The sequence below is a fragment of the Schistocerca gregaria genome, chromosome 3, assembly GCF_023897955.1.
Source record: "Schistocerca gregaria isolate iqSchGreg1 chromosome 3, iqSchGreg1.2, whole genome shotgun sequence".
Classification (NCBI taxonomy): Eukaryota; Metazoa; Arthropoda; class Insecta; order Orthoptera; family Acrididae; genus Schistocerca; species Schistocerca gregaria.
In genome coordinates this window covers 397,590,602-397,734,780 of record NC_064922.1, presented here as the reverse complement: position 1 = coordinate 397,734,780, position 144,179 = coordinate 397,590,602, and positions in this window count along the sequence as shown.

Below are 144,179 nucleotides of genomic sequence, written 5' to 3'. Positions count from 1 at the left end.
GTCAGACTTTGATTTACTGAGGACCAATAATAAATTTGAAGGATCTCCAGGTCAAACATATTTCCCAAACATACACAAGGCGTCGAGGATATCGTAGAATTATATATTGGGAACGATATATATATATATATATATATATATATATATATATATATATATATATATATATATAAGTAACGAAACCATAAGAACTACAGTCAAAATTGCTATAAAGCGAAACTGAAAAGCAGTGATGGGACTATTGACACCTTTTGATGGAAAGTGGCATCACCTCAGCAAGTGGCATCACCTCAGCATGTATAGTTATTATAACAGTGTAGAACTTGCAGAGAAGTTACTTGAAAAGAAAATTATAGTTTATGGAATGATACATAAAAATTCATGATTTCCGGAAAATTAAAGCGTGCAAAAGTCAATGTGTTTGAAACTTGTCATCAACGGAAAACTGACAAGCGACCGTTGACAATCCAAGTAATCAGAATTAGCGCTGGCTGCACCAACCGAATAAATTTGTACGAGACGTGCGGACGGCAAAGTATTAAAAACCATATCTCGCCTTTTGTAATGTCCAGGGGGATATCGTAAATCATGGTGAGTTTAGTGTAACTTTTCTCTTTGAGTAAAAGTGTCGTTTCTATTCGTCTCTCTGCGTATTTCAGTCAGTTTCTTTCAGTGTACTAGACAATACTGTTGCAGATCTTTCTACGTAAGGTCCAAGTATACAGAATTATGTAAATTGGTTGTAACACATCTTGCGAAAGCTACTTTCGAACCTTAAGCTTTGCACCCCAGTGAATGTACACTACTGGCCATTAAAATTGCTACACCAAGAAGAAATCCAGATGATAACCGGGTATTCACTGGACAAAAATTTCATACTACAACTGACATTCGACTATATCAGCACTCAGTTTGGGGGCATAGATCCTGAGAAATCAGTACCCGGAACAACCACCTCTGCCCGTAATAACGGCCTTGATACGCCTGGGCATTGAGTCAAACGGAGCTTGGATGGCTTGTATAGGTACAGCTCCCATGCAACACGATACCACTGTTCATCAAGAATTGTGACTGGCGTAATGTGACGAGCCAGTTGCACGGTCACTATTGACCAGACGTTTTCAATTGGTGAGAGATCTGGAGAATGTGATGGCCAGGATAGCAGTCGAACATTTTCAGTATCCGTGCATTATCCTGCTCGAATGTAGGGTTTGTCAGGGATCGAATGAAGGGTAGAGCCACGGGTCGTAACTTATCTGAAATTTAACGTCCACTGTTCAAAGTGCCGTCAATGCGAACAAGAGGTGACCGAGACGTGTAACCAATGGCACCCCATACCTTCACACCAGGTGATACACCAGCATGGTGATGACGAATACACGCTTCCAATGTGCTTTCACCGCGAGGTCGCCAAACACGGGTGCGACCATCACGATGCTGTAAACAGAACCTTGATTCATCCGAAAAAATTACGTTTTGCCATTCGTGCACCCAAGTTCTTCGTTGAGTACACCATCGCACGCGCTCCTGTCTGTGATGCAGTATCAAGGGTAACCGCAGCCATTGTCTCCGAGCTGATAGTCCATGCTGCTGCAAACGTCGTCGAACTGTTCGTGCAGATGGCTGTTGTCTTGCGAACGTCCCCATCTGTTGACTCAGCGATCGAGACGTGGCTGCACGATCTGTTACAGCCATGCGTATAAGATGCCTGTCATCTCGACTGCTAGTGACACGAGGCCGTTGGGATCCAGCACGGCGTTCCGTATTGCCCTCCTGAACGCACCGATTCCGTATTCTGCTAACAGTCATTGGAATTCGACCAACCCAAGCAGCAATGTCACGTTACAATAAACCGCAATTGCGATAGGCTACAATTCAAAGTCGGAAACATGATGGTAGGCATGTCTCCTCCTTAAACGAGGCATCACAACAACATTTCACCAGGCAACGCCGGTGAAATTCTGTTTGTGTATGAGAAAGCATGTTTTAGGTATCGCAAATGGTGCCAAACTTGCGTGAATGCTCTGAAAAACTAATTATTTGCATATCCCAGCTTCTTATTCCTGTCGGTTAAATTTCGTGTCTTTAGCACGTCATCTTCGTGGTGTAGCATTTTTAATGGGCAGTAGTGTAAACGAATAGGGCGATGTACAAATTCCAGTAACTACAAGCCAAATAAACCGAGGTTGTGTGGCTGAAGCCCATGAAACATTTATCTTAGTGACATTTAGCCTAGCACTGCTCTGGACGAAATTTTAGAAACGGGAATGTTTGATGGACCAGGGCCACATAACTCGAAAAGACTCAGCAGTTAGCCTGTACATGCGGCCGTGAAAGCCTTGATTGTATGAATAAAAGAATGCTTCATCTTTTAAGCATGTATCATATTTTAGCCTAAAACTGCCGATAGCACAACATATCTGAACTACCCGAAAAATAAAAAAAATATATAAAGCAAATCACTAAAAGATAAATTTATTTTGCTGGCCACATAAAATGTCAAAATTGGTAAATGCATTAAAAAATGTTATGTGTAGTTGCAGAAGACAAATAATACTGATTTTTATCTACCACATACAACACTGATTACTAAACTTAATAATTTAAATGGTAATAATAGTAATAGTAATAATAATAATTTAGTTCTTACATAATCAATAAGCACGTTGTTACAATTTATGTATTCCATTATTCGACCCTCCTCAAGCAGCATAACGGTACCTTCATACAAATCTGTACTGCAACATAGTTCTTTACTCCATCATAGTTTCTCGCCAGCTATACCCACATGCCTTGCTGTGACCTGGTAAAACTGGGTCACGTCGTAGTAAATGCATCGTAATTCGCACACAATATTTCTTCGGAGTATCTTTTGAAATTTTTTCATTAGCATTCAGATTAAATATCGGAGCTATATGATAAAGGGCCCAATTTAAAAACACAATTTTGCGCAACAGTACGTGCATTTCATTGGACATTGGAAGTTATGATTGCCATTCGTATCTGTGGTTTCAGTACTTCTGCTACGCACGCGATGCTGTTATGTTATGCATAACATGTTTCTACATTAAAATACAATTACGCTTAATGGGAAAAGCGCCCGCAAATAATTCATGGCCAGCCTGCAGACATTAATTAAAGTTATTGATTTTGTTTGGTGCGTACTGCACGTTTCAAAAACATACAGTCAAGTCCTCACAACGAAACTAACGTGGGCTTTACAACATCTTTTGCGCCCCAGAATACAATTTCATTCAGTTATGGCACAAGGCGAAAAGGTAATGTGTGCCCTGGAGGACTGTTACGACAATCGCTAGCACACTCACATCCATTACTATCGTGATTATAATATACTGCTACGTAAAAACAAAAAAACTAAAATAAGACTTCGAAATCCAACCATATCTTAGAGTCATCAGAATTATGCAGAGTGTATGTAGCGCTAGTGGGAAAATTTGTCATGTTGTGTTCTCGACGGTTTTAGATTAGGCTGATTCGCCTAGAAACATGTCTCCCCCCCCCCCAAAAAAAAAAAATGCTTCGTCAATCATGTTGTTTGGGTTCACGACTGGGATATTTCCTTCCCACTTCTATTAATCACGTAGACAGTATTTACTCGACTGTCAATTCTGGAAAGTTCTGACTATCTTTCTCTTCCATATCGGACTACTCTGAGTTCAGTTACGTTTGTGAATTTAAAGTCAGAAAATTGCAAATATAAAAAAAATTGTTCAAATGGCTCTGAGCACTATGGGACTTAACATCTGTGGTCATCAGTTCCCTGGAACTTAAAACTACTTAAACTTAACTAACCTAAGGACATCACACACATTCATGCCCGAGGCAGGATTCGAACCTGCGACCGTAGCAGTCGTGCGGTTCCGGACTGTGTGCCTAGAACCGCTAGACCACCGCGGCCGCCTACAGATATTTTAATCAGATCAGTAACTAAAAAAGAAAATAACGCAAGAATTAATGTCAGGGATTGCAGCTTCAAGAGTAGTGTTGTTAGCTAAAAGAGAAAGTGGCCGAGGGGAATCTCCAGTTTAAGTGAAAAGCTAATCAGTTTGTCCCTCTACAGCGATTGTTCCCGAAGCCGGAAGTTAATGATCAACAGTGATCGATAAATGTATCCTTCCCCTGTCGAAAGCATATCAGAATTTGCAAGTGCATCCTCCAGCGGAGTCGTGGGGAATCTAATAATGCCCCCAAGACACAGAAATCAGTTGATACAAGCTGCCAGGTGGATAACGTTTTTCTTGGCTTCTGAAAGGAATCCGATACAGTTTCTCACTGCCGCCTAGTGATCAAAATACGTGCATATAGAATATCAGACAAACTGTGTGACTGGATGAAGAATTTCTAGGGAACATATCACAGCATATCATTCTGAACGTAGAGATATCTACTAACGTAAATCCAGCTTCCAGTGTGCCGCAGTTGTGTTTCAGAACAATTATTTATAATAATCTACGTAAATTACCTGGTACATAAAGGAAGCTCCTTGAGTCTTTTCGGGCGTGATGCTGTATACAGACAAGTCACGACGTTAGAAAATAGTAGCGAAGTGCAAGAAGACCTGCGGACGATCGACTCTTGTGCAGAGAGTGGTAACTGGCCCTCAAATAAACAAACTGTAAAGCATTGCGAATGCAAACACACAAAGATTCTTTGTTGTGTGATTACAAAACTACAGAATATTCATTGGAAGCAGCTGCTTCTATGAAATATCTATGAGTATGTATAGTGAGCCGTTTGAAGTGGAACGACAACATAAAAGTAATCACGACTAAGGCAAATGACAGACAGATTCATTGGAAGAACCCTTCAATGACTTCTCGCCACTCCGCTTATAAGTGATGTAGGAGAGATGACTCTTTTAATCTTGTTTCGCGAGTAAGAGTGAGGTTGGTAATACTATTAAGGCCCTTTCACAAATGATAAGCTGCAAAGAACTGGTCTCGGTATGGCGATAAACATTTCTTTAACTAGTCAGCGTTAAATTTGGTCGCATAATTCAGCTGGTATATCGCGCATCAATAAGAGCCCGCGATTTCGAGCTCCACTCCACGTGTGTATTCGACTTCGTTACGAGGGACTCGGGTTCCCATAAAATTGTCAAGAGGGGATCACGGCAACAGAACTTTGTTTGAAAATCCTTTTTCTTTGCTATAAAGATTCTAGTCATTCATTTCTCCTCATTCTGAAATGCTGATCTAGATCAACGTAGGAAGACTAAAGTAACCTATAACAGAAAGAAGAATGATATTTTTCTTCTACAGGGATTGATATATTACAAAGACGTTCTGACGGTTTTCTGCTGGGATATGTAAAGATAATAATGCTTGAAGGGATATTCACTGAATTCAGTTTGTAGCACTTCTATGCTACCATGCTAGATTTTACGTACTACATCATTTTAGACTCAAAAACTAAGGTACTATGCTACCATGCTAGATTTTACGTACTTCATCATTTTAGACTCAAAAACTAAGGTACTAAATGGTAAAACACTTGTCTTGAACGGGAAGTTAAATTCATTTACCATCACGTGCTTCTCGATCCACTCAAACAGATCTGTCTATTGAAATGTATCGTATTAGACAAAAGCGTAGCACATTGGAGAACATATATACTGAAATCAATGACGGAGAATATTGTCACTTACTACCTAGTGACACCACCTGTACCTAGTTGACATAAGCAGTTCCAAAATGTACATGGAAAACGATATTACCAGTACGTGGCATTAATTTCAGTAATACCCATGACTGCAGACATACTCGTTATATGACAAACATGTCTTGAAAATGCATATACAATTTAGTGTGGATATAAAAGAAAATAATTATCAATAAAAAGGAAGAAATTTGTACTAACAACGCCGTAGCTCTAGACACCAAGCGGCTAGAATTTAGACGTTTGAAAGTAGTGTACATGGAAACAGCTCACTACATAAACTGCAAAACAATATTTAGAAACAATAATGCACAGCTAAATCAAGGCTATAAAAATCAATAATTACACGACTTAAAAAATGTGATAGAAAGGGTGAAGCAGAAGTTTTCATTAAGACTGAGGAGACCACTTATATTTATTACCATTAGCAAGTTGCATATTTAACCCTTAGATCATCAGTAACTGTATACAAAATACATGTGGGACAGTGTATCCGAACTGTAAGCGAAGTGAGTTAGAGCCAAAGCTGCGACTTTACGAAAATCGCGGGGTGTTAATTGCGCTGGGTCGAATATAAAATGAGCAAATGTTAAGAAATAATTCAAATAAGTTTTCAAGCCATTGTAACAGACACATGTTATTGATGCCTTAACTCTTTGACAAGCGGGTAGTTCATTACGTTGTTGTTTTATTTACAGAGGACGAGAGCAGTCCCTTATAGATCACCTTTCAGAATACCTCTGAACCTCGTGTCATGCATTAATGACATATTTTACTACACATGTACAGTGACAATGTCAGATGTGCACTGATGGTGTTCTCAATAGTATGTGACAAGGTCGTACTGTTTCAATAGGTACATTGTCCGCTGTACTACGATTTTTCGGTTTATCTTGTCCAATGTCCATTTTTTAATTCCACATGCTTGTTTAAAGAGTTCCTACGGAAACGTGTCATCATATACTAAATGCACTTAGTTGACGATCAACGCAAATTTGTACTATTTATAAATTGTTTTAAGTAGTGGCAAATGTGAGTGCATACTGATTTAGTAGTCAAGTGATTCTATTTACGAGTGATTCGTTTTCAGTGATTGGTGTAGGCACGATAGACGATTCCCTAACGACAGTTCATGAGAAAGCTGGCATACCTCTAAGTAACGAAGAGGTCTACTTGAAGACGCTCTCAGCCTAATGGCTAAGTAGGGCCACTGATGCCTGTCGGAGCACCAGTGTTTTTCCAGCTGTACTGTGGGTGCTTCCTGTTTGCGGTCTGTGAGCGCAGGCTCTTCTTGTTAATCATAGGGATTCCGGAAAAGTTTTTGCGGGTAATGACCTCTTCGACGGAGACTGCAGCTATTCATACAAATTTCGAATATTTCAGACTTGATATTTATATATATATCGAATACTCCAGAATACGCAAACATTACAAACGTAAGATTTTCAAGAACATTACAGAAACTTAAAACTAAAAGAAAAAAAACGCTTGTTGGTATTCGGATCATATCTGGTGACTCCTCCACTGAATCACTGAATTTATAAAGTGAAGTCACGTTTGTGAAGTCACGTTTTGGCCATCAGTATACCTACAATCAGGTAGATGTAACAGTTCGTCCATGCAGCTAGGAAACATATGAAGACCCCACGGGGAAGCGAGGTAAGTCCATTTAATTATAAAATGAGTTTATGGCAAATTCTGGTGGCAAGTAGTTGTTACTGCAAGACAGTTAAAATGATTTTGAAATAACGTAGCTAGGCATCGAGATATAAGGGGATTTATTTGACTCTTAAGGGAAAGAACGTTCTATGTCGGTCTTCTCACGAGAAGAACGGGGAAAGTCAAACGTTTACTTCCACTGTTTGCGATACACTTATTAGCTCAGCTCCATTGCGACTGCAAACATAATCGGTTAACTTTCTTACTCTATGTTGTTTCCTTATTGTGCTTAGTTTGAAGTGTGACAGTTCTGTGGTCCGCTTAGGGTCTTTAAAATGCTGGATCATAAGAAGATGAAGGTGAGATGCAATCTATTAATCAGCTGAAAAGGGAAAAAGTTATGACAGAATGATTAATCTTTGTAGGGACCTCAGAGCAATCTGTCATTAATAAAGCAATGACTGCAGATGTTCATTCCTTGCGTGTTTGAAAGAAATGAACCCCATGATAGAGGACAGCTAATCAATTTATTAGGTGACTGGAATGACAAATATTTCTATTTAACCAGCTTATTTGCTACTATAAGAATTAGTCAAGATGATACCGTTGCCAGAGATTCCTCCGTACGCTCCGTACGACAAATTGTAAGAAGCCAACGAAATGGCAGTATGAGTGAAATTGCTGTTTGCCAATAGGTCTTCATTGCTTTGCAAGAAATTTTGGTTTTGCTGTTTCATTTTTCGTCAAATGTCCAACAGTGGCGCAATATTTCATACATACACTGAAGATTTAGGGACTAAAGGAGAGAATGAATTTTTCTTTCTTTTTTTCCAGTACTTTGTGAGTGAGGTCGTTGACCTAAAACAAAGGGTTCTCGTTATATTCTGTTATTCGTGCTCAGGACAGAACAAGAGTTATGCAGTGTTCATATACCGTCAGTATCTCGTTCAAACCGATAAGAGATTAGATAGTATCAGCATTTCCAATAAGAGGACAATCTAAAACGGAATTCGATCAAATAATTCGTTTGATAGAAAATTATTTCAGAGTTTCCAGAATGCTTTTGCAATCGCCAGAGTGGGTCCTAGGCCTAAGAAAGCCATTCTCATTCAGCAAGAAAGTATACGAAACGGAGCAACCTTACAAACCGTAGTGTTTTTTCAAGCCGCGATCACTCAGAGAATCTCTTATTTTGTATAAATACAGGTTTACTTACAAAGGGGCCTGAACACCAGTATGTTTAGGACGTTCTGTTGGTCTACATGTAGACGTCGATCCTGATTATTGACCTCAGGGATCGGAAACATTCTTATGACCTCATCGAAGATATAATGGTGTTGTGTAATACGAATGTACCTAAAAGGTAAATCATGGCTGTTTTGCAAAAAACTAATTCTCGAGTTATATTTTATGAGCTACTGCCAATACCTTACAATAATTAGTAGAGTTTCATCAACTTCAACAGTTTTGCGATCAAGACGCAAGAAATGTCTATCCCAGTCTATCACATAACGAACCAAAATTCAAGACCAACAAATAGAAACTTCCGATACTAAATAACACAAAAAATGACGAAACCGTAGCTAAAAGTGATGGACGTACCACGTCTATTGCATATATTCCCCTTCTGTTACAATTTTTTCCAGTGTGCATCCTCTACAACCACTAAATTTGGACTCCTAATTCTATTGGTTACATTCGATTACAGTATTTTATGTTTTTTTTTTTTTTGTAATCTCCCTAGTTTAAATCTCCTCTTCTGTACCAAACGTGACTTACCCCGTTTTCTCCGTGGGCTCCTCATATGTGAATTGGGTAGTACCACCGCATAGATTACTAATGCATGCAAAGCATACCACTAATAATTTCTATATTTTCCACTCACCTGCTTGGTTCTTGCACACGAATAGGTGGCTGATGGATGTTAAAATGGTTATGATGTACCTCCCTGCTTAAATGACTTGTGAATATCACTGTACCTGTAACTGAACTAGTCTGGATGTTGACTAGAGGTAACCAACGTAGCCGTGTTGATGTGAGATAATAAGCTGTCGCCCTCCAAAATAATGAAGAAGGATTTGTAATACTCAAAATTAAAGAGGAATCAAAATTAACACAGTTTATTGGACTAAAAATGCATAATAAGTATACTGACCTTACACTGACAGAGCTGAACGGATATCTTGGCTACTCTGATTAAGGAATCTGGGGCTGACTCTAATAAACATGAATCTGCCAGTACAAAACAATTGTTTTTGCAAAGTCGTACGCTGATTGCCCAAATGTTACTAACAAAAGTTAGGTAAAGCTTGAGAAGATTATATATTTGCGTCTGTGGCCGGAGTTAAAAGGTTATTGCTCGTAAAAACGGCAAATAAGTCTTCAGAATGTTGGGTGACATTATTAAAACTCAGTAAAAATAATTTGCCTCTCTGTACCAGGCTTTTGCATCTCGATCTCATTATGTCACCCGGCAGGATGTGGTGGCTACAAAATGAGTAATTGGTTATGTATGAATAACTTGTATTGGAGGCTAAGTCAAATTTTTCTGAGTCTCCCATTCATCTGGTCGAAGAGGCCGCAAGCTGTAGAGACGCTCGGCTGAAGAGGTGCGGAGATGAAATGTGGTGGAGGACCATGGCGGAGAAGCACTTTTTTTCTGTAGTGTCTCCTTCCTAAAAGAAAGACTCGTGTTTTCGTGGTTTCCATAGGTCGCATTATTTCGAAGTGCTAAATAGTGGATATTCTGAGCGCCTTCCATTAAAAATAAAAGAGGGTGATTCACTTCCTGACTCTTGTTTCATATGGTTAACCAACAACATGTTTTCTAACAGTTGGTGCTGAAAAACTTTGCTCTCTTCTCTTTCTACCTCTGGTTATGGTCAATGAAGTTGGACTTACCTAACACAGTCGCGTTTCTCTCTCTAGCTTCTAAATTATTTATGCTACGCAGCCTTGGCTGTCCTTGCACTGGTTAAACATTTGGTTTTTGCTGTGCCTAAGCTCGGACGCATCCATTGCTTACAGAGATGTCCGAACTCATGGATTCTAGCTCCACTTTCTAATACTACATATAGCAGTGTTGTTTTTCGAACAAGCTCTGTTTTCTAAATTCTGTTCACAAAAACGTTCTTCCGGGCCTCACCAAAGGCAGCAAACCTCGTCCCTCGACATACAGGTTTTTAAAACACACTCTGCCAACGGCCATGCGCTGCGGGATATTGTTTCTACATTTTGACTCCTCGCGAGTTACGCCTAGGATTGGCTCTTCGAAGCAAAGGCCGGTCTGACCAAGTGGCATTGGCCTCCACAACTGCGGACGAGTCCATCCGGCAATTCTCCTCGGTGTGGCCTCTCCTGGCCACCTATGCATGCCTGCTGGCCTGTAGGGCGGTTCAGTATGCTTACATAGTCACCACTTATTTAGATGGACCTCGCAATTCTGCACGAAAATGTAACCCGCTTGAGTTACGTACTGGCAATAGCTGCCACCAATACACATCTTATTTATCGATGGGGATTATTTATTGTAATTTCATTAGTCTTTTTCATTCAGGTTATACATCAGTTAAGGGACAGTTTTGCGAAAAAAAGAACGCATTAAATAGGGCACTTATATAAACAGAAAATGCCTGAATATCGTACTATTACCAATACAGCTAAATATAGAAGTCACTTACAGACTGTGATCTGACACTGTCAACATCCACAGTTGAATTGCTATTCACATGTTTGTTAACGTTTCATCAGACTAGATGATTTGTCTAAATTGTTTCATGCCATAGCTTCAGCCTGCCCTTGTTAATAACACATAATGTAATTCTACATACATATGAATAGTTTAACTTACAAAGAACAAATACAAAAATAAAACTACAATAATAGTTAAAGAATGAGTTAGACTATTATGTTACACATCGATTTAGAAGGAAGAACAGTGTGTCGATGTCGCTAAAATGAGTTTTACTGTGTAGAATTCAGAATGTCGCGCCTGTCACACATTAACTCAATAATCTAAACGTAAAAGTGATGGACACTAACGATAATATGAAATGGCTGTCATAAGATTACTGCTACTGTGTATGGATTGGTATTGTGATCTGCTACTTTTGCCGGACGCGGTGGTCTCGCGGCTCTAGGCGCGCAGTCCAGAACCGTGCGACTGCCACGTACGCAGGTTCGAATCCTGCCTCGGGAATGGATGTGTGTGATGTCCTTAGGTTAGTTAGGTTTAAGTAGTTCTAAGTTCTAGGGGACCAATGACCACAGCAGTTGAGTCCCATAGTGCTCAGAGCCATTTGAACCATCTGCTACTTTTGTTAGTATTCATTATTACTAGCTTGAAGCTGATCTATATAAAAAATTAAATTACAAACCCTGGTAGTTAATTTACAAGAAACGATTTAACACTTACTTTGCAGGTTAACGGAATTTCCGTATGGGTTTTACCGATCTGCAAAATATTCGACTGTAAGTGAGACTCTATTCGAATGTAGCTAATATCTTTAAATTTATTATTATTATGATTACTATGAAAAAAGCTGATTTGATCACAACATTCTTTTCTGAAATCTTTCTTTTAATGAATCTTGCTGCACAATGTTTAGTTTCATAGCAAATATTCAGTGATGTGCAGCAAAATGTCTGTCAAGGGAAATAAGAATGCTTCCTCGCCCAAGATGTAGTTTCTGTAGCATGCGACAATCGCCAAATTTGTAGAGCATCAGATGTTCTCTTTTCAAAGGGATTGTGTAAAAACGGTAAGATCTATTGTGTAAATAACAAATTAATTAAAGATATAATAAACCCAACCGCTACCTCTGTACACTGTCTTGCTATCGAAACTTCTATAAGTGTTTCGGATGCCATATGAGAATAGAATATGTTGGATCAATAGATTTACACAGTATTTTAATCACAAAATGACCACATAATGATTTATTAGAGGAACACAGCCAGATTTAATGCGTGCTTTCTTTATCAGATTAAGTGCTTCTAGCAGTCGATCACCAATTTTTTCACAGTCCACGTTCTCAACACAAATCCGACAGACAGTCACCTTATATAACAATCTCCATGCCTCCACTGCAATTAACAGTCTGTCCCCTTTCGCTTATGAGAAATAATACTGTTGTGTCCTTAAAATACACTGCTTTCCATTGTGAAACTGAACATTCCCTGACGCCTCAGGATATGTGTATCGATTCCACTTCTGCATGAAGCTGCGCAATGAGTTTCTCTTGGGTTCAAATGGCTCTGTGCACTATGCGACTTAACTTCTGAGGTCATCAGTCCCCTAGAACTTAGAACTACTTAAACCTAACTAACCTAAGGACATCACACACATCCATGCCCGAGGCAGGATTCGAACCTGCGACCGTAGCGGTCGCGCGGTTCCAGACTGTAGCGCCTAGAACCGCTTGGCCACGCTGGCCGGCGAATTTCTATTCTTCAAAGTTCTGTTCAATAGTTTATTGCTAACTTGATCCACTCATCTAATCTTCAGTAGAATAACATTTGAAAAACTTTTATTTTCTTCTTGTCAGTACAGCTTGTGGTATAAGACTGATATCCCTAGAAAACTACAGTCCAAAAAATTTCTTCAGAAATGACTTCCTAACATTTCAATTTGTATTAGAATTTACAATATTGTTCCCTTCGTACAGCATATCTGCGTTTTACGTACTCTTTACCTCGACCACCGTAAGTTATTTTGCCGTCCAAATAGCAAATGTTATCTGCTACTTTCTATACCCCCTTTCCTCATCTAATTCCCTCAGCATCATTTGATTTAATTCGACTACATTTATTTACACTAATTTTACTTTGGTTGATGTTCACCCCATAATCTCTTTTCACGAGAATATCCATTGGTTTCACTGTTGTTCCTGGTACTTTGCTGTCTCTGACAAAATTACAATGCCAGCAGCAAGACTCAGAGACTTCTTCATCTTCTTCTTCTTGTTGAGCTTCCATTCCTTTTCCCATTTTCATCCTGTTCCTTTCACAGCTTCCTCAATGTAGAGATTAGATAATATCACTGATAATTTACAAACCTGTCTCACTCCCTATTCACCTACAGCTTCCATTTCATGTTCATCAACACCTGAATTTGAGCTTCTACCCAAGTTGTAAATAGTCTTTTGCTTTCTGTATTTCTTCCTGCTACCTTTAGAACTTCCAAGAGTGTAGTCCACTGAACGTTGTAAAAGGCTTTCTCTATATCTACAAACGCACGGCAGGTGGAATACTTCCGTCTTAACGGATCTCCCAACCATTTCAATAATTTTGACAAATTCTCGTTTACTCCAAGAGCCTTGTTTCGACTTAGGTCTCTCTGCACCCTACTTCATCTGAGTGTGATTCCTCTTGTCTTTCTACAGTTTCTTCATTCCTCTTTTACAGCTGATTGATATAACCCTTCGACATTTCAAATTTCCCTTCTTTGTTTTTCTTTCCCTTTCTTGCCTTAAGACCTCTTTACATTCGAACAGTTGTTTCGCTTTTTTCCGAAAGTACTTTCAACATTCCCACACTCTCTCCACGCATGTTTTTAGAGCCATGCATTTGTCCTCTGTCCACTTTTGTGTACCCATTTAGTATTTTCTATCTCTGTCGTTCTTTTAGACGTCTGTATTCCCTATAGGCTGCTTCAGTCGCGAAAAATTCTGTGTTTACTGTCTCCATCAGTTAGATTTAGTATGTTGTGTGTTATTCAGGTATTTCCACTAGTCATTACAATATTTAATCCTCTGCGTCCTTCCCTATTTCTTCTCTCAGAGGAGCCCATTCGTCTTCTACCGTATTGTTTTCCTCTGCTTCAGAACAACGTTGCCTAATATTCCCTCTGAAACATTTAACGGACTATTGGTCCTTCACTTTTTTCACGTCACATCTCTTGAGTTTCCAAAATTTTGACGATTTGTTCAATTTTAATTTGCAGTTCATAACCAATAAATTTGGATAGAACCAATATCTGCCTCTGGAAATGTCTTAAAGTTTAAAATCCAGTTTGATATCTCTGGTTTTCCATAGCAAGTACACAATCCCACGGAATGGCGAACGTTAAGGCGTAGAGCATATTAAAAATCTATTATAAATCTCTTGGTGGTAAGTACGTCTTCAACGTTACGTCAACGTGTGGGTCTCCCTTTTCGAAACTCCATGTTATCGAACGTATAGCATTTCTGTCCCTCAATGGATAGAGAAAATTCTCTTCAAATGATACAAAACTTATTAAACCGAGGAGAAGGAAAATCCTAGAATCATTCATATCTCGTGCATAATGAACTCTAGTTATGGATTAATAGTATTAAATCTTAGTTTTAGGAAAGTAATTTTGGAAAAGTCGTTATACAACCGTTCCCACGGAACATATACCTTTTCTATATGTGCATCAACTAGGTTTGACGTGAAATCAGCCACTGCCTACTGCTGGATCCCCCTCATACAACAAAAGAAATTAGTACTTTTGTGTTTACATGGTCGTGACATCTGTGCGGTGGCTGAGTTCGTACAATAACTATACAAGATGGGTTTTAATGTTGCATAAAATGTTTCGGTGAAATTAGCATAGATGCGTACTAAGGGCTAAAGTGAGTGTTCGGCCCTGACCTCGATAATGAGGAAAATTTTAGCTCTTCGAAACGCTACAAAGTTGAAATCAAGTTTAAAACGAAAAAGAAAGTGAAATTAAAAATTAAACCTCGTTAGCCAAGTTCCTAGAAGTCAGTTTTATGCTCCTTCATTTCCACGGACTGCTTAATTCCTGTTCTCTCGGAACAGGAGTTGATTTCTAACAAGAACGATAGAAATCTAACATAGAGTTTTCACTGACGTTACATCACACTTTTTCCACGGGGTGCGAAATCGCAATGTTCTGTTGTCCCTATAAATCTACCTCCACTGTTCAACTGAAACGTAAATAGGGTATTAAAATGTGTTGTTCCAATACGTATGACAAAAAATTAGTTAAGGCTTTACGTGATTCCGTAGCGTCTACTGATTACTTACCGAAAGTATGGTGTGGGCCCTTTTTGCAGTTTTTCTAATTCAGTTTCACGAAGTACCTGGTCAAAAGTGGCAATTGATTAAAAATGGCAGCTATAATATTGCATATTTATTGCATAAAAAGGTGACATTAACGGTGACAGGATACCAACAAAAGCACAGAACAGGCCGTGACTTCACTAGTGTAAAACTGCTCAGTTCCCCAGACGCGGTCGCCTTAGATATTGATACTTGCTAACCGCCCGCCTTTTGGGGACCAGCACGAACTTGAGACCACACTGGTGCCGAGCCTCCCCAACTAGAAATACATAAAGCGTTCTTCAAACGCAAACATTCCCCGCAGTCTCCATAAAATAACCATGAAACTGTGTCAGAAAATGAAACAATGTAACACACTGATATGTGGTAGTCATGTTATAATATAACAACTGTGACAAACAAGCGAAGGAAATTGAATGTCTGATGGTCAAAGGAAGGGTTGCCCAGGTTACAGATATGCTGCGAACGACCACCGTATGTTACTGCTAGACGTTGCATGTGACGCGAGCATAGATACGATATCTGATCCGTCAGTTACTGACCTACGTGTGCCAAATTTGGCAGTATGTCATGAGTTAATCGCCTGTAAACATGGGGTAACAACCTGTATTTACGGGCGGGTCATAACACATCGGGGATTACGCGATAAGTCAAGTGGTAAGCTGCAGAATGGCTTAGAGAATGTTTCTGCATGAGTAAAGTGCCTCACACGATGGCGACAGGTGTTTTTTAGGACGGACGACACATAAACACCGCAGACTTTGCGGGCCATCGACGGTGTGTCACATCACCGCCGATGTCATTGTTGGGCTTCACAAAGGATTCAGCAGCCGCTAAGATCTCAAAAATATGGACCGTAGCCTACTACGGATTCCCTCAGTATCGATAAATGTCAGCGTTGCATTTGTATCTCTTCTGAGCCACCATAACCCTTCTAACCTTGTAAGTAGGCTGTTTAGGTTTTTTTATTGGTAACGCCAAGTAGCGCTCTGTATGAAGATGACTGGCTGTGCTGCGTGCAGTCAGTGGCTGGTTGGCATTGTTTTAATAGTCGTCATTGTAGTGTTGGGCAGCTGGACATTAACAGCGCGTAGCGTTGCGCAGTTGGAGGTGAGCCGCCAGCAGTGGTGGACGTCGGGAGAGAGATGGCGGAGTTTTGAAATTTGCAAGAATGGATGTCATGAACTGATATATATATATTATGACTATTAAGGTAAATACATTGTTTGTTCTCGATTAAAATCTTTCATTTGCTAACTGTGCCTATTAGTAGTTAGTGACTTTTGGAGTTTGAATCTTTTATTTAGCTGGCAGTAGTGGCGCTCGCTGTATTGCAGTAGTTCAAGTAACGAAGATTTTTCGTGAGGTAAGTGATTTGTGAAAGGTATAGGTTAATGTTAGTCAGGGCCACTCTTTTGTATGCATTATTGAAAGTCAGATTGCGTTGCGCTAAAAAATATTGTTGTCAGTTTTAGCACAATCATGTACAATTTTTCTAAGGGGACGTTTCATAACCTCCTTACTCAGGAGAGTAAATTTAGGGTGAAATCAGCCACTTACGTAGGATGCAAATGACACATAGATGTATTACCTGTTGGGGTTAGCTAAGTGTCACCCTCGCCTCGACGAGAAAGGTAAGAAAAACTGGCTAGACCCACAGACGAAAATTGAATGGCAGAGTCACTGTCGTGAATAGCGGGATTATATTAGGCATAGCCTTCACCTCGACTGGAAAGAGGAACTGGCTGGACTTAAGCAGAAGAAAGACACACTGTCATGACTAGAAAAGGAGCCGTCCTTTTAGATGCCAGAACGATGCACTATTAATGCAAGAAAGACAATAATATTAAAAGACATTGAGATTGAAACAAGCATTCGATCTAAAGAAGTAACTAAACATCGCAATTACCACATACAGAACCATACAATATTTCTGCTTTTTCTTAAATATTTACAATCGCTAGAAAATATTTTTCTATTCCCTTATATGTCGGTCACTGTGCACTGATAGTTATCATTATTGCGTCAGAATGTTGGTGCACAGACGGGTAAAATTAATGAACTACGTATTAGCATCAGTGGACTGCGAGACGTCAACTCAGCTGACATGGCCTGCTGTCTGTACTTCGGGCGACTAACGGTACAGCGAGACGTGACAGACAGGCGCTAGTAAACGCAGGACAGTTTGACACTTGACGAGATGCATGCGGTTCCCAATACAGGCGGACGCAACTCATGAGGAGGTATTGGCTGAAACAGTCTGCTTGTCCAGCAGATGACACTTCAGCCTCGGCAGATGCAGAAATGAGAGTGCCATGAAAGAAGTCGGCTGTCAGAAGGGCAGTGGTTAGACTGAAGGGTTAGTGCGGGTGTTTTATCTACGGTAGGGGGGTCGATGCTGTGGCGCTTGTAGTATGAGGATACATCCCTAACTCAGAGGCCGCAAATCGTCTCACGGGAACAGCATAACTAGAATCCATACCATTGAAGATACAGAATAAGCAATGATACCACAAGAGAGAAAAAAGTGAGGCAGGAAATTACGTCGAAGCATTCACTCTTTGTTTCTAATAGTGTCTGGCATATTAAGAACAAAAGAATTTATGTACAGCTCTAATACTAGTACTTCTTGTGATGTTGAGGACGTAAGAATAGAGTGTACAGAAGGAAATTCAAAGATTAATACCGTCTAACGCTATAAGCGATCATAAAGAATAACAGCTGCGCATTGAATAACAGCGAACGAATGTTTATTAATGTAATAAAATTTGCGTTGTGAGCCATAATGGTGGTCCACTACTCATTGTAGTGGAAAAATAAATTGCAAAACAATAAATATGCAGACTGTATTAGAAAGTAAACCACCGTAGCTACCTGTATACGTTTAATTTACATTATCTATAATATCAGACAATTGTAATATTGACTGCCTCACCGACAACTGATGCAAAAACAAAGGGACACAGCAAAAATTCGGCATAGGATACCTGGTGAGGTTTTAAAAAAAATCGTTTCTAATATGTGTGGTAGCAGTAAACGTTCAACGTAAATTTTTATTCGCTGTAAGTATCAGTTGTCACTATTAAAGGTTTTACCCTGTAAAATTTGATGAATAGGAAATGAATTTGAAGTCTTTTAGCAATTTAAAGGAATTAGCACTCAACTCCAAATCATAGACAGCATTGGTGGATTTAGATTTCATAATTTATAAAAGAAAGTGTAAATTAATGTTTTTTTGACAGTGGGTAATAAAGATAATTAACCCTAGGAGAAAGGAAGGCGTTGCGGGAGATCAATGAGGACAGAAATATTGTTGCACTTACTGCTGATAAGGGTAATGCTACTGTCGTGCTGAAGAGCGAGGATTATCATAGAAACATCAATAACCTCGTGGATCCTACCACCTATAAAAAACTGAAAAAGGACCCTACAACGAAAGTGTTAATTGCTACCCAGCGATTAATAAAAAGCTCTTCCATTACCAAAGAAGATAAAAATACCTTTGCAAAATGGAAGCTTACCCTTCCAGACTGTATGGGTTACCTTAGATACACAAGCCCAATGTCCCATTGAGACAGATAGTAAGCGCCATTGGGGCACCTACTCAAGAGCTGGCTTGATATCTTGCTTCTTTGTTGTAGGTAAAACTAACACTCGTATTAAAAATTCCATGCATTTTATCGAAAAACTGAGGGAGATCACAGTTAGTCCCAGTGACATCGTTGTCAGTTCCGATGTAGTACCCCTGTTCATCATGCTCCCTGTGGACAAAGCTCTTTCTTACATAGCTGATATGTTTCGTACTGATATAATAGCTTTGTTTCGACATTGTCTATCATCGACCTATTTTCAATGAGCCCCGCTGTCCCTAATCTATTTATGGAATTTTTCGAACAACAAGTGCTGCAGTCGGCCAAAAAAAGCCCTTTGAAATTGTATCGATACGTAGATGACACCTTTCTGATATGGAATCATGCTGAAGAGGAACTGAGTGATTTTTTGGTGCACGTAAACAGTTTCAATCCAATGATACAATTCACCATGGAGAAAGAGAGTAATGGACAACGAAATTTTTTGGATGTATTGGTTATTAAACGGACAGATGGGACATTAGGGCACTAGATATGTAGGAAAGACACACACACCGATCGTTACCTACATAAGGGTTCGAATCATCATACTAGGCAGAAGAGAGGAGTTATAAAAACTTTTTTGCACATGTCTAATAACATCTGTGAGCCAATTTATTTGCAACATGAATTAAGGCATTTGCGAACGGCTTTCAGGAGATATGGGTACACTAACAACGAAATAGATCGAGCACACCACCCTGGACGAAAATTGTCCGAAAATACGCGACAGCAACAACCGTCGGCTGCAAAAGTCTTTCTTCCATTTATTCTTAACATCACGGACCTCACTGGGAACGTTTTGGCTTAGGTTCAAGTGGAGACAATCTTTCCACCTACCAAGAGTATTAGTTAAAGATTAAGATCGGTGAAAGACCCCAGCTGCGTATAAAATTCCGTGTAGCTGTGGCATGATTTATATTGTAACAAATAAAGGTAATGTTAATACCTGCCTAACGGAACACAAAATGAAATGTAGATTGGGACAAATTGACAAATCAGCTGTAGCGGAACACGTTTTCAAAGACGGTGATCACGAAATAAAATTTAGTGACACAAACGTGATAGTTAGGACCTCACATTTTTATACCGGCATATATAGAGATGCTATAGAGATCTACAAGCACGAAAATAATTTTAATAAAAAAGAAGAAGGATTAAAACTAGACAAGATATGGCTGTCGACTCTGTACCAACGAAGTGACTATCGATTACCTATAATCGAGTAATCGAGAGAGATGGCACTAGCCAGAGATAGTTTTAAAGTCGGAAGCACGTGATGATTGGTGGCGCCATCTAAGCTGGACCTCCAGCGTCTAGCAGCCAGTCGCTGACTCACCTCAGAAGATGTTGCGCGCAGTAGGCAACAAAACGTCAGGAAGGCGTAGTAGTTTTATATATGGACGACGGCGATTCAGCCCGGAAGTTTTAATGAATGGCGGCGCCAGCCGTGAAAGCCTAGTGTTGTAGTGTTGTAGTCATTGATATCACAGTTCTTCTCAAATTGTGATTGACTATTTATGAAGAATCTCATTAGCAAACAGATATATTGTGACAGTATAATTAAAAGGAATAGCTTCTTGAAGAGGTGCCTACATCATGTCCTTCGTTGAATACTACATGTTATTCTTAGTGCTCTCTTTGGTGCGTCTAACACATTCTTTGTAAGTAATGAATTACCCAGAAAATTATTCCATAACGCATTCTTGTGTGGAAGTATATAAATTCAGCTGATTAATACTGGCGAACTTTTTTGTTTTAGAAGCTCAGCAATACACTTCTTCCTGTTCAAGTTGTCGTCAACATGTACACCCAAAAATTTGGCATCAGTTGATACCACTGTATTTGTTTTACAGCCCTGAATACATATTTTCTTCCAACATTTAAGGAGAGTCTGTTTTTAGAGGACCACTTGAAAGCTCTTTAAAAATATTATTTTCCGACTCTTTTGTTGGTTTCTCTCTAATGTGATATATTACATCACCCTACTAATGTCTGAAAAAACTAAAAATTTTACTTGTTGAATGATAAGTGAAAGGTCATTGACATATATAAGGAATAGGAATGAACACAACGTTGGACCGTGTGGACCTCCCTTATTGACTTTTTTCCTCCAGTCACTCAAGTTTTCTACCTTTCCAAAATTGTCTGAATTATTTAGTACAATCCCTTGCATTCTCTTTCAGTACGATTCAAACTAGCTACGCCTAAAGCCATTCATTCCATAAGACTTGGGTTTTTCTAAGAGAATGACTTCATCTACACAATGAAACGCCTTGCAAAGATCACAGGAAATACCAACTGGAGATGGATTATCATTTAAGGTTTGTGGTGTCTGATGACTGAATGTATAAACAGCGTTCTCACTGGAGCAGCCGTTCTGGAACCAAAAATGATATGCTAAGCAAATTGTTTCCACTTAAGCGAGCGACAACAGTTATTCGAATACCATGGAAAAAGGTGTCGATAAAGAAACTGGAAGATAAAAAGTTTAAGTCTATCTTGTCACCTTCTTCATTATGTGGTTTTACAGATGCACATTTTAATGTGCCTGGAAAAATGCTTGAGCCATTGATACATGCCATATATCACTAAGGACATTACTCATTAAGTAGGCATAACTTTATAGAATTTTGTTTAAAATTCCATCAGTCCACATGAAGTTTTGTTTTGTAGAATCTTTGTAATTGTATTAAGTTCAGAGAAGGCTATTGGTACTAGTTCTACATGCTTAACTTTTTATGATATGACTCTATTAATATATTATTTTTCATGTGCAATTGAATAATTTAAGCCTATATTTGGTGCTACGTTTGGAAAGTGTTAAAAGAATTTGCAGCTTGTATATTATCAGTCACAACACTGTCATATAGTTTAATTTTTCTGGAATCTTGTACATTGACAGGCTGTCCTAACTTACATTTGACCATCGGCATATAGTTTCAAACTTATTTTCTGGGTTATTTACTTTTGTAATGATATGTATACTTCTGGGCATTATAGTAATTTTTCTAAAATCGAATAGAACATTTTGTAGTATGGCATTAATAACAGAATTTCACTTACTCTGGCCTTTACGCTAATTCTTCCTTTCACATAAGATTTTAGTTCACTTCGTTTCCCAGGGCTTGAAAGCTTCTATGAAATATTGACATAAATTGCCTGAGGAATAAATTGAATTTGTCATTAACACCTCTTTCTACTTATGCCTCATCCCATACCACACCTTTTAGCTTACTCTCAAAACACTGTATCCTGTTCTCATTAATAAACTTGACCGCATCGTACAGACAAGTCTGCAAGGTGCTATAGAGCTTATTTCCATTGATTGTGCATCGTGGTCAAACAGTGCATTACCAACTGAATACACATTAATTGGTTCTACCCGAGCACTGTCTATAAAATTGTTATCAATCAGTGTGGTACAACTTAACTGCACAGGAATTGGGAAATAGGCTACTGAAATTAGATTGAAACACCCAAATGGTAGTTCTAATTCACTTATTTGTCCATGCCTTTTAAGAAATCAGCAGTGAAATTTCTATAAGATACTAGCTGTTTCTTCTTGTCAGACCGGTAGCTCTAATACGCATCTACGTAGATTTCTCATAAATAGCTGATAGTTTCCTACAGGAGATCTGTAGATCGTTACAATTATCGGAGAAGTGGTCTGCAGTAAGAACTCTCAAGCACATGCTAGTAGGTTCTCGTCAACAGAAACACTACTTTTAACGTTTCATCCCGCTTTTATATATGTTGCAACTCTGCCTTCTTCGGTGTTAAATCTACACGAAAATGATGACCCCTAATGTTTAACCTTTGCATCCGCACGTCGAGTTCAGGGAGGCACACAACATCTATCTCTTCAGAATTTTCCACATATTCTAGCCACACCATATGCTCGTTTGTCTTGTTTCTTAACCCTCTAAAGTTCTGATGAAACAAATTATTTTTGTTTTCCTGGAAAATATTACAAATATTATGGTCTTGTACTGTTTCAATTTCTTGCGATGCTTTCTGTCTGTAACTTGAATGCAATCTAAAATGTGTGCCCCTTTGATTCCAGTAATGACAGATTCTGTGTTATGTGCTTTTGCTCCCCTCTGCCCTCCAGCCTGCCCCCCCCCCCCCTCCTACCCCATCAACTTACAGTTTGTGCAAGGTACTCAGCCACTCTTTCTTTCTCCCCCCCCCCCCCCACTTAGACAGGAGCACACGTTGATTAGTGTATCCCCACAAACCAGTCGCAGCAACAGGCACGGCTCAGATATGAGACACTGTTTCATTCAAAAGCAGCTCGTTCAGTTTTTTGTTGACACTGATAACAGCTGTGTGAAACTAAGGCTGGTCACGTAATTGCAGAAGCTCGACAAACCACAAAGTCGTGTGTGTTGTTGTTGCTCCTACTCCCTCCAGGTCACCTTTAGTGCTATTTTCATGTTGCTAGCCAGGTTTCTGCTACTCATGTGCAAGTACCTTAACCACATCATCAAAATCTCTGCACAGGACGGCTTTGTTCTTTGTCGCCTGGCTACGTTTTTCACCAGGTCTCACGATGCATGTGACCTGGTATTTTACACCTAGCTTTGGCACTAGTAATTCACTTATACCTCGCCCGTGTCTGCTCTCTACTAGCAAGATTCTTCCTATTTGACTTTTCTTTCGATCCCATTTTGGCTACTACTTGTCACCTTGTCCTAGCTTTCTTCTTATCTGTCTCCCTTCAACCTACAGTATTTAATTCAGAAAATGCCATTTCTGATTCAGCATGGAGGACACAAAGCTTTCATTCTTCTTTGACGATGTCCTTGCCTCGGCTACTTCGTATACAACTCCTTGGAATATCAAATCTCTCAGTTTCCCGTCTTCTACACTAGATTCTCGCCAGTGAAACACCAACTCATGGTCTTCATATGTTTCTCCCATACTAATTAACCTGTATCGGATTCTGGCAGAAAACCCAAGGAGATACTGGACATACATAAAGCACAGCAGTGGCTAGACGAAATCAATACCTTCACTGCCCGATAACAACGGAGAAGTCCCTGATGAAACTGCCATTAAAGCAGAGTTATTAAACACCAAAGAAGACGAAGTAAATATTCCTGAATTCCAATCAAGAACAACTGCCAAAAAGAAAAAAAAGAGAAACATAGAAGTAGATATCCTCGGTGTAGCAAAGCAGCTTAAATCGCTTAACAAAGGCAGGGCCTCCGGTCTAGATCGTGTAGAAGTCAGGTTCCTTTCAGAGTATGCTGGTACAATAGCTCCATATTTAACAATTATATACAACCGCTCACTCACAGTAATATCCATATCAGAAGACTGGAAAATTGCGCAAGTCACACCAATACCCAAAAAGGGAAGTAGAAGGAATCCGCTGAATTACAGGCCCATCTCGCCTGCCACGGTAGCCGAGCGGTTCTAGGCGCTTCAGACAAGGACCGTGCGACTGCTACGGTCGCAGGTTCGAATCCTGACTCGGGCATGGATGTGTGTTATGTCCTTAGGTTAGTTAGGTTTAAGTAGTTATAAGTTCTAGGGGACTGATGACCTCAGAAGTTAAGTCCCATATTGCTCAGAGCCATTTGAACCACATAGTCAGCACGGATTCAGAAAATATCGTTCTCGTGAAACACAACTAGCTCTCTATACTCATGAAGTAATGAGTGCTATCGACAAGGGATGTCAAATTGATTCAATACTTTTGGATTTCCAGAGGGCTTTCGACACCGTTCCTCACAAGCGTCTTCTAATCAAACTGCGTGCCTTTACAAAATCGCCTCAGTTGTACGAATGGATTTGTGTTTTCCTGTCATAAAGGTCACAGTTCGTAGTAATAGAGAGAGAGTCAAAGAGTAGAACAGAAGTAATATCCGGCGTTACCGAAGAGAGTGTAATGGGCCCTCTATTGTTCCTGTTCTATTTTAACGACATAGGAGATAATCCGAGTAGCCATCTTAGATTGTTTGCAGATGACGCTGTCATTTACCGTCTTGTAAAATCACCAGATGACCAAAACGAATTGCAAAATGATTCAGATAAGATATCTGTATATTGTGAAAAGGGGCAGTAGACCCTGAATTAAAGGAAAGTGTGAAGCTAGTCCCATGAGTACTAAAAGAAATGTGTTAAGTTTCGAATACGCGAAAGATACACAAATGTGAAGGCCGCAAATTCTACTAAATTCTAGGGGATTATAGTTACAGATAACATAGATTGGAACGATTACATTGCGCGTAGAGCAAACCAAAGAGGACAATTCATTGGCAGAGCACTTAAAAGTTGCTACAGGTCTACTAAAGAGACTGCTTATACCACGCTTGTCCCCCCTATTCTAGAGTATTGCTGTGCGGTGTGGGATCAGCATCAGATGTGACTGATGGGTAACATCGAAAAAGTTCAGAGAAAGGCAGCTAGTTTTGTATTATATCGAAAAGGAGAGACAGTGCCACAGATATGATACGTGAATTGGAGCGGTAATAATTAAAACAAAGAGGTGTTTCGTTACGACGGGATCTTCTCATGAAATTTTAATCACCAGTTTTCTCCTCCGATTGGGAAAACATTCTGTTGGCATCCACCTACATAGGGAGAAATGATCATCGCGATAAAGTAAGAGAAATCGGGGATCGCTAAGAAAAATTTAATTGCTCGTTTTTCCCGCGCGATGTTCGAGAGTGGAACGGTAGCGAGAAATCTTCAAGGTGGTTCATTTAACCCTCTGTGAGGCACTTTATTGTGAATACCAGAGTAACGACGTAGCTGTAGATGTACGGCAACGCCCACTTTTGTGACCCATGTCACGTAAACTAAAATGCACTACTACACACTTCAACTGCACTAAAATAATAATCAGTAAATATATATCTATTTGTGACTTTTGCAGCAAAGTTCGAAGCGACACGCAGATGTTGAATAACACGATCGAATTTCGTTGAACGTAGGTAGTACAACATATGAACTGAGTAAATACAAGAAAAATACTATTTATTCTAACAACATTCTTAAACCAAAGATATGAGAACATAATGTTAAGCATTGTAAGGTTTCTAAAACGACACATAATGATTAGATGGCGAGCAGATATTAACACCAGCTTGTGAATACACCAACGATTTCCTCTTAAAATAGGTTTAAAATGAAGGAAGATGTGAATCGAATGAAAATTCTAACAAGCACGGTACTTATAAAGACAGTATTAAACAGACACAATCAGAAAACTATGGGTGGCACTGTACTGTGTTAAAAAAACGCCACCACTTTCGATGTTTACGACGGAGAGGTTCAGTGTGTCCGTCCGCCACGGTTACCAACGCTGAACTGCGACAGTCGGAGCTTTACGGTGACTCCGCCGCCACCAGGACTCCAACCAACGACTGCCGCGTGTCCGCCCAGCCCAGATGATCGCCACACCACCAGCCGCCCGTCGCTACTCAACAGTCGTCGGTCAACAGGTCGCTCCGACCAACGCCATCGCCCGTCCCGCTGGGACGCTGCGGCCTGCCGGTAAGACAGAAGAGGCTGCAAGCGGCTTTGCTCTGTACGGCAGCCATATGAGGACTTGTGTGGCCTCTGAGTCACAGTCTGAGCCGCGACAGCGCACGGGGTCGACGCTACGCTGAGCAAGCAACTCGTCTCCCATCGCCATTGGCCACTACTACAACCGCCACTCAGTGCGCATTATTACTTGGAGACCGAAATACAACATAATGACTCAGCTTGCCAGAGTGGAATAAGTAAACATTTGTTCAGGTTCACGGAGGAGCCAAGTAGAATTATCAAATAAGAGACTGTGAATTTGCCACCGCTGGTCTGTCTGTCGCATCCCCACGTATCTTCCTTGTCCCTAAAATCGTCTACTGACCGTACAACGCCCACTAGAGGACTCAAACCCGTCATGAGAAGCCATAACTGTCCATGTTTAACTCAAGTTTTCACACATCTACACTAGACTCACTGTAGCGGCAACGATTCATTCTCGTAGTGGCATAGGAAGTAAGAACGTGCACGTAACACAAGCAGTCAGTTGCAGCTGTTGTTGTTTTGGTTTTAAACCTCGGAGGAAGTGTAGGCGTCTGACCCAGGATGTCACGCTTAGCTGAAGAATGACTTGCGGAATAAGAAAAAGACATAGCATGTGCATGCCGTAGAGTGCCTATGGCCTGCCACCTCAGGGTTATATCCAATACTGAGAAGATGTCTAGAGTCGCCGGGGAACGCCGGTGAGCACTTTGTCGATAATAAAATTTGTTTCCATGAAGTGATCCATTACTGCTAGATATCTGAGGCAAACTCTGTTGAACAAACTGTATAATGGCAAAATAGGTATTTCGAAGCTGTATTATTATGTTCCAGTCAGTAGCAGCAGCCATTGTGGATCCTGGTCATTACACATTCGTTGTGAACTACAGATTAAGATAAAAAAATTGCAGAAATGTAAGATATTAAGGAAATGGGATGAAGATACTTAGCAACAACTAGAAGCTGTTGGATGGTTCAAAGCGATTAATAGCCAAGAATTGTTTGAAAGAGGCGAAGACGATACAATAGAAGACAAATGTCTAACTATGTTGGATAGTATGGCTTTGGCAGCAGAGGAGCAACTAGATTAGAAAACAAACCCCCGTGGATATCCACCTACAACACACAAGATACTGAAAACAGATTACAAAAAAACTCACAAGGAATCACACAGACGTCTAACAACTGTGACTGACACAAAGTACAATATAACTAATAGCAAATGACTGAAAGGCAAACGCAGAGCTGTAGAAAGATACACCACTGTGACAAATGTACATGTCATCTAAATGAAAATTAAAGAATCTTCTGGAGAAAAGAGAAGATTCTGAATCAATATCAAGAGCTCAAATGGCAACGCAAAACGATGCAAAGAAGCGATACCTGAGACATTGAATGCGTAGAAAAGAGTGCGCTTCACCACAGCATTGAACTTCCGCCGTACTTAGCTCCGCAGATGATGAAGAGATTGAAGACATGTATGATTAGATAAGAGAAATTAGTAAGGTAGACGAAAGTTTAATACTCATGGGTGAGTGGAATTCGATAGCAGGAAAAGGAAGATAAGAAACCTAGTAAGTGAATATGAACGGAGGATAAGGAATTAAAGGGGAAGCCACTTGGCACAATTTTGCACAGAGAATAACTTAATCATGGCTACAATTTGTTTCAAGAACCATGAAGGAATGTTATATACGTGGAAGAGGCATAGAGACATTGGACAGTTTCAGACACATTATATAACGGTATGACACAGATTTATGAACTACATTTTAAATTGTAAGACATTTCCAAGGGCAGATGTGGACTCTGACCAATACTTATTGGTTATAAACTGCCAATTGAAACTGAAGAGGCTCCAAAGAGGTAGGAATTTATGGAGATGCATCCTGGATGAACTGAAAGAACCGAAGGTTGTAGAGAGTTACAGAGAGAGCATTAGGTAACGATTGACATAAACAGGCAAAATAAATACAGAAGAAGAAGAATAGGTAGCTTTGAGAGATGAAATAGCGAAGGCAGCAGAGGATCAAGTAGGTAAAAAGACGAGGGCTAATAGAAATATTGGGTAACAGAAGAGATATTGAATTTCATTCATGAAAGGAGAACGCATAAAAATTCAGTAAATGAAGTAGGTGAAAATTAATACAAACATTTCAAAAATGAGATCGACAAAAGTGTAAAATGGCTAAGAAGGAATGGCTAGAGCATAAATGTAAGGTTATAGAAGCATCTATCACTAGAGGTAAGACAGACACTGCCTACTGGAAAATTAAAGAGACTTTCGGAGAAAAGTGAACCACCCATATGAATATCAAGAACTCAGTTGGAAAACCAGTCCTAAGCAAAGAACGGAAAGCAGAAACGTGGGAGGAGTATATGGAGGATCTATACAAGGGTGATGTACTTACGGACAATATTACTGAAATAGAAAAGGACGTAGATGAAGATGAAATGGGAGAATTTGACAGAGGACTGAAAGTCGAAACAAGGTCCCAGGAGTAGACAACATACCATTAAGCATACTGACAGCCTTGGGAGAAGCAGCCATGTAAAACTCCTCCATCTGGTGAGCTAGATGTGTGAGACATTCGAAATACCGTCCGACTTCAAGAAGAATTTAATAATTCCAATCCAGATGAAAGTATGTTTTGACAGGTGTCAAATTACCGAACTTTCAGTTTAATAAGTCACGGTTGCAAAATACTGACACGAATTCTTTAGAGACGAATGGAAAAATTTGTAGAAGCCAACCTCGGGGAAGATCTGTTTGGATTCCGTAGGAATGTTGGAACACGTGAGGCAATATTGACCCTACGACTTATCTTAGAAGAAAGATTAAGGAAAGGCAAACCTAAGTTTCTAGCATTTTGAGACTTAGAGAAAGCTTTTGATACTGGTGATTGGAATAAACTGTTTAAAATACTGAAGGAGGCAGGGTTAAAATACAGGGAGTGAATGGTTATTTACAATTTTTACAGAATCCAGATGACAGTTATAAGAGTCGTGAGGCACGAACGAGAAGCAGTCGTTGAGAAGGGAGTGAGACAGGATTGTAGCTTATCCCAGATGTTATTCAATCTGTATACGGAGCAAGCAGGAAAACGGAAACAAAAGAAAAATTTTGAGTAGGAACTAAAATCCATGGAGAAGAAATAAAAATTTTGATGTTTACAGACGACATTGTAACTCAGTCAGAGGCAGTAAAGAACGTGGAAAAGCAGCCTAACGGAATGTACAGTGTCTTGAAGGGAGGATGTAAGATAAACATGAACAAAAGCAAACCGAGGATAGTGGAATGTAGTCGAATTAAATCAGGTGATGCTGAGGATATTAGATTAGGAAATGAGGCACTTCCACTAGTAAATGAGTTTCGTTATTTGGGGAGCAGAATAACTGATGATGGTCGAGGTAGAAAACATATAAAATGTAGACTGGCTATAGCAAGGAAAGCGTTTCAGACGAAGAAACAATTGTTGACATCGAGTGTAGATTTAAATGTCAGGAAATCTTTACTGTAAGTATTTGTATGGAGTGTATCCATGTATGGAAGTGAAACATGGAGGATAATCAGTTTATACAAGAAGAGAGTAGAAGCTGTCAAATGAGGTCCTACAGAAGAATGCTGAAGATTGGATGGATTCATAATATAACTAATGAGGAGGTATTGAATAGAATTACGGAGAAGAGGAATTTGTGGCACAACTTGACTAGATGAATGGATCGGTTGTTTGGACACATTATGATACATCAAGGGATCACGAGCGAAGTATTGGAGGGAAGCATGGAGGGTAAAAATCGTAAAGGGAGGCCAAGAGATGAATACTATAAGCACAGTCGGAAAGTTGTAAATTGCAGTAGTTACTCAGAGATGAAGAGGCTTGCACAGAATAGGAAAGCTTGGAGAGGTGGCATCAAACCCGTCTCCGGACTGAAGTCTACGTAACACAACATTCCAATCTCTGTCTTTTCCTATAGCTTTCAAATTCTGTATTTCTCTCAAGTACCACTAAAGCTATTCTCTGATTTCAACACGTCCTATCGTCCTGGACCTTCATCTGTCAATGCTTCCATACTTTCTGTCCTTCGCCGATGCTGCTGGGAACTTCTTCATTCATGTACATCTGTAACATTACATCTCAAATGTCCGATTCTCTTCTGTTAGATAACCCCACAGTTTAGGATTCACTGCCATGCAGTGCTCTCATCCAAATGTGAATTAAAAAAATTATCTTCATCAAATTAAGGCCTTCGTTTCTTAGTAGGAGACTTCTTTTAGCGAGGAATTTTCCTTTTATTCTTGTCAGGTCCTCCTTACTTTGTCCGTCATGGGTAATTTTGCTTCCAAGATTTCATAATTCTTAACGTTGTCTACTTCTTTACTACCATTTTGTTGTTTATTTTCTGGCTGATCTCATTTCTGCTGCTGTTCATAACTTTTGTCTTTCTTCTGTTTACCCTCGATACATTTTCTGCACTCATTCCACTACTGATTCCATTTAACAAATTCTGTGATTCTTTCTGAAATTGGGAATGTCACCAGCGAATCGTATCATTGACATCGTTTCACCCTGAATTCTAATCCTACTTCTGAAACTTCCTTTTATTCTGTTGTTACCGGGGGCCATCAGTCCCCTAGACTTAGAAGTAATTAAGCCTAACTAACCTAAGGACATCACACACATCAATGCCCGAGGCAGGATTCGAGCCTTCGACCGTAGCAGCAGCGCGGTTCCGGACTGAAGCGCCTAGAACCGCTCGGCCATGTTGTTACCTCTTCGATGTTTAGTCTGAACAGCAGGGTCGAAAGACTGTGTTGCTTACCTCACCCCCTTTTTGATCCTAACATTCCTTTCTTCGTCTATTGTTGTTCCGTCAGGGATCCTGTACAAATTGCATATTACTTGCGTTTCTCTGCGGCTTTCCCCAGCTCTTCTCAGAATATCAAACATCTTGCACCATTCCACACCGTGGAGCGCTTGTTGCAAGTCGACGAATCATATGAACGTTTCTTCAGTCTCGCTTCAATTATCAAGCGCAACGTCAAAACTGCCCCTCTGATGCCTGATACTAAATTGTGTCTATGACTACAGTTCACATCTGATCCTGGATACGCCTTTGAGTCCAGTATCTGATATCGGACTATCTGTTTGACCACTAAGTAGTCCTGCTAGAATTTAGCCGTGTCTCCGGACATTTTCCTTGTATACATCCTCCTTTTCTGTTTCTTGAATAGGATATCTTCAGTTACTAGCTGAAATCTGCTGCACGACTCAATTAGCCTTTCTCCTCTCTTATTCCCACTGTCAATTCCAAATTCTTCAGCGACATTTTCTTCTACTGTTTCCCTAAAACCGAATTCCAAACTCCCATGATTATCAGATTTTCATCTCACTTTATGCACTGAATCAATATCCTCATATACTTTCTGTATCTATGTATTTTACGCTTGCGACGTCGACTTCGACATATGAACGTTTCTACTAAGCATTCGCTACCTTGCACATTTGATAAGAACAATCCTATCCCAGCACTCTTGAAAATAACACGTACTTTGCCCTACATCCCTATTCATAATGAATCCTACTTCCGTCGTAACAGTTTCAGTTTCCGTTCATATTACCGTACATTCGTCTGACGTGTAATCCTTAGCTTCTTTCCCTTCCCCTTCATTTCCCGCCAATAGATCTACAATTCCATTTTCAGGTATTCTAGCCTTTCCACCGCTCCGAAACTTCTGACAACCTATAGACAATTGTCTTATTCATCCCCATGCCGTTGACAATTGCTGATTCTTCCACCTTTAGTGGCATTGCCGCACCAGCAGGAGCAAGATGGTGCCCTGACACTCTGTCCGGTCCTTCGCTCTCTTTCACAGTGACGTTGTCAGAATGAGGGTGACTTTAGCCATTGTTAAAGATTGTTATTCAAAGTTTTAGTCTTGCGTAGGTTATAACTAGAACGCGGGATGTTTTGATTACTACACAAGGAGCTACTGTTAACCGCTAACCTCACACAAAGGACCCGAAATTAAGGAAAGTGTTGTGGAAATGGGAAACGAGACATGTGAAGAGGAGGTGGGAGACAGGATGCTGTGAGAGGATGTTAATAAAACATCGAAAGATCTAAGTCGACATAAGATGTTACGGGTATGTGGCATTCCTTAAAATTATTGAGATCCTTGTTAAATATACCATTGAAAAATTATTCAATCTGTTGTGCATAGAGTATGGGACAGATTATATACCTTAAAACACCAAACAGGCTGCGTTTATTTAAGTTCCAAAAGAGACAGGTGCTGACTGATGTGAATATTTCTGTTTAGCTAGTCACAGCTGCAAAATATAATATGAAACGCTTATAGATGAGAAGATTGAAGTAAACAACGGTGAATACTGGTTTACGATCTGGAGAATGCTAGGACACGGAACTCAATACCACAATATGTCTTACCTTTGAGTTAGGTTGAAGAAAGTCTCTGCTACATTTATTGCATTTTCATTGTAAAGAAAGTTTTTACATTGTGAACTAAATTACACACTTTTAAATTCTAAAGGCAACAGGAGTTAAATACAGTGAGTAAACATTTATTTACAACTTCTACGGGAACCAGATTGCACTTACAAGAAATAGCATATTTAAGGTAGGCCATTATTAACAATGAAGTGGAGGGCTGTAGATTGTCCCCCATGTTATTTAATCTGTGCATTGATAGAGCAGTAATGGAAATGTAAGACAAAGTTCATGGAGAAGAAATTAGAAGTCTTACATTTTGCCAGTGACATTGCAATTCTGTTAGGGACGGCAATGGACTCTGATAACCAGTTAAAAGGAATAGATAGTGATTTGAATGGAAGTCATAGATTCAGTATCAATAATAGTAAAACTATGGTAACAGTGAGCTATTTGTATGGGGTTCAGTCTTGTACGGAACTGAAACATGGACGCTGAACAGTAAAATGAAGAAGACAATAAATGGTTATAAATTCTGTGTTGTAGAAGAATGTTGAAGATGAAATGAGATAATTAACGTAGTGGTACTGAACTGAGATGGAGAGAAAATACATTAAAGACACCGTCAGGATCGTTCGTCAGAGCATATCCTGAGACACGATTGAACGCTCAGTTCGGTAATCGCGGAAACTGCAAGGATTCAACACTGTAGAGGGAAATGAGGGCTTCACTAGAGTAAGCCGGCTCAAAAAGCTGTATATCGAAGCAGTTCTGCAGAGGTGACGTTTTCAAAAGATAGACTTGCGTGGAGAGTTGCATCAAAACAGTCTTCGGACAGCAGTAGACTGCTCAGCATCTGTAATCATGTATGACGGCAATATAATTTCGTAATAAATTCTATGTAATAGCAGCGTATATGTAAGACCAGCAGTTATTTTTAATTTGCTCATAAATCACTTGGAACCTCTGCTGAAGTGTTTCTCAGAAAAAATTAAATAGTCTCAGCTGATGATTTTAATATAGATTTCCTACAAACTCGCCCAAAGTCTGTAACATCATTCAACTTCAGTCTTGCTGTAAACTTTCCAACTAGGTTTCCTAGGGCGCCTCTGATGAAGTCTCTACATACATGTTTGATGAACGAACTGATATCACAAAACCACTACTCTCTCAAAAAATCGCATCTTCTAGTTATATTAAAAGTTAATACTGATCAGAAATTTACGGTAGAGCAGTATAATAGTGGACCAGACTGAAAAATAAGAAGCATTTATTAGTAACATGGTCTACCTTGAAAACTGCTCTCTTCCTAAAACTAAATCAGATTAGAACAACGTCGAAAAGGTAATCCATGAATTACGTATGGAATGAAATTATATTTTAAGAAACAAGGAACAGTTTCCATCATTAAGAAACAGCTATCAGATTGATTGGGTAATTCATTAGAAGGCTTAGTTCAAAAGTTTGAAAAAGTATCATAAGTATTTAACGAAATTTATTAGAATTGCTCAACAATCGACTGGCTATTCTGAGATAAATCTACATTTGCTTAGAAGATCAGCCAACCTAGACAATAATTAATTTCGCGCATATCTCCATTACGAAAGCTGACTACACAAAGACTGAGTGAAGCACAGCACAGTCATGCGATGTACAGAATGATTTCTCAACTCTGAAATATTTACTGCAGGTATTAAGTACATTATGCGATAGACCACCAGTATGAATCTGGAATACATTGCACTTGGTTTCAAGAAGACCTGTTGAACCACACAAACCAGCTAGCTGAGAACTCCGATGTTAACACGCGCTACAACGTTACATGAAAATAGTAATTAAATAACAATACTAATATTGATCAGGCACTGATCAAGTCTTAAGAAGATACCACGTATATTTCTTCACTTGGCAGAAGGTTACTTGGTTCTCGGAAGGAATATTACGTTCACAATTTGCCAAATCAGTTACTTTGCAAAGTTAAGTTAAAAACAATAAATCTTCGCAGGGGAATACCTAAATGCAAAAGATGAAAAAAATATCTCTTACTTGTCTTACGACTCGCACTGCAGTGATCTCATGAAACTAGTGGTGCCTCTCCTTCCACCACTATGAATATGACTGCACCGCCCTGCTTCCACGTGACTGGCAAGCCTCCATCCACGCGCCTTCGTTCAGGTCCCAATGACCAGTGTCTGCCTAGGAGGTTCATGCAGACATCACACATCACTTAGTGTGGAAAATGTGTGATTTTGTCTCGAATGTTTCCACTATTTGGAATATTTTCAGCCAGAGCTGAACACCTGTGTTAGAAATCTGTCTGGTTATGATTCACGTAAGTAACCAGAGCACCCACTCTTTGAGCAATTTTTTACTGTATAGAATGCTAGTCCTTCATCTTTTGTCAATAAGACAGGCGTGTGCCAATGGGATGTCGTCATGAGTTGCACGGGCTTCAATTCCGTCGTTTGGCTCTCAATTCAGCGCTGCACTAGGAGTAGTGCGACAGTGGCGCTGCGTAGTTGACTTCCATGCACATTGATGGAGCATCCTTTTGCATTCAGCCTTTGGCTTGGAAGTACCAAGAAGTCACCTTGTTCGCCGTACCACTGGCGAGCGGTTACTTGGCCCGTATCGGCGATAGTGTCGGCTACCATAATCTATTAATGATATTTAGTTTTCTAACTGGGACTGATGCTGAGGAAAACTTGTACGCTGGCCTTCCAATTTGGCGGTTTCCGTTGAATAGGTTGGTTGCTGATTTCGTGTGGCTGCTGCAGCGAGATACTGCACTTCAATAGGGGCCGATGGTATCTTTGTGTAAGCCAAATTGACTGGATCGTAGTTGCCTAAGGTTTATTGACAGTGACCTGTTTTGAAGAACAACGAGGGTGTTGCGTTGTAACATATAGACAAATAATGAGTTGTGAACCTGTTTGATCTAGTTGGCAGACATGCATAACACCACATTAATGAATTTTTGAGTGTATAGCATTATGCCAATCAGTCAAAATATGTAATTTTTGAAAGGGGCATTTTCTCTAAAACTTCTGATGTTGCTTCTAGCCTGATGACCAGCTCATTAAACTACACTCAGCTGTTAACAGGAGATAAGAGATAAGTGTCCGTTTTATTATTACTTTATTGCAATTCATAGGTACTATGTTTTGTCCTAATTATGAAGAAAGACATTTGTATTCTGTCTTACTATAACTGTATGAGAAGCCATTTGTGTCATTTTTCTATAATTGTGTGTGAGCTCATCTGTGGACTTTAGGCGATTCGAAGCCTTGTAATAGAGAAACTGTTAGTGGGGGTTTTAGTATTAATCTTCAAAAGAAAGTTTGTTGCGTGTTGGATTTATTACAAATGTAACGTACTTAAAAAGGATATGTGACACCCACTTCAACCTAGCCCTTCCACTCACAAGAACAGTTACAATACGAACACTTGTCTATTGTAATGAGGACAAGGTGACATATGAGGAACCATTCAGGTCACAGATAGGCTTTGTAAGCTATCACTTCCGCATGATGCGTGTCAGCTGTTCCCAAAAATGGTCGACTGATCTTTTTGGTAATCCGATAAGCAAATAGAACTACCAAATCAAATCAGATAACATATTCCGCATAAAAACTGCAAGAATCAATAATAAGATGCCAATGACTGCAGTTACAATTAATGCTATCTCATGTCCTCCAGAAACGTTGGAGGAGTGTTGTAATTGTGACAGATGGTTCAAATGGCTCTCAGCACTATGGGACTTAACTTCTGAGGTTATCAGTCCCCTTGAACTTAGAACTACTTATACCTAACTAACCTAAGGGCATCACACACATCCATACCCGAGGCAGGATTCGAACCTGCGACCGTATCAGTCACGCGGTTACAGACTGCAGTGCCTAGAACCAAATTGTGACAGACTTGGAGCTTTTAGCTTGGTGGTGGAATTTTCACAGTGGGTAATTGCGTGAGTAGTAAGGATATGTCTGCTGCAATACATGTAGATAAACGCAGGAGAGAACGATCTGCTTGAAAGATTACTGTCAAACCTCTAGCCTAGGGGAGCCAGATGAAAGTCGATGTCATCAAGCCCTGAATGAAAACTGCCCAACGGATAACTGGGTAAGGGAGCTTGAGAGCGCTACCTAGAGAACGTGCCCTTTCTGTACGATACTGGACTAGGGGCTAGAGGGCTCAGACGCTGATGTGTGGGTCCCTGCATTTTCTATCTTTTATTTTAAATGAAGTCCTTTCACTTGACTCCTTTGTGATTTTAAGGGTATGTTAAAGATTGATGACAATTGATTACCTATTTATTTTAAACATTATCACTCGACTTTACAGCGATTGCAGCAACTGTTCCAGTTTACAGATATTACAATTTTACAACTTATAGCTCGGGTATATTATATACTAATCTGCACGCACATTTATACGGGCAAGACGGAATTGCGTTGGCCAAAATTATACCACCAGAGTCTCCCAATATTTTACATTGGACATCCACTATGTGAGGAGAATAACGGGCAAACTGGCGACCAGATACATTAACACAGGAGGGTCAAATTTCCAAAGTTAAACGAGAACATTCATTTTCTTACACAATCCGAAGCTCGAAATTAAAGAATGAACGCAAATATTCAAATACCTCTCTACCACGCGTGAACATCGAGACAGACGCACTGAGGGCACGTCTGCTCACTTACCCGTCTTCTCCCAGAATATCGCGTGCACCCGGAGGTCTTCCTGGGCCCCGGTGGAGGGATGGTCGAACCACTTAGTCGTGGCCAAGCTCTGCACCCCAAATCTTGTGACACTGGAACGTCTTTCACTTTGACCTGCCTGTGCTGTCTCTCTGATCCTCTGCCCAGGAGTAAGGTTGCACTGCTATACTACAGAACTGCTTCAAAACTAAGATTTGGCCGCACTTTATGGAAAGGCGAGAGGAGCAATAGGAAAGTTCATGTGCAGAGTCACATTCACGTACAAGAGATGCATAATACACGACACATTCAAATATGTATTATGAAGCCTAACACATTTCCTTCCACCCGTCCACATGGGTTCTGTTGCATCCGCGACCGGACGCTTCATGCAATAAAATTGGCAGTGGAACTGCCTCCGTTTATATTTCCCTGTGCGAGCGAGCAGCGAAACCTGCTGCTTATGGAGCGGAAACTACTGTACCGTTTCATGCTGACCAAGCACAGCAACAGCGATGGAGAGGGTGGACAGCCAGACGTAAACCTACGTTGTGCATGGAAGGTAAACAATCCGTTTTAGCAAAGATAAAGATCTGAAGGACAGGAGAAAGCATGAGGCTGAGAGGGTGGGACCAATAATTAGTCCCAGAAGAAACCATTTGGAATATTTCATCCACAGTCTGTAAACGTTCAGTGACTGGATAGTAATTATTTAGGTAACAAGGAAGAATTCCCACACCTGTGTATGTTGATGCCTTCCTATTGGCCACAACTACAGATCTGTTTTATTCTGGGGTAGGTTTTCTGCCTTCTTCCCTACACAAAAAAAAAATGTACTTCATTGGTTCAACACAGCAAAATTGTGAGACTACGGAATATTTTTAGCTTGTTAATTAAATCATTATTCCTGGGTTCTCACAAGGTCTGTAGCAATTATCCAGCGAGATTCAAATGTTGGCTGAGCCAGATTAGTTTTGTAAAGGAAGGTATCAACGCACTTCTCCTCAGGGTGTCATAGAAAGCACTTCTTGTCATGATATCATGGACGACACTTTCCCTTAGCTTATCGCAGGGAAGTGCAGAGTGAGATGTCTCCAGCTTGCTGCAGAACTCAAATGTTGAGGCTAAAATTAGAACTCTCAACCACCTCTGCAGCAGTCTTCTATTATTGTACATCATTAGATTGGAAAGCAGGGGCTATATCTACATCCAGCTAGACGAGGCCAGTGCGAAGTCATTAAACTTACAGTAATGTTTCGTTTTGCTTATCTAGTATTCACAGCCAATTAGCTTCATCCCCAATGTGCTTATTCGGGAGTACTAGTGTTCCTTCATAACTTTCCAGGACTTTTGTTTAGCGTTAGATATTTGGTCATATTCACAACACAGTTTAATATTATTCCTATCATGTACCCTCCTATCTGTGCCAAGGCTGTCGTGTGTGTTCTCAATCCATTGTTCATTTGACTTTTTGGTTCTGTGATTGATGCACTTTTGTTGTCTTTTAGAAGCAAATAAGATTATTGCAATGACCTTAGTTTCCTTTTATAGTTCGATGGATACTGTTATCGTTATATCTGTGTGAGGTGTAGTATTCATACTTTCATGCATAACTGCTGCCCCTAGAAAGTTAATTAAATAAGACGCATTCTGTTACATGTGCTTGTTTTGTTTTCTACGTTATTACCAATGAGTTATAACTGGCCTCTCTTTGGTACCAGATATGTGAAGACTCTTACGTTCTTTAATGCTTTATCGTCTATAGTTTCATTGATAAAAATCGATCTCATAACTTACTTGTATTCAGTACTCTATAGTTATTTGACAGTCAGCTACCAGTATCAGCCGTAAGCACCGATTCTCGGAAGGTCTTCTAGCATTTAGAGGAAATTTTATGCCTTTGTAACTTTACAATAAGAACATCATCATTCCCAAATAGCGCCGTTATCTACCAAACACACATTACCTGTAAATACCACATTAGTGCAATAAATGCTCAAAATGATGTCCGTAAACCTCAATGCATTTGGCAACACATGTAACAACATTCCTCTCAACAGCGAGTAGTTCGCCTTCCGTAATGTTCGCACATACTTTGACAATGCGCTGACGCATGTTGTCAGCCGTTGTCGATGGATCACGATAGCAAATGTCCTTCAACATTCCCCACAGAAATAAATCGAAGGACGTCACATCCGGTGAACGTGCGGGGCATGGCATGGTGCTTCGACGACCAATCCACATGTCATGAAATATGCCATTCAATATCGCTTCAACCGCACGCGAGCTACTTGTCTGACATCCATCATGTCAGAATGGCATCGCCATTCCGTCATACAGTGAAACATCTTGTAGTAACATCGGTAGAATATTACGTAGGAAATCAGCATACATTGCACCATTTAGATTGCCATAGATAAAATGGGGGCCAATTATCCTTCCTCCCATAATGCCGCACCATACATTAACCCTCCAAGGTCGCTGATGTTCCACTTGTCGCAGCAATCGTGAATTTTCCGTAGCCCAGTAGTGCATATTATGCCGGTTTACGTTACCGCTGTTGGTGAATGACGCTTCGTCGCTAAATAGAACGTGTGCAAAAAATCTGTCATCGTCCCTTAATTTCTCTTGTGCCCAGTGGCATAAATCTACACGACGTTCAAAGTCGTCGCCATACAATTCCCGGTGCATAGAAATATTGTACGGGTGCAATCGATGTTGATGTAGCATTCTCAGCACCGACATTTTTGAGATTCCCGATTCTCGCGTGAATTTGTCTGCTACTGATGTACGGTTTAGCTGCAACAGTAGCTTAAACACCTACTTGGGCATCATAATTTGTTGCAGGTCGTGGGTGACGTTCCACATGTGGCTGAACACTTCCTGTTTCCTTAAATAAAGCAATTTTCCGGCTAACGGTCCGGACACTTGGATGGTGTCGTCCAGGATACCGAGCAGCATACATAGCACACGCCCGTTGGGCATTTTCATCATAATAGCCATACATCCACACGATATCGACCTTTCCCGCAATTGATAAATGGTCCATTTTATCACAGGTAAATTATCACGAAGCAAATACTGTCCGCACTGGCGGAATGTTACATGATACCACGTACTTATACGTTTGTGACTATTACAGCGCCATCTATCACAAAGCGAAAAAAGTGGCGCTTCATGCTTGATATCTTCCCGAATGATCTGTACCTAGTGGAATACATCTGGAACCAGATGCGTGCTAAGGAACCACCGGCCGGTCTTTTACGAGGGCTGCGTGACCCCGCCTTACACATCTCGTGTAACTTCCTTCCGGAAACCAACCAAGGACTTCTCTAATCCACGACACGCAGAATAGCTGCTACGTTGTGAGGCAAAGGTAGACCAACACGCCATTAATGAACTACTGCAATATAGCGAGCGCCACTACTGTCAGCTAAATTAAAAGATTCAAACTACTGAAGCCACTAACTACTGATAGGCCCAGTTAGCAAATGAAAGATTTTGATAGAGAACAAACAATGTATTAAACTTAATAGTGTTCAAAAGTCATAATATACACTCCTGGAAATGTAAAAAAGAACACATTGACACCGGTGTGTCAGACTCACCATACTTGCTCCGGACACTGCGAGAGGGCTCTACAAGCAATGATCACACGCACGGCACAGCGGACATACCAGGAACCGCGGTGTTGGCCGTCCAATGGCGCTAGCTGCGCAGTATTTGTGCACCGCCGCCGTCAGTGTCAGCCAGTTTGCCGTGGCATACGGAGCTCCATCGCAGTCTTTAACACTGGTAGCATGCCGCGACAGCGTGGACGTGAACCGTATGTGCAGTTGACGGACTTTGAGCGAGGGCGTATAGTGGGCATGCGGGAGGCCGGGTGGTCGTACCGCCGAATTGCTCAACACGTGGGGCGTGAGGTCTCCACAGTACATCGATGTTGTCGCCAGTGGTCGGCGGAAGGTGCACGTGCCCGTCGACCTGGAACCGGACCGCAGCGACGCACGGATGCAAGCCAAGACCGTAGGATCCTACGCAGTGCCGTAGGGGACCGCACCGCCACTTCCCAGCAAATCAGGGACACTGTTGCTCCTGGGGTATCGGCGAGGACCATTCGCAACCGTCTCCATGAAGCTGGGCTACGGTCCTGCACACCGTTAGGCCGTCTTCCGCTCACGCCCCAAAATCGTGCAGCCCGCCTCCAGTGGTGTCGCGACAGGCGTGAATGGAGGGACGAATGGAGACGTGTCGTCTTCAGCGATGAGAGTCGCTTCTGCCTTGGTGCCAATGATGGTCGTATGCGTATTTGGCGCCGTGCAGGTGAGCGCCACAATCAGGACTGCATACGACCGAGGCACACAGGGCCAACACCCGGCATCATGGTGTGGGGAGCGATCTCCTACACTGGCCGTACACCTCTGGTGATCGTCGAGGGGTCACTGAATAGTGCACGGTACATCCAAACCGTCATCGAACCCATCATTCTACCATTCCTAGACCGGCAAGGGAACTTGCTGTTCCAACAGGACAATGGACGTCCGCATGTATCCCGTGCCTCCCAACGTGCTCTAGAAGGTGTAAGTCAACTACCCTGGCCAGCAAGATCTCCGGATCTGTTCCCCATTGAGCATGTTTGGGACTGGATGAAGCGTCGTCTCACGCGGTCTGCACGTCCAGCACGAACGCTGGTCCAACTGAGGCGCCAGGTGGAAATGGCATGGCAAGCCGTTCCACAGGACTACATCCAGCATCTCTACGATCGTCTCCATAGGAGAATAGCAGCCTGCATTGCTGCGAAAGGTGGATTTACACTGTACTAGTGCCGACATTGTGCATGCTCTGTTGCCTGTGTCTATGTGCCTGTGGTTCTGTCAGTGTGATCATGTGATGTGTCAATAAAGTTTCCCCTTCCTGGGACAATGAATTCACGGTGTTCTTATTTCAATTTCCAGGAGTGTATATATATCAGTTCATGACATCCAGTCTTACAAATTTACTATATCTGATGGGCACACGTCCAGATCATCCGCTCTCAAAACTCCGCCATTTCTCTCCCCACATCCACCACTTCTGGCGGCTCACCTCCAGCTGCGCAACGCTACGCGCTGTTCACATCCAGCTGCCCAACGCTACAATAGCAAACACCAATGCAAACCAGCCACAGACTGCACACAGCACAGCCAGTGATTTTCATACAGAGCGCTACGTGGCGTTACCAAAAAAAACCTAAACAGCATACTTACAAAGGATAATCTTCTACGAGCCGGACATGGAATGTAAAGAGTATGAACGTTGCAGGGAAGCAGCCAAATCTGAAAAAGGAAATAGTAAAGCTCAATCTAGACATATTGTGTGTCAGTGAAGTGGAATAGAAAGATGGCAAAGATTTCTACTCAGACGAGTATAGTGTGACATCAACAGTAGCAGATAATGGCTAATAGGAGTAGAATTCGTTATGAACAGGATGATTGCGCAGAGAGTGAGCTACTGTGAACAATTCAGTGATACATTTCTTCTTGTCAGAATCGACAGCAAACTTTCAAATACGCAAGCTGCGAACTACCCCACGTCTTCAACAGCTGACACCCAGCATGAGGGCGCTGCCAGCAACCACTACGCCACTGCCAATGACACGACAGCATTCCCTCTCGGGAGGTCCATCGGTGGGTGTACTTAAGTTCGAACATTCATGCACTGAGCACATTTTGTGTTTTATCAAGTTGAATAACATATACAGACTTTCATAGTGACCAGGGCTCATAATCTATTGAATCTATTGAACCATTATTGCATTAAAGAGTGACTGATTTGTAAATCTGTGGCATTCAAAGCTACTATTAGCAACTGACGCTGCAACTTTATCAAAGAAGTTTCTTATTTTTTTTAGTATTTGATATTGGACGTAGAATAAACTAACATCTGAATCCTCTGCTCATGAACGTCATCTGTTACTCGCTCCTGTATTCTCTACAGAACCACACGGCATGCAATGAAGTTGAACAAGGAGCCCCATTCCCAGTCCTGCGACGTCATAATTACTAGATTAAACGAATCTTTTGAGTGTCAAATACACTTTGCTGCTGCATGGTACAAATTTTCAACAAGCCCTGGCGTGTTGATTAGCCGTGTAAATAATGGATTGAGGAATTGCAGATAATGACTAGAGAAAGTCAATTAAGTTATGGCTGTCGTGCAACTTATCAGGACGAAATGCTATTATTCACAATCTGTCAGATCAGAGACTAAGGGCCCTAATTCTAAGGCATCGCAGGCCTGGCCTCAGCGAAGTGCTTTAAATTATCGATGTACGCGTATTTCAAGATTTAACAGAGCATGATTTTGTCTATCAGTTATTGCTTCATTTGACACAAACAACCTATGCCATAGCCACCGCACTGGCCCGAGCACTAGCAAGTCAGCACAGCATAAAAACGCCGCCTACACTACATATAGTGTTATAGTGTTGGCCGCTCCGGTGCAACGCTAATTACACCGCCCCCAGCTCCGCGCAAGGAGAAGTCATGTGTGAAGTGCTTTGTCACCCGTAATGAAAAAAATTACTTCTTCAGACAAGCTGAATGCAAATTTTACCATCATATGTTCCACACAAAACTAGTCTGTCTGCAAAAGACTAGAAATCCCTCCTCTGTTTCACGAGGGAATGATGAAAACCAGGAATGGATGGAAATCAGTATCATTCAACGTTCATATACTATGCCTCCTACCTCGTTTCAGCATGTGTCCCGTTGCCAAGCAGGCACAGAGGCCGCCATGGGCTCTAATAACTTGTTCCGTGTGTGATTTCATCGACTCGTACAAGGTCTGATAGACGTCCTGTAGTATATCCATCCATCCTGCATTCACCAAGTCCAAAGATAATCTGTGGTGGTTGACATTGGGTCACAGCGCTGCACCCGTCATTTCAACATATTCCACACATTTCCGATTTTCGACAAGTTTGGTGATTTGGGGGCCAGGCCAAAAGACTGGCGTCCTGTGACACTAAGAAGGCACGTGTTTGTGCCGAAACATGTGACTGTGCATTGTCTTGCTGAAAAAAATGGCGTCTGGGGTGTTCTGCAGAAAGGATATGGTTACGGCTCGCAGCATATCATTCACACTGCTCACAGTGGAGACAAACCAGCTGTGATTTGTGGTTTTACCCACTACCTCACACCATAAGGCCTTGATTTGGTGCTGTATGTTCTATGCAGTCACTGTGATGCCGCCCCCCCCCCCTCTCTGCGGTGAACGAAAATGCAGCCTTCATTTTCAAGCAGACAGAACCTGGATTCGCTCTTTCTCTCCAAAATGACGTCGTTCGATGAACCATTGCCGTGTAGCACGTTTTGGCACATGCCTGAAAGGTAGAAGCAGATTACGCGCACGGAACCCATGCCATAATAAACGGTGACAGACTGTCATCCCAGATAGTTTATTATGTGTTTACTGTTCCACTGTTGCGACAGAGGCGAGGAGGACGCATATCTGCCCTGTAGTGCAATTCGGATGAGGTGTCGATCTTCACAAGGGGTGGTCTGGGACGTGTGACCTGACCCATTCCGTCGTTTTCTACGGCCTTCCATGAACCATTCTGCACACACCCGTTGCACTGCCGAAACACTTCGACAGCAACTTCCCGGATGGATGCGCCACTTACTCTCATGTCAACAATGCGCACCCTTAAAAACTCAGTGATTTGACGGTGCTGTTCGCGCATATGTCTGCGAGGCATCCTGTAAGTCTGCTAAAGTCATACTGATCCCTTGTCTTCGGTTTATAGCGACAGAAAGAGCTGCAGGCACATTTTACAGGCCGGTGTTGTTGCGCCGCGATTCGTTGTTGACTTTGAAACCGTGGGCCGAGCCTCCCGGCGTGGCAGAGCGGTTCTAGGCACTTCAGTCTGGAACCGCGCGAACGCTACGGTCGCAGGTTCGAATCCTGCCTCGGGCATAGACGTGTGTGATGTCCTTAGGTTAGTTAGGTTTAAGTAATTCTAAGTTCTAGGCGACTGATGACCTCAGATGTTAAGTCCCATATTGCTCAGAGCCATTTGAACCATTCGAACCATTTGAACCTACAGCCGATATGGTTCAAATGCTAATCTTTCCTGCAGTACATGCTAACGTTCATGTCCTCTGAATATGAACGTCCTATCACTTGTCGTTCAAGGTGTTCTGCTTTTTTCTGAATATGGGAGTATTCCCCATCCCTTAGAGCGAAGATAGCTTGTGCACCACACCAGTTTATATCTTCCGAATGATGTAAGTCTATGGTTCTGAGCACTATGTGATTTAACTTCCGAGGTCATCAATCGCCCGAACTAGTTAAACCTAAGTAACCTAAGGACATCACACACATCCATGCCCCAGGCAGGGTTCGAACCTGCGACCGTAGCAGCAGCGCTGTTCCGGACTGAAGCGCCTAGAACCGCTGGGCCACAATACACAGCCTCTATGTAAGAGCAGGTATTAAGTCTTATACAGTGAATTCACTGGGGAATGGTTCGCGCTAAGCAGCTCGAACGTCGATATTGCGCTTGGCTTGGTTTAAACAAGCAAATAGAACTTGTGACGGAACAAAGTCGCGTTGGCGCAGACCACCAAGGCACCCATTGCTAGGAATTCTTCTTCTGTCCCGATTTTGATAATCCTTGGCAATGCCTCCATATTTAATTTGCTGGTCCCTTTTGGCCAACACCTTGGGTGATTATCTCGATGCCTGTAGCATATATCATTTTGTTATCCCGATGCATATGATGAATTCCGCCAGCGCTATCAAGGCGTTCGCTTCCATATTTTCTCTTGAAGGCTTGCCACTAAAGATCGTTTGTGACAGTGGATGTCCTTATGTTTCCAAGGAAACTGCAAAATTTCGCAAAGACAATGGAATAATGTATGTCAGGACAGAACCATCGTCGCCACAATCTGACGGCGAGGCCAGAGGTATCGTTCAAACGTTCCACGCGCAGATGTCAAATCTGCGAGCTTCACATTCACAAGAAAATACCTTACTGGTGTTTTTGAGTTCATGTCTTACTTTACCTGCTCCTGACATTTCGCGGGCAGAAAGTTTGGGTGGGAGACACCATCTGATCTTGCTGCATTTCCTTAATCCCTAACGCTGCGCTCCAGCTTCAGACCTCATCACGAAGTTTTATCCGAACGGCAGTGTTCAATATCGAGTGTACAACAGGCCAAAGTTGTGAGAATCCGGCTTTGTTCTCAGATCAACCGGCGGAGCGCAGTACCCTATTCGCGGCAGCGCAGGCACGCGTGAGCGCCACCAAAGCCAGCTACGGCTCCATGAACTCAGTGATCTTGCACAAACTACCTGGTGTTTACCTAGGTTTCAGCGTGGATAACCACGCCTTTTTCAGAACAAATATAAAACTGCTTGCCTAAACTGGCACAGTCAAAGGCTAACATCAACACCTACAGCGGCAAGACCCTATAAAATATTTTTACAAATACACGCTACATATGTACCAAGTCAAAAATGTTACTTATCTCAACCCTGTGTGTGCTGCCTCGCCCCAGCCACAGGTCACAGGCTCTCCACCGAAGTGAGGCACCGCAGGCTGCTCATATGCGCCGCTATCCAAATCAATGCGGATGCTGACGGCCAGGAAACACTCTTCTTATGCATGGGAGCGTGATTACAAAGTTAACACGGATCGGGACCTAACTGATTGCCAAAAGTTGTCGCACAAAAAGCAAATTGAGCAAATGATAAAAGCGATTATGCTAGAATTAAGACGTATCTAATAGCAACGCACGATAAACTTTGTGCAGGGATGGTAAATCAACCACAAGATAATATGGAGGCCCTAGAATTAGGTAGAAATTACAACCAAACTAAAAAGATAGCTATGGTTAAAATGGCTCTGAGCACTATGCAACTTAACTTCCGAGGTCATCTGTCGCCTAGAACTTAGAACTAATTAAACCGAACTAACCTAAAGACATCACACACATCCGTGCCCGAGGCAGGATTCGAACCTGCGACCGTAGCGGTCGCTCGGTTCCAGACTGTAGCGCCTAGAACCGCACGGCCACTCCGGCCGGCTAAAGATACCTATGCTAAGGACGTTATTGTTAACGGATAAAACCGCACTAATAACATCTGCAGCAGACACAACCATGGTCGCTACATCGCCATAATACTAACCGGCCGATCAGGCCGTGATCAGCAGACGTTAAAGATTTATAACATACCTTGGCTCCATGATCTTATAATTACATAGAAGCCAACGAAGATACATGAAATACCTCCTAAAAGCGCGAAGCAGTAAGAAATTACAAATGGTGTTCTTGGCTAACCAAACCCTCAACACGGTAGGAGGGAAAACTTACCAAAATGGAGGGGGGGGGCGTCGTTACCATCTGAGACGATTCAACATCCTGTTCGTGATTCAGCCAACTTCCACGTCATGCAACTTAATGTGAAGAATTAAGTAAGGGACCGAAACCTTCAAAACATTTCTGTTTTTTAATTGGAGCTGATCGTTAAGGACATCGTCTTTGGCATACTGCAGGTTTTTAAAAATCTGCATTTCCTCTAAGATGTCCAATGTTGAACTCCTAACTTCAGCATGAAGCAACCCGATATTAGACGGAATACTCGGCGCATGAGTCATTTGTATAAGGGGTTCTGCGTAAGTGGAATCCCTCGTGCTATCATCGCTTCAAGTGGGGATGTGCTCTTTATATGCAATCATGAGAGCTCTGCCTGTCTGACCTACATAAAATTTCAGACAGTCACCGCGAGTAATTTTGTACACTCCAGACTGAGACAGTTTATCATCTGTGATCTGCAAAGAGTGGATAGAATTCTTGTGTAGCTTATTATTACTGGAAAAGGCAACTCTAAAGTTATAGGCTCTAAGCAAACACCCTAATTTTTAACTAACATTACCTATAAAAGGGAAAGATACTGTTGCCTTTGGTCTGTTATTTACTAAATCTCCTAATATGGAAGCCGTACCATTATTTTCTTGCCGCTGTAGGTGTTGATTTTAGCCTTTGACTATGCCTATTTAGGCAAGCTCTTTTATATTTGTTCTGAAGAAGGCGTGGTTACCCACGCTGAAACCTAGGTGAACATTAGCTAGTTTGTGCAAACGAGGTGGATTTTTCATAATTATTTCGATACTTACCATTGCTAACGCGCTGGAATACTGAAAGTTCTTAAAATCGATGCAAAGGTTCGCTGATAACGTCACTATCCTTAGTGAAACTGAAGAGAAATGACAGCATCTCCTGAATGGAATGAACAGTCTAAGAAGTACGGAATATGGCTGAGCGTAAATCGTAGAAAGACGACCAAAAATGGTTCAAATGGCTCTGAGCACTATGGGACTCAACTGCTGTGCTCATAAGTCCCCTAGAAATTAGAAATACTTAAACCTAACTAACCTAAGGACATCACACACATCCATGCCCGAGGCAGGATTCTAACCTGCAACCGTAGCAGTCGCGCGGAAAGACGAGCATGATGAGATGTGACACAGATGAGAACAGTAAGAAACTTAACATCATAACCGGAGATCGCGAAGTAGCTGAAGTTAAAGAATCATGCTATTCAGGCAGCAAGATAACCCATGACTGACGGAAAAAGGGTGACTTAAAAAGCAGACTAGCATGGGCATCTAGGGTATTCTCGCCCAAAAGTAGTCTACTAGTATCAAGCATAGACCTTAATTTGATGAAGAAATTTCTGAGGACGTACGTTGGGAACAGAACAGTGTATGATAGTGAAACATCGACAGTGAAAAAACCGGAACAGAAGAGAATCGAAGCGTTTGAGAGTGCTGCTATAGAATAATGGCCGGCCGCGGTGGTCTCGCGGTTCTAGGCGCGCAGTCCGGAACCGTGCCACTGCTACGGTCGCAGCTTCGAATCCTGCCTCGGGCATGGATGTGTGTGATGTCCTTAGGTTAGTTAGGTTTAAGTAGTTCTAAGTTCTAGGGGACTAATGACCACAGCAGTTGAGTCCCATAGTGCTCAGAGCCATTTGAACCATAGAATAATGTTGATAATTAGATGGCCAAATAAGGTAAGGAATGAGGAGGTCCTCCACAATATCGGCGAAAGAAGATATGTAGCGTAAACACTGACAAGAAGAAGAGACATGATGATAGGTCATCTGTCAAGACATCATGGTATAAATTCCATGGTGCTACAGGGAGCTGTAGAGCGTAGTGATAATAGAGAAAGATAGAGATTGGCATAACTCCAGTAAATAGTTGAGGTTGCAATTGCTACTCTAAGTTGCGGAGGTTGCCACAGGAAAGTAATTCGTGACGGACAGCATCAAACCTGTCAGAAGACTAATGACTCAAAAAAAGGGAAAAGTCGCCATGTCCGGATGGAATCACAATTCTGTATTACAAAGAGTATTTTGTGGCATTGGATCAATACTGGACTTGCATTGTCGCGAATCTACAATAAATTGCAGACCAATATTACTAGCGTCGGTACGCTGCAGAATCCATGAAGGTATTCTCAGTTCGAACACCATAAATTCTCTTGAAAACGAGAAGCATATGTCCAAGCAGCAGCATTTCTGCAGAAAGCATCGCTGATGAGAAACTCAACGTGCCCTTTTTTCTCATGATATATCTCGAACTATGGGTGAAAAGCAACGGACTGATTCCATATTTCTAGATAACCGGAAAGAATTTGACACGTTGCCCCTTGCTGGATGATAACAAAGGTACGAGTATACGAAATGGGTTCCCATATATATGAGTAACTCAAAGACTACCTCAGTAACAGCACCCATTATTTCGTCCTTCTAGGTGAACATTCATGAGAGGCGCAGGTACGGTGAGGAGTGCCCAAGGTAAGTTGTTAGGTCCGCTATTATTTACTATATGAATAAACGATCTGGTAGACAGGGTGGGCTACAGTTGATAGAATATATGGATAGAAAGATGAAAGATGACTATGACACGCCTACCACACCCCAATTCTCGTTCTCATGTTTGGTCGTTAAATGTGTATAGTGGAAATGTATGGTGGGGCAATGCTATAATTAATCTCATGGGACACAAATATGTATGTGATACATCAAAGTGTGGTTCATCTGAAATACTTGTATTGTGCATGCCAATTGCCACTGATATCTTCTGACGCTGTAATCAACATCACCAAGAGTATAATAAAAATTTGTTGAGTATTTGTGCAATAACAGTGTAAATTTTGATCAAGCTGAGCAATGCGTCAGTATCTGTACTCATCTTGTAACAAAGGGTGTAAGTTTTGAGACTGTAACAAATCAGTGGAGGCTGAATTTCTTATTTACTTCCACCCTATAACAACTTTAAGGGTGAAGGGATCTAATAATAATAATAATAATAATAATAATAATAATAATCACACGGAGATTAACTCATGATTTATTACACATTTCCTGAGAAAGAGTTTGCATTAATGCAGAATGACTATTTTTACATAAAAGCTACTGATCAGCTACACAACAAATTTTACAACACCAGATATAGTGCAGCAGTACCAATACTTTTGTCTATCAAAAAGGAGATTACATAAATACAAAATAATTTTACTTACACTACAGTGGCTGATCAAGTGGTGGAGATATATCATACTCAAACAATTTTTAATAATTAGCTATAACATTTACAGTGTATAGTGACTTGCAGGAGCAGATGAAAACCCACATATGTACACACAAACTCACGCAAAATATACACAATCTAATAACAAGTACACACAGTGTGCAGTCATGTACAAGGTGCATATCATAATACACACACGCACAACCAAACATATCCACATAACTATGACAAACACATTGTCTATCTATTCCACACTCACACATACACATGTGCAATCACTTGAGTGACACAACGGAAATACTACTTGTTACACCAAATTAGAAGATTCGCCATCAGCAAATAAACATTCTTGATAGTCTCAGATCATGAGCATCTGTGAGGCCACACAGTGCTCACTTTTAGCCCTGGTGGCACCTGCATCTACATGGTATGCAAACATCTTCGATCTGAACCATACAAACTCCACAATGTGCTAACTATCTACTTTGTCCTTCATTAGGCCTATAACTATCTTGTTCTGAATTGTTATACCATAAGGATTATCAGCTATAATCCAGATATGTCACATTTCTCGGGATGTCATCTAATTACTTCACATGGATCACAGTCTTTTATCCAGAATTTGTGACATTACAGACTTTATCACTGCGATTTTTAACATGTAAATTTTTTTTCTGTATTCGCGTCAGTATGTGCGAACTTTTAACATATACCAATGAATGTTTTAACCAGATATCTTTGACGCGCTCCTAAAAGGCGCAGAATATCACGATAGCTATAAATTGTTATACGCTGCTATCGATCAGTAAAAAAACGACGCACCTATGTTTCAAAATAACAATTGCCAATTTTTACTTCTGCAAGGAGCCGCGCCGCTCTCTAGCTGTTCTTCTGTGAATGTGTTGCGAGTCAGACGCAAAAGTATTGTGCTCCATACTGATATAATCATTTTGTTGTAACTTTAAGAGTTTAAGTGATTAAAAATATATGTAGCCACAAACAAGCGAGAATGTGTATCATGAAAATTCGCTCCACCGCGAGAATGGGTGGCCATGTTAATGTAAGTTTCCGTTTCATAATATAATACTTGAAGCCTTGAAGTTTATTTAATTTCAAAGAAAATCTCTCAACCTTATTTTCATTAATTATACTTGTGATAATCTTTTCTGTTTAAAAGATTGATGCAGCTTATGATCCAGCGTGTGTACCGTCGGAACAGGAGGCTGTCTTGACGACATATTTCTGGTATTTATTCCAAGTTCTTTCAGTTCTGTTTATATGTTCTTACAAATCCAATTAGTTGGTCCCTTAGTTTTCTTTCATGTAACTTCTGTCTGTTTTCTCCTCGCGATCTTCCTCCGAAAAAAAAATTTCTGTTCATTTTTTAGTAATTTTCGATATCGCGAGTGAGAAAAGTCAGCCGCCTCCTGCTCCGAACAGACACCACGACTTTTCTAACGTCGGAGAGTACCGCACGAATTTTCCGCTAAAAGGTAATAGAATTTCATAAAGCTGGATCAATTAGACATGTGCTGCTGTTCTCCGACAAATCTGGTGTGATTAATAGTAATTTATCCTGTCACGACAAAAAGAACCAATTTTACTTTTACCAAAGCAACAAAGCTTTCAATTAAATTACTAAAAAAATCATACCAGAAATTCAATTATTAATGGTGGATGTACAATCCTATTGCATGTATCTGTGTGTGATACTAATCAGTTTCGGTTCTCCTTCTACTGCAGAAAGAGATGGGCTCACAATGCTGCATCCAAATCCTTCTCAGCTGTTACATCATAGAGTTTGAGTGTCTTAGATCCAGGGTGTCAAATTCCTCAGTACTACAAATAATTACTTCATTGGGTCATTTCCTTTCAACCAGAACCTCGATATAACTATCACAATTCAATTATTAGTGGTGGAGGGACATACCTATGTACATACCTAATGTTGCATCTTTGTGTGGTACTAATCAATTTGCTGCTTCTTCTGTTGCAGAAGCACATGGGAAAAGAGCACTGTGGCCAGACTCTTCATTGATGTGGCTGTCACTAGCTATATTGGCAAAATGGTAGCAGCGCAGTTCTGTTGAAGTCCGTGCCACCTCAACAGAGGCCATAAGGCTACCGCCCCAAACTTACCAGCAGTGCAGTAGTACTCTTGATGCCATCAGCATCATCTCAGAGAGGGCCTTCAGTTTATTGCTCCCACCCTAGGGGTAGCAGGATGGTGCTATCAATGTCATCACCACTGCCACATCCAGCGCATACCCGAGCTTATCCAGCAACAGCAGGTAAATCACACTGACACACTAGACTGCTCTGTGGTTGCTGCAGCTTGCAGGAGTAGGATCTTCAAGTGCCACATTGATAATGCCATACTGAATTTCATGATTTCCTTCCTGCATCATCAATCCACAGCAGTATCCTGTTATCAGATGCAAAGCAATTTTCTTGTGTGCGCTGTTGCAGCCCCTAAAATAGGAAGCAATGATCCTACAGAGACAGTTACCATCAAACTGTTGCTGAATGATGGCATGATATCACAGGTCATGTCAACTGCAGAGTGCTACTGAAGGCTTATCAAAAGCGTCGTACCCAAAACTTTGTCTGATATGAATGGAAAAGTGTCTGGTAAGGTGCAAGATGAGTACTGAAGCATGATGTGTACTGGCATGATTTTGATCCATTTAAAGAGGAATCCAGTTTTATCCTTCTCCTAAATGATACTGTCTTTGTAGAGGTGTACATTTACCTCCAGAATTCAGATCAGAAAGATGAATAATGTTTCACATGGTCACTTCGGAATTGTGACAGAAATTACCCAAAAGATGCATGTCATACAGATAAATAAAATGTCTCCGGGCATTATAACGTTGGAAGACATCTAGTTCTTTCACCCAGTCGAACACCTGTCAGAATTCCAGAGGCTCAACCCTAAGTACTCGGTTCACATTTATGGTCTACATGTATATGAGAATAAAAGCAACCAAGGAGATGTGTAGCATAGGATAGTTGGGCCCATCTGCCTTTCCAAAGTAGCAGGTTAGCGTTTTATACACATAAATCTACTGCTATTCTCCAAAGAAGAGAAGCAACATTACATTTGTATCAAATACACTCCTGGAAATGGAAAAAAGAACACATTGACACCGGTGTGTCAGACCCACCATACTTGCTCCGGACACTGCGAGAGGGCTCTACAAGCGATGATCACACGCACGGCACAGTGGACACACCAGGAACCGCGATGTTGGCCGTCCAATGGCGCTAGCTGCGCAGTAATTGTGCACCGCCGCCGTCAGTGTCAGCCAGTTTGCCGTAGCATACGGAGCTCCATCGCAGTCTTTAACACTGGTAGCATGCCGCGACAGCGTGGACGTGAACCGTATGTGCAGTTGACGGACTTTGAGTGAGTGCATATACCTGTAGTGGGCATGCGGGAGGCCGGGTGGACGTACCGCCGAATTGCTCAACACGTGGGGCGTGTGGTCTACACAGTACATCGATGTTGTCGCCAGCGGTGGGCGGAAGGTGCACGTGCCCGTCGACCTGGGACCGGACCGCAGCGACGCACGGATGCAAGCCAAGACCGTAGGATCCTACGCAGTGCCGTAGGGGACCGCACCGCCACTTCCCAGCAAATTAGCGACACTGTTGCTCCTGGGGTATCGGCGAGGACCATTCGCAACCGTCTCCATGAAGCTGGGCTACGGTCCCGCACACCGTTAGGCCGTCTTCCGCTCACGCCCCAAAATCGTGCAGCCCGCCTCCAGTGGTGTCGCGACAGGAGTGAATGGAGGGACGAATGGAGACGTGTCGTCTTTAGCGATGAGAGTCGCTTCTGCCTTGGTGCCAATGATGGTCGTATGCGTGTTTGGCGCCGTGCAGGTGAGCGCCACAATCAGGACTGCATACGACCGAGGCACACAGGGCCAACACCCGGCATCATGGTGTGGGGAGCGATCTCCTACACTGGCCGTACACCTCTGGTGATCGTCGAGGGGACACTGAATAGTGCACGGTACATCCAAACCGTCATCGAACCCATCGTTCTACCATTCCTAGACTGGCAAGGGAACTTGCTGTTCCAACAGGACAATGGACGTCCGCATGTATCCCGTGCCTCCCAACGTGCTCTAGAAGGTGTAAGTCAACTACCCTGGCCAGCAAGATCTCCTGATCTGTCCCCCATTGAGCATGTTTGGGACTGGATGAAGCGTCGTCTCACGCGGTCTGCACGTCCAGCACGAACGCTGGTCCAACTGAGGCGCCAGGTGGAAATGGCATGGCAAGCCGTTCCACAGGACTACATCCAGCATCTCTACGATCGTCTCCATGGGAGAATAGCAGCCTGCATTGCTGCGAAAGGTGGATATACACTGTACTAGTGCCGACATTGTGCATGCTCTGTTGCCTGTGTCTATGTGCCTGTGGTTCTGTCAGTGTGATCATGTGATGTATCTGACCCCAGGAATGTGTCAATAAAGTTTCCCCTTCCTGGGACAATGAATTCACGGTGTTCTTATTTCAATTTCCAGGAGTGTATATGGCCCACTACCTTCCGTCCAAACCAGTAAGTATGAGCGTAGATGGCATATTTCCTGTAGATAACTCAACTCTTTTACTAAGTGTGAGTATGTAGAAAGTCATCTGATTTATTGCTTGGGCTAGGAACTGGTATTTGTAGAAATTCCTAGTGAGGATAAAAAGTTCTTAAAATTTATAAAGATCCATTACCAGAAACAATGTTTCTTCATTGTGTGCTATGACTGACTGTTTACAACTTCCTGTGGCACATTGTGAAGGTGATCCCAAGTCCTCTAACACCTTTTCCACCCATCGATATGTACTGTATGCGGCAGAGTATCGGGTCATATGCTCGTATGATTCCAGTCTCAACAAATATGACTAATATTGTAGGGAAAACCTTTCAAGAATTTGCTCTCAGAGCCTGAAAAAATTGTGCTGGATGATGATGGATTTTATACCAAAAACATTCTAGTGAGTAACCTGCAGGAGAGTGATGTCTCATACAAGCATGTAGTTAAGGGGCATATTTGTAATTTGTGTTTAGATAGAAAAGCGGATACATCACATAGATACCAATGTAATGCAATGGGGAATAGTCAGAGTGCAGCGCCCAACATAGGCAACCTGAGGTACAAACAGCCAATGCATATACCTGTTCTTTTCATTAATTGAAGGGGATATTATGCTCATTTTCTTACTGAGCACTTTTGTGATTTTGGGCTGGAGAACCTGATTTCGAGAATTCTGCTATGTTATTTATGGAGACATATGTGCAACTTTCCACAGACGTTTTTCAGAAATTCCCGAGTGTTTGCCTGAATGCACTCTGGATCCTGTCTTCTATTACACCAAGCCATAGTTTCAGGAAGCAGAATGTTAAAAAAGACAAGCATTAATTTGAAATTGCTGACTGATGTTGATATGTTGCTTTTTCTCTGAACCCAGGACTCGTGGGGGACCTTTCCAGTGCATCCACAGGTGGACCCAGCTGAATAACCTATGATTCAGTGATGCAGAGGGACATCTGAGTATTTGAGTTACATAGTTTACTAGGATGTGAAAAATTTCTACAAACAGGTCATGCAATGATCTTTAATGCCCAGGTGTTTCTGCTGGCACTTCATAGATGAAATAGACAAAGTGAAGAACAGGTGTCTCAATATGACTGCTGATGGTGTATATATCCTGGAGGCAGACTTGGAAATTACCACTGATTTACATGATGCATGCAGTGATACAGCATTGTGTCCTGAGCGCCTAGTGAAGCAAAATAATTCTGACTACAAGCTGATGACAACGTTACGCAATAACAGATATACATTCTACAATTTATAAATCTTCAGCAATATCTCGCATAGGGGGTGCAACTTCTGAAAATCAGGTGTGTCATCTCCTTCAAGCAGTGCCCCTGGTCGAGGGAGAGTATTGATTTAAACACTGAATGTAGGACTTTTGTGCGTGTGATTTTCAAAAATTTTTTATATATTAATGAATAATTCCATTTTTTCCAAAACCATGGAGAATATCAGAAATCATCACGATATTTACTTGGTCTACCAGTGCGATGAGAGTTGTGGTGCAAAAGATTACATGACTAGGCCAAATTTTAAGCGGCCTACAATTTTAAATGCAGGACTAGTCACTGTAAACATGGCTAAGGTTTCAGTGGAGTTCACAAAACCAGTCTACATTAGTATGTGTGTCCTTGACCTCTCGATTCTTCATATGTACAGATTTCATTACAAATGCGCAAAACTGAATTTCACGGACGTCAAATTACTTTACATGTATACAGAGAGTTTCATCTACTGGATCCCTATGAAGTAATTAGGTGGAGTCCTAGGGAATTCCACATGTCTGGATTTATGGCTGACAATCATCATGACATAACAACTTATATCTACAAGGTTATTGACCTAGTGAATGGCAACGCAAATGGTTTGCAAATTGCAGATTCTGGAGTTTGTATTGCTCAGATCACAGAATTTGATACTTTAAAGCAAGGCCATCCTTTATTTGTAGAAGTTATTCAGCCAAAGGAAGATGGTGCACAATCAGTAATTTCTTGCCATATACATAACACATTCGCGTTTTTCTTTCAAGAAATAAGATACAGTCTTTAAGGGCGGGGCATACAATATTCTCTCCCATTTGTAGGGTTTTGATGGCTGTCCAAAGATAAAGTCGTGACCTAAGGATAGTGTCTACAGTGTGACTACTGATACCAGTAGGGGATATGTCCTGGACGCAGTACTAAATTATCCCCCCGATTTATATGAGGCACACAGTGACCTCTCATTGTATCCTGTGGACTTAGTCCCACGAAATGGTTCTGTCCCCAACATGAGATATTACTGAAGGTTTCTATGACGCACAATGTACTCGTATCTCAGCAGCCATAATGAAGTTCCTGTCCTTCAGTCTGGCAGTTTCATCATTGAACACAAATGACTGGGATTGCTGCGTGGCCTATCCATAGATAGACTATCCATAGATACTGTTATCTTATTTCTTGAAACAGAAAGACAGATGCATTACGTGTAAGACGCAGTGTTACTGACTGCGCCACAGCTTCTTACGTGTAAATACTATCTTCAAATATAGGAAGCTCTTGCTAGGAAGTGTCAATCCATTTTGGTGCTGAGCAATTAATCATATCTAATCATTATTATTATTCTTTGCTGAGAGAAATGGTTTGTGAGAATAATATTCCTGGGTAATGATGTGCTAATTGCATTGAAAATGCGATGTTCTTCGATTGATGTCACTATGAAGTTGATATGTAATGCCACTCATTCTGTTGTGGGTTATTCACCTTAGTGTAATTGTGGACACACTGGCAATCTTCCCCACGAAATCCGAGTTCCAAAAAGGCAACATATCAACATCGGTCAACTATCTGAGGTTCGCACATGTCTATTTTAATACTGTGTGTAGACACAAACACAAACTGAATATATACAATTTGTCTTACAAGCACACACAGTGTGCAATTATGTACACATTATACATAATAATATATACAACTCTCTCCCTCTCATTGGTGGCCCTGCGCCTGCTATACGGACATCTGAGTCACAACTCTCGTAAAAGGTAAGTAATTTCAGTAGTAATAAACTGTTTTTAACATTTTAAAGTAATTAATTACGTTAATTATAGTGCTCTTCAAGATACCATTAAAGGTTTTTGTATTACTAGCGTGTTTTCACAATAATCACGTAAAGTTCTTTTTGTTTACATAACGCGGCCAGGCCAAACTTTTGAGCTTTCAGATTAAACTTCATACCGCAATTTTAAGTGCATTTACTGATAGTTCAGTGTGCTAAATTCGTTTGCTGCCCCTTTATATCTGTAGAGTATCGTCACCTCTTAAGTAATTTCCAGTAAAAAACTTCTGAACCACTGTTTACATAGTCGCGAGTAGGCCTAATTTTTCGTACACGTATTTTCATAGTTTTCCGGTAACTTAATTGTCTTTCTGTCACTAAAATCGATTTGTACCATGAGTTTAAAGTGCCTGACGTGCCGTAGAATCGTTAGCTCCGGGGTCTGGTGTGATGGATGTAGTAACGTTTTTCAATGTGGCGATTGTAGTGGCGTGGGAATTGGGAAAATGAGCGAGACTCATCAGTGGGTTTATAGGTTATGCAGTAGAGATAGAAAGATTGTGGAACAGGAGGGGAAAATTGCTGCGCTTCAGGCTGAGTTAGATGAGGCTTGGTGAGAACAGGGCAGGTTAAGGGGGGAGAAGTGTGAACAGGGGTGGAAGTTGCCACAGGCATAAGGAACAGGCCAAGAAATACTTCTGACAGCTTTGTTATTAATGTACAAAATAGGTTTGACCTGTTGCCTCAGTCAGAAACTGATGAGACTCTCACAGAAATAGATGTAGACAGGGCTCAACAAGCTTTCAGCAGGAAAATGAATGAGAATGTAGGGAAGTCTGCAAAGAGAAAGAAAGTCTTGTTAGGTATTTCGCATGCTAGGTGTGTGGGCCAACTTCTGCAGGATGAATTAGGGTCAGAACACTAGGTCACAAGTTTTTTTCAAACCTAGTGTTGGATTGGGGCAGATTACAGAAGATTTAGGTTCGCTATGTAGAGGCTTTACTAAGGAAGATACCGTCGTTATCGTGGGTGGGCCGGGCAACAGTATTGACAGAGAACCTGGGTATAGCATAGAGTGTGACCTGGCAAAGATTGCATCAACATTGAGTCATACCAGTGTTGGGTTTGTGTCGGTTGTGGAGCGCCACGACGGACCCCATTTGAGCTCTTCTGTCAGGAGAGTTCATTTTCAGTGGGACTGGACACTTGGATCTGTTGCAGGGTCACACATTGGTGTGGTTCCTGTTGATTCACTCTGTAGTTGGGACTATACTAGACATGGCCTACACCTTAACAAGAAAGGGAAGGGTAAACTGGCTGGGCTGATAGCAGGAAATTTAAAGGGGGGAGGAACTACATGTCATGGTGGAAACTATTTTTTAAAGTCAGATCGGTGTCCAGTGGGAAACTCACCCAGGCAAGTACTAAAAATGTTAAAAAAGTTCAAGATACTCACAAAAGTAAAGTGAAAAATGTTAGTATATTTCATCAAAGTATTAGGGAATTGAAGAATTAAATTGATGAGCTTCTGCTTTGTTTAGAAGATATAGAAACTGAGAATGTAATAGATGTACAATGCCTGTCTGAGCATCACATTGTCACTGATATGCATAAGGTTAGCATCAATGCATACAAATTAGCACCACATGTAAGTAGAGATAATATGATGACAGGAGGAGTGTAAAAAATTTAGAAAATAAAATTTTTTGTGTAGAGCAACATATGGAAGCATGTGCCACTGAACTTAATCTTAATGATGGCACTTTCATAATTGTAACAGTGTATAGGTCCCCCTCAGGGAATTTCCAGCTCTTTCTAGAAAACTTGGATGCTTTGTTGTGCTATCTGTCAGACAGGGGGAGCAAATTATCATTTATGGCGATGTCAATGTTGATTCCCTGAAACAGTGTAGTAGGAAGAATGACCTCGTATTATTACTCAGTTCTTTCAATTTGAGCTCTGTCATTGATTTTCCCACTCGGATAACAAAGAACAGCAGCACATTCATAGATAACTTTGTTATAGACCAAGATAAGTTTAAGGACATAAATGCTTATTCTGTTGAGAATGGTCTTTCAGATCATGGTGCACAGCTAGTTACAGTACATGACATAGCTGCATGCAGTATATCAAATCACACATTCAAAGCAGTGCGTTCAGTTAACAATAAAAATATTGCAAACTTTAGGGAAAGCCTACAGTAGCTAGACTGGAATGAAGGAACCCGATGCAAACTTGAAATATAACTTATTTCACGATATATTTTTAAGGGTATTTGAAAATTGTTTTCCCAAGAAAATAGTTAAATATAATTAGAAGAAAACATTAAAAAACTTTGCCTAACTAAGGGAATAAGAATATCTTGCAACAGTAAAAGGGAACTATGTCTAACAGCAAGAGGGAGTACTGACCCTGAAATTGTTCAATATTATAAAATTATTGTGCGATACTAAGAAAAGTTATTAAAATGTCTAGAAGCGTGGTTATCATGTCTGAGATCAGTAACTCTGACAATAAAGTTAAAGCAATTTGGAATGTTATTGAAAGGGAAACAGGGTAACCAAGAGCACAGCAAAACTTTAGTGCCATAAAACTGAATGACAAGTGTACTAACAAACAATAAGATATTGAAAACATTTTCAGTAATCAGTTTTTAAATGTTGTGGAGAAAATAGGATCTAGATCTTCACTAGAAGATCCAAGGCTACTTATAGAAGAGGCCACATGTGTGCAGTTTGAAACAACTGTAATTCCAAACTCACTGAAAAGTTAAAGCTCTTACGGAATTGATGGCATTTCCAGCAAGGTCCTTAAAGCTTGTTCCCCACAGACAAGTAGGATTCTCAGCCAAGTATGGAGTAGCTCTTTGGAGCAGGGTGTTTTCCCTCGATAGACTGAAATATGCCATTGTAAAACAATTGCATTAAAAGGGGGATATGTCGGATGTCAACAACTACTGCCCAATCCCTCTTCTGACAGCTCTATCAAATTTTTTGAGAAAGTAATGTATTCAAGAGTAGCCTTTCATATTTGAAAAAAATAAAGCATTAACAAAATTTCAGTTTGGTTTTCAGAAAGTCTTTTCAACAGAAAATGCTATATATGCTTGCACTGATCACATATTAAATGCTCTGAATAACCGGACAGCACCCATTCGTATTTTTTGCGATCTCTCAAAGGCCTTTGATTGTGTAAATCATGTAATTCTTTTAGATGAGCTAAATCATTATGGTTTGAGTGGGGCAGTGCACAAATTGTTTAATTCATACTTAACTGGAAGAATGTAGAAAGTTGAAATAAGTGGTTCCTGTAATGTTAAAACAACAGCTGATTCTCAAACTGGAGGGGGGGGGGTGGAGGGGCTACCAAGTACGGGGTCCCACAGGGTTCGGTCTTAGGTGCTTTGCTTTTGTTGATATATGTTAATGACTTACCATTCCATATTAATGAAGATGCAAAGTTAGTTCTTTTTGCTGATGATACAAGTATAGTAATAATATCCAAAAACCAAGAACGAAGTGATGTAATTGTAAATGATGTTTTTCGCAAAATTATTAGGTGGTTCTCAGCAAACGGACACTCTTTAAATTTTGATAAAACACAGTATATACAGTTCCGTACAGTACATGGCACAGCTCCAGTAATAAATATAGACTTTGAACAGAAGCCTCCAGCTAATGTAGAATTTTCAAAATTTTTAGGTGTGTCCATTGATGAGAGGTTAAACTGGAAGCAACACATTGATGGTCCGCTGAAACGTCTGAGTTCAGCTACGTATGCTCTTAGGGTTGTTGCAAATTTTGGTCATAAGAATACTATGCCCACTCTCATTCACTGCTTTCTTATGGCATCATATTCTGGAGTAGTTTATCGTTTAGTGGAAAGTATTCATTGCTCAAAAACGTGTAATCACAATGATTGCTGGAGCCCACCCAAGGTCATCCTGCAGACATCAATTTAAGGATCTATTCACTTATGAAATTTGTTGTTAATAATCCAACTCAGTTCAAATGTAATACCAGTGTGCATAGCTATAACACCAGGAAAGGATGATCTTCACTATGCAGGGTTAAATCTGACTTTGGCACAGAAAGGGGTAAATTATGATGCCACAAAAGTCTTTGGTCACGTACCAAATAGAATCAAAAGCCTGACAGATAGCCAACTAACATTTAAAAATAAATTAAAAGAATTTCTAGACGACAACTCCTTCTACTCATTGGCTGAATTTATAGATCTAAATTAAGGGGGAAAAACTTAAAAATTAGTGTCATGCACTATTTTGTGTAATGTAATATCTTGTACGGACATCTTTTATTAACCTGTCGTATTCATGATCTACGGAACAAGTATTAATCTAATCTAATAAAACTAATCTCTTCACACACATACACACACACACACACACACACACACACACACACACACACACACAACCACACAATCACTCAAGTGAATATTGAGAGAATGGAACTGTCCAATCTAGACAGATGAAGTATATGTTGTCATGACATGACAGACAAACTTCCAATGCACTGCAGTATGTACATTGTGGTCCCATAAATGAAAGACTACCTGATGTAACACATAATATGGCTCATCATGAGAAAAATACATGAAGCACTCCTTCAGCCCATCTCTGGTGACACCTGCAGATACGTGTTATGCATACATCTTCAACGGCGATCTCACAATGTGCGAGTTATTCGCCTCATCTTTCATCACACTGATAACTCTCTTGTTCTGACGTGTTATGATATAATGATTATGGGCAATAGGTCCAGACATGTCAAATTACTTGGGATTAAATATTTCGCATGGATCATGACCTTTTACCCAGTAGATCAAACTGTCTGTTCTCACATAAAGTGACTTCACAACAGTGAAGTCCAGTTTTGCAAACTTGTAATGTAATTAGTACATGTGAATTTCGGAGATGTCAAGAATACACAAACTGATATAGACAGGCTTCGTGGATTCCACTGAAATCTTCACCAGCAGAACCATCCAAAGGCAGAGATTGTTGTTTGTCCGTCCCTAGAGATTGTTCTCATCCATGTGAAGTGTGTAACTCAAATTGTCAGATGACCTTTAAGTCACCTCCCTGAAACGAGGGCTGTTTGATTTAGCGTTCCTGTGGAGGACCTTGCGTAGTCCCAAGTGAATCACATGTTTCAAAAAAGTAACGTACCAACATAGGTCAACAGTTTGAGATTAAAATGTGCTTTATTGGATATTGTGTCCTACGAAAGCCCTGGCATGGTGTAATAAAAGGCAGTATCTAGGTTGTATATGTCTCAGACAATACTCCAGAATTTCTCTAGAACAGCTGAGAGGAGGTGCAAATTGGCTCCAGGTACAATTTAGCATAACTCTCTACATCACGGGTTCTGAACTCTTATCAAACTATGACAGTGTGACTATACTCCACATTCGTTATAGCGATGGCTGTGAGTTAACTGGTGAATGTGGTTGGACATGGCGTCGTTGGTTTGTGGATTCTTTCTATAGAATCCAGGTTCTTGTATGGAAAGAACCCCTTCTTTGTTACAAATGGAATCTATACAGCATTGGGTTATTCAGATCAAGTGAGAAACATATCCTCCCAACTTATAGTCTCAGAAAGTTTCTGAAGAGGTGCTGGCATAAATTGTAGTGGATGCTGCAGATGGATAATCTTGGTCTCATTCACTGGTAAATGTGGTTGGACATGGCGTCGTTGTTTTGTGGATTCTCTCTATAGAATCCAGGTTCTTTTATGGAAAGAACCCCTTCTTTGTTACAAATGGAATTTATACAGCATCTGGTTATTCAGATCAAGTGAGAAACATATCCTCCCAACTTAGAGTCTCAGAAAGTTTCTGAAGAGATGCTGGCATAAATTGTAGTGGATGCTGCAGATGGATAATCTTGGTCTCATTCACTTAGAGAATGAAGCGAATTTTCCACATTGTCAGGTAAGATACTGAATTTATCGTTCTCCAACGTGAAAGCATGAAAGTGCTCAACAAGAAGGTAAGCATGATACCCACTCACATTAGTGAGGAAGTCGGGTATTTGTCATGCCGCTCTGTACTTCAGGCCCATGTGTTGTGAGCTGCACTGTGAAACTTCCTCATTAAATGACAGTGGTCTCTACATGGAGTTTCCGCCTCTCTATCCAAAAGCAATTCAGAAATATGACACTAAACAGTCCACTTGTATAAGGCATCACTCTCCTGCGATTTGGTCATAGGAATGCTTTTGGCATAAGAGCCATTGAGATGGAAAGCAACCATCTTGCAGGATTATCCTCGCCATACAAGTCAAATTTGTTTGCTATTGGTGCTATTGGAATCATACGAGCATACGACCCTATATGTTGCCGCCTACAGTATGTGTCTATGCTTGAAAGTGATGTAGGAGATGTTGGCATCACCTTCACAGGGCGCCACAGGAATGAGTAAATACTATATAAAATACTCTCCAAGGCAGAATAAACGACAAAGGGACATTGCTTCTCTGGTCTGGCATTTTTTAGCCTCAATTTCTTTTTAAGCTCAGAGGTCCTTGTTACATGTACTGGTTCCTGGGTCAAGCAATCAGTCAAATGTCTTCCTAAAAGCTCATGCTTACTAAAAGAGTTGAGACATTTACAGCAAAAGTGACGTTTATGCTAATATATATTCATCTCGGTAGAGAGTAGGCAGGATCTGTTATTGATCCAAATGTAGTGTTGCTTCTCTTCTTTGGAGAACAGCTGTAAATTTACAGTAAATCTACATTTTAGAATGGTGACTGTCTGCTTTGGGAGAGTAAAGCGTACCTACTACCTTATGCTTCACATCTCCTGGCTAGGTTTTCTTCTCATGTTCATATAGTTCAAAAAAATTGAACCAACTAATTAGGGTTCTGCCTCTCAAGTGTTGGCAGATGTGGGACTGTGAGGGACACTGAGATGTCTTCAAATTATAATCCCTGCAGATGTAGGATGTCTTGTACTTATCTGTACAATATGCATCATCAAGTAATTTCTATCAGAAGTCAGAAGCGACCATGCAAGTCATTATTCGTCACTCTCATCTAGATCCTGGACATTAATACATACCTTTTAGCGGCAGTATGATCTGGGACAAGGATTAAACTGGACTCACATACGTGCGAGTACTCAAGGCTGAGCAGTTTACTAGACACTTTTCCCTACATATCGGATAAAGATTTAGTATGACACTGTTGCGAAATTTTCCATGCCACTCTGCAGTTGACATGTTCTACAACACTGCCCCATTTTTCTCCCTTGGTTTGACAATGTTTGTCTCTACACCATCGTTGTTGGCTTCTTTATGGGTGAAGGACCATTAGAGTAGAGAGTTGCTTTACACATGATGGGGGAATATTGCTGACATTGATGATTTCAGGGAGCTCCTTTTCTGTCACTGCTTCGCATGCATGAAGGAACATGGATGGATCTCATAAACCAGCACTGAAATTATCAGCTGTATTATCCCATCCCTGAGAGCACCAGGAACCAAAGACTAGTATAATGTGGTTATGTGATTAACCTGCTGCTGTTGAACAAGACAGGCTAAGGGGCTGGTACTGATAGACCATGGATGGGTTGATGGTGATGACATTGATGGCATCACCCTATTAGTACTATGCAGGGGGTGATAACCAATTGTTCTATTAGTGATGACTTCAACACCACTACCATGCGACATACAGTCCAAGGTGATGTAGACATCGACACCACCATCAATGAAGATAGCAGTGGCAATATTGTGAGCCCACCTATTTTTTACAGTGGAAGAATAAACAGAATTGATTAGTAGCAATAAACAAGCACATGCACCAATGATAATTAAATTCTCATACTTATGTATAAGTTCTGGATGACACTCAATGGTCAGAATGAAGTAATTAGGTGCAATTATGTAGACTTTTAAAAGTCTCGATTTATGGCCGATAATCCGTACAGCCTAAGATCTCAGAACAAGATGGTTATCAACCTGTTAGAGGATGATGGAAATGACTTGTAGATTATGGCGTTTTTAGGGCTGACATCGAAAATGTGTGAGTACCATGTAGATTCAGATGACACACAGATATGTGTTAAGGGTGAGCATTATGCAGCATCACATACGCCCATGATTGAAGACTGTGAGGAGTATCTGTTTGCTAATGATAAATCACCTAATATGGCGAAGCCAGTAGTCATTTGGTCACTGGAAATCAGTCTGTAATGTCATTTGTGTCAATGGGATTGGAATCCTCTCATTCTGAAACTACTCACTCGATTGAGTGAATGTGTGTGTGTGTGTGTGTGTGTGTGTGTGTGTGTGCGTGTGTGTGTGTGTATGTTATTGTGTGAAACCTGTACATTGCCACACATTGTGTGTGATTCTAAAAAAAGTGTGTTTCTGTGTACATGTACTCTTCTTCACCTACTGTTGCTAGGCCCATTACACTGTAAATATTGCAAGTAAATAAAAAATCATATTTGTATAATATATGTCGTCTAGCTGGTTTTCTGCTGTTATGTAAATTGATCAGTATCTGTTATGTAAAAAAATAATTTCTGCATTTATTCAATCTCGTATTGTGACAATTATGTATTATATCATGTGTTAATTTGCTATATCTGTGTCATTGTTATTATTATCTGATCCTTTCACTATTAAAGTTATTGTAGGGTTGAAGTAAATGAGAACAACATTATACAACAATCTTTTTATTTTACATACAATCTTCCAGCTTTACAGAACGATCAAAATAATTCTTTTTGTATTTGCTTTGATTTCAGCCTGTACCATATTCAAGTCTGTAAGTGCATTTACATACATGGACAGTCCCTGATGTTACACTTACAATCGAAACACTTCCACTCTTTGGCACAGAAGGAGCACAGGCAATGATGTGGTCCTCCACTTGATCAACATTTATACTGTTATTGAACAAATCCTTAACAGATTTATAGTAAAATTCTTTCACATATTGATACCAGACACACAATTTATCAATGGCAATTGATAGCGCACAACATAGGTGTTTCAGTGTAACTACATTTCCGTGTTTCAAGTATATACTCGTGTCCCATGAGGTTAATTCTAACGCTGCCTCAACACACATATTTACCATAGACACTTTACAGCCAAACTTCTGAATGTCAATAGAAGTGTTAGATGTGTCATACCCCTCTGTCATCTTCCCATCTCTGTATTCCATCAGCCTGTATAGATACTCTCACTAATATTGTGGGTATGGCACTTTAGAACCAGCACATTGCACATATCTACATCTGTAACTAACTGAAAGTCATTGTCACGTGCCACACCTACATTTTCACATTTAGAAACACTGACAGTTGCATGGTGCATGTTATTGAATATCAATACTCTTGGGGAACTTGGCCACTGTAATTATACTGTGCATAGTCAAAGAACAGCAGGTTTGAGATGTCGGGAAGACAACCTCTGTGTTGCAGCTCAGTGTCCTTGTTTACCAGTGGATGAGGTGCTCATTTGGCTTCTGTGCTCATGCTACAGCACAGGATGGCAGCTGCTAGTGAGCACGAGTAACAAATATAGGAAACAACTAAGTATGATGTAATGTAGAAAGTAATAATAATAATTAGAGACAAAGTGACATAATACACTCCAATACTCTTCGTCCCAAGCTGATTCCTGCTGCTGGGAGCACTTCATTCTATACAGTCGACGGTCAATCTGCTTGCAAAAACCTTGGAGTTCAGAAACTGCTACCACAATATGACATGGACAGTTATCGCAGCTGTAATATGACACCACAGATAAGAGTGCAGACAGATAGTGAGTCAGTCTCCAGAACACTTCTTGCCCTATTACTGACGGTCGTTTTTCTCTCGCAATATTTTCGAATGGAACGTTAGAGAAAATGACTAGCAGTGGTACATCGTACACTCTACCACACACTGTAAGGTGGCTTGCGGAGCACGTATGTAGATGTACATATCATTTTCATATAAATAAAAATAGTAGCATACCTATTGACAGTATGTTGAATTATGGCTACCACGAAGTCCAAAATTGATTCAAAAAGCTGGTAGTATAATCCGTACAGTCGTGTTTTGCACAACTGGCTAGAGTGCAGAACCTTATTAAACTACCCACCCGAATTAATTAACACGGCATCAATCTAGACACAGTTACTTGCTTCCCTGGCATCTCACAGACGAACAGAGCATATTTAATTAAACCAGAACATTATTTGCCAAACACTTTTTGATTCCTATTAAGAAAATTGTTAGTCTCCAAAAAGATCATAAAAATTGAAAACAAAACGATTTTCACAGTTCTAAAACAGACAGATGCCGACGATACCGGCCTGCATTTACGCACATCTCTCTAACTAATCTTGAAAATGCTTCTTTATTCCAATTTGTTCCCTTCGAAACTCGTCTGACCTACCATAAACTGTAGTAAAAACGGCAACAAGTTCTTTCATATGGTCTATGTACAGTTTCACACATAACTCATTAGGCCTTGTAACCTGCCCTCAGGTTACTCTTCACGCACATATCTCAATACCTGTCACTTTTCATCCGTGCAAAGAATTAAAGGAGGTAACGTATTATGATCTTCTGTAATTAAACATTTTATAAAGGCCGAAGCAATATGTCAGTCATTCGTTCAACATTTTCTGCTTTTAACGAGTATCCGAAGACACAAGATTTATTCAAACACGAAGTGGAAATGCCGTAATTAGACGTCAGCGCTCTGTCATGTTGCGTCCTACGTAATTCTCTGGAACTGATACTCCACTGTCCTAAAATATTATTAAGTCATTTTTAATACACGCTGTATTAATCAGAAAACTAGAGAACGTGTTATTCAATTTCGTTAATGTAAACGTAATATAATGGCCTCTCTAAATCCTATATATGATTCTCAGACTTTCGCAGCTCACTATTTCACTGTAAATTGCAGAATCTGGGATGCAGTGAAATCGACAATATTTTAAATTACATCATGTTCCACCGTGTTGCGTATCAGTTATAGTATGGCTTCGATATGTTCATATTTCGTTGGAATTCTAGTTAATAATTCACTGGCTCCTGCAATACTGTATGGGAACAGAATACTATTTTCAAGCCTGTACGCTAGATAATATGTTTATTAAAGTGGTGCAGATCCTTCATTGAAATTGCAATTTATGAAATAAACTCATACATTCTTTACTTGTTTTATGAACATAAGAAAACAGTTGCAAAATAGCTCACATATTAACTTCATCTATGGAAAGCTATTCATATATTAGCACAGCTGCGAAGTATTTAACAGAACTTTCGTGATAATCGTGAGTACAACTGTTAATTGGGTGGGCTTCACCTCCAGCTCACTTTGTTATCAACGTACTGTGTTGGCATCCTGGCCCTTTAATTGCTTCTAAACACAGCTTGCTATTGAATGTTACATGTTTTGTCTTCCTGACTACTTACGTATTTCAAGATTCCGATTTAGAATATCAGCGCTGTTACTATGCTGTTCTGCCATTTTCTGAATGCCTTTCTGATTACACTGGTTTAATAGTTATTTTCTAACCTACTTGAGAAGTCGACGATTTATATAAGGTACATATTCCTTAGAATTGTTCTTTTGCACTACAGTTATTATAACTTAAAGGAGTAAAAATAATTTTTATGTAATCTGTGGCACTGATTTGAAATTTTGGTAAACAAGCAAGCCAGGCTCAGAACCGATAGCGTCACATTAAAAATTCGTACAAATACAAGGATGCATTCTTGTACCAATTCCTAGTCAAATGGACAAACTCTAACGTGATATTAGTCTTTGATATTCCTTCTTTTATCTGATGGATGCTTTGTATCCTCCCAACAGAAAAAATAATATGTATAAGTATAGCATTCTTATTCAGTGTAACTTCCCAACAGTTTATTGTTCCGTAACCTCGCAATAATAACGTGACTAACCTCTCAATAAAAAATTGTGGCTCATATATAACCCTTCAATAATTAGCTGACTATGAATGTAAACTAGTAAATTTGGACATCAACAGTGGTGCATCATGGCCCTGAAAGATCATTCTCAATAAATTGAAAATTCTTACATCAATGAAGTCGCCAGATAACGCGTATATATCTGCTCCTATAAGAATTTTTTCTGGCACAGCCAATGCAATGCCGGTCGCTATATTTATCATATATACAAGGAAATAACCGATTCTTCTTTACGATAATTGGCTTGACCATGGATTACAAAAAATTCTTTAAATTCAAATTAATGATTGTCAAAAAAGTTAATTTTATAAAAAGGATTATTATTAAAAGATTTTTTGAAACATTTACAGGGGACCTGATATAACAATAGTACAAATTTTGTTGTAACAAACTACATATGTGCACAGCTGATTTTACCTTATACTACATCGCTCAGCACCGTCATCGCTCCCAAGGACCGGCCCCACCAACTCCATACACCAGACTGCTAGCTACTACTTACTAAATAGTGGTCCAAATGGCAGTGAGCACTATGGGAATTAACATCTATGGTCATCAGTCTCCTAGAACTTAGAACTACTTACTGACCTAAGGGCATCACACAACACCCAGTCATCACGAGGCAGAGAAAATCCCTGACCCCGCCGGGAATCGAACCAGGGGGCCCGGGCGCGGGAAGCGAGAAGCGAGAACGTTACCGCACGACCACGAGTTGCAGACTACTACTTACTCCTACTGACTCTGCTCTTACTGCACCAACACTGATCTCTGGTCTGAGACACTCTTATTGCTTACATATCGCATACAGCGCTTGAGAAATCGATCGGAATTACATCTGCTCAAGTGTGCTAGCAACAAATACCTTAGTCATTGACCTCTTACAGGTTGAGTCTATTTTTCTTAGATAACTAAGCTTTTACGCGATGTAAGCTAATCAGTAGCAACTAGTGGTCATGCCACACAGACTAGACATTAAACACTAATCTTTTATCCTTCCTTTCACTTAATAACTGTCGATATTAAGGTACAGAATTTTAATTAATAAACAGTATGTGTCCATTCCGTTAGGATTATGGGTATGAAAAACAGAAGTCATATATTCAAAATATTATTCCCCTGCACCATGTAGTCCATTTTTGGAGTATAATTTAGTGCAGCAGTGCAACTATCTTGGATATCCTTAGTTGCATCATAAAAGTGCCCTTTCATTGCCAGCTTCAATTTGCGGAACAGTCAGGAGTCGGCTGGGGGCAAATCCAGCGAATACTGTGCGTGATCCAGAACCGTAATTAGTTTGCTGCTCTAAAAAAAAAAAAAAAAAAAAAAAAGTTCAAATGGCTCTGAGCACTATGGGACTTAACACCTGAGGTCATCAGTCCCCTAGAACTTATTAGAACTACTTAATACTAACTAACCTAAGAACATCACACACATCTATGCCTGAGGCAGGATTCGAACCTGCGACCGTAGTGGTCCTGCTGCACTAAAACTCGTGCACAGTTTCCGTTTGGTGTGCTGGGGGAAGTCTTGCCGTAGCAGCAGCTAGATACCTACCTTTCGGTATGCGGGTCGAATTTGAGCCCTGATGTGACTGCTGTGTCAGTGCTTTGATTTTCTACACAGCTGTTTTTGGAACTTCAGTAATCGTAACGTCGCAGCTCGCTACGAGATAGCATTGCAGTTTGGAATTTCACACAAGCAGTCCTATCGGAACTCGCAGTGACTGTGTGTTCGTCAACTAAGAAAGATTTCTCATTAACCATAAAGACAAAATAAAATGAAAGATATTGTGAACTGTACTCCAGATGGTTCATTTGAAACGTAAATACATAATACGATCACTTTCAGTGGTGGTCACAAAACTACTATCCTAATCAATTTGAGAAATTGTTACTTGAGTGGAGGCATCTCACCTGGGGCAAACAACGAAGTTTTCACCTTGCCCACGTACTGGCTATTCTGTATGGTCTCTGAAGCAAAGATTAGGACCGAAGTCATCGATGGGTTACTTGATCATTTGACATTTAGAGTAGCACGTATTTGGTTAAAGTAGTTGTTGCAACAATGGATCGTCGAATTGGTGGAGAGGATGACAGTAACCCCCGACCCGGTTAGTTAGCAAACCTGCTTGACTCTGCTGAAAGAGCCCGTTATGTAGAGAGAGAGAGAGGGGGGGGGAGGGAGGGAGAGAGGCAGAGCTGTGTTGTGCACTTGGAGCCACCTTTCAGCACTCTGTGAGGCAGACACCTCACCGCTATTCCGGGCGCGGCGCGCGGCGCGCGGCGCTCGGCTGTTTTCCGGTGGCAGATTGCTCTGCTACCAGGCAGAGTTGGGTTGCCGGCGCGGCGCGGCGTGGCGGTCGAGTCAACCAGCCGGGGTGCTGCGGGGAGACAAATGACGAGCGCGATAGCGCGGTTCACCGGCTCCATTAGTCTAGCGACAGCCATCTGCGGGATCGCTTCATCAGCGGCGCCCTGCGATGCTGCAGGCAGCAGGAACGCCCCGCCGCGCCGCTCCGCGCCGGACGGCAAAGTGATTCTGCTCTCTGCCCTCCGGCGACCACTGTCGTCGTCTCTCGCTGCTGTTCCGCGCCGTAACCACCCCGACAATCCCTCCAGTTCCACCAAGGAGGCTAGAGATCAAGTCGACTCCTAGTAACGCTCAGGACGCACGCACGGGTTTCCTGGTTAGTTCTGCAACAGGCCATATAACGCCTAGGTTCTAACCTTAGACAAATGCGTTTGTCGTCAATATAAGGATAAAAAAGGTAGCTTTCCTAAGGGAAATATGAAGAATTGTGAACGATTAATAGCACTGTTGGTGAATATTGCGCAATTACACAACTGCAAGTAAAAGATAGCTTTCACATTTTCGTTCCTAAGGCATGTAAGTAGGGCTCTTTAGGTTTTGGACGATTAGTAGGATTGTTGGTGTATATGTTGCGTAATTACTCAACTGCCTAAAGTGAGACGAAGATGTCCTACATGAGTGGACCGATCTCAGCCAAACTAGGTACGCATATCACTTACTGTTTGGAAAGGATCGCTGTGGGGCTAAGGATCATAAGCCTGTCAATGCGACGGGGGTAAGGGAAAAGAAGCAGTGTAGCCATCGACGCGAAATACCCATAATTTAGTCATCCTCTTTTTACGAAAGAGAGCCCTTAGTGACCTGCATCAAACATTTCACATAATTTCAAACATTTCCGAAACTTTACCACGTATGAAGCACCACCTTTGATTTTATTGCTTGTTTACTACTAATACGTGAATGCGTTCACGATACTTCTTGCAGACAGTATTCCCAAACAGTATTGAATGTGCCAGGATTCTACGACACATAATTCAAGAGATACGACATCATTAATATTCTGGTGCGGGAAACTTTGTCACATCATGCAAGATGTTAAATTTATTACCTATTTACAATTAACTATGTTCACAACACATTTCCCAGACAGTAGCTGCGTATACCACTAGAGCCAGCCGGAGTGGCCGTGCGGTTCTTGGCGCTTCAGTCTGACCGCTACGGTCGCAGGTTCGAATCCTGCCTCTGGCATGGATGTGTGTGATGTTCTTAGATTTAAGTAGTTCTAGGGGACTGATGACCTCATGTTAAGTCCCATAGTGCTCGGAGCCATTTGAACCATTTTTTATACCACTGGATGTACCTGCAAAATAGTACCATTGTACAGCTCATAATTCAGGAGATACGACGTCATAAACATTCAACTGTGTGATAATGAAACTGCAGGCGAAATTTAAGATATACAGGTGGGAAATGCAATACAAACAAGTGCGGTGTATGTTAAAATTATGTGAAATATATCTGGCATGTGTGATAAGGAGCAAAGTCACTCTTAAACCCCAGGAAGAATTTCAATCAAATTTAAAATCACTTCAGTCCATGACTACCGCAATGGCACTGTTTCAGACACCAGTAATAGATCTTTAGAACAGAGAAAAAGTGTTAGATGCACAATACAGGTTACCTAATTTTCAGATGTTTGCATGTTCTAGGCATCATCAGACAATCTGGGGAAAGTACAAACAGGTATAAGTGTGAATTGCTGGTAATGACAATAATAAATTAAAAATATCTGAGGTGAAATACATCGATTGGACTATGCAGCACAGATCCACATTTGTGTTTCAGATAGTGGTATGGATATAAATTTCTACTCATAAAAAATAGTTTGCTATAACTGAACTTATCAACAAAATTCTAGCTAATTGTAGTAGACACGTCGCACGTAATTGGGAGTGTCACAGAACTGGGAGGTAACAGCCAGATATCTACTGTGCTTGCTTCGTTACAAAACCGAAAAAAATCTTCTTACTCGGAACCGCGGTCAAACATGATTAAGAGTACCATAGAACTGTGAGGCAACAGCCAGACAGACAACATCAATGCTTCCTTACATCACCTACAAGTACCATGGATAAAGCTTACGACAATAGGGAAAAGACTCCTACTAAAGCTCGCAAGTGGTACCTCACTTAGAAAAATATTCATATTCAGTGAGCAGAAAAAAGTCATGCGTGCAAACTATAATCATATAATGGCTGGGCTACGACACCTTTGCCAAATGACTGGACACTAATAAGAAAGAAGAAACACATCAAATTTTATAGTCAAATATGTAGCAACGAAGCCAGAAGCAACGCTAAACCGGAAAACCCTAACGATGATAACTTACCGATGAAGCAACCGCCCCAGGAACACAAATACATTATGTTTATAATGCTCCAAGAACGCGCTGTCATATCGGAAACTAGACTTCCAAGTAAGTGTCAAGGCCCCCTGGAGCCATAGCGAGAAACGGTTCGCACGCGCTGTAACTTAACTAACCGAGAACTAATACTATAAACAAAATAATCAATAAGTAATGTAGGTAGCACCCTCCACTTAAAGGTATGCATCAAATATCGAAAATTTTTGATACTTTGAAAAGATTTGTCCATTTAATACATACGGATATTTGAAAAAAAAGGTGTGTTTGGTAATTTCAAACTCTTCCAATAAATTCAGTTTCTTTCTTTTCTTGGCCACGTGAAGGATTTTAAGATTTTCTAAATCTGGTTGCCAATGGTCATAACATTTGAGGTGCTGGACAGAGGGGGAGAAATTCTTTATCTGACCTTTTTTTGTCATCAGATGCTCGCTAAAGCTAACAGCGAAAGATCTCTCTGCTTGACCGATATATGACGTACCAAAAAACACTATAGTCTTCTATATTAATTCTTCACTTGCATCCGCAGCGTGCGAAAGCACACATATGGTCATATGGCTAACCTAGTTCTTGAGTCGTTTTCATACGACTTGGCTAATATATGTCGGCATACTAATATCCAAGTTGTTTTTTCAAAGGGCTATCCGGCGTAATACACGCTCCGCTATAAGGAGCAAACTATCGGATATTTGTTCTCCAAAACAGGTTCTACAAAATTATGTAGACCGAACGTACCACTGAGCATATCGGTCAAACAGGGAGATTTTTCGCTGTTGGGTTTAGGGAGCATCTACTACAAACAGGATCAGGTGATATAATTTTCCCCCATTGCTCAGCAAACCTTCCGAACATCGGCCCCCAGATTTAAGAAACCTGAAAGTCCTTCACGTCCCCAACAAATGCAAGAAACTGAATTTGTTGGAAAAGTTTGAAATTTCTAAGTTTATCTTCTTTAAATTTCCGAGCCCATCAAATGAATAAGTCTTTTCGAAACATCAAACATTTTTCGATATTATGATGGGGAATTTCAAATGATGGTAGCCACCTGTATCGCATATCGATGATTTTATTTAAGCGCTATCCTGCCAGCCATTTCTCGCTTTGGCTCCACGGAGCCATGACACTTGCTTGGTAGCCCAGTTGTCGGCATAACAGCGTGTGCTAACAGCATTGTTAACAGACCGTATTTGTGTACCTGTGGCGGTTGCTTCGTGGGTAAGTTACCATTGTACCTTGCAGAAGTAGCACTCCTGAAGGAAAGGATATTGTGGAGACTCGGCTAGGTCCGGCACACAGTTTTAATCTGCCAGGAAGTTTCATATCAGCGCACACTCCGCTGCAGAGTGCAGGATGAGCATAATAACTTGGAAAGAGAAGGGGAGGTGGATATGGATGTACAGCAAGTGGGAAAGAGGAGATTAACACGTAGAAGGGAGTTTGATGGGATGGACAGGGAGAAGAGAGGGCGATCTTGGCAGAGGGGACAGGAGAAAATGGACAGAGAAAGGAAATATGAGGAGTTGGACACAGACCCAGCGGAGGAAGAGATATGCAGAGAGATAGGGAGGAAGAGATCAACAGAGAGTTTCTGAGGAGTAAATGGACAGGGAAAGGGAAAGGAGGGGATGTACGGTGAAGGGAAAAGGGAGTAAGTGAAGAGGGGGAAATTAGCAGATACACAGAGGAGGAAATGGACAAAGAGACGGTGAAGGAGTAGGTAAAGAGGGAGGCAGTAGGAGGGGATGGAGAACGTGGACAGAGAAATTGGGTGGAAGATGTGGACAGAGAGGGATGAAGGATGAGCTGGACTGGGAGAGGGGAAGGAGGAACTGGGCTAGTAAAATATTGGAATAAATACATAGTTGGGCAATACCTGGTACTCAGATAGCAGTGAAGGAAATAAATTTCCCGAACGATTCTATGGTCATTGTGGATATTTTGTGCATAATGACGACTGCACTGCTTAATATAATTATGTTTATTTGTAACGTCGTTTTCACTGCTGACACCATCAGATGGACTTTTAAAACAACGGTTAGTGGAAATATTAATAAGAACTGTGCTTAAGTTAACACTCCGCTTAGGCCGAGATCTTATTGATACCGATACTGGCTCCTGTTTTACAGATTGTAAGTTTTGATGTGAAAAGGGCAGGAGCCGAAACGGCGGCGATATTCGAGAAGTAGTTTGATGAGCGAATGTAATTTGGCTATTTTTAGTCACGACGGGAAAAAAATGGTTCAAATGGCTCTGAGCACTATAGGACTCAACTGCTGTGGTCATTAGTCCCCTAGAACTTAGAATTACGTAAACCTAACTAACCTAAGGACATCACACACATTCATGCCCGAGGCAGGATTCGAACCTGCGACCGTAGCAGTCGCACGGTTCCGGACTGCGCGCCTAGAACCGCGAGACCACCGCGGCCGGCTCACGACGGGAAACATCAGAGGATGTCCAATCAGTTACCACTTCCTAGGTTGGTTCACTTCAATAATTCTAAGAATACCATCGAAGTCAAAGTTCCTACTCAATATAAAAATCAAAGTGCTCTTTCTCAAATAAGCATTGTGCAGAGTTATCGGATCTAACTCAAGTCGTTGACGATTGACATTATTCCTCCCGTTACCTCCGGATTAATGTTGCTGAAAATTTATGTCATCGCCACGATATGGTACTCCAGCAGTGTGGCCTAGTTGCCTTAAGCCAGGCAGGGGTATGGATGTCTTATCCGTTAACGAACTGAACAGAGAACCAGTGGGCTGACAGAAATTTGGAAACACCACAGATACATTACTACGCCTACTACGACGTATGAAAACTGCTTCCATTTAAAACAGCTTCCACTCGTTTCAAAATTGATAAATACAGGTTATGTAGAATTATCAGGGAAACATGCTGCAAAAAGCGACAAGTTCCGGAAAGGATGATGGATAGCGATCACACATACTTCTCTCCACAGATGACCACAGTGGCTGAATAATGTTGAGATCTGATAACGTAGGTGGCCATGCGAGATGCGACACTTAATCCTTGTCCTCACGAACTCAGTTCTGGATGACGCGAGGTGACAGCATCGTCATTGGGGAACGAACATTGTACCTTGTTTTGGGCTTGGTCAGCATGAACGAACACATAATCCGTGGCAGTAGTATAACATTGAAGAGTAACCATGAGACTTATGGCATACCACCGTACAACTGCCCAATTCCCGGCAGTGTTTCGCGTTTGTGGGGTTAACTCAGTCAGAACTTGGAAATAGTGTGACTTTTCTTCCATTGCTCCACAGTACAGGCCATGCGGCACCAGTTACAGCCATTTGAATCACCGATGACTGGTTTTGGAATTTCAGTTCGGCCTGTAATTCCCACCTTGTGAGCTCCCTCCGTGTTCTTTCGATGATGTCAGTGTACACGAGTGCGAAATTTAGTTCTGCAGTGTCTTCTGCAACAGTAAAACACTTATTTTTCGTTACGATTCTCTTCAATGATCATCTATCACCATCTGTGAAATACATTTCCGTCCACTGCATGATTTAGCGGATGACGCATTTCCGCGTTTCGATACGGAGTCTCATGAAACACCATACATGCGGCAGTCTTGGTTATGGAGTCACTCACATGCGGGCAAACTATCCTAACTGGTTTCTTTCTGTCAACTATACTGAAGTTGACTCTATTTCCATCAACTGTTTAGTCTTTTCATACCTTACTCTACCAATTAGTAGATGACAATCTACTGACACAAAGTCAGCAGGGATTCAGAAAATATCATTCTTGTGAAACACGACTGCCGCTTTATTCTCACGAAGTAACTAGAGTTATCGACAGAGGATTTGAAATTGATTCAATATTTATAGTTTTCCAGAAGGCTTTGGACACCGTTCCTGACAAGAGGCTTCTAATCAGGCTGTGTGCCTGTGGAATATCGCTTGAGTTGTGGGACTAGATTCGTGATTTTCTGTCAGGAATGTCACAATACGTACCAGTCGACAGGAAATGACGGACAAAAAACAATTGGTGATGTCCATCGTTCCCCAAGGGAGTGTTACGGGCCATCTGCTCGTCCTACTCTACATAAAAGATTTAGGACATAATCAGAGAAGCAATCTTACATTGTTTGCAGCTGATGCTGTCATTTACTGTCTGTTAAAGTCATCAGAAGGTAAACTCAGTAACACACTGACTTAGACACGATAGCTGTACGGTGCAAAAAGTAACAACTGTCTTGCAGCAAGAAAAAGTTTGAGGTCATCCAGACGAGTTTAAAAAGGAAATCCGTTAAATTTCGGTTATATAATAAATTCCACAAATCTACAGACTGTCTGTTCTACGAAATACCCAGGAGTTACACTTACGAACAATTTACATTGGAAGAATGACATAAATAATCTTGTGAAGACCGCAAATTAAATGATACGTTCAATTCTCACAGCGATTAGAAAACTGCCTACACAATGCTTCTTCGTCCGCTCCTAGTGTATCACTTTTCTGTATGTGACTCCTACCAGAAAGGATTGACGGAGGACATCGAAAAAGTTCTAAGAAGGACAGCACGGCTTGTATTTTTACGGAATAAGGGAGAGAGTATCATGGATATCATATGCATTGTTTGTTGCAGCGAGATGTTTTCACGAAATTTCAATAACACTCCTCTGAATCAAAAGTGTGTCACTGTTGTCAAACTATATGGAGACATCACGATAAAATAAAATAAATCAGTGCTTGTACAGAATGATTTAATTGGTCAGTTTTTCGTTATTAGAGAGTGGAACGGTAGAGAAACAGGCTGAAGATGATTCGAATAACCCTCTACCAGTCACTTATGTATGAATTGCAGAGCTGTCATGTATTATAGACGACATCTATTGCTTGGAGCATTTTCTTCACTTTCCTTGTCAGTGACTGATGTTCTTCCACCTTGGCCACAGAACTTTCCACATAACTCCTGTGCAGTCACATTATTGTGGCCTTGGAGGTATTGCCAGTCTCTTAACTTACCGTGTGAAGATGCAGGTGAGCTTCCGACATACCCTTGTGGATGGCAGAATGTCCCATATCTGTGGGACTAGCCGATAGTCACATCGTTCCCTGTGGACGCTATTGAATTTAACAAAAGGTGTTGCGCAACGAATAATTAACAAGAGTGTTCCACCTGCCAAAAGAAAACAAAAAGCTGATCATCGATTAAATGAAACAGTGGGCCACATTAATCCAAGTTTATTACTTAGTCCACATCTAACGTGTATATAAATAAAAAAATATTAGGGAATGCATTCGATCTTCAGAAATGCAGAAAACACGAAAATTAAACTGACAGGTATTATTGAGAGACAGTGTTAATCTAACATCTGAATGGTTCAGCAAGACTAACATGCATGTCTAAAAAAGAAACATACGTTTATCCATACCTGTCGGAAATTATTCGAAATTAATTCGCTGAAAGTGAATTCTTTTACATCAGTTGTGTTACTAATAGATCTACTACCAACAGCGACACATGGAAATATGTGTTTGACCAGAGTTCGAGCAAGGATTTCCCACTTATCGTGAGCTGTCACAATAACCACGTCCGTCATCCATGTATTCTCCTTGCACTGGCCCCGACTTCGTCGTTGTATCATGCTCCCTTTAGTGGAAACCGAATTAATACTGAGAGCATTAGACGATAAATTCATTGTACTACAATATAAGGATGTAGACAGTGAGACGTATGGAAGTTTGGGTCGATCCCGTGAACACATATGAACAGCCAAAGTGACTAAGATGACCACTGACCACAAGCGGGAAATCAAATCTCAAGTCCCATGTTTATACCAATTTTTATTTTCCAGTTTTAGGTAGCAGATCTGTACCTAGTACAGCTGAAGCCAAGGATTTCATAGTTAGCGAATTAACTTCGGAAGACTAGTTAAATCACTTCAGTGGGATAAATAGTAATCTAGAAACGAGTTGTAGAAAGATCAGTCCGTGGTAGTTACACAGTGTTTGCCAATACCCGCCAGAAGATTAAAAAACAACCACCTGCAAATAACGTCACTGGTCGAGTCGTGAATGAGCCTACAATCAGGTGAAAAAAAAAGTGTAAGATTCGGGGAATACACATTCTCCTAACACGCATGTATAAATGGTTGGTAATTCTCATTCCCTGATAGCACAATACGCAATTTACCTCCATACATCTACGTCTACATCCATACACTGCAAGCCATCTGACGGTGTGTCGCGGAGGGTACTTTGAGTACCTCTATCGGTTCTACCTTCTATTCCAGTCTCGTATTGTTCGTGGGAAGAAAGATTGTCGGTATGCCTCTGTGTGGGTTCTAATTTACCTGATTTTATCCTCATGGTATCTTCACGAGATATACGTAGGAGGGAGCAATATACTTCTTGAATCCTCGGTGAAGGTATGTTCTCGAAACTTCAGCAAAAGCTCGTATCGAGCTACTGAGCGTCTGTCCTGCAAAAGTCTTCCACTTGAGTTTATCTATCATCTCCGTAGCGCTTTTGCGATTACTAATTGATCGTGTAACGAAGCGCGCTGCTCTCCGTTGGATCTTCTATATCTCTTTCATCAAACCTATCTGGTATGGATCCCACACTGGTGAGCAGTAATCAAGCAGTGGGCTAACAGGTGTACTGTAACCTTTTTCCTCTGTTTTCGGACTGCGTTTCCTTAGGATTCTTCCAATGACTCTCAGTCTGGCATCTGCTTTGCCGACGATCAGCTTTATATGGTCGTTCCATTTAAATCACTCCTAATGCCTACTCCCAGATCATTTATGGAATTAACTGCATCCAGCTGCTGATCTGCTATATTGTAGCTAAATGATAAAGGTTCTTTCTTTCTATGTATTCGCAGCACATTACACTTGTCTACATTGAGATTGAATTGCCATTCCCTGCACCATGCGTCAATTCGTTGCTAATCCTCCTGCATTTCAGTGCAATTTTTCATTGTTACAACTTCTCGATATACTACAGTATCATCCGCAAATAGCCTCAGTGAACTTTCGATGTTATCCACAAGGTCATTTATGTATAATGTGAATAGCACCCGTCCTACGACACTCCTCTGCTGCACACCTGAAATCACTCTTACTTCGGAAGACTTCTCTCCATTGAGAATGACAGATGCGTTCTGTTACCTAGGAACTCTTCAATCCAATCACACAATTGGTCTGATAATCCATATGCTCATACTTTGGTCATTAAACGACTGTGGGGAACTGTATCGAACGCCTTGCGGAAGTCTAGAAACACGACATATACCTGGGAACCCGTGTCTATGGTCCTCTGACTCTTGTGGACGAATAGCGAGAGCTGGGTTTCACACGATCGTCTTTTTCGAAGCCCATGCTGATTCCTACAGAGTAGATATCTAGTCTCCAGAAAAGTCATTATACTCGAGCATAATACGTGTTCCAAAATTCTACAACTGATCGACGTTAGAGATATAGGTCTATAGTTCTGCACATGTGTTCGACGTCCCTTCTTGAAAACGGGGATGACCTGTGCTCTTTTCCAATCCTTTGGAACGCTACGCTCTTCTAGAGACCTACAGTACACCAGTGCAAGAAGAGGGGCAAGTTCATTCGCGTATTCTGTGTAAAATCGAGCTGGTATCCTATCAGGTCCTGCGGCCTTTCCTCTTTTAAGCGATTTTGATTGTTTTTCTGTGCCTCTGTCATCTATTTCGATATCTACCATTTTGTCATCTGTGCAACAATCTAGAGAAGGAACTACAGTGCTGTCTTCCTCTGTGAAACAACTTTGGAAAAAGACATTTAGTATTTGGGCCTTTAGTCTGTCATCCTCTGTTTCAGTACCATTTTGGTCATAGAGTGTCTGAACATTTTGTTTTCATCCACCTACCGCTTTGACATAAGACCAAAATTTCTTAAGATTTTCTGTCAAACTTTACTTTCGAATTCATTGAACACCTCTCGCATAGCCCTCCTCACACTATATTTCATTTCGCGTAGTTTTTGTATGTCTGCAAGGCTTTGGCTATGTTTATGTTTGCTGTGAAGTTCCCTTTGCTTCCGCAGCAGTTTCCTAACTGGGGTGTTGTACCACGGTGGCTCTTTTCCCACGCTTACGTTCTTGCGTGGGACATATTCATCTAATGCACATTGTACGATGGTTTTGAACTTTATCCACTGATCCTCAACCCTATCTGTACATGAGACATAACTTTTGTGTTGAGCCGTCAAGTATTCTGAAATCTGCTTTTGTCACTTTTGCTCAGCAGAAAAATCTTCCTACCTCTTTCAATATTTCTATTTACAGCAGAAATCATTGATGCAGTAACCACTTTATGATCGCTGATTCCCTGATCTGCGTTAACTGATTCAAATAGTTTGGGTCTGTTTGTCACCAGACGGTCTAATATGTTATCGCCACGAGTCGGTTCTCTGTTTAACTGCTCAATGTAGTTTTCAGATAATGCACTTAAAAAAAATTCACGTGATTCTTTGTCCCTGACACCCGTTATAAACGTTTGAGTCTCCCAGTCTATATTCGGCAAATTAAAATCTTCACCCAGTGTAGAGAGTTGTGAGTGCTCTTATCTGCTACACGCTAGAACACATCAGCTGCGGATCGTGAGAACGGCCTTTCTCTATATATATGGAGACAGACCTCTCTGCCGTGTCGCCAACCAAGTGTCTTGTTCTGTGTCTGTGTTCTACCGAAACCGAGCTACAAATCCGCGCAGTTCCTGAAAACCAACGACAAATGCGGTGCGAAAGGCTGAACAGCCTTACTTATGTTTTTGCTACCGAGACAACAGTTTCCCCTCCCAGCAAAAAATTGACGATCATATCCAATACTTTCATTCCCGTGTACGCTCTTCTCAAACATTCTGAGTCTCACTCCACTTCGTATTTCTTGGAAACTGGTGTCCTAACTTCCCTTTCTCTGCTGTTTTTAAGATTGATCAATGAGGAGCCCTCTTACACCTTTTTAGGTAAGAGGTTGTTTATCCCACGCAAAGTAATGGCAGAAAGACAGGCCATCCCTTCACAGAGAGGAAAGAACGGTGCAGCTCTGTCTCTTCGCACAGAATGTCAAGATCTTTATCTCTTACGGAGTATCCTTAGCACAGCATTCGCGGAAGGCAACTCGTTGCACAAAAAGGTGCCTTTGAAATGTATTTTTAGCCTGATGGTGCTGCTCAGACTCGGAACGAACACAGATGTTCTTTACGCTGTGTTATATGATATCTGTTAATGTAGGGCCGGACCCAGTATTGCGCAGGGTGAATTATAAGACAAACTGTAAGAATGTGAATCACAGCCACGAAATGATGCAATACTTCTGTCCTGGAAGTAATATAAGGCATGACTGACTAAGAAGAAAGGAGAACAAATGGAGCAAACTTGCCTAGTTATAGAAAGCATTTCTCGCCAAAGCAGTATGTTAGGACTATATGTGGCCGTGAATTAGAGAATGTGGTATCTGAGAATTTACTTACAGCATTATACGGACAAGAATTTTGGAGAAACCGGAAGAGAATCGAAGTCTTCCCAATGTGGTGTCACACAGGAACACCGAGAATTAATTTGTCCCACAACGAAATAAATCACGAATACTTTCACAGAATCGGCAAGAATTAGAAATGGCAGAATGATAAGACTTGTAGTAAGACAAAAGAGATCCACTTCCCTCGTTGAGTTACAAGAGCTAATCATAAAGAGCTAATTATGTAGACAAGAACAGAGATTTAACTGTGCACAACAAATACTTGAGGACGTTGTGTGTGAGTGCTGACTTGAGATGAAGATTTTCGTACACAAGAGGAAATTACGGCTCCAAGCCTCAAACTTCGGAAGACTGATGACTAAAAAAGAATGTCACTTCAAAAGTCAGACGAAGGCGAGGGTACCTGCGATAAAGTCATGCCTAATAAACAACTGGAAGATTTAGATATACCTTCATGTTGAGGGAAGATTTAATTTTTCAGTTTTATGAAATTTCAGTACCAATATTTATGTTGTGACTTATTTTAACAAAAATTTGAAGCCTCACTATGAGAACTTCTTGTAGATGAAGCATTAGCTTTGTTGAACTTCCAAGAATTTAAGCCGTATGTCTGCTAAAGAAATCAGCCAAGCAGTCGAATAAAGTCTCTACAGTCGTTACTCTGCATTATTTGATGAAGACAAATGTCAACCATGAAGCAATAGTCTACCTGTCGACGCCTCGAAACAAGCATCTTACACTTAACAGAACTGAAAAGACAGCTGCAGATCGATCGAAACGTCAATTTTTGATTGATTGTAACTGTTCAGTTTTAAAGAATGACACAGTATAACGGCGATATTAATCTTACTCCGACTGACATTGGCTATAGAAGCCTGTGCACATTTGTATTAGCACACGTAATTTGGATAAACCAAACAAAAACTAAATCAGAAATGCCACCCGCTATTGAGAGAGCTGTTTCTCCTGAGTGGTACATAGCAGAATATCTTGAACAACGGATCAGTAGCTTACGTTCTGTTGTCCATGAATTCCCATTACTATATTTCATACTGATATTCTAATGTGTCCTTCTAGTAACTGTATGAAACTGGTACCGTACAGTGGTCAAAACAAATGTTGCATATTGCTGAAAATTTAGTACTGAATGTTGTGGTCCAGGAAAAAGGTTATGTTATCATTACACTGGGTTTCTTGTTATTAAATTCTAAGAGAAACACTTCATGTCCCCTCCTTGAAGGGACAGTAGGTACGGAATAAAGCAACCGTGTCACCTGAGAACATAGCAGTCTTCATTTGTGTGCCACTGCGGGAACTGTGTTGCTTTAGAATGTATCGGACAATATCAACGTACGATAAGAGACTCTAGTAATCACTCTAATGAAGAACAGAACGAGACAAGTGGAATATCATTAGGAGTGAAAGTGATATCTCTAAAATATGGAACAAATTTCTAGTGACAGGGTCAGTTGAGGATCGTCACAGAAGTGGCCTCGGATGAAAAACGACAGGTGTGCAGGATTGACACCTACGTATAACAGCAAAAGAAACCATCAATAGGATTCTACATGTCTACTGCGGACTTCACAACAGCTACAGGAATGCAGGTATCTCTATAAACGAAATTAAATAGGTTGGATGAGGAGCGACTATGAGCAGAAAGACCTCTCAAGGGTCCTACTCTGAAACGGATTCAGAATGGGCCCGTGTCGCATAGGGATGAAGTCACAATCTGTGGAGCAGGCGGCAGTGCGACATAACATTGTGTTCTGTTGATGCCCGTATTGGTATCCGCGTTGAAAGTAATCATATTCACGTGTCCGGGCAACGAGGACAACTATTATCCCGTAAATGTGTTGTGGACACCCACCCTTATCAAGGCACCTCAGTCATATTTTGTTGTGGAATCATGTATAGCAGCAGGACAGATCTTATGTTAACTCATGGGAGGTTGACTGGTGTGATGTACAGGGATGACATCTTTTCACTCACTGTGCCTGCATTTGGTGTTCATACTGGAGTGGGAATCACACTGATGGACGAGAATGCACGCCCCCATCGTCGCAATCTTGTTAACACCCTTCTAGAGCAGCGTAGACGCAGACAGAATGGCACCCATATTCTCTAGATCTCATCTGCACTCAAACTGCACGGGCCATTCTAATAGCAGCGGCTTACAATCTTACTGTCCCGCTAGAGACCTTACAGAGCATCATAGAGACCGCTATGGAAGAATGAGACAATATCAGGTAGTCTTATTTATACGATTTGGTAAGGAGCATGCATAACCCCATTCGAAAGAGTCTTGAATTTCGAAGAGGGCTAAATGGTTCATAAATAAAGTGTTATGCAAGATGAAAGTGAGAAGGAAGCATTGCGCTTCCAGTGAATTCTTTTATAAGCATGTGTTTCTTTTTCTTTTTTTGTTTGTGTTTATGAAGAGTAAATTTTTTTATATCCTTTATTTTTGTTTTGTTATCACTGTAATCTGCTGAAAAGCATCAGTTTCCTTTCCTGTTAGTCTAGTATTGACAAAGAAACAAAAAGTAACATCTCGTTTGACCTCTGTAGGCAGTAAAAGTGTGAATTGCTAAATGAAACTACGAATTATTGCCGCGATTAGTATTTACTAGACTTTCCACAAGGCATTCCGTAGGTTTATACTTCGTTCATCAATTGGATTTGAGTCCATGACTAACGCACTTCTGTACTGTATCTCTTCTACTGTACAAGTGTTCATAGCGGTATGTTTGAGAGCCTATGGTTAGTAGAAAATTTTTCTTCTTTTGATACGTACTACCTCTCAACAGAATGTGCAAGAGATGGAGATTGAAGTAGAAAGGAATTGTTCCACAGTACTGAAGATGAGGAAATGCTGATAGCTCGCAAGGGAAGCATTTTAGAGCGCACGTTTGCTATGACATTCTGCAGCTCTGATCTTGTTTTGTTATTTTAATATTCCAATATTTTCTTTTATAGTGTTTCAGACTAACTCCTGTCGGGAAGGGCTGTTGAAGCTTGTAAGCTTACTGTTTTATTGTTTGTTTCAGAAGCGTTTTATTTTCTGTTATTGTGTTCGAAACTATCTCCTGACTGAAAACATTGTTTCTATGAAGTACAATAAACTTTATATTCATTGTATAATTCGGTATTATTTCTCTGTCACCTTCGGTGGTCATATCAGTTGGCAGGAGTTTATTATTATTGCATGAGTTCGCATACGCTTTCTCCGACCCAAGTTTTGGTTTGAGTTATTCGAGTTCCTGGTAGACTTAACGTTTAGCGGTAGGCAGAATGACAGAACTTGTGGATATATCTGCCCACGTTTTCTTACTGCTCCGTTAGTTGCAAGTACACCAAAGAACTACGGATGGAGTGGCTGGCAGCCATCTCCACGTCGCCTCTGAAGGTCTCCACCAGTCCTCCCAGATAGACACCGCGATCGAAGCTTCTGGACACCACCCATGCCGCTCTAGCCGTTTGAGAAGAAGGACGAGCCATTGGTGAAGTATGTTTCGGGCATGAAAAGGTTTTCTCAGCCCATGGCATCACAGGTGATACGTATAAGCTCGCCTTATTTCTGGCATATGTGGGCCCTACCACCCCCTGCAAAACTTTGCTCTGCAGTATCACGGATTGCGTTAGGTTTGTTAGAATACTTTGACTCTCATACGCATGTAGCAGCAGCTCAACACAAGTATCTCAGCTCCTATGAACTTAATGGACAGTCTTACTACAAATGGACCGACCAGCTGTAGGGTTTCTCTCGGATAGCCGTTTCCAGTGTAATACTGCGAAGTAATTCTCACTTGGTTTGGGACGTGGTTCTCGTGCAGGGCCCCATTGAAATACTATACACAAAGCTCCTTAAATTGAAGGTCTCTTCTGTAGAAATATGTTTCCCCTTTACCAAAGCATTTGACCACTGTCTCACATCGTGAGCCATCCTGCAGGACCCATCACAAGTGTTGGCTGCTCGATCAACACGTCCCCTCGGCCTCATTACCGCCATCAACACAGGATTATTTCAGATGGTACAGGATAACTCCCAGTGACAAGACGCCGCACTCAACAGATTTCTTCTGCAGCCACAGTTTTTTTAGTCACCAGAGACACCAGTGTCACTACCAGCGCACTAATCGCACCTCAAGCGAGAAATCGGAAAGTAGAGAAGAACTGTGCCAAGAGGCACTCAAAATGAATGTCGAATGTGCATGTGTGGGTTCCTCAGGTGCAGGATTGGACGACAGGTAGGCCTGTTCCTGGAGATACTTTATATCCAATTTGTGCTTCTCCACTCAGAGGACTCCTATTGCTCACTGCAGCCATCAGCAATGTACCCATCGTGCTGCAGATATACAAGGTGCCCTTCAAGATCATCGTACACTGGTAGCTTCTAACAAAATGTAACCCCTATCTTTGAGCTTTTTGGCACTCTGCGGCAGAGTTACAGCAATGGTATAATTAAGGAAAATGGCAAGTTCACAGCACCGTATCAGTTTGGTTGACAACTTTCGCTACCGGATTCTAGTATTTAATGCTTCTGGAGTCTTCAGTCAATTGGGCCAATAGCTATTCAATGCTCTGGCCTCAGAAATCCCGCCTACACCCCATCTATGAAGTTTCTGGGTGACGAGCCTTACATAAATGTCCTCTTCTCCCAGTTTTGCTCAGTGTTCAGACTACCTTGTTCGAGTGTAAACGATTTTACTCTTCTTCCATCGGTGAGATTGAAGTTCTGAAAATCCAGATATGTTCCTGTAATACTCAGAGATAAACTTCGGCAAGAGCTACAGCGGCTACAGCATGAGGGTATTCTCACTCCTTTTCGCAATGGGCCAATGGGCTTTCCGCATGTTAAACATCGAAAAGCCAAATAACACATTGCGCTTGACCAGGAATTTGAGGACGTCCATTAATGCCTAATATGTTATACGAGTTTATTTTCATCCCAAGGTAGACGACCAATGACTCGTCTTATTCGTGTCAAAGTGTTTGCCATGATAAAAATATGAATGAGCTTATGGCGTCGTTAGCTGGGAGGCCGCTATTGTGAGAAGTTCGGCTGCCAAGTGCAAGTCTTATTGCATTCGACGCCGGCGAGCATGATACCACCCAGCTAATCAGGAGGACGTGTGCCAAGATGTACTTCTGTGATGTGTATCTTCACCTTCTGTTGGCCAAGGATCCCCTGTGCCTTTTAGCGATCACTACTACTTTTTTAACTATTTCAGTACAGCAGGCTAGGGTACAACCTAAGCTACAGGGATTTTTCAGTGTCATCTCAAGCACACTGCCCGCGCTGCACTGGCCGTGGCGAACTATTTAGATCACTTCCAAGTAAGGAAGTACAGAACTTAACTCACAAATTGCACCTTCTGTTCATAGTCCACCGAAAATGCCAATCTCAAATGCAATACAGACAACTGCTATTTCTTTTTATTCGCCAAGTGGGCAACTTCGGTCAAACTATTCATGTATCAGGACCTCGTTCTAACTCTCAGTACACTGAGGCTGTCCAAAAACTTTCCACCCCCACTAACACAAGTCAGCTAAAATGAGTTTAGGGCAGTTCAGTTACTACTGTAAATTTATTCCAGATTTTGCAGCCATTCCTTTACTCCACTTCTTACTTAAAAATGATCACTGGCAGCCGACACTGGTAATGAAGCCTTCTGGAATTTGAAGCAGACTTTCCTCCACCCCAAATCCATCAGGGCGTACTACACCATTGACTCGTGTAATCGTGTAGTGTCTCTTCAGGCCAAATGCATCTGCTTGGACAAATGTTGTTTGGACAGTGCTGGGAGGAAGTTGGGGCTCCGAGCTGAAGCTGTCGGGACGACGGTTGGCCAGTTGTGCGGGAAGTGTCCAAAGAGTCCGTTCCGTGAGAGGCTGATGGCCGTTGTTTTTCCATCGAAGCTCTGTTTCTGCGCTGCTGTCCATCAAAGAGACATCTTGTTAACAAGCTGTCCGTTGGCGATTCACTTGCAACCTTTTCCCTTGCCTGTGATTTCATCGGAAACGACCGTTGGCTGGTCGGTTGGTCATCTAAGTGAACGACATGTACTGGGTGTTTGGCCACTTCTGGGTTCTGTGTGCCCCTGATTACTTGCAACTCCTCCATGTTGCTGCACAGTGCCTGGTTTTAGTATGGTTTGCGTTGCACGTAGTATTGTTTTTTGGTGGATCTGTGAAGGAGTCCTACTAACAAGAGTCCTAGGGCAATTATTGCACCGTGTTGTTAAAATTTTCTTTTAAATTGTGTTTTACAATTACATTCGCTATCCAGCGGGGTGTCCCTTAGCCCTAGGCGCACAGGGAAATGGCTCTCAAGTAGCGGACACTGTGTCAGTGTGGACTGTTGATGAATACCCTATACTGGTAAGGTGCAGTATTTGCATGTAGTGAAATTTTTGAATGACCGGTCAATCTTAACGCTGTCCAAATGCTATCTTTGATTATTTCTTTGCCTTATGTGTTATAATCTTACTTAAGAAATTTTCATTAAAAAATGGGAAGAAAGTTGCATAAAATTCTAGTGGTGAATTATTCTAGTGTATTATGTGGTTACTGACCAAGATGATCTAGCACTAATCTCAGGTTGTCAGTTTTGCAAACTGGGCTAGTTACCCATATAGTATGCTGACCCAAATACTGGTTATCCAAGCGGCCAACAAATTGTTCCCATGTACCTAAACAGCAGGGCAACCTCACGAAGGGAGAGGATGCGGGTGTGGTTCTGGGCAGACGCAAGTTCTATGACGTCATTGGGAGCTGTTCCATATCGAGCTGCGTCGCGTCTCGTCGTTCACTTATATTAATTTCTTATGGTTCCTGCAAAGCTCTGTCCCAGGATTCCTCTTAATCATCCGTTCCTGCCTTCCCCTCCCGGAATCAAAAAATGGTTCAAATGGCTCTGAGCACTATGGGAGTCAACTGCTGTGGTCATCAGTCCCCTAGACCTTAGAACTACTTAAACCTAACTAACCTAAGGACATCACACACATCCATGCCCGAGGCAGGATTCGAACCTGCCACCGTAGCAGTCGCACGGTTCCGGACTGCGCGCCTAGAAACGCGAGCCCTCCCGGAATCAAGCCTCAAAATTGGCAAATAGGAAGGTTTCAAACCATCAGACAACAATAAATTTCACAAAGCTAAACTCTATTGCAAGTTTAGTTCGCCGTGGCTATATATACATTTGCAATTGTTGCCATTTACCAAACGTATGAGCTCCTACATACCTGCTTGCTGTCACTGTTTTTATATTTGTAGTATTCCAGATAGCCACCATCGTGGCCTAGTTGTTTTAAAATGGTGTATTTACTGTCTTAAATGTTTTGGAAGAATTTTTAAGTTTCTTATTCTCTTTCTGTTAAAGCATTCTTGTAAATTTTTTAAACTGGAATATTTCTAGGCCCGTACTAATCTTGAACTTCATGTCATATTTAAAAATTTCAAGGGAAATTCTGAGCCTGTTGGGGTTTGGTGATTGTTGATTTTTATCTGATTAGAAATTTTTTTGATGCTGTACCTGAATTTCTGTCGCCTCTTATGAAAGATCATTTCTACCACCAAGGCCGTCGTCTTGGTTGTCAATACTTTGGACAAGGTGTTGGGGCAGCCCTTTCATATGTGGTTTGATGAGGTAGAGCGACCAATCACATTTGTGTCCAAAATCTACGCGGCGATCGCCCACATGGCTACCTCCTACACCATCTTCCAAAAGCAAGCAGGCCCCCCTTCCCTTGGCAACTCGCTTCTGCTCCGTGGGCTTCGTTGCACCTGGATTTCGTATCGAAGGTCCGTTCCTGGAACACTCCTGGATAACAGCCTATGATGTTGCCCGTGGTTTCCTCTAAGTCTCCTGTATGTATACTACATCAGCAAGACAGATCATTCAAATATTCTCCCATATTTTTTTCAGTTTTTGGTCTCTCAGGAAATACCGTCATGGATGACGGCCACCGGTTTTCTTCCATAGAATTCCCCACTTTCTGAGAAGCAAATAATATAGCCTGATACATACTGCCGTCTTCCTCCTGGTTCTAACGATGTAGCGGACTATTTCATCGTTACCTATAAATCTCAGCTATTCCAGTTCCTGTTCCATCATCCATTGAACGAGTTCTTTACACACGTTATGACTTCTTAGGATTCCACCTCCCACGATGGGTCTGAATAACTACATGACCGACCACATCGATCGTACATCGCACCGGCGCTTGCTACTCCACAATCAGGAGCCCAGCCACCACTGTTTGACTCTCCAGAATCCTGTGTGGGTCCTGGTTTTCACTAAAGGCCGTCAGTATTGGTCTCCTGCAGTCATTTCAAATCTCCTGGGCAGGGACATGGCCAAAGGGTCACTAAAGTGTCACTTCAAAATAGCACAGTGTGCCATAGGCTCATTACCCAACTGTGGCCTTAGAGTTGTCCTGTTCTGCGTATGTTAGTCCACCATCATCTTTTGTTCCAGAGGCAGAGTCCTCACAATGAACATCCCGGATAGTGAAGGCTCGTTACTACTCCAGCTTGCGCCAGCTGCCTGGAAGGACTCTCAGCAGCTCCACATGTCCAGATGCCACACCAGCAAAGTTTCACATTCTGGAGCTCCCATTAGAACAACCTCGCCGTCCACATCTAACTCCACCTGTAGCCTCAGTCAGCTTAACATATAAACTGGTGGAACGTGGTCTCCAATCTATGATTAGCAATCGGACCTTGTAGTAGTTGATGTCATGTTGTCGTAGGAAATACGCCGAATTTTTGTGAGTCCCAGCAGTACGTTAACTTTTGTCAGCCTTTCCTGGCCTTCAAACATGACACGTGGTTTCTGGACATGGATTACGACATTCTTAGGGCAAAGAACATTGGTTTGAGGAACTTACAAAAGACTGTGACATTTTGAGGTCTGTAGACTGAGATATAATTTTCTTAATTCAATATTGAAGAATTTGCCTTGTTTCAAACTAACTGCCGCTGAAGCACATTTTTGTTCTGTAGTGCAATAAACTTGATATTCATTTTATACCCACGCACGTTTATCAGTAAATTCAGTATTTGGAAAGAGTACATAACACAAATGTGACTGGAGAAGCAGCCTTTTGCCACAGAAAGATACACCGATGGACTGGAAAGTCATACTCCTTGACGGAAAGCTTCTGCACTCTATCTCCAGTATTTCCATGCCTGTGAAATACGTTTACTAAAGTTTCAAACGTTTGTGGGAATGTCTTTTATACAAATGACGAACAGTGTGAGTTCATGTTGGCTATTGTATGCATCAGGCTCTCCTCGAAGTTTTAAGCTAGAATTCGATACTTATAACCATTTTTACTAATCTCAGGAAGTTCTAAACCTTAGCAAAAAAAGGCACTGGAACATCATGTCGACAGACTACTGGTTTTAGTGTAGTGACTTGAACGAATGGTGGCGAGAAGGAGTCAAGACAAGAGTATGGCACAATGAGTAAACATGGGTAGTTTCAGGAGGACTCCATCACGAGAAAATCCTAAATAGTCGACTGGCATTGATAAATAGACGGATGATAATAGCTGAAATCCAGACCCAGATCACAGGTAGAGTGACGTCGCGAACTGCTGGGACAGATTACTCGAAGCTAGATTGAGAACTTGCCATGCATTATTAACCGAGGGAGCCACACCACACCACATAGATGTGTAGGATCTCAAGTCAGAGCTACCTGACACATTTCATGTGGTCGGATTAACGCCATCGCGTCTGTAGACGACTGCTTGAAACTTCACTGGTCCGGTTTCTACAATCGTGATGTGCGCAGCTATTGATTATGACGATGGTACGGATTTGGTAGTTGTTGACTGGATGAAAAAGGCTCTTCAGTAAGTGGCTAGAATGATAAACCCTGTTGTCGTGTTTTTCATACCTATCGTATCGAATGTATGTGACAGCAGTGCGGTTCGAACCATAAAGGCGATGTCGAAACCATGGATCCACCACTGTGCTCCAGGGTTAAATGATCTGTCATCCATAGAGCATACTTTAGACGTTATGCTAGTAGGTTCACTTTCATACAAGGCTCCAGCAGGCGATCTTCACAAAATGACACAGGATTTGCTCAATGAATTTAAAGAAAATCCTCAAGTTGAGGAGCCTTTTTCTTCCCTAGTGCTGACGAAGACCTAAGTGTATTCGTCGGGGCCATATCTACTGTTGGTGACGATAATGAATCAATATAAAATGAACTGAATGTTTAGTACATTAATATTCATCATATTATGAATATCTCTACAAATTCTTGTAAATATCGTGCTAATGCTCTCTAATGTAAAATTTTCCCTTTTCATCTGTTTATTGGAATTTACAGGATACGTACAAGATTATAAAAGTGCATATCTGTGACATTTGGGCAAAAATCTTTTGACTTCTGCAACCATATATTACCACAAGTTAAATAAAAATAGTGTCTGCAGTAAATCGATGCTTTATTCATTATCGTAAGTCCTCGTTGCAACCCTCCGAAACGATTAAGTGGCAACTACAGGGTTATTATGATGAAACTTTCGCTACTTGAGAGGGTCCTCGTGAAAAACGAGTGATCTCAGCGCAATAAAAAGTTTGTGGGAACATTTTTAATGGCATGAGGAAGAGAAATAAAGAACAAACAATTTAAAAAAGAACATATTTTAATATGCACATGAGTGTGTAACAGCTGTTAATTGTGTACCATGATTACGTCCCAGGCCACAAACGTTGCTCACTGTGACGAACATCTGATCCACGACAGCCTGGATACACGCTAGGTATTGCAGTGCAATTGTCCACAGCACTTTACAAGCGCTTGACCATTAAATGATCAGTTGTCGCGAGAAACTTCGTGCACAGCTTGCAGATCGTAAATTCAATCCAGCATTCTCAGCTACGGCAGCAGTGACTTCTTCAACAATTTGTGGTGCAGTTGACCTCCGGCACCAACCAAAAGCAATTTCCAAATCACCAGTTTATTCGAACTTCCGAATCATGAAGTTCAACCTCTCCGTTAATGTGGTTAAATAGATTGTCCAGACCCACGTTCACTGTCTGCAACTGTAATGCACATCGGTTCTTGTGTTTCAGCCCTATGTCACCGTACCAGGATCGGCACCTAAGGGCAAGACATGCTATTAAGAGCGTAAATCCTGCAGTACAATGAAGATCATTCCCTGAAAGTTGAACCGAGTGAGGTGACGCAGTGGTTAGCACACTGGACTCGCCTTCGGGAGGACAACGGTTCAATCCCACGTCCAGCCATCCTGATTTAGGTTTTCCGTGATTTCCCAAAATCGCTCCATGCAAATACCGGGATGGTTCCTTTGAAAGGGCACGGCCGACTTCCTTCCCCGTCCTTCACTAATCCGAGACCGAAGACCTCGCTGTCTGGTCTCTTTCCCCAAGCAATCCAATCCAATCCTGAAAGTTGGGTACCTGTGCTGTTTTCCGTCTACAGTGGCTCAGGTAGCGAAAATTTAGCTATGAGCGTCCTGTATAATAACTGTGATTGATTACAGAAATTTTATTTTCAGTTAATGCTCATACCGATTACTGTGAAAATGTTCTCTTCTAAATATTCACTATCGTTCTTCCCGTAGGAAAGAACACAAAAATTTTTACGGTAGCTCATCTTTGCAAGGTGCCAGTTCATTTCGGAAAGGCTTTCTCAAACATTACACCATTTTATGGCAGCTGTGTTGCAAGAACTATTACCAGGAGACTGCTGAGCAGGCTCTGAAAAGCACAGAGAGTGCGTTGTACAGTTTGCTGGGACCACCGGCGGCGTCGGCAGCGGCGACGGCGGCGGCGGCGGCAGGTGGCGTCTGGGGACCCACTGCCAGGCCTCGGCGCCCGCCGGCGGCGCAAACGAATATCGACAGGCGGCGGCCGGCTGGCGCGCTGCTCTTAGGACGATTGCCGCCTGCGGCCGCTCATTCCGCCGCCCTGCCACGCTGCCGTCTGCCTGCGACTGCCGCTCTCCGGCTGATGGTGTTCGCAGGGGGAGCGAAACGGCGTCAACTGACTGTAACATTGCTCGCTTTATCACAGTCGTGGCTACAGAAGCGGCGCACGAGTGTCAGGACCAGCAGGATCTGTAAAGTAAGTTATTAACAAATCACAAGTAAACGGTGCACAAAGCCCACAAATTATTATTTGGTTAATCCGATTTGTTCATTATCCGCGCACGAATTTGCAATAGCGAAGGACCAAACCTGAAGAATTATTCTATAACTGAAATAAATATTCGTTTTCCCATGAAGAATTCCCGGTTGTGATAACACAGATGACAAAGACTACATTCAGGTATAACCAAATGTGAATTATAGAGGAAAAGAGCGATGGAGAAGTGAATACTTTTATTGTAATTATTAGTATTGCTGCTATGATGAGGGGCGTCAGCTGCTATGTCCCATATCTTATGCCCTAGTTCCTAGTGGCAAATGGGTAGAAGATGGCCAAAGGGATCTGTGGCTCTAGGAATGTGAACAAGGAACCATGATATTGGTTGGCACAAATGCACTTTAAATAAATACACTGCCGTAATAAAAATTAGGACGACGGTGATTTGGATCATATGATGGCATATGCTACCGGGACATAGTGGATGTACTGTTAATGGTTTCAGTTGTCCGCCAACAGATAGCGTAGGGACGTAGCTACTAAAGCGCCGTCCGCGTCTACTTTTTAATGGAGAACGCTCACAACCAGAAGGCTCAGTATAGTACAGACGTGTGTAGCAAGCCGGCAGCCATATACACTACTGGCCATTAAAACTGCTACACCAAGAAGAAATGCATATGATTAACGGCTATCCCTTGGGCAAATATATTATACTACAATTGACATTTGATTACGTTTTCACGCAATTTGGGTCCATAGATCATGAGAGATCAGTACCCAGAACAACCACCTTTGGCCGTAATAACGGCCTTGATAGTCCTGGGCAATGAATCAAACAGTGCTTGGATTGCGTGCACAGGTACAGCTGCCCATGCAGCTTCAACACGATACCTCAGTTCATGAAGAGTAGTGACTAGGTGTACTGTGACAAGCCAGTTGCTCGGCGACCATTGACCAGACGTTTTCAGTTAGTGAGAGATCAGGAAAATGTGCTGGCCAGGAAACAGTTGAACATTTTCTGTATCAACAAAGGCCCGTACAGGACCTGCAACATGATGTCGTGCATTATCCTGCTGAAATGTAGGGTTTCGGAGGGATCGAATGAAGGGTAGAGTCACGGGTCGTAACACATCTGATATGTAACGTCCACTGTTCGAAGTGCCGTCAATGCGGACAAGAGGTGACCGAGACGTGTAACTAATGGCACCCCATACCACCACGCCGGGTGATACGCCAGTATGGAGATGACGAATACACTCTTCCAACGTGGGTTCACCGCGATGTCGCCAAACACGGATGCGACCATCATAATGCTGTAAACAGAACCTGGATTCATCAGAAAAAATGAGGTTTTTGCCATTCGTGCACCCAGGTTCGCCGTCGAGTACACTATCGCAGGCTCTCCTGTCTGTGATACAGCGTCAAGGGTAACCGCAGTCATTGTCTCCGAGCTGATAGTCCATGTTGCTGCATACGTTGCCGAACTGTTCGTGCAGGTGGTTGCTGTCTTGCAGACGTCCCGACCTGTTGACTCAGGAATCGAGAGCACGATCTGTCACAGCCATGTGGATAACATGCCTGTCATCTCCACTGCTAGTGATACGAAGTTGTTGGGATCCAGCACGGCGTTCCGTATTATCTTCTGAACCCACCGATTCCATATTCTGCTAACAGTCATTGGATCTCGACCAACTCTAGTAGCAATGTCGCCATACGATAAACCGCAATTGCGATAGGCTACAATCCGACCTTTATCAAAGTCGGAAACGTGATGGTACGCATTTCTGCTTCTTACACAAGGCATCACAACAATATTTCACCAGGCAACGCCGGTCATGTGCTGTTTGTGTGTGATAAATGGGTTGGAAACGTTCCTCATGTCAGCAATTTGTAGGTGTCGCCACCGGCGCCAACCTTGTATGAATGGTCTGAAAAGCTAATCATTTACATATTACAGCATCTTCTTCCTGTCGGTTAAATTCGACTTCTGTAGCACGTCATCTTCGTGGTGTAGCAATTTTAATGACCAGTAGTGTAACAGAGACACCGTCGTGCTTCCTACAGCCAAATGTTTGAGATTTAAAAGGGTCAAATTGTGACCTTCTGAGTGGATTAAAGATCCTTTAGGAGTGATGCCACACAAGTCAGAAGTGGTGCTCGTACCAGTGTTACTTGAACATTTTGACACCCTTAGACGAGGTTTTGGAGGTCCACGCAGCACAGACACCCGTGATGATCGTCTTATTGTAAAGGGACCAGCGTCAGATCGTACAGCTACCATAGTATAGACAAGACAGCTTATGAGAACAGACGTGTTGACATGAACTGTTGTGAACCAATTATTATCATTGGGACTACGGGCGCGCACACTTCTAGCCCATCTTACACTCATGACACATCATCGACTATCATGGCTCGACTGGTGTCATCAGAGGATCACTTGTAAGATGGAATGCTGCACTGTGGTCTGCTATGATGAAAGCAGATCTTGCATGCGCGGAAATGATGGTTGTTTGCGTGTGTAACACAGGCCCTGTGAGCGATGTCTAGCACAGTGCATTCGTCCGAAACACACTGGACTTATGGTATAGGTTCAGATAAGTTACAAATCTCATATTTCTGAATGGGATGCTAACTAGCTGTTAATACGTATAGAATGTTATTAAAGTCGTTATCTTGCCGTTCTTCAAACAGGAAGGTGATGTGCTTTTCCAACAGCGTAACGCTCATATACTGCCCGTGAAACTCAACGTGATCTGAAGGCTGTGCAGCAACTTACCTGACCAGCATGATCTGCAGAACTGTCATCAATCTAACACGCGTGGCGTATGATGGGAAAAGAAGTTACTCATGTGACTAGTCAACCACCAACTTTTCTAGAACGTGTGAACTGGTGGAGCAGGCGTTTGCCCAGAGTATCCTAGGACAGTGTTCGCCATGGGTAAGATCGACTGGATAACAGAGTCAGAGCCTCATTACCATGGAGGCTACACCGTGCACCAATACGGGTGTTTCGACATGGGTCTATACCTGGTACCTCAGAACCGCTTTTCCTTTTGAATGGTAAATGTTATAAAGTCATATACTCAATATACACTGTTGCAGCAATAAATCTTTAGTGAACTGGAAACCTCTAAAATGGGGTGCACTTGTTGCTGAAAAACTGCTACACTCTTGACAACTCGTACAAGCCGTGGATAGCTAGGAGCAGAGCTACGACTCGCGCGCCTGTCTATGTATGCTGAATGTTTGACAGTAGAGCTAACTATCAGCAGCTCGGTGTAACTTTTGGTACCAACTAGCAAACACGTAAATAATCTTGAACCAGAATAAAGTGCCCAGGTGCCCCCCGCTAATAACACCAGCTTGGTGACTTGGGTGTTCTTCATTCGTCAGGTGATCCTGTTGGTGGCAATGTTGAAAGGGTCGCTCCCAGCATCTGTAAGTAACTTTATCGAACCACCGGCTCCAGCAGTATCGATTGTTAATTGTGTCGCAATTTACATATCTCTTGAGAAATGCAAGTATGTATCCACTGTTCACCCACAACATTATGGCCACCTGCCTAATGGTTATTATTTACACCTTTGGCACGAATGACACCGTCGTGTCATGGAAGCAATGAGGCCTTGGTAGCTCGACGGAGGGTTTTGGCACCACATCTGCATAGACACGACAAATAACTCCCGTAACAAGTTTGTTTGTGTGGCCATTCACCCTGTGCAAGCACAGAAATACTTGTTTTGCAAATAAAATCGCCTTTCCTTGCTGCAAGGAAAGGCGGTTTTACCTTGACATCACAACACATCCATGCCCGAGGCAGTATTCGAACCTGCGGCCGTAGCAGCAGCTCGGTTCCGGACTGAGACGCAAAGAACTGCAAGGCCACCAAATACAACACCCGCAAATTAAGGAGAGGGGGGCGATGAGCTATGACGCCACATTGAATCAAATCTAAGTTGTATTGGGTAGGGTTCATATCTAGCCAGATGGGAGAGGGGACGGGACAGCATATGAACTAGATCTCGCCACTGTGTTCCCCGAACCACTTTATCACGCTCCTGAAATTTTTCTTTTTTCTTACGTTGTGCATCATCTTGCTGAAAAGTGCCAGTGTTTTTGGGAAACTTAATCGTCAAGAAGGAATGTAAGTGCTCTGAAACAAAATGAGATTTTCACTCTGCAGTAGAGTGTGCGTTGATATGAAACTTCCTGCCAGATTAAAACTGTGTGCCGGACCGAGACTCGAACTCGAGACCTTTGACTTTCGCGGACAAGTGCTCTATTTAGGAATGTTCGGTGCACTGTGATTTCACACACACATGTGTTCTGCCCAGCGTTCGAGTCATGTTATTTCTGCCACAGGTAGTTCAAAAATGGCTCTTAGCACTATGGGACTTAACATCTGAGGTCATCAGTCCGCTACATTTAGAACCACCTAAACCTACGAGGTACTGCCAGAAGTGAAGCTTTGAGGACGGGCTGTGAATCGCGCGTGGGTGGCTTAGGTGATAGAGCACTTGCCCGCGGAAGGTAAATGTCCCGAGTTCGAGTCTCGGTCCGGCACACAGTTTTAATCAGCCAGGAAGTTTTATTTCGGTCTGAAACAAGTTTACAACGTTACTTGGGCGTCATGGTGCCTTGCATTATCTCCACTGGACCCATGGATGCCCACGCAAATGTTTCTCAGAGCATAATGGAGCCGCCGTCAGCTACTTCCTGTCTTGCAGCACAGGTGTAAGTCAGCTATTTCCCTGGAAGACGAAGGTTTCACTTCCTCCCATCGGCATGATGAAGGTATCGGGATTCATCATACCATGCAACGCTGTGCCATGTACTTACGTCCATTGTCGGTGGTTACATGCCCATTTCACTCATAGTTGCCGATGCCGTGGTATTGACATTGGTACATGCAGGGGTTGTCTACTGCGGAGGCCCATCTTTAGGAGTGTTCGGTGCACTGTGATATCGCACAAACATGTATTCTGCCCATCATTCGAGTCTGATGTTATTTCTGCCACAGTTAGTTCAAAAGTGGCTCTAAGCACTATGGGACTTCACATCTGAGGTCATCAGTCCCTTAGACTTAGAACTACTTAAACCTAACTAACCTAAGGACATCACACATCCATGCTCAAGGCAGGATTCGAACCTGCGACCGCAGCAACATCACGGTTCCAGACTGATGAGCCTAGAACTGCTTGGCCACAGCTGCCGGCTCCGCCACAGTTAGTCACCTGTATTATTTTACCTTTCTGCCCAGCCTATCACGTTCGACATCTGTACTGAGGGTTAGCCGCCCAATCTCATTGTGTCTGGATGTGGTTTCATATTGGTTTCGCCACGTGTTGAAGACACTTACCAGAGCACTCCTCGAACACTCGACAGGTCTTGCAGTTTCCGAAATGCTGCTGCCGGGCCTCCGGGTCGACACACACTGCCCACGGCCAGACGCAGATTGATCCCGTGCCTTTCCCGTTCTACATACGGACAGCGAGCTCGCTGGCACTGCATGCACCGTGCATGTTATGGCTACAAGCCATTACTCGCAAGGTAACGCTGCTATCACGTGGACGGTTTTATATCAATAGTTAAGTCTGTGGTCATAATAGTCTGGCTGATCAGTGTATGTCACAACGCGAGGATGCTGCTTGTATCTGCCATAATGCTCTCTATTTGCTCGGGATTATTTGCTGCTAAGATGTCATTGCCCGTACATAGATGGTCCATATATGAAACGTGAAAGACGATCCGTGAAGTATTATTCTATAATGAATATTCATTTTAAGAATAGAGAGTCTCAGCTGTAATGTCATAGACAGCGATTACCTGACACAGAAAAATTTTTGACCGGTAGAGAAGGAGAGAAAACTTGAGAAGATTATTATTAAACATCCTAGCAAATTAAAATTGTGTGCCGGACCGAGACTAGATCTCGGGACATTTGCCTCTCACGGGCAAGAGCTCTACCATCCGAGCTACCCATGCATGACTCAGGGCCCCATCCTCACAGCTTCACTATTGCCACTATATCGTCTCCTACCTTCCAAACTTCACACAAGTTTTCCTGCGAACATTACGTAACAGGAAGTACAATGTCTTAGTTGAAACATGCACGAAATGAAACTCTGCATAACCCGTAATAAAATTACTGCTTAAGATTACCTTCACTGCTCGTCGTAAATTAATCTGAACACTTAACACAACACTTAAAAATTCTACTGTTTTCTCACAGTAATGCAAAGTATAATCTGCCCTGACAGGAAAGTAACTTACCTCTTTCACAACATGCCATTTTGTGTGTGGTGAACTGATATTCTCGAGAGGAAATTGAAATCAGTATGTACCCGCTAGGAGAAAAGAATCTACTTACCACTAAGTTTTGGTTGTCAGAAACAATCTGTGCGTGGCGTAAGATCCAATGCAGCCGTTGCAAAATACACTCCTGGAAATTGAAATAAGAACACCGTGAATTCATTGTCCCAGGAAGGGGAAACTGTATTGACACATTCCTGGGGTCAGATACATCACATGATCACATTGACAGAACCACAGGCACATAGACACAGGCCACAGAGCATGCACAATGTCGGCACTAGTACAGTGTATATCCACCTTTCGCAGCAATGCAGGCTGCTATTCTCCCATGGAGACGATCGTAGAGATGCTGGATGTAGTCCTGTGGAACGGCTTGCCATGCCATTTCCACCTGGCGCCTCAGTTGGACCAGCGTTCGTGCTGGACGTGCAGACCGCGTGAGACGACGCTTCATCCAGTCCCAAACATGCTCAATGGGGGACAGATCCGGAGATCTTGCTGGCCAGGGTAGTTTACTTACACCTTCTAGAGCACGTTGGGTGGCACGGGATACATGCGGACGTGCATTGTCCTGTTGGAACAGCAAGTTCTCTTGCCGGTCTAGGAATGGTAGAACGATGGGTTCGATGACGGTTTGGATGTACCGTGCACTATTCAGTGTCCCCTCGACGATCACCAGAGGTGTACGGCCAGTGCAAGAGATCGCTCACCACACCATGATGCCGGGTGTTGGCCCTGTGTACCTCGGTCGTATGCAGTCCTGATTGTGGCGCTCACCTGCACGGCGCCAAACACGCATACGACCATCATTGGCACCAAGGCAGAAGCGACTCTCATCGCTGAAGACGACACGTCTCCATTCGTCCCTCCATTCACGCCTGTCGCGACACCACTGGAGGCGGTCTGAACGATGTTGGGGCGTGAGCGGAAGACGGCCTAACGGTGTGCGGGACCGTAGCCCAGCTTCATGGAGACGGTTGCGAATGGTCCTCGCCGATACCCCAGGAGCAACAGTGTCCCTAATTTGCTGGGAAGTGGCGGTGCGATCCCCTACAGCACTGCGTAGGATCCTACGGTCTTGGCGTGCATCCGTGCGTCACTGCGGTCCGGTCCCAGGTCGACGGGCACGTGCACCTTCCACCGACCACTGGCGACAACATCGATGTACTGTGGAGACCTCACGCCCCACGTGTTAAGCAATTCGGCGGTACGTCCACCCTGACTCCCGCATGCCCACTATACGCCCTCGCTCAAAGTCCGTCAACTGCTCATACGGTTGACGTCCACGCTGTCGCGGCATGCTACCAGTGTTAAAGACTGCGATGGAGCTCCGTATGCCACGGCAAACTGGCTGACACTGACGGCGGCGGTGCACAAATGCTGCGCAGCTAGCGCCATTCGACGGCCAACACCGCGGTTCCTGGTGTGTCCGCTGTGCCGTGCGTGTGATCATTGCTTGTACAGCCCTCTCGCAGTGTCCGGAGCAAGTATGGTGGGTCTGACACACCGGTGTCAATGTGTTCTTTTTTCCATTTGCAGGAGTTTATTTAAATTTTCACTTAGAATTGTGGTGGACGGTTTAACTTTAACGAAAAGCGTTCTTGAAAAATTAAACTCCGATTACTGTCAAAAACCCGGTACAACATAAGAATACTAAAAATTGGGAAATTCATTCGTTACAAAAATTACTGCCGTTTGAACCAGATGCTTTATTTGTGACATAATGAAAACAATGAAATCAATGCCACGCTAGTGATGAATATTATTAGGTGTCTAAGGGACAAACAAACATTTCATTCTGACGCAAGCATTTGTTACCTCGAAATATTCCTCCAAAAATCTTCTGCGTGCATTCAGTCAAGAAAACGTCATTACAGACATTTTTTCATCTCCATACTGAAGTATTCCAGATAATTCCTTCCAGATTCACAAATACCACATCTCCTTCTCCCAAATTCAGAAACATTACATCTCCTCTGAAAACCACCTGTTCGCCACTATGACTGTAATAACAATGCCTTAGGACTGCAGAGCTGAGTAGCAACCGAGCGCACCACAGATTACATTAGACACAGAGTCAAGGATGTTATCCACCGCTCGTGCAGCGCGCTGATTTATCTTTGTCCCAGTATAGTAAATATGAAATATTTCCAATGGCAGAAAACATATGAATACCTTAGAGCATCGGTAACACACTGTTTCGCTTAATTCAGTTGTACGTTGAGCATCTACAAGTTTCGTGTGGCTGCTGTTTACCCGAAAAGTCTGCAGTGGTCTGCCACTGAGTAAACAAAGTGAGGTACATATTATCATGTACAATGAGACGCTGGAAAGCGCCGATTTTCATCAGAGAATGCAGGACAAAATTCTTTTCGAAATAACCTTGATTATTTTGTGCCTCCATACCTTGTGTAGTTACTGTAGTTGTCCGTGTAGAAATTGTACTCTTGAAACGAAGTTTTAACTTGAAAAGAAAGAAAGAAAAAAAAAAAAAGAAAACTAAATGTAACGCTTTCAGAGAAGAACTCGATTTCGAACTTGGAAAAATTAAGTTAGGTCCAAGAAACTGCAAATATTTTGTCGAATTTGTAAAGAAAATATCACTACTCCACGTTGATATGGGACCGAATTTACAACTCGCTTTGACACTGATTCACAAGTCCTGTGGAACCGTTATAGTAGTAACTACACCACTGATTTTTTCTCAGCAGATAGAACTGAAGTGGTAGGAGGACAACTACGATACTTCACGGAGTAACCAGTAGGAAGATTGCCTAATTTATATGACCGTCATACAAAGTCGTCGAAGAGCATGAAAGCTGAGAAAAACTTCAGCAATGACCTAAGAGGCCGCGTTGAGCACGAATTGCACTTTGAACCAGATTACTCACCAACTGTTACTGAATGAGAAGACAAAAGGTGATTAGACTGTATCTCAGTTGAAACAGACGAGGGCTGTTCGGAATGAAAGGTCCGATTCGACATGAGATGTAAATGACAATGGAACTCCGATGAGGCATTGCACAAGTGTGTTGGGCAGTTTCTCTGGTATGCCCGACGATCGCGTCACATAACTCTTTTCAGTTCTGAGCACACAGTGAGCATTAAAAGTGCCTAGTATGAAGTGTCTGCTCCCAAATGAGGGCATCGAGAAAGTTTTCGCCTGATGATATGCAACCTACGTAACATTGTAGTCATGCGTTGACTGCTTTTACAATTCTCCGTCGCATTCTGTAGAGGCAATAAACTTGCTTGTGCAGCGTTTTCAATGGGAAATGTTTATCATGCACAGTACAGGCCGTAATTATCTCCCTTTGAGTTTCTTCTTCGCTTATATGAATTCAGCTGGCTATAAACACAACATTTTGGTAAAGACAAAGTACCACAGACCAGTGGAAAGCACAGGCGGCCGCTTTCTATGACAAGGATGTTGGAAAGGAGGTACAACGCTAAGACAAACGTCTACGTCGCACCGGTGACTATGCAGAAATCTAGCTGGAAGATGTAGCTAACTGTGGGCAAGAAAACCTTTTTCATTTTCACAGTGGTTTCCATTTCGACAATGATCGGGCTTTACATTCAGAAAGGTCCTCATAGTACAAGGCGAATTTCTCACCTGAAGAAACGGGAAGAGCAATGAAAGAACTGAATGAAAACAGAGCAGCGTGCCCCAATAAAATACAAATTGAACAAATGAATCAGGTTAGTCCAAAAATTAATGAATGGATAATGAAGATGGTGATTCATTTTTGCAAACATTTCAGACACCCGCACTGTGGACGAAAGTACAAGTAGTAGCATAACTGAAGCCTGGCAAAGGCTTGACTGAGAAGAAAAAATTACATCCTATTTCCCTTATCTGCCATGTACACTTCGAAATAAAATTAAAGGGTTCCCACCCTTTAGTTGTCTCTCATTTCAATACATAAATTTGAAACATGGCTCAAATATGCCCACAATATTCCTCTGTAATGGCACTCTGCGACGACACCTTGTGGCTCGGTACACTTGAGACGAAGACACATGGAGAAATAAGGACGTCACAGCTCAGAAGCTCATATGAGATGTGATATGTGTTAACGATGTCACATTGACACTAAGTTTCACAACGATTTTGCCCAACGCCACCGCGGACGTCTGACACACTGGTAAGGTAGTCACATACCCTCTTATCAAAACGTCAACCGTGCTTTTGACGTGTCTTCAATGGAGGTCAGATCCGCGACACACGTCGTTGAAATCACGTGGTTTTCTCGTGGTTCCCAGTGGAAGACATTTCCGACACACTGCCGCTCAAAATCGACACGAGAAGGCCTCAGGGGGTGGCATAAAGACTGTCAATGAAAGCATCGCTTTCCTTGGAGCGTCGATTCCTACACATTTCGCTGCTTATGACGGCAGTTCTGAGGGCGGTGGGAAACAGGACGTCGCTCATAACAACGTTCAACACTGCTGCTACCCCCTGTGCGTTTCAACCATACTCCAATGACATAGTAGGGCTGCTACCCAATGAAAGGTGATCTGGCCCCTTTGCAGTGTAGTAAGACCGTAATTTTTGCTCCGGTATAAAGAGTAGAACTACTAAGTACCGTTCAAAACCATTCGACGAAATCTGAAAGTTCTGCCTAGCGCTTTAAGAAAGTCAAACCCCACCTAAGGGATGTCTGGTGGGTTGCCTAACAATCAGCGCTAAAGCTGAATGTGTGTCAAAGTCTGTGACAGGTGTAGTTGTAATGTTCTCAGCGATGGTTCATGGATTGCCCTGAAAATGCTGCCAAACTGGGGGTGTTATAGGGACCCTATCATTTTATTCATGAAGGTGTTAGTGTTGCACCTTCCTCCTCCCCATCCGTAACTACGCCACATTAGGGCGCGCAACAAGAGAGATGGAAAAAACTGTAATGCCCTTTGTTGCATCGGATCGCGTTCAGATTTCGTCTAATGGCTCTGAACGGTCCCTAGCGGTTTTACCCTGCATTGTAGTTGCACTACACCTCTCGGTGGTCAGACAGTTCATTGAGGTTGCAGCCCCAGGTGTCCTCAGAGTAGGGTTGCAACTCCCACGGGTGTCAACTGTCTCGAACCTTGTCAAGAACATCGTCCTATTGCTCAATCCGCTGTGATTGTCGTTTTCGACCACGGAAAATGTGGTAACAAAAGCTCAAGGGAAGAGGTGGTTTCATTGATGCCCTTTATGGCACCCCCTGAGCCCATTCGTGTCAGTTTTCTTCGGCTGTGTGTCTGAAATGTTTTCCTCTGCCATCCCTAAGAAACCCGCTTGATATCAAGGATGGGTGTTGTGGTTCCGACCTGTATCGCAGAGACGTCAAAAGAAGGGGGAAAATATAGATGAGAAGGGATGTGACGACCTTCCCATTGTGTTACACGTTAGGTAGGATTGTAGTGATATTTGGTGGTAATGTGGCATCGTTAATCCACTTAACAGCTCACATGAACTTCTGAGCTTAGAGTCAGAGCTTTTTACATGTGTCGACACCTTTTTCTATTAAGCGTCGCCGAGGCTGATTATGATGTTTTAGTGTTTCGCACCATTACAGAGATAAGCTGTTAGCACCTTTGGGACTAATATCAAAGCTATGCGGTGGAATGGGAGACAATTACGCGGTTTCGAAAAAGTGACCCTTCAATTTTGTTGAACTTTGTATGTAAGTTACTTGAAAGAATTAATCGTTCAAGAATAGGTACCAAAATCGATTCTTAGCTTATCCCTGAACCACCTGGTTTCAAATCGGGAAAATAATGTTTTAGTCAAATGCTAAATCCGACTCAATAATTGAAGACAGTTCCGAACGGAAGTTAATAAATGCTGCTTTCTTTTTTCAACTATCTGCTGCATATGGTACAGTAAATCACCAGCGACTCCACCTGAAGGTCTATGAAAAAAACAAGGGCTGTCTACTGACAAACACATTAAGAGGCCTGCTGCACGACCGTGGATTCTACGCAAAGGTCCAAGAGAAGAAGAGCGCACGAATACAGAAAAAGAACTGATTGCCACAAAAGACTGCCGTTTTCCTATTCTGTACATTATGTACAAATAATACCAGGCACTTCACACGGAAGTTAAAGGTTTCGTACACTGTATACTGACTACACCATCTATACTGTTCAAGTAAGAATATTTGAGGAAGTTGTAATAAAACTGACAGAGGCTTGAGAAATCTTTGGGAGCTATTTGAGGAGAATCATCTGTGATCTACTCCAGAAACATTTCAAATGGTGCTTAAAATGTATCCTTCATTGAACTTAAGGGAAAATACTTGCAGGAAACAAAACTAAACGCTAAAAAAAGAACTTAATTGATCAAGATTCGGAGTGCAAGCTGTAGTTCTTCATCCATCAGTAGTGGAACCCTGTTTTGCAGTCGATGAATATGCAACACCGGTTCAGAAGGAATCCTTCCTCTCCAAGTAAGCAGATGTCACATCAAATGAGAATGTTATGATTATCAATGGATGTCTGAGGCCTACAACTATCTAAAAGTTTATCCACCTTCGGGCATAGTATAATGAGACAGAGACCCAATGTGGCCAGTGAAACAGAGAGGAAGAAATAGCAACCAACATGCGGCAGTTAATGTATAACCACCTATTACTTCCATCTCCTTCACTCAAGAAAGAACGTTATCCAGCGGACAGTATCACTACGAGGCCGACTTGAGTTCCGCCGCGTATGTTTATGACTGGGATCTCTGCAAAGTAGAAACCTAAATCCCACAAGGAAATCACACTTGTTCAATCACTAAAGAGTGGTAAACGGGGAGCGCGGAACAGATTACGAACAGGAGCCTTTATAGTAAAGAAAATTTGATAAGTGGGGCTCCTCTGAAGACGACTAGTGTGAATGCGGAGAAACACAAGCGATTAAACATTTGCTCATCGACGGTTTGCTTGCACTTTCGAAGATCTGTTTTTATGCAATGACAAGGCTATTAAAGCAACAGAATTTTGAAGGAATAGAGTTTAGATGTTCTTTGCCGGACACGGAGTGAGGTAAGCAGCCAACCGTCATCTGCCTCACTGTTAAAAAAATAAAATTATAACAATTACTGTCCAGACAATTTAAATTCTCCCTAGAACAGTAGCACTTATACCTTCTCTTAGATGATTAATAGTTGACTCACATAAACCGGTAGCTGAAGATGGTTGGCTGAATGCTCGGTGCACCTTTTTCTTTGAGTTTACATTTTTCTCCTGTCACATTCAGCAAGTGATCGAGTTATTCCGTATACCTGCCCTGTGTGCAAGTACAGGAGAGCTGAAGTCCATTTTGTGTTATGTTTTTAATAGCGTCTTGTTTTTGTCAACGGTACTCTGTGATATGATTTTGGGCAGGTCTTGTGGAGAGGAAGTGGACACCTAAAATAAAGCTTAAAAGGCCTACCGCTGTTCAGATCGTCGTAACGAACGAATTTGCAAGAAATACAAACATGCTGATTAATGTCATCTTGGCCACTAAAAAAGATCTGCTTGTTAGATTGTGAAATCCATTTCAGAGGCTGTTTCCTTTCCTCGAAAAATGTATCGTCTGCCATTGGCCGTAGAGCGTCGAAACCCAAAAGGAGAAGACACATGCCTACTGGAGCGAGTGCAGTCTTGGACGCGTAATAAATGGAGCGGTGCATAAGTGTGCTCTAATGATTGTGGCAGACAGCAATCGAGGTCAAGCAACGTGATGGGAGCGTATGTAACGAGAGCTGTGTTGGCAATGTGTTGTGAGCAATGTGTATCGGCGGAAGTGTTATTTACCCACCTTGCTCTGGCTTTGTAATAGAGTAGTCTTTGCCTTCCCATATGGAAGTAAGTTCCACGTTGCAACGAGCTGGGTTGGACGTTGTAACCAGGGGCATTCTTTGCCTCGGAAAAGTAATATACTGTGGTTGCTATGCACCGTTGGTTGGCTACAAAATGAAAGGAGTTTTGCCTATTGGAAAGTTATTTTATGGGGTTAGATAAACGAAACTTCACTATTCAGTAATGAGGGTGATATTATGCAAGTCTATGAAATAGACTCTGTTCCTTTCCCATGCTTTGATTGAGTATCGTACAGGCTTTTGTTTGTTCGATTAGAACAGCTCAGTGTTGGTTAGACCGCCAGTGAGAGCAGCACAGCCAGTTCATGTTACTAATAAGGTGAGTACACCATTCGCTTGTTACATATTTTTACGAGGTTCAACCAGGAGCGACTGCAGTAATGGATAGCAACTGTGATTGTTGTGTACAGATACGAGGTGAGTTGGCGACCCTTCGCTCACAGCTCCAGGCTGCTTTGGCTTCCGTCACACAGCTTGAGCTGCTGCCAAGGGGAGTCACTGTGTTGGATCGAACGCGCGGATACGAGGGAAGTCGAGCACATCCCATGTGTCCTCCGACCGGTCCACTGCTGTGGCCGCCTCCGGTGCTGCCTGAACTGACGTTAGCCCTTCACCTGTGGTCGAGTGGGAAATCATTCTAAAGTCTGGCAGGTAGCTAAAAACTTTCCGAGGAGCCGATCATAGAGCCTCCCCGGTTCATTTGACGAACACGTTTCGTGCGTTATTTGTGGCTGACGATGTCTCTGAGCCGAATGCAGTCGTTCACCCTGTTCCAGAGGAAGCTTCTCGGCCTGCAAGATCTGGGAATTCACAGAGGGTGGGTTTGCTGGTAGTTGGGAGCTCCAAAATTAGGCGCGTATTGCGGCCCCTTAAGATCATGGCTGCCAAGGAGGGGAAGGAAGCCAGTGTGCACTCCGTATGCATTCCGCGGGGAGTCATTCCGGATGTGGGAAGGGTTCTTCTGGATGCCATGAAGAGTACAGGGTGCAGCCAATTGCAGGTGTTGGCTCATGTCGGTACCAATGACGTGTGTCGCTTTGGATCAGATTAGATTCTGTCTGGTTTAGGGTGGCTAGCAAAATGGTAAAGACTGGCAGTCTTGTGATTCTTCAATTTCTCCAGGCGTATTTTATGACGAAATAAATCTCGGGTGAACAGCCATGCAGAGAACACCAGTCTTCCTTCCTAGAGCTCACCATCTGAAGCATCGTCGGTAGAACCAACTGTGGTCCTTTGGTGCAGAGCCAAGTGGAGGGTCTGAATCAGAGGCTCTGACGGTTCTCTGACGGTGTAGGCTGCAGATTCCTTGACTTGCGCCATCGGGTGGTGGGTTTCCGGGTTCCGCCTAATAGGTCAGGAGCCCACTACACGCAGGAGGCAGCTACAAGGGAAGCGGGGGCTGTGTGGAAGGGACTGGGCGGTATTTTAGGTTAGAGGGACTCCCAGAACCACAGAAGGGCCGTCCGTCTAAAAGTGGACAAGTGAAACACAGTAAGGTAGTTGTAGATACGATTAGTATTATAGTTGTAAATTGTCGTAGCTGTGTTGGAAGAGAACCAGAGCTCTAAGCTCTAATAGAAAGCACTGAAACTCAATTAGTTGTAGGTACAGAGACCTGGCTAAAGCCTGAAATAAGATCAGCCGAAATTTTTTCGAACGATCTAACAGTGTTCAGAAAGGATAGATTAAATACGGTTGGTGGTGGACTATTTATTGCTGTCAGAAGTAGTTTGCCTTGTAGCGAAACTGAAGTAAATAGTTCATGTGAAATTGTATGGGCAGAGGTTATACCTGACAATCGGACTAAACTATTAACCTACTCAGAATATATAGTTGCAGAACAATTCAAAGAAAACTGGAATCTCATTTCAAATAAGTACCCCACTCATACAAATATAGTCGGTGTTAACTTAATCATAGCTAACACTTGGTTCAACAATCATAAAAGAAGGCTGTATACATGGAAGAAGCATGGAGATACTGACAGGCTTCAGATAGATTATATAATGGCAAGACAGAGATTTAGGAACCAGGTTTTAAATTGTAAGACATTTCCAGGGGCAGATGTGGACTCTGACCACAATCTATTTGTTATGACCTATAGATTAAAACTTAAGAAACTACAAAAATGTGGTACTTTAAGGAGATGGAACGTGGATAAACTGACTAAACCAGAGGTTGTACATAGTTTCAGGAAGAGCGTAAGGGAACAATTGACAGGAATGGGGGAAAGAAGCACAGTAGAAGAAGAATGGGTAGCTTTGAGGAATGAAGTAGTGAAGGCAGCAAAGGATCAAGTAGGTAAAAAGACGAGGGCTAGTAGAAATCCTTGGGTAACAGAAGAAATTTAATTGATGAAAGGAGGAAATATAAAAATGCAGTAAATGAAGCAGGCAAAAAGAAATACAAACGTCTCAAAAATGAGATCGACAGGAAAAAAATGGCTAAGCAGGTGTGGCTAGAGGGCCTATGTAAGGATGTAGAGGCTTATCTCACTAGGGGTAAAATAGATACTGCCTACAGGAAAATTAAAGAGACCTTTCGATATAGGAGAACCACTTGCATGAACATCAAGAGTTCAGATGGAAACCTAGTTCTAAACAAAGAAGGGAAAGCAGAAAGGTGGAAGGAGTATACAGAGGGTCTATACAAGGGCGATGTACTTGAGGACAATATTATGGAAATGGAAGAGGATGTAGATGAAGATGAAGTGGGAGATATGATACTGCGTGAAGAGTTTGACAGAGGACTGAAAGACCTGAGTCGAAACAAGGCCCCTGGAGTAGACAACATTCCATTGGAGCTACTGACGGCCTGGGGAGAGCCAGTCCTGACAAAACTCTACCATCTGGTGAGGAAGATGTATGAGACAGGCGCAATACCTTCAGACTTCAAGAAGAATATAATAATTCCAATCCCAAAGAAAGCAGGTGTTGACAGATGTGAAAACTACCGAACTATCAGTTTAATAAGTCACGGCTGCAACATACTAACGCGAATTCTTTACAGAGGAATGGAAAAACTGGTAGAAGCCGACCTTGGGGAAGATCAGTTTGGATTCCGTAGAAATGTTGGAAGACGTTGATCAATACGAACCCTACGACGTATCTTAGAAGCTAGATTAAGGAAGGGCAAACCTACGTTTTTAGCTTTTGTTGATTTAGATAAAGCTTTTGACAATATTGACTGGAATACTCTCTTTCAAATTATGAAGTTGCCAGGGGTAAAACACAGGGAGCGAAAGGCTATTTACAATTTTACAGAAACCAGATGGCAGTTCTAAGAGCCGAGGGACATGAAAGGGAGGCAGTGGTTGGGAAGGGAGTGAGACAGGGTTGTAGTCTCTCCCCGATGTTATTCAATCTGTATGTTGAGCAAGCAGTGAAGGAAACAATAGAAAAATTCGGAGTAGGTATTAAAATCCATGGAGAAGAAACAAAAACTTTGAGGTTCGCCGAAGACATTGTAATTCTGTCAGAGACAGCAAAGGACTTGGAAGAGCAGCTGAACGGAATGGATAGTGTCTTCAGAGGAGGATATAAGATGAACATCAACAAAAGCAAAACGAGGGTAATGGAATGTAGTCGAATTAAGTCTGGTGACGCTGAGGGAATTAGATTAGAAAATGAGACACTTAAAGTAGTAAAGGAGTTTCGCTATTTGGGGAGCACAATAACTGATGATGGTCGAAGTAGAGAGGATATAAAACGTAGACTGGCAATGGCAAGAATGCGTTTCTGAAGAAGAGAAATTTGTTAACATCGAGTATAGATTTAAGTGCCAGGAAGTCATTTCTGAAAGTATTTGTATGGAGTGTAGCCGTGTATGGAAATGAAACAAAGACGATAAATAGTTTGGACAAGAAGAGAATAGAAGCTTTTGAAATGTGGTGCTACAGAGGAATGCTGAAGATTAGATGGGTAGATCACATAACTAATGAGGAATTATTTAATAAGATGGGGGAGAAGAGAAGTTTGTGGCACAACTTGACTAGAAGAAGGGATCGGTTGGTAGGGCATGTTCTGAGGCATCAAGAGATCACCAATTTAGTACTGGAGGGCAGCGTGGAAGGTAAAAATCGTAGATGGAGACCAAGAGATGAATACACTAAGCAGATTCAGAAGGATGTAGGTTGCAGTAGATACTGGGAGAAGCTTGCACAGGATAGAGTAGCATGGAGAGCTGCATCAAACCAGTCTCAGGACTGAAGACCACAACAACAACAACAACTTTAATCTACCCTTGATATGCTCGAAAAATTATACTTTTAAAGCCGGCTGCCGGTATGAAACATCATCCGAAATTCTACTGAATGCTTTCTCAGAAAATTATTTTGAACAATTACTTCATGAGCCCACTGGAAGCGTAAATGGTTGCGAAAGCATACTTGATCTTTTAGCAACAAATAATCCTGGACAATAATTAGTATTGTTACGAATACAGGGATTAGCGACCACAAGGCAGTTACTGCTAGCCTGAATACCGTAACACCTACAACCATCAAAAAGAAACGCAAAGTATATTACTTAAAACAGGTGATAAAAATGCTGTGAAGGCCTTTTTAAGAGACAGTCTTCAGTCCTTCCGATCTGATCATGTAAGTGAAGAAAAGGTGTGGAATGTTTTCAGAAAGATAGTATATACAGCATTTGAGAGACACATATACCACAAAAATAACAAATGGTGGTACTAATCCCCCATGGTACACAAAACGGGTCAGATCGCTGTAGCAGAACCCGCGAAAAAAGCATGCCAAACTCAAAAGAACACCAATTCCCCAAGATTGGCAGAGTTTTACAGAAGTTCGAAATATGGCACGTACTTCAATGCGAGATACTTTTAATAATTTCCAAAACGAAAATCGGTCTCGAAATCTGGCAGAAAACCCAAAGAGATTCTGGTCATACATAAAGCACACCCGTGGCAAGACGCAGTCAATACCTTCACTGCGCGAAAACAACGGTGAAGTCACTGATGAAAGTGCCACTAAAGCAGAATTATTAAACAGGTACCGGCCGCGGTGGTCTCGCGGTTCTAGGCGCGCAGTCCTGAACCGGGCGACTGCTACGGTCGCAGGTTCGAATCCTGCCTCGGGCATGGATGTGTGTGATGTCCTTAGGTTAGTTAGGTTTAAGTAGTTCTAAGTTTTAGGGGACTGATGACCACAGCTGTTAAGTCCCATTGTGCTCAGAGTCATTAAACACGGTTTTCCAAAACTCCTTCATCAAAGAAGACGAAGGAAATATTCCTGAATTACAATAAAGAACAACTGCCAAGATGAGAAACATAGAATTAGATATCCTCGGAGTAACGAAGCAGCAGCCAGCAGCGGTGGCCGAGCGGTTCTGGGCGCTTCAGTCCGGAAGCTCGCTGCTGCCACGGTCGCAGGTTCGAATCCTGCCTCGGGCATGGATGTGTGTGATGTCCTTAGGTTAGTTAGATTTAAGTAGTTCTAAGTTCTAGGGGACTGATGACCTCAAATGCTAAGTCCCATAGTGCTCAGAGCCATTTGAACCAATTTCACGGAGCAGCTTGTATCACTTAATAGATGCAAGGCCTCCGGTCCAGATTGTATACTAGTCAGGTTTCTCTCAGACTATGCTGATAAAATAGCTCCATATTTAGCAATTATATACAACCTCTGGCTCACAGAAAGATCGGTAGCTAAAGACTGGAAAATTGCTTAAGTCTCACCAATACCGAAAAAGAGAAGTAGGAGTAATCCGCTGAATTACAGGACAAAATCACTGACGTAGATTTGTTGCAGTAGGGTTTTGGAACATATGCTGTATTCGAGCATTGTGAAGTACCTCGAAGGGAACGTTTTATTGACACACAGCACGGATTCAGAAAATATCGTTCTTGTGAAACACAACTAGCTCTTTATATTCATGAAGTAATAAGTGTTATCGACAGGGGATGTCATATTGATTCCATATTTTTAGATTTCCCGAAGGCTTTCGACATCGTTCCTCACAAGGGTCTTCTAACTACAAGCCTACGGAGTATCGCTTTAGTTGTGCGACTGGATTCGGGATTTCCTGTCAGGGAGATCACAGTTCGTGGTAATAGAGGGAGAGTCATCGAGTAAAACAGAAATAATATCCGGCGTTACCCAATGAAGTGTTATAGGACCTCTATTGTTCCTGATCTATATTAAGGACATAAAAGACAATCTCAGTAGCCATCTTAGATTGTTTGCAGATGATGCTGTCATTTACCGTCTTGTAAAGTCATCAGTTGATCAAAACGACTTGCAACATGCTTTAGAGAAAATATCTGTATGGTACGAAAAGTGGCAATTGACCCTGAATAAAGAAAAGTGTGAAGTTATTTACATGAGTACTAAAAGAAATCAGCTAAATTTCGATTACTAGATAAGTCACACACAAGTCTGCAAGCTGTAAATTCAACTAAATACTTCGGGGTTAACATTACAAAGAACCTAAAGTGGAACGATCACACAGTTAATATTGTGGGTAGGGCAGACCAAAGACTGCGATTCATTGGCAAAACACTTAGAACGTGCAACAGGTCTACTAAAGAGACCGCTTAAACCACATTTGTCCGCCCCCTTTTGGAGTACTGTTGTACGGTGAGGGATCCGCATCAGGTAGGACTGACGGATGACATCGAAAAAGTACAAAGAAGGGCAGCTCGTTTTGTATTATCATGAAATAGGCGAAATAGTGTCACAGACATGATACGTGAACTGGAGTGGCAATCGTTAAAACAAAGCCGTGTTTCGTTGTGACAGGATCTTCTCATGAAATTTAAATCACCAGTTTTCTCCTCCGATTGCGAAAACATTCTGTTGCCACCCACCTACATAGGGAGAAATGATCATCAAGATACAATAAGAGAAATCAGAGCTCGCACAGAAAGAAAATTAAGTGCTGGGTTTCCTGCGTGCCGTTCGAGAGTGGAACGGTAGAGAGACAGATTGAAGGTGGTTGATTGAGCCCTCTGCCAGGCACTTTATTGTGAATAGCAGAGTAATCACATAGATGTAGATGAGGACGTTGTCGTTCTGTGTCCAGCTGCAGTGACCTTTATTAGATTTACGTTAGTATCATTTCATGTGTGTTACATTTCTTAGCAGATATGCTGGCTGCATTTAAAAGACAGAGATTTGCTATAAAATACTGTATTTAAGATTAATTTCAATTTTCCTTCAGTTATGTACATTTTACAGAGTTTTAAGTAGAGATTGGAAGACACTGTCAATTAATTACTGCAACTTGTAAAAATCGTCTCATCTGTCCACGGCAGTGATCGTTCGTGAACTGTTTTGATACTGGATGGTTACACCTAGTTTTTGGCTTCTTAAAACCAAATTAACAGCAGAAAAGTTATAGCGACTCCTTTTAATGAATGTCGTGTATTTAAAATTAGCACTTTGTTTTAAAGGAAATTAAAGCGTCTTGTTGCGCACAAGACATTCGATGTTAACAGCTGTTGCAATTAGGTTCATTATTTGTTCATTCCGTTATCCGAGTTCGGGGCGGTTTTAACCTTCATAGTATGGGATTTACAATAATTGTGCTGTAATTGTTATATGTACTTTCCTTGTTTTAGAAATCAACTGTACCACACTGTTCATGTTAGTGCAGGCGAACGCTGTTGGTATAATATGGTATCTAGTGGCTTGTTGCGACCTTCTCTTGCAATGGCAGATAGTTGAACAATCCTGTAATTAATGATGTTTTCAGTTAAGGCTGTTTTAGTTGAAGTAAAGACTTTGCAGTAAAGTTTTTTGACTTTAAACGTTGTTGCCTCTTGGTTACATTCCTAGCACTCTAGAGTTTGAAAGTAATCTGTCCTTCGACTTGTGTATATGATTTCCCTTATTCCATTTGTCTGTTCCTTGAAGTTCAATGGCCGGCCGCTGTGGCCGAGCGGTTCTAGGCGATTCAGTGCGGAATCGCCCTGCTGCTCCGGTACCGGGTTCGAATCCTGCCGCGGGCATGGATGTGTGTGATTTCCTTAGATTACATAGGCTTAAGTAGTTCTAAGACTGGGGCTCTGATGACGTCTGATGTTAAGTCCCATAGTGCTTAGAGCCATTTGAAGTTCAATGATAAACTGATAGAAATACACAACTTAGTCTCAAGGGAGACTTAAAATTTTATTATTCAGCGCAGGGGGCAGTCCAGCTGGATGCATTTTTATTTTCTTCCTGTATAAAAGTTTATTTGGAACGACGAAGACAAATCGGAGATCCAACATAGATGATAGAGTAGTTCGTCAAATGACTGCACTGGACTTCCATGTCATACTATCAACAGGAGACTGGGAACGACCTTAACCTGAAATAAGCACCGCCAGATTTCACAGGCGAAGAGAAATCCAATTCGTTCGGTCCGTCGTACAAATGCGAGCTCAGCGTTTCCCGCAGGAACCGCATCAATCGGTCCCAGCGCCTCGCCGCAGACGTAAGGGCAGACCCGCGCCGGAGACGGATATCCCGCGGCCGATAAGGTCAGCGGCGCGCTCGGTCCCTGCCGACACGGCCCTCGGCGGCGGCCGCCGCAGCCACCGGTCGCGTCCTCCGAGGTGGGCGCCGCTGCCGGCAGGATCGATGTTCCTGACGTCACCGCTGGCCATTACGCGGGCGTCCCGTTCGCCTCAATCAGTCACGGCGCCTATCTGGTCGGCGCGCACTCGCCGGCCGCCGCTGGCACATCATTTGTTCGCACTGATAAACAGCCCGCGACAGCCGGTGACAAGTCTGTTTTTTAAAGGCCACGCCGCAGTCGCTCCTGTGCTGCGCCTCCCACGCCGCTTCCCTGCTTCCCGCCTTCCTTCCTCTTCGCCCGCACTGCGCTTCACTCCCGCCTACGGAACGTCCGCTAATTGCTCGGCCGGTAGAGGCGTGGCTTGCGGCTTCCACACCTGTCGCACCGAATATATTTCGCCACAGAGTGCTCTCAGTGCCCACACTTATGCCCAGACGCCACAGTTGTGCTTGGAAAATTTTCTACGCTCTTCATGCAATAAGACTACTGTCAAAGCATTAACTATTCATAAGATACGAAGGTTTTTGTTTATACCATTCATTATTTGTTGACATACACTACTGGCCATTAAAATTGCTACACCAAGAAGAAATGCAGATGATACACGGGTATTCATTGCACATGTAATTACATTTTCTCGGAATTTCGGTGCATAGATCCTGAGAAATCATTACCCGTAACAACCACCTCTGGCCCTAATCACAGCGTTGATACGCCTGGGCATTGAGTCAAACAGAGCTTGGATGGCGTGTACAGGTATAGCTGCCCATGCAAGAGTAGTGACTGGCGTATTGTGACGAGCCAGTTGCTCGGCCACCATTGGCCAGACGTTTTCAGTTGGTGAGAGATTTGGAGAAAGTGCTGGCGAGGGCAGCAGTCAAACATTTTCAGTATCCAGAAAGGTCCGTACATGACGTGCAACATGCGGTCTTGCATTATCCTGCTGAAACGTAGGGTTTGGCAGGGATCGGATGAAGGGTAGAGCCACGGGTCGGAACACACATGAAACGTTACGCCCACTGTTCAAAGTGCCGTCAATGCGAACAAGAGGTGACCGTGACGTGTAACCAATGGTAGCCCATACCGTCACGTCGGGTGATACGCCAGTATGGCGATGACGAATACGCGCTTCCAATGTGCGTTTACCGCGATGTCGCCAAACACGCATGCGACCATCATGATTCTGTAAACAGAACCTGGATTCATCCGAAAAATTACGTTTTGCCGTTCATGCACGCAGGTTCGTCGTTGTGTACACCATCGCAGGTGCTGCTGTCTGTGATGCAGCGTCTAGGGTAACAGCCATGGTATCCGAGCTGATAGTCCATGCTGCTGCAAACGTCGTTGAACTGTTCGTGCAGATGGTTGTTGTCTTGGAAAAGTCCCCATCTGTTGACTCAGGGATCGAGACGTGGATGCGCGATCCGTCACAGCCTTGCGGATAAGATGCCTCTCATCTCGACTTCTAGTGATACTAGGCCGTTGGAATCCAGCACAGCGTTCCGTATTACCCTCCTGAACCCTCCAATTCCATATTCTGCTAACAGTCATTGGATCTCGACCAACGCGAGAAGCAATGTCGTGATACGATAAACCGAAATCGCGATAGGCTACAATCCGAACTAAAACGAAGACGAAAATGTGATGGTACGCATTCCTCCTCCTTAAACGAGGCATCACAACGACGTTTCACCAGGCATCGCCGGTGAACTACTGTTTGTGTATGAGGAATCGGTTGGGAACTTTCCTCATGTCAGCAGGTTGTATGTGTCGCCACCCGCGCCAGCCTTGTGTGAATGCTCTGAAAAGCTAATCATTTGCATATCACAGCATCTTCTTCCGGTCGGTTAAATTGCGCGTCTGTAGCACGTCATCTTCGTGCTATAGGAATTTTGTAGGGCCAGTAGTGTAACCAGGTAGGCCTCTGCTCCCGGTTTCATGATGATGATTCCACCATGTTAAAGCGGCCTTTCTAAGGACAAGACTGATTTTAGTGCCTCTACTTCTGCAGCCGTCAATGTCAATATGCCATTCTCTTAAGCTTTATTGTTAGTAATATTGAAGGGGCTATAAATAAGACGGAATAACATAGCCGTTGTCATAGCTTGTGTAGTAGGCATTTCTGCCGTTAGGCGTGTATAGAGCAACTCATTCCTGTTCAGTGCCGCTTGCGTTATCGATCTGGCTTCTTCTGTTCATGTGCAGTTTTGTTCCTGTCTCCTTTTTTTATGATGCTAAGTTAAGTGAACAATGAGCGCATGTGAAATTTTGTTTCCTACTCGGTAAAAAAACTGTTGAAACTGTTTCAACGTTGAAAACAGCTTACCCAGATGATGCTAAGGGAAAACCCCAAGGGTACAAGTCGTTTGCTGAATTTAGAAATGGCGACATTACAATTGGTGACAAATTTCGTTCTGCAAGTCTATCAGCTACCCGAAGCGACAAAAGCAATGAAAAAGTTCGAGAGCTTGTGCTCACAGACGGTCGACAGACAACTGATCAACTGTGAGAGATTTTTGGGTTACTTAGTTGCTTGCGGCAGATAGGAGACTGGTTCTTGCGGCACGACGACGCAGCCGCACTCTCATCCATCTCTGCCAGAAAGCATTTGGCTAAAAATGGTATGGTTCCGCTGCCCTACGCTTCTTAATACCCTAAACTCGCTCTGTGCGTCTTCTTCTCATTTCCACCTATGAAAAAGGACTTGAAGCCATATCGATTTGGGCCGAGCGGTTCTAGGCGCTACAGTCTGGAACTGCGCGACCGCTACGGTCGCAGGTTCGAATCCTCCCTCGGGCATGGATGTGTGTGATGTCTTTAGGTTAGTTAGGTTTAAGTAGTTCTAAGTCTAGGGGACTGATGACCTCAGAAGTTAAGTCCCATAGTGCTCAGAGTCATTTGAACCATTTAAACCACATCAATTTGACAACAATGAAGAACATGTAAACGAAGTCTTTCGCGACGGCACTGATACACAAAATATTTTCGGTTTTCTTGCCGCGTCAATTCGGGATAAAATCTCGCGCTTTCGATGATAGCCGCCATCCTCATCGCCAGGAGCAACAGCACGCACTGTCGTCAACCCGTCGGACAACAACGTAGACAAAGGAGCCATTTCGGACCTTAATAAAGGTTTGAAGTTTGCTCCTACAGCACGTACTATACACAACGTGGATCTTAACAGTGGAGTAGAACAGGCGGTGCAGCATCTCGCACAGAACGACGCCGATGTAGTGAGACATTTTACCAGTCGCTTTTTGGCCTCAGATAAGCCTGCCAGATCTAATATCAATAGAGAGGAGAGGGAGGGGCTCCGTTTACTCCGAAGAGATGAAGACCTTGTCGTAGTAACAGTTAACACAGGAAATGCCGCCGTCGTTCTAAATACTACCGAATATCATAGGAAAAGGATATCATTATTGGAGGACAGAACGTACAAATGTCTTAAACGTGACTAACGGTGACGTACAGCAGAAAAACTACGAAGTTACTGAAGATTTCCAGTCTACGCCCAGATGTTCATCGAGAAAACAAATGACACTTGAGTCAGCCTGGATGTGGTATCGTTGTTCACAAAAGCTCCTGTGGAGGACACTTGCTGGCGGGTTTTTTACCTCCTGAAACTACCAAAATGTTCCGGCTTGTGATGACGACCACCTACTTCTTGTATGGTAATAAATTATAAAATTTTATGAAACGGCTGACGTTATGGCGATGGGCTCTCCGTTGTCTCCATCAATGACTAACTTCTTAATAGAGAATTTTGAGGAACTTGCTTTAAATTCGGCTTCCCTCCGTCCATCCTTACTTTATCGTTATGGTGGCGATACATTTATGGTCTGGCCACACAGCGCAGAAGCTCTCGAACAATTCATGGAACACATGAACAGCTTGAGCTACGCTAGCCCCAGCTTATTCATTGGTTTAAACCTTGATTGTTACCCTGCATTTGGTTTCTCGTGGTTATTGCGAATATACCGAGGTTCTTCCTCTTTCTATATGTGGCAGCAGCGGTGTTTATCGATATTTGCACTTTGTACTATCTTTGGTCTGATGCTTATAGTTCCAGCTAGCCGGTATGCGGCGGTCTGTCGGTTGGTGTGTATCAGCCAGAAAATCTCCGCGCGGAGCAGTGGCCGGGCCGGCTGGCACTCGCTACGCAGTGTCGGAGCGTCTGGGAGTTGTTCTGATTGCTACGAGGTTCGTGGCTCACCAACGCAGGACATCAAAGTTAGGTGGTGCTTTAATTACCGAAGCCAGTCTGTTCACAAATTGTGCCGTTGGTCTTCATGGTTGACTTTTCGAGGTATTCCTGTTCGAGGTATTCCTGTTCGAGGTATTCCTGTGAGTAACAGCGAGTCTTCGAGTTGGCGGAAGTTTTGCCACCATCCAGTGGAGTTTAACTGTATTTTGGTTATGAAGTTTCACAGCAAATATCTGGTTCCCTGGCGAGTTGGAGAAGGAAGGAAGGTTGCGATTCTAAGATATTTTAGTACAACAACAGGCAGAAGCGCATCTCTGTCACTTTGTGTACCGCAAGCCGACGCATACCGGTTTATATCTTAATGCACAAAGTTTCCATCATCCTGTTCAGAAGAGATCCGTTTTCACCACGTTGTTATATAGGTCAGACCACTCGTCCCATTTCCGACCGCTGTGCAGAACACCAACGGCATATTAAAAATAGACAAGTAGAGAAATTGGCAACTGTGGAGCACAGCCTCATTAACAAACATAAAATACTGTACGATGAAAAAAATGCCCTATACTTCCACATACTGGGATTCTGTTATTAAGGTCGTTATTGAAATTAGAATGAGCAAGAAGAACTTTAACCGTGATAGCGGATAATATCTGAGCGGCGCATGGAAATGAGCACTCGATACGGAGAAGCAGCAGAGACATACCTTGCAGTGTTTACTTTCCCATGGAAACGGGGACACCACCAGCGCAGATACTGACACCGTCTTCGACAGCAGTACGTAATGGCCGACCAGTCACAAGCCAACCAATCAGAAGCTTTCCACAAGGTATGTAAGGCCACCACGGCAGCAGTGAAGATGTCCAAGGTTCCGTCCTTTCCCCTCTCTTCTATCTCCTGTACACTGCTGCTGTGCCCAAACCTCCCCCACCTCTTCATCTCCTACGATTTGCTGATGATACCGCCTTTCTGGGCCTTTATTGTACCCTTCACCGGTGACAACATACCCTCTAAACCCACCTTGACCAGTTCACCACTTTCTACATATCAACCCCTCCAAGACCCAGGTGATCATCACATGTTGCACTAACCATTCTACCAGTCTCAATAATTTCTACCTAACCATATATGGTCATCCTATGCATCTCACTCCTACCATCAAATACCTTAGACTCACCATTGACTGCCACCTCACCTGGACACCTCATCTCCTTACAATCCAACACAAAGCCCATAACAGACTCAGCCTCTTGAAACTCCTGTCTGGCTGGATATGGGGACTGCATCCTTCCACCATCCTTCACACCTACAAATCCTTGATCCGCACCATCCTTTGTTATGCAAGCGGCGCTTGGATTTCTGTCCCTCTAAGGTTCTATAAAGACCTCCAAATCCTAGAACGTCATGCACTCTGCCTCGCCTTCCGTATCCACCTCCCATCCACCATGTGCATCCTCTAGAGCCTCTTCCCCCTTCCCCCACCTTCTCCTTTTTCCTGGAACACATCTGCTTCCTGTATATCGTCCGCCGACCCCATCTCCCCCACCTCCTAGTGTCCCTCTTCCTCTTCACCCCCCAGCCTGTTGCTGCACCTTTACCGTTGTGTCCCACAAGTACCCCTCCACACCCTCCACCTCCTTTCCCAGTGCAATTTCCAGCACCTACCAATCCCAGATTCTGACCAACTCTAACCCCAATGAAATGAAATCATTTGAAGCAACATGAAGTTGAGGGAACAAGCAAATTTTCCGGCATGTCCGACCGTGATTTTTCTGAGCCAGTTTCCTCCACAAAAAATACCACCGCCCCTCCCGCGGGAGATTCGAGTACTCCCTCGGGCATGGATTTGTGTGTTGTTCCAAGTTAGTTTAAGTTACTTCAAGTAGTGTATAAGTCTAGAGGCCGAGGACCTAAGCAGTTTTGGCCCTGAAGTACTTGCACACACACACTGTTATATGCACAACTATATATTATTCAGAACAAAATTCACGACAGCATTGTGTTTTTGAGCGAACACTCTCGTGATAATAAAAAAGGACTTCATCGATACTAAAATAATAATAAATGATTATTGTCAGTGACACAATTTAATTTTCTGGGTAAATCGTATCTCATACAATACTCATGGAAAAAGATAATGAAAATCTTGATCTTTTGTTATCTGTGATTCTTCTAGAACAATGCTTCTTCTTGTCGGACTCTTGTAATGATCGGACGTGATTGATGTCTCGTAGCATAGAGGTCTGTAAAAAACTGTATTATGTTGTTCATTAATAATTGAGAAGTATTTTTTCTCATTGAAATGAATTTTCTTTGTTTAAAGTTTTCTTTTATTGAAATTTCTGTCTTATATAAATGTTACGCTTTCTGCTCAGCTACAATGGAGCGCGGCCATTGGCGCTATTGATCTACAACGCGGCTTATGGTAATTGCTGAATAATAACCGATTACATTGATAAATATTTTCTATGTTAATGCATATAGTGAAGGTACAAAAAGGTTTAATATATATTATTTGTTAGTAGTAAAACATCCCATGAATCAGTATCGATAAGTGATTGTCTTACGTTAGGCGCCATCTTAGTCAAATATTTCAGCGACAGTTTTAAATTCATGTTCTATACGGACATGAAGGTTGTTGGTCATAATTGCGAAGAGAATTGTGTATTGGTGGAGCAGAACCCACTCCGAGGAAATAAAATCAACTTAGACTGCGAATAACCTTTAAATATAGTGCAAATAGCATCTTCCGTTACATAAATTCTTATCTGCTGATGTATCAAGCCTGGTTATTTTGTAACAACTTTTATGAAATATTTTGACAGGAAAAATACGTACATTAATGTTGTGCACGTGTAGTACTGTGTGACAAAATTGTTCTCTTTTCAAGTATCATTGACAATCCGACAAGGGACAATTTACCGTACGTACTTGTATACTACTTACGCGTACCACTAACAATCCCACACTGGAGAATTTACCGTACGTTCTTGTATCTCACCTAAAGTATACTGATAAAAAGCGACGAACGTCTAAGAACAATTAAGCGATGAGCCTATCGCCTTACAATCAAGTGATGTAACAAATAATGGCTTAATTTCAACTGACAGCAGCGTTAAGTAACCGTGCTTCAGTATCCTGACTGTGAGTGAAATATTTTCAAGTGTATTTGTCTCGAAGATATTTTGTGCACACATTTCACCCATTTTTGCTATTGTTATTTGTGTATATGTGTTAGTTGTAAGTATTTAGTGGGAAATATTGTCAGTGATATATATTGTGCAAGATTAGTGACCAACATGGTTAGACCCAAGAAGCAAGTAAAGTCGAATGAGCAGGCTGATGCAAAAATAGCATCAGACCCTCAAATAGATCAACATACGCACACTTCATTGAAAGTACTTGGGAATGTGAATATTGATGATGATAGTTTATTACCTGATATTCCAAGCTGAAATGAAACTGAACACAAACGGACATTCCTGCAGTTAAATCTTTAGAAGTGAATGGTAGTATTTCTACTGGGCAAGGGGCAGAAATTAGCAACTCTCAAGCTATGCCAGTACCGGATATGTTAGCATTATTATTTGAACAGTTCATAGATCTTCGTGGTCTTGTGGTAGAGTTCTCGCTTCCTGCGCACGGCGTCGCGGTTCGATTCCCGGCGGGGTCAGGGATTTTCCCAGCCTCAAGATGGCTGGGTGTTGTTAGGTCGTCTTCATCATCACCATTCATCCCCATTGTGGTCGGAGGAAGACAATGGGGAACCGCCTCCGCTAGGACCTTGCCTACTAGGCGGTGCGGGTTTCCCCCATCGTCCATTACCCTCCTCGGAGAATGAAACCTCATCATTTTCAATATCATGGACCAGGAACGCGAGCGTAGGGAGTAGGAACGTTATAACGAAAAAGAAAAGCGTCGACAAGAAAAGGCTATAAAGAAACAAAAATGCGAACTCAAGCAGCAGCAGCTAGAAAAGGCTATAGACGTACAGCAACACGAGCTCAGGTAGCAAGAGGATGATAGGAAATTAATGGAACAAGTAAACAATATTTTTATACAACGAGATCAGGAAATTGTCCAGATAATTAATCAAGTGTTAGTCGATAGCGATAAAGCAATTACGACTCATTTAAAAAAATCAGTGCAATTAAAACTAGTATTGAACCGTTACGAACTCAAGTGAATAATCTTGAAACCGAAACCCAGTTCAAAGCTTTGGCTACTACTGTGGAGTCAATACAGAATGACATCCCCACAGAAGCATAGAAACAAGTCAGAACGGAAGTAGCCAAGGCATTGAACATGGAAAAGAGTTTGAAAAAATGCCAGCACACAGCAACGAGGGCGCTGGTACTGACAGGCAAAGGAACAATGAAAATTTGCCGACGATCTCTATTGCAGAGCAGGAAAGTTCAAGTTTCGGTAATCAGCCTATATTATCCCAGCATTTCGTTTCACCAAGGAACCTGAATTATGCATCCCATAGTTTTTATTAAGAACTTTAGATGTGTTCTTTCAAAGACTTGGAAGGCGGAAGAGAATATCCAGTTTGTGGTTCACACATTTCCGGTGACGCATCGCTCTGGGCTTTGAACACAGCAGAGACATGCAAAACGTTTTACGAATATGTTCTGGTGAGCGTCAACTCAAGAACGACTAAGAAATATTGTATATAACGCAGAAATATATAACCCGAAGACAGGCTCTTTGAGAAAATACTTTGACGAATACATTGATATGACACAGTACTGGGATGAACCAGTAACCACACGGGACCTGTGACGAGTATTGAAGGCTAGACTGCCAATAGATATTAGGGAGAAACTGCTTAACATCACAGATACTGATCTTATGGAATTTTTATCTGTGATAGATTCGATAGACTTAGTCCAAGAAGACGCCAAAAAGAATTCTGACGCAACAAGTAGTACCAACTGTTCTAATGGAAAAGGTTCCTGGAACTGAAATAATGGAAATAGGGGTGAAGGTGGTTCCAAGAAAAAACAAAAACAAACCAATGGTAATGGAAAGTATAGTAGTGGTAAAGACCTGTGCAAAAATCTGATTAGTTCTATAATAATAATAATGATAGTAATAATTACCAGAAAACCAATGACTACCAGCATTCCAATGGTAATGAAAGCCAATGTAGTAATGAAAATGCCAACAACAATAATAATAATAATCCTAACCGTAAAAGACGAAATGAACGTAACTAGGACAGTCCGTACGAGGATAAACCAAAAAACATGGGTGGTGACAACGAGAATCGGCGACAACCAGGGCCAAGTCATTGTCAGCCGCAACAAAATTTTATGAATCCGCGTCAGCCAGTAAACTATATACAGGCTATACCTATGTCGAATGACCAGTATCCACATTGGTTGGACCCGAGTAGACCACCTCTGACTGTAGAACCACAAAATGTGAAATTAGTGGGGGTATCCTCAGAGTAGAAACAAAATATACCAAAGTCAGCAAACTAATCTCGGTCCTTGTAGGCCTTCGCCAGGAGACCGAGACTAAGAATGAAGGCCATAGGTCTATTGAAGAGAACGTTAATATGATTCGCTATCAAGATGGTAAGAAAATCGAAGATGAACTCTATCAAGAATATGTCGTACCTGATAGGCAAGAAAAAGGAAGTATTCAGGCAAGTGCCAATGGAACCATCAATGGTGCAGCAACCATTATCCTCCTCGGCACACGAACGAGTGTGTCGGTGATGAACCCACAATTTTTTAAGAACCTAACGCAAATAAAATGCTACCGATTTTGCCTGTTACGAACTGCAAAGCTATAGGAGCGCTGGGAAAGAAAGTTAAAAATATAAAGTACCAGACACAGGTTGAAGTTTCCTTTGGAAGTGACAGCGTATGTGCAAGGTCCTATTAATGGAAACTTATCAATACCGGTGTTACTGGTCCTTGAGTTTTTACGGGACAGAGAGGCAGTAATAGGTCTCGCCCGGGGATCATGTGTACTTAAGTACCGGAAGCGACCAATAACGTTGAAGCGAAATCGGGAGTTCGGTGCTTGCCTTCTGCTGACAAGAGAATCAGATGTATCTGTCGGAAAGCAAAAATTGTTAGTGGTACAATATGAAGACCCACAAAAGTGTCATATTAACAGAAACAATGGTGCACCAGATAACATGAGTAACATCAGTAAACAATAGAGGAGAATCTTCACAGGCTCGACAGCTAATAAATTTGTTAACCAGATACCATGAAATGTTTATTGATAGACCAGGTATCATAAAAGACTATGATATGAAAGTCTATCCCCATAAGACCTATTTCAGAGGTACATACTCGGTCCCTGTACAAATGAAATGGCAATTATTGTACAAAGGACCGTTTAAAATAATCTCAATCTCAGATGATGGATGTAATGTACTAGAAGATATCAGTAAAGGGAACGTAAAAGGACTGTATTGTCATGGAGACATTAAGAAATATTTGCAGTAGGAATCGACTTTTATGTCTATATAAAGAAAATAATATAATGGAATATAATATAATGTAACATGTACCGGAAAGACAGATTAGACAACGTTGGAGGTGGAGCCTTCTTTGCAGTTGACCAAAATATTGTGTCTACTGAGGTCGAAGTAGAGTGTGATTGTGATGTTATCTGGACACGCTTAACAGGGCTAGGGGAAATAAAGTTATTTGTGGGGTGTTATTACCGGCCACCAGGTTCCACCGTGACAGTTCTAGAATCATTCAGAGGGAGTCTAAATTCTGTATTGCAGAAGTACCCGGATCACGCTCTGTTAGTCGGAGGCGAACGCAACCTATTTAGTATAGACTGGGATGTCCATTGATTCATTACAGGTAGTACAGACAAGCCGTCGTGTGAATTACTTTTGAACACATTATCGGAAAACTGTCTTGAGCAGAAAAATCGACAGCCAACGCGCAATGGAAATATTTTAGATCTGGTAGTCACGAATATATCAGAGCTTATCGACGGTGTCAGTGTTGAGACAGGGATCAGTGATCATGATGTTGTCATTACGACTATGGTTACGAAAGTTAAAAAGTCGATCAAGAAGGCTAGGAGAGAATTCTTACTAGTAAGAGCAGATAAGCGGTAGTTAGCATCCCACTTAGTAAATGCATCGACTTCATTTACTTCCGGTCCGATAGACGTGGAAGTATTATGTGCAAATTTTAAACAAATTGTAAATGATGCATTGGACAAGTATGTGTCGAAAAAGTGGATTATGAAGGGAAAAGACCCACCGTGGTTTAACAGCACAATTCGGAGAATGCTCAGGAATCAAAAACAGTTGCACTCGCGGTACAAGAAAGATCGGGAGAATGAGGACAAGCAAAAGTTAGTAGAGATTCGTGCTGCTGTAAAAAGAGCGATGCGCGAAGCATTCAACCACTACCACCGTCACACCTGAGCAAAAGACCTTGCTGAAAACCCAAGGAAATTCTGGGCTTACGTAAAATCGGTAAGCGGGTCGAAGGGTTCCATCCAGTCACTCACTGATCAGTCTGGCCTGGCAACGGAAGCCAGCAAAACGAAAGCTGAAATCTTAAATTTAGCATTTGAGAAATCTTTCACACAGGAGGATCGTACAAACACACCGCCGTTTGAGTCTCGTACAGATTCCCGTATGGAGGACATAGTGGTAGACATCCCTGGTGTTGTGAAGCAGCTGAATGAGTTGAAAATAATTAAATCGCCAGGTCCTGATGGGATCCAATTCGGTTTTACAGTCCTGAGCGACTGGAGAAAAGCGCAGGTGACGCCTGCATGTAAGAAGGGTAGAAGGATCGATCCTCAAAATTACAGACCAATATCCTTAACATCGGGTTGTTGCAGGATTCTCGAACATATTCTCAGTTGTAATATAATGAATTTCCTTGAGACAGAGAAGTTGCCGTCCATGCATCAGCACGGCTTTAGAAAGCATCGCTCCTGCGAAATGCAACTCGCCCTTTTTTCACAAGATATCTTGCGAACCATGAATGAAGGGTATCAGACGGATGCTATATTCCTTGACTTCCGGAAATCGTTTGAATCAGTGGCCCACTGTAGACTCCTAACTAAGGTACGAGCATATGGGGTTAGTTCCCAAGCAAGTGAGTGGCTCGAAGACTTCTTAAGTCATAGAACACAGTACGTTGTCCTCGATGGTGAGTGTTCACCGGAGGTGAGGGTTTGATCTTGAGAGCCCCAACGAAGTGTGGTAGGTCCGCTGTTGTTTTCTATCTACATAAACCATCTTTTGGATGGGGTGGATAGCAATGTGCGGCTGTTTGCTAGTGATGCTGTGGTGTAGGTGAACGTGTCGTCGTTGAGTGACTGTAGGAGGATACAAGATGACTTGTGCAGGATTTGTGATTGGTGTAAAGAATGGCAGCTAACTATAAATATAGATAAATGTAAATTAATGCAGATGAATAGGAAAAATAATCCTGTAATGTTTGAATACTGCATCAGTAGTGTAGCGCTTGACAGAGTCAGGTCGATTAAATATTTGGGCGTTACATTGCAGAGCGATATAAAGTGGGACAAGCAGGTAATGGTATTTGTGGGGAAGGCGGATAGTCGTCTTCGGTTCATTGGTAGAATTTTGGGATGATGTGGTTCATCTGTAAAGGAGACCGCTTATAAAACACTAATACGATCTATTCTTGAGTACTGCTCGAGCGTTTGGGATCCCTATCAGGTCGGATTGAGGGAGGACAAAGAAGCAATTCAGAGGCAGGCTGCTAGCTTTCTTACTGGTAGGTTTGATCATCACGCGACTGTTATGGAAATGCTTCAGGAACTTGGGTGGGAGTCTCTAGAGGAAAGGAGGCGTTCTTTTAGTCAATCGCTACTGAGGAAATTTAGAGAACCAGCATTTGAGGTTGACTGCAGTACAATCTTACAGCCGCCAACTTACATTTCGCGGAAAGACCACAAAGATAAGATAAGTGAGATTAAGGCTCGTAGAGGCATATAGGCAGTAATTTTTCCCTCGTTCTGTTTGGGAGTGGAACAGGGAGAGAAGATGCTAGCTGTGGTACGAGGTACCCTCCGCCACGCACCGTATGGTGGATTGCGGAGTATGTATGTAGATGTAGATGTAGTGCTAATGCACAATCGCACAAAGGTAAATATGTGAACAGTAGTTGTAGTGAAAATATTATCATAAGTAATTTCATGAATTTATATGTTCTAGTCCGTACGCTTACATGCCAGTAGTTACACCATAGTATTCGTGAAGTATAAGGCCCAAAGAGGGGCGAATTTCTTTACGATAAAAATTTTAACTGTTCTAAATAGGTCATTCACTCGATACAAGTTAATGAAAATCTTGACTCAGTAAACGTTTTTTTTATCTTTTCTATGTAGGATTTACAAATTCCCAACATAAAAATGTATATGGATAGATAATATGTCTATTGATATATGTTAGACAAAATGAGTCAAGAATGTTTCTATGAACCTCGCCTATATAAACGCACGCACATAACGAATGTTAATTGTGTGTGAGCTGCGTGCGTGTCGGTATCCGCATTCACTAGTCATGGAAAGTTTCCCTGTTGTGTACCGCTTTGGGTACATTTTTCTTCATGCGGATATATTTGCCGTTTGCTCTTAGAAGCTCTTTTCCTTTTAGGTAAACCACACATGGACATCTGTCCCATAATCTGGTAATAATCCTAAAAGAAATATGAATGAATGAGTGTAAATGAACAGAAATAAAATTGTGTCACCAAATGTGGAAATTTACTGGTATCTACAGTGCCAAGGATATAGTCAGAACAATGTAGAAGATTCTAGCTGTCATCTTGTCCCATATTTTTTTGACAGTGTATGAACTTATTTATCATGTTATTTCAATATGGAACAATGTGCACATGGATAAAAAAATTCATTTTTTTAAAAGTGCCATTTGTATAGAAGATTGCCTGTTGTCTGGTTTCTGAAAGAATAGCAGCAATCAGGTTAGTGAAGTGTGTCTCACAAGAACTGCGGAAGTCTAGTGGACTGTGTTTTCTTTTAAGAAAAGTGATGAACAGTGATTATAGCTGTGACTATTGAAGATATGAACGCTCATAGAGTGTTAATATTAGCAGCAACGACATGGACGTTAAAAAATATTAACAGTATTAAAATCGATGTAAAACTGTAGACCTCAAATAAATGTGTTACGAGTCATGTTCGCGTGCCACATGTTATGAGACGAACTGTACAGCCAGCCACGCGGCAACACTTATGATGTAACGCTGGCTACGCAGCGCCTCGCTGGAATGTTTGCTTACCGCAAATGATAAACAAAGCACACGACGGACACTAGAATGAAAAACGGTGCAATGTCGTACATGTGCGTAGTTAATTAAAGTTGACTATGAGTCACTAAATTCAAGTGAACAGCGTCAAGGTGTAGGACATCGTCCAAAAACCATCGGTATGAATCCGTGTGAATGAAAGAGAATTTGAGACTAAAACGTCTTCCGGAGGATAAATATAATAATTATCTTGTTACTCATACCCCTTTTTCGACATTTCATGTACCCATCTTGTACGAGAGCGACGTGGAAGGAGAGAAGCACGAACTGCTGCAGTAATACTTCCCGACAGCAAGAGATCCAGACCAGGGTGCGGCCGACGGCAGCCGACACTCCACCCACGCGGTCGGGCGGCTTCTCTACCTGCCTGCCATCCAGCGGCTTGACGCGGGGGCGGCTACGCGGAGTCGTCGGGGAATCGGTATACCCAATTTGTTATTTGACTTATATGAACTTTTAATTTTCATGTTAAACCTCCGTAAAAGGCGCTCTCTTGACCTCTGATGCGACTAAACAGAAGTATACATTCGCATGTTCAAAATATTGTCTGTTACATTCATGAACCCGTGGTCTAGGGGTAGCGTCTTTGATTCATAATCAAAACGTCTTCGGGTTCGATCCACGCCACTGCCTAAATTTTGATAAATAATCAGCATTGGCGGCCGAAGACTTCCGGCATAAGAAGTCAGCCTCATTCTGCCAACGGCCTTGTCAAAGAGGGCGGAGGAGCGGATAGAGGTTCGTGGCAATCTCTTGTCCTAGGGGTGAGAAATTGCCCCTAAAGGCGGAAGAATCAGCATTGATCAACGACATGAGGATCCAGAAGGCAATAGAAACCACTGCATTAAAGACACGTAACGTGTATCCACAGGACATGTGGCCTGTAGTTGAAGAAGTGTCATGATGATCTCTCCATTGGCAAAAGATTCCAAAATAGTCCACCATTCGGATCTCCGGGAGGGGACTGCCAAGGAGGAGGTTACCATGAGAAAAGGATTGAATAATCAATGAAAGGATAACGTTCTACGAGTCGGGGCGTGGAATGTCAGAAGCTTGAACGTGGTAGGGAAACTAGAAAATCTGAAAAGGGAAATGCAAAGGCTCAATCTAGATATAGTAGGGGTCAGTGAAGTGAAGTGGAAGCATGACAAGGATTTCTGGTCAGATGAATATCGGGTAATATCAACAGCAGAAGAAAATGGTATAACAGGTGTAGGATTCGTTATGAATAGGAAGGTAGGGCAGAGGGTGTGTTACTGTGAACAGTTCTGTCACCGGGTTGTTCTAATCAGAATCGACTGCAGACCTACACCGACAACGATAGTTCAGGTATACATGCCGACGTCGCAAGCTGAAAATGAACAGATAGAGAAAGTGTATGAGGATATTGAAAGGGGATTGCAGTTTGGAAAGGGGGACGAAAATCTAATAGTCATGGGCGACTGGAATGCAGTTATAGGGGAAGGAGTAGAAGAAAAGGTTACAGGATAATATGGGCTTGGGACAAGCAATGAAAGAGGAGAAAGACTAATTCAGTTCTGTAACAGCTAGTAATAGCGAATACCCTGTTCAAGAATCACAGGAGAAGGAGGTATACTTGGAAAAGGCCGGGAGATACGGGAAGATTTCAATTAGATTACATCATGGTCAGACAGAGATTCCGAAATCACAGATACTGGATTGTAAAGTGTACCCAGGAGCAGATATAGACTCAGATCACAATATAGTAGTGATGAAGAGTAGGCTGAAGTTCAAGACATTAGTCAGGAAGAATCAATACGCTAAGAAGTGGGATACGGAAGTACTAAGGAATGACGAGATACGTTTGAAGTTCTCTAACGCTATAGATACAGCAATAAGGAATAGTGCAGTAGGCAACACAGTTGAAGAGGAATGGACGTCTCTAAAAAGGGCCATCACAGAAGTTGGGAAGGAAAACATAGATACAAAGAAGGTAGATGCGAAGAAACAATGGGTAACAGAAGAAATACATCAGTTGATTGATGAAAGCAGGAAGTACAAACATGTTCCGGGAAAATCAGGAATACAGAAATATAAGTCGCTGAGAAATGAAATAAATAGGAAGTGCAGGGAAGCTAAGACGAAATGGCTGCAGGAAAAATGTTAAGACATCGAAAAAGATATGATTGTCGGAAGGACAGACTCAGCTTACAGGAAAATCAAAACAACCTTTGGTGACATTAAAAGCAACGGTGGTAACATTAAGAGTTTAACGGAAATTCCAATGTTAAATGCATAGGAGAGAGCAGATAGGTGGAAAGAGTACATTGAAAGCCTCTATGAGGGTGAAGATTTGTTTGATGTGATAGATGAAGAAACAGGACTCGATTTAGAAGAGATAGGGGATCCAGTATTAGAATCGGAATTTAAAAGAGGTTTGGAGGACTTACGGTCAAATAAGGCAGAAGGGATAGATAACATTCCATCAGAATTTCTAAAATCATTAGGGGAAGTGGCAACAAAACGACTATTCACGTTGGTGTGTAGAATATATGAGTCTGGCGACATATCATCTGACTTTCGGAAAAGCATCATCCGCACAATTCCGAAGACGGCAAAAGCTGACAAGTGCGAGAATTATCGCACAATCAGCTTAACAGCTCATGCATCGAAGCTGCTTACAAGAATAATATACAGCAGAATGGAAAAGAAAATTGAGAATGCGCTAGGTGACGATCAAAAAAGAAAATGTTTCAAATGGGTCTGAGCACTATGGGACTCAACTGCTGTGGTCATTAGTCCCCTAGAACTTAGAACTACTTAAACCTAACTAACCTAAGGACATCACACACATCCATGCCCGAGGCAGGATTCGAACCTGCGACGGTAGCAGTAGGTGACGATCAGTTTGGCTTTAGGAAAAGTAAAGGCGCGAGAGAGGCAATTCTGACGTTACGGCTAATAATGGAAGCAAGGCTAAAGAAAAATCAAGACACGTTCATAGGATTTTTCGACCTGGAAAAAGCGTTCGACAATATAAAATATTGCAAGCTGTTCAAGATTCTGAAAAAAGTAGGGGTAAGCTATAGGGAGAGACGGGTCGTATACAATATGTACAACAATCAAGAGGAAATAATAAGAGTGGACGATCAAGAACGAAGTGCCCATATTAAGAAGGGAGTAAGACAAGGCTGTAGCCTTTCGCCCCTACTCTTCAATCTGTACATCGAGGAAGCGATGATGGAAATAAAAAACGGTTCAGGAGTGGAATTAAAATACAAGGTGAAAGGATATCAATGATACGATTCGCTGATGACATTGTTTTCCTGAGTGAAAGTGAAGAAGAATTAAATGATCTGCTGAACGGAACGAACAGTCTAATGAGTACACAGTATGGTTTGAGAGTAAATCGGAGAAAGACGAAGGTAATGAAAAGTAGTAGAAATGAGAACAGCGAGAAACTTAACATCAGGATTGATGGTCACGAAGTCAATGAAGTTAAGGAATTCTGCTACCTAGGCAGTAAAATAACCAATGACGGACGGACCAAGGAGGACATCAAAAGCAGACTCGCTGTGGCAAAAAAGGCATTTCTGGCCAAGAGAAGTCTACTAATATCAAATACCGGCCTTAATTTGAGGAAGGAATTTCCGAGAATGTACGTCTGGAGTACAGCATTGTATGGTAGTGAAATATGGACTGTGGGAAAACCGGGACAGAAGAGAATCGAAGCATTTGAGATTTGGTGCTATAGACAAATGTTGAAAATTAGGTGGACTGATAAGGTAAGGAATGAGGAGGTTCTACACAGAATCGGAGAGGAAAGGAATATGTGGAAAACACTGATAAGGAGAAGGGACAGGATGATAGGACATCTGCTAAGACATGAGGGAATGACTTCCATGGTACTAGAGGGAGCAGTAGAGAGCAAAAACTGTAGAGGAAGACAGAGATTGGAATACGTCAAGCAAATAATTGAGGACGTAGGTTGCAAGTGCTACTCTGAGATGAAGAGGTTAGCACAGGAAAGGAATTCGAGGCAGGCCGTATCAAACCAGTCAGTAGACTGATAACAAAAAAAAAAAAAGTATTCGTGTCAAGCCTGACAAATAAGATTAGGTAACAGTAATTTCTTGAAGCCCCTTGGACGGTTTTGTTCCCTGTTTTTCCTTTCCAATGAAACCAAATGGTGGGTTGAAGGGGAGGGATAAGTTAACCTGGGAAGTCTCCCTCGCATTTTCCTAGATTGTACAGTAACTGAAGCCATTTAAACGACCACGTCAACACTGTGTCGTATGTTACTCAATGTTATATCTGAACATTTGCATGATGAGAACAATATGTTAAGCATATGAAAGTGAACAATAAGGAACGTGGATATGGTAATCTGATTAACAAAATTGCAATACATAAACTACTTCTTTTCTCAGCCCAAGGGGAAGTGTAATATCCACGACTGTGATGTGTGTTGAAGTTGAGCGAAAAATCTCGTGATATTAATAGTAAAGGACTTTCTGGATACTAAAATAATAATAATAAACAATTATTGTCAGTGACATAGCTCCATAAAAACACGGGAGTACTGTCGGATGTCAGTAAAGTCCTGCCACGATTATTTCGGCGCAGAGTCTTCTGGCGAGTACGCTTTCTGCGGCACAATCCGCCGCTCTTCTGCCGAGTGACACTACAACTAAAACAAGAATTAAATGATACCTACATAAGGAGATTAAAAAAGGGGAACATAAAACAGAGTAAGGGGAGAAAATGTGGGTAAAATATACACTGACATGAAGACGTTCATGGGGGACTGTTAAAAAAATCACCAGAAAGTTAAAAAAACACAGTTGGCGATTCTTAAAACACAGAGAAGACACTGAAAGCGCAGGCACAAGTTAAAAGTCGGCCACAGTAGTAAAAACCACTTGGAGGACCCACGACGAAGAATAAAACTGCCAGGTGGGACCTGCTGAGGGATAGGTCAGAGAGGATGGCAAAGGAGGGGAGAGCATGGGGCAGCAGGGGAATCAGCGGGATGAAGAGAGGAGGGGCATTAGTGGGTTCACGAAGAGGCAGGAGACACGTGGCATGGGGGTGGAATTTGTGTTGGGAAAGTAGATGGAGGGTGTGGAGATGGAGAGAGGGTGGGACACAACGGTAAAGGTGCAGAAACTGGTTTGGGGTGGAGAGGATGGGAGAAACCAGGGGGTGAGTTTGGATCAAGGCGGCGGACAATATATAGTGTGCTGATGTGTTCAAGGAAAAGTAGGTGGAGGTAGGGGATGAGGTCGTGGAGGATGCGCGTGGGGGACGGAAGACGGATGCGGAAGGCGAGGGGGAGCGCATGGTGTTCGAGGATTTGGAGGGCTTTATAGAACCGGGGTGGGGCGGAAATCCAAGCGACGCTGGCATAACAGAGTATGGGGCGGATCAAGGATGTGTAGGTGTGATGGATGGTGGAAGGATGAAGACCCCACGTCCGGCCGGACAGGAGTTTCAGGAGGCGGAGGCGGTTGTGAGCTTTTTGAGCTTTTTTTTTTTGGATGGTAAGGAGATGGGGAGTCCAGGTGAGGTGGCGGTCGAGTGTGAGGCCAAGATATTTGATGGTAAGAGTGAGGTGGAGAGGTCGGCCATAAATGGTGTGGAAATCATGGAGGCGGAAGGAGCGGGTGTTGCGGCCTATGATGATCGCCTGGGTCTTGGAGGGATTAACACGGAGGAATCACTGGTTGCACCAAGAAGTGAATTGGTCAAGGTGGGTTTGGAGAGCACGTTGGGACCGTTGAAGGGTAGGATAAAGGGCTAGGAAGGCGGTGTCATCAGCGAACTGGAGAAGATGAACAGGAGGGGGAAGGTTTGGGCATATCAGCAGTGTACAGGAGATAGAGGAGCGAGTACGCGCTGAGATCTGCTATTTAAAGCCGTACTGAGGTGACATTGAGCACGCGCTGCTCATGGTGCTCGTTAATTACAATTCCGTGCGCTGTGCCTGGTGCCCTCCACGGTGAAAGCTTGGTGTATCGATTTCAGGTCGATTTTCATCTTTATGCAGATAACTACGAAGTTTCTCTATAGCAGGATTCCAAGCAGAGTTTAGCTGATAACCGCTGTCTCGATTGATGAGAGTCTCGTTGTCAGACAAACTTATTTCCTCAGATTCATTGAAAATCGAGCTCAAAATGTTTGATGTATGGGCCAAAATTTTTGAGTGGTAATTCATGGAATGGTCTGTAGAAATACAATGTTCGGTGACTGCGGAGTTGGTGGGTTGGAGAAGGCGAGTTTACCATTGGTGCTCCACAATGCTTTCCTGCACATTTCGTGTTGTTTTCCCTATAAATAATCTGCTGCATTCACACGGAATTTTGTAAACAACTGATTTACGCAGACCCAAGTCGTGTTTAACGGATCTCACCAGTGACGAAATTTTATAAGGAGGGCGAAAGGTGACTCTCTCTTGATACTTTCTCAATATTAGGCTTATCTGTGAAGAAATATTCCCATTATATGGTAGATAAGCAAGGGACCAGAAGGCCTCTTCATCTTCCTTGTTCCGTCGTTTGTAGGTCTGAATCACTCTGTTCACTTGCCTAGTTGAAAATACATTCTTCAGAAATACTTTTTGCAGGTGTTTGAGAACGCCCATTGTTTGTGCTGGATGGTGACAACTAGTAGCTTGTAGATACAGGCCTGTATGAGTGGGCTTTCTGTACAACGCCTGACCAAGTGCTGTTGGTCTTGCAGAGTGCCATCCTGTTGGAACAAGGCATAACCTTCCTGTTGAAACAACGGCAAAAGAAAAGGTCTAACCACATTCTGCACGTAGCGTGTGCTGGTTACTTTCCGCTTCAGAAACACCAAAGGCGAACGAAACTTGCAGCTTATCACACACCGGACCATAAGGCCTGCAGAGGCGTAGTGTGTTCTGGACAAATGATGTGTACGAGATAGCACTCAGCAAGTGTAAGTCGTACACGCAAACGACAATTATATGCATAAATGCTGAACCTAGCTTCATCGCTGAAGATCACAGTGGGTCATTCCATCTACCAAGTGATTCTCGGGTGGCATCAGTCGACCCGTGCAAGTCGGTATTGTCACGTGAGTGGAAGACAGGGAAGAGGTGTGTGTATGCAAGTAGTCCCACTGCTAATAAACGGTTCGCAAACTTAATGTTGACACGCCGAGTCTCAAACGCCTTCCTATCTGTGCAGTGGTAGCTGTACGATCTGCCACTTCCGCTCTTAACAATACGACGATCCTGGAGGACGTCAGAGCTGAGTAGACTTCCAAAAGCTCATCTACGGGTGTTGGAGTGTTCACGTGACCACGGACAACATTGCACAACTGCACACTACGTCCACCTTATGTGGCAACTTAGCGAAAGGACCATCCCGCCACTCGGTAGGCTCCAATTTGTCCCTTTTAGACCAGATTGCTGTAGGATGTACCAGTGCGTATCCGTGACATGGTTGCCTGCTTCCTTTGCACGTTTGCACAGTTCCGAGCACCTTGGGAGTGCGAATTCTCTGTTGAAGGGTACACACAGATGGCGCTCTGGTAGCTATGCCACTGAGCTATTTGTTGGCGACATTGGAACCGTTATCAGTACGTTATTTATCCCCCATGTGGCATATGCCTTCATCAGATCAAAACATACGTCTTCTTTAGAGATGTGTACTAGCCATTTTTCCGGCACTGTATATTAAATGTGACTATATTTGGATCTAAAGGGACCAGTAAAGAGGACAAATGTCTAACTTTCGATTTTGTATCTATTTCTTGCGAGAGCGTGTACGAGTGTGTGTGTGTGTGTGTGTGTGTGAGAGAGAGAGAGAGAGAGAGAGAGAGAGAGAGAGAGAGAGAGAGAGAGAGTGTGTGTGTGTGTGTGTGTTAGTTGCTCATCTCAGTCTGGCGTATGAGGGAAACAATTAGCCCCAAGGTTATTTTAGGACCATATCTTAATCAGTCTCTGCATTAAGCAGAGACAGTTAAAGGATCTTGGTAATTCAAATTAAATTTGTTCAGGAATGTATTGTTGCTACTGCGTTTGCACTAAGACATAAAGTACAACAAAAACGGCTCTGAGCACTATGGGACTTAACTTCTGAGGTCATCAGTCCCCTAGGGCTTAGAACTACTTAAACCTAAATAACCTAAGGCCTAAGGACATCACACACATCCATGCCCGAAGCAGGATTCGAACCTGAGACCGCAGCGGTCGCGCGGTTCCAGTTTGTAGCGCCTAGAACCGCTCGACCACAGCGGCTGGCACATTCGCAACAAATTGAACTCTTAGCTATCGGAGCGTTGTAGAGAATGAGTGTGTTGGTGTCACTTATACATACCAATTACACTAAGAGACATCACCACTTGCGTCTGCGAATTCATACTAAGTATAGTTTTGTAAAATTCAGCAGACATAGTAGCAGAGTCAAAGAAGTAATTTAGGGCCATTGCATTAGCCCATAGTAAGGACTATTGTATTACCATACTTTATCTCTTTCAGTATTAAAATATTGGTGAATGAGAAACAGTTCCATTAGAAGTAAAAGTCAATAGTATTAATTTGTCATTTTGGCAGACTTTTATGCACAGCTGATGCGTATGCACTACGATGATGGTAACTTCGAGAGGAAAGAGGTCACGACGTGCTACTCTAAAAAACTCAGTTAATAACAAATAGGGATACAATATGAAGTAAATGGTGTAAATCCTCCAACGGATATATTAATGCATACGATCAAGTCGATGTCCACAAAGGAGTCCCTAATAATACCTTTACGCACTTACATGGTCACACTGATCACTAGGAAAAGCCCAGCAGAGCTCCTGCATGGCAGGCAGCCGTGGAGTCTCTCCCCGAAGTTCTATTAGCTAGGGTCATTGCGCCCTCGTCTTCACAGGAGCTCCAGCGTGGGGGATCGAACATTCTGTCACTTACTGGGTAGACTCCCGAAACAGTCACGGGACCCCAGGCGATCACCGATGCTACGTGATAGTGAATGGTCACCGAAATCACTAGCGACGCAGTATCCCTACCTTTTGGTCCTCTTTCCTCCGATCTGGACCAAAGATACCTCGTCTACTACCACAACGGCCTCCCCTACGAAGATCACTTGAATATAACAACCACAGATATTGCGCGGATAACCTGACTTCCCGCATCCGACCCACACAACAGGCAGCAGCAGCCTCCGTCAAGTTTCGTCCACCAATCAAGGGGACGACGCCGCCGACACACAGCAATGGATGACGATGTCATCGTTAAGCAGATATCTGGATTCATCTGTAATTTCCATCAACAGATGACTGTCTATTAACGACTGCGTCTTATCCGGCCGCTTGCACCTCAGAGTGCAGTCTGTTTCCGGGGTGATAACGTATGCCAGGTCAGATTACCGACAATGCTCCAATCCTCGTGATCACAACGAGAGCGTCGCTCGGTGTAAGAGGCCCACCTCCGGACGCCACATATGGTAATGTGACACGAGCCAATGTACTCTGTGGCATCATACTGCAGCAAAAGCGGAGAGCTTCGGTAAATTGGTGTGTTTGTGCTATTAATGTTGACAAGCTGTGATTCGGGGGCTACACATGACAAAGATTACAGGATTACTGCGTATGCTACGCTCAGTGAACTGCTACGATTTTACAAGCTGTGAGAGAAACACGAATAAAGATTGTGATTCAGGAGGTACAGTATTTGTTTCCTTAATTACATTCGAAAGGTGCCTCTTGATTGAGCCACCCTTAATTTGGATCCCGAGTTTTCGCATCGATGACGGGAGAGCTTGT